Source organism: Pleurodeles waltl, chromosome 6, assembly GCF_031143425.1.
Source record: "Pleurodeles waltl isolate 20211129_DDA chromosome 6, aPleWal1.hap1.20221129, whole genome shotgun sequence".
Lineage (NCBI taxonomy): Eukaryota > Metazoa > Chordata > Amphibia > Caudata > Salamandridae > Pleurodeles > Pleurodeles waltl.
This window is the reverse complement of record NC_090445.1, coordinates 126,961,756-127,105,934: the sequence shown is the minus strand read 5'-3', so window position 1 is coordinate 127,105,934 and position 144,179 is coordinate 126,961,756. Positions and strand designations below refer to the sequence as shown.

Here is a 144,179-nt window from a genome sequence, read left to right as displayed (position 1 = left end):
GCTATATCGCGGGATTCTGTTTGACAACGGTAATATTCTTTATTTCCCACAGTTATTCCCTCATTGGAGTGTCATTTATTGTTGAGCATTAGTTGTTTGCCCTTCTGTGTTCTGCACGTCGAGAGACATTTATGTGTCTGTTTGCTGTTTTTTTTTCTCTCTCTCTGGGGCTCCCCTTAGGCTTCTATCTGCGTTGTGTGTATGTTAATCCCCTTTTTTTTTTTTTTTTTTTTAAAGTCCTTTACCCACGATCCACAGTGCCTGGATTCTTTGCTTAACGTAACTAATTTTCTTTTCCTTTTATTTGTCAGGGGTTTCTCTCCTTTTCACTTTTTTTTTCTTTTTTATTTCTTTTACTTATTCGGTTGTCTGTGGCTCCTGCCCCTCTGGCTCAGTACGCTGCGCTCCTCTCTCCTGGGGAACACAGCGCGAGCACACGTGGCTGTTGCTGTGCAGCGGGGTATGCGCGGGTGCTTCCTGCCTCGCGCCGTCCCCTCTACGTGGTGTAGTCGGGCCTGGGGCGAGCGCAGTGCGGATTCCGGCTTTGGCCGCACGGCCGCCCCTCCAGCTTTTTTTTCAATGGCGCACACAACACCCGGTGCTCGGCCTACATGGGCAGGCGGCAATGCCAGTCTCCGTGCAGCTCGCACCGGAGGAGAGGCGGGGCTCACCTTTCGAGGTATGACACGTGCCGTTCCTTCTTTATTTAGTGCGATGCCCACCAGCCAGGTTCCTGGTCGCGGGAGGCGGTTGATGCGGCACAGCACGGGGCACAGCACCACTCAGCTCCTCATGGTACTTGTTCTCTTTTAATTTCCTCTTTCCGTGTGACTGCATCAGCGAGTTTCCGCGACGCGGGGTGTTTGAATACCCGCCTCGTCGCCAATGTAGTGCGCATAGGCCGCACCTCGTTCTGTGTAATAATGGAGACACCACACAGTTTAGGTCTCCAGTGGGGAACTGCGTCAGCGCAGCCCCGTCTTTATTTTTATAACCTCTGTTCTGCGCTCCGCCCGGACGCGCAGAACAGGATACAATGTTGGGGAGAGCCCGGATGGCTGTGGGTCTTGGGGAAAGTGTCATCCCGGAAATTGAGTAAAAGTCGCAAAGGGGTTTCTGTGTAAGTGTTGTGGTGTGTAAGCGCCTTTCTCAGGCACACTTATGAAGTAGGTGTAGGTCCAGTGGTGGCTGGTGACATTTCAAAGTCGTGAGACATAACATTTGGGGATACATATTACGTTGCGAGAGAGTGACCCAAACAAGACTGACCAACATACAGAGGGATGGCGAACTGAGAACATTTTTTATGAAAGAGTTGGTATATTGTGCATTATGATTACGTGTGAGAAACTATGAAGGAACATCTCATGTCTATTTTTGCCTGGAATTCCGGGTCCCTCACTTGGGGACTTTGTGTGATCCTGTACTTCAGTTTCCTTTTCTGCACATATTGGAAGCGATAAGACAAGTGAATAATTGCATTCGTGCAACAGGTGCTACTGTCGCGAGATCTTGCGTGACTCACTTGTGCGTGCGGCCACTTCTGACATGATTGCCATTTCAAGGTCAGATCAAAGGGGGAGAGCCGTGCGTCGTACAAATAGAAACGCTGCTGAGAACCACGGCCGATTCAATGGCCGAGTATTTTCACAGCTGAGACAATAGTTCTAGGTGAGGGACAGCCCTGAGTGGAGCCTGTTGTGCTGGGCGCTAGGCGGCTTGTAGCAGCTAAAACTGGGCCCTCACTTCCAATAAATGACACTTGCACACTGTACATTGGTGTGGTGCAGAAAGACCACAAAGGCCGTTTCCCTATTTATTTATACCCTGCCTGTCTATGATCAACGGAAGGGCTCCCTACATCCGGGTGAGCACAACCCCTTCTCCGGACTACTAGACCAGGACATCACACATCCCTATATCCTTCACCAACTTGGCTCATAAATGTACAACAACATGAATAGCACACAAAGGCCCATATTTATACTTTTTGACACAAAACTGCGCAAATGCAGTTTTGCGTTAAAAAGTATAGCGCTGCCTTGCATCATTCTAGAGTGCCAGCTGGGTGCCAAATTTATAGAATCCCGCAAGCCGGCGCAAAGGGTGGACTAGTATCTAGGAAAATTACATTAGCTGGGTGGGGGTGGCGGTATGGGGGAAGGGGCTTTTGCACCAAAAAATGACATTAGGCTGGTTAAAGGCAAAAAAAAATGCCTTTAACCAGCCTAGCATCATTTCCAGATGCAAAACCATCCATACCACATGACTCCTGTCCTAAAAGATAAGAGTCATGCCCACCACCCCAATGGCCAGCACAGGGGACAAGGGTTCCCTGAGCATGGCCATTGCACCTAGTGCCATGTAGGGGGCCCAATTCAGGGCCCCCAATGGCACTTAAAATATTTTTTAACATACTTACCTGGGATGGGGTCCCCCCATCCTCTGGTGTGGGTGGGGGTGTTCCTGGGGCATGGGTTGGGCACCTGTGGGCTCTTTCCATGGTGTTTCACCTGCTCTGACCCAGGCGTTAAATAATGGTGCTAAGCAGGCTTAGCTCCATTATTCAGGCCCGCCTCCCCAATGCACCTTTTTTGCACAGAATGATAAATGAGGCTCTAGGGGCTTTGGGTCATTTTTTGGACTGGAACGCCTACCTTGCATCTCGTTGAAGCAAGGTGGTTTCAAGCATCTAAAAATTACTTTGACTCCAATATTTTGGCACTAGACAGGTCTAGCGTAAAAATATTAATATGGAGTTAAGTCTGTGCTGAATTAGCGGTAAAAAAAAAATACGCTAATTCAGCGCAAAGAAAGTATAAATATGCCCCAAAGTCTCTGACTGACTTGAGGGTTCAGCCTCAGGTGGTATAGCTGGGAACGGGTTGACAGTTCTCCTTCTTGCGTCACCAACAGCTGGGAATCTACAGGATCACTGAGGCATGACTAAGCGGCTGAACTGCCACTCCTCTCTGCTGCCACCTCCGACTGGTCATACCCAGAGTCCCAATGGGGATCGCCCACCTCCTGTTCACCATCTGCTGGCTTACTCTCTGGAACCACAACACCTTCTTCTGTCCCCTTTAGGCGGTCACCATAGTACCAGACACTCCACTGACAGTCCACATGCCCTGTTCATATGGCATGCGGAATTTCCAGCCAGGCTTCCGATCCTTAAGGATCACTCGATCACCAACTTGCAAATGTCGGGTGCTTGCACGCCTTTTCGTTCACCTCCTTTCTCTGGGTCTGGGCCTGCTCTAGGCGATGAGGAATGAAGAGGAGCGTGTCACTTCAGGCCCCCTTCAGCATTAGGAACCACAGTGCTTGCTGAGTGGTGCAATGTGGAGTTCCCCAGTATTCTTTGAGAAACCAATAAAGACTAAGGCCCTCATTACAACCCTGGCAGTCAAAGACAACAGCTGGCGGTGCAATCATGCAAATTACGACAGTCGCGGAAGCGCTGCGGTCGCACCGCTGGGACCGGCGGTTTTCCACCACATTGGTCCCGGCGGTTGTAATCCTCCAGGGCAGCGCTGCCCAGGGGATCACGAGTCCCCCTCCCGCCAGCCTTTTCATGCTGGTAGAAACCGCCATGAAAAGGCTGGCGGAAAGGGGAGTCGCGGGGCCTCTGGGGGCTCTTGGGGGCCCCTGGCAGAGCCCCATGAAGCTTTGCGACGGGTGCAACTGCACCCGTCGCACTGCTGCAAAACCGCTGGCTCCATTTGGAGCCGGGTCCCGTGTTGCGGGCGACATCCCCGCCGGCCCAGTGGGGATGTCGTAATGGCCACTGCCAGAGTGCGGCCGCACGGAGGTTACAACCGCCGCCCGCCAATGTTGTAATAAGGGCCTAAGTTCCGGGTCATTTGCTTCTAATATGACAACGTGGAGAGTCTTGTTGATCTTCCGCATAAATCGCTCAACCTCCCCATTGGCTGAGGCCACTGGGGCCTGATTCATCTGTGCCGAATGCCCATGCTCTTCATCATCCCTTGAAATTCAGCACCTTGAAACTGAGAGCTATTGGACGTTTTGACCTCCTCCAGAAAACCAAACATGGTAAACGTATTCTCCAGCGCCGGCATCTGGTAAACCTTCAAGGTCAAGGCTCACCTTGGACCACAGCGCTGTGCAGGGTTCCTCCGTCGCAATGGGTGCGGGCACCTCAGGAGAACACTGTCTCACCAGTTCATCAACTTCCTTCTCTAGATCCAGGAACCACACCGTGTCCTTCATGCATGCTTTCATTTTGGCAGTGCCCTGATGTCCACCATGCCCAAGCTTGGTCACTTGGTGCTGTAAGCTCTTGGGTATCACTATTCAAGGCCACTATTCAAGTTAGCTGCGGACTCTCCGTAGCTTTTTTAATCTATCCCTCTCTGGACCTGCCCAAGTGTCTGCCTCACCTTCATCAGAATACTGTCTTCCGCGGTGGCCACAGCAATTTCACCCAAGCTCATCGTTTTAGGACTGCGGCTGCTGATAATCATTTGCACATGCACTTCCATCAGCTCATCTTCTTTGGTTTGCGAGCCATCAGCAGGTTCAGAAGGGTGTTGGGATAGAAAATTATCTGGATTCCCAGCCCCCGGTCGGTACACGACCTCTGCGTAGTAATACTGAAGTTGTACGGTCCACCGTTCTATCCGCTTTGAACAGTGGCACAAGTGGTTGGTGGTCAGTGACTACCCGGAATGGCCTCCCACACAGGTATAGATAAAAGCGTCTGCAAGCCCACTTAATTGCGAGTGTCTCTCTTTCAATTTGAGTATAGCATTGCTCTGTTGGCCTGAGAGCCTTGCTGGCATACATAAGGGGGGCCCAATGGCCTGGGTCAGTCTCCTGGGTCAGCATGGGACTGGCGTGAACAACCGGCTCACTCCTTTTCCTCGGTCCAATGTAGGCCATTGTGTTTTCACTTAAAAGTGCTGTCTTAAGCACTAGGAAGACTTTCTCTTCCTGGCTTTCCCAGGACCAAGGAGTATCTACCCTTGTGAGGGCCCTCAGTGGCTCTGACAGGTTTGCCAGATAAGGTATAAACTGGCCAGAATAAGTGGCCATCCCCAGGAAGCTCCTCACCTCTGTCACATTCTTTTGAGCAGGGGCCCTCTTGATGGCCTGTGACTTCCTGGGGTTGACTTTGATGCCCTTCTGATTGAACACATACCCAAAAAACTCAATGGACGTTTGGAAGAATGAACACTTTTTGATATGCAATGTGAGGCCATGCCCTGACAGTCTCTGAAGTGTGGCCTTCATCTGATGGCGATGTTCCTCAGCAGTTGCCGAGTGTATAAGGATGTCATCGATGACATTCATGACGCCCTGTAACCTGGACAGAGTCTTGCAGGTCACATCCTGGTAGATCTCTGCGGCCGATGACACTCGAAAGCTCAGACGCTTGTACCTCCTCAGCACCAGGTGCGCTGAAAAAGTTGTTATATATTTGCTCTCCATTGCAAGCTCTAATTGGTGATATCCTGTATTCATTTCCAGCTTTTAGAGACACTTTGATCCTTTGAGATCGGCAATTATGTCTCTCTCTTTTGATCGGCATTTTAGGACGGTGCATGTCTATGCACAGTCTGATCTTGCCTGATTGCTTTGGCTTCTCTGTGATTACTAAAGGCGATACTCTGGAAGTGGGTCCTATCAATTTTCAATTACTTCTTGATCTTCCAGCTTGATTAACTCTTGCTCCAAAAGAGGTCAAAGATGGAACGAGATGTGTCGGTGTCTTAGCGCGACTGGCTTTACTGCTGGATCAATGTGGAGGTGTATCAGAGGTGCCTTTAAACATCCTAATCCTGTGAACAATTCAGGAAATTGTCCAAACAGCTCATCAACCTGGACTGTTCGGACGCTCCTTGCAAATGATACAAAGCTCAGATCTTCCGCAGCGTGGAGGGTGTCAGCCTCTCTGTCCACTACGTGAAATGTAGTTTAAATGTCTTCCTTCTCCCACCGGACACACACCACCATCTTTCCTCTTAGCGGGAGGGGATCATGACTCCCATACGTGAAGATCTTGGTGTTGGATTTGGATAGTGTCAGACTCAGTCAGAGTTGTTGATACTGTTGTGCGCCCATTACATTTACGGATGCTCCATTAGGTCCTTCACCAGGGACCCAGCAATGTCTATTACACATGGCGGTCGTGGCCTTCGTCGTCGTTTCAGGACCCTCGTGTATGATATCAAGAACACATCTCCTTCTTCTTCAGGGGAGGAGTCTTCAAACCTGCTGTGTGCAGCCTGGGAACGTGTCTCATGTGATGTAGAATCCTCTAGCGATAGTTGCTTCACTGCTTTGTGGATGTCACGCCTACTTCTCACTCTTCTTCCTCCTGAACCTCCTCTACAGACAGTCACAAAGTGAATAATTCACCTGCAACTGGAACAGGTTCTCTCCTGAGCTGGACAATTTTTGGGAGGACGTTCTTCCTTCTCACAATATTTACACCATCCCCCTTGCTTCATTGTGACATTTGCACAGGTCTTCTTCCTTGTCAGCTGAGTGTGCATCATGTCTGCCCTTTCCTCTTTTATTGGAGGGTTCTTTCCAGTGTTTGTGTGATTGCCAGGTCTATTTCCGCTGCTCTGGCAGCTGACAGGTCATGTGACCGAGCCATTGCCAGCCTGTCCTCCTGGCTAAATTTGGGTTGTCTCAGAATGAGGACTCTCAAGGTTTTGCTCTTGCACCCAGGATTATTTGCACTTGTGCATGTGCTTACCAGCTCTCGCAATCGGGCATAAAATTGGTCAATAGTCTCGCCATCGTTCTGGCATTGTACAATACACAAATGTGGATTCTCTGGAAACATAGGATAGGTTACTGACCTGCAATTTGACTTAGTCCTTCTGGAAATTGAGAATGTCACCCTCTCTGGGGAGTAAACCCTACATGCCAGGTCAAGAGCACGAACATCAGAAACCCTCTTACAAGAAATTAAACAAAACAACATCAGTTTTATGGAGATTTGCTTCCGAAATAGGTACTGATTTGCTGGCCAATTTTCTAAAAACCTCAAAACTATATTAACATCCCAAAGGGAGGTGTATGTAGGTTTGGGGGGGGGGTGTTATAGAATTAAGTCCTTTCATCACTTTGCAAATTAGGTGATGTTCCCCCACAGATTTACCCTCCACAGGAACATGACCAGTAGCATTGGCGGACCTGAAATTATTAACAGTCCTGTATGCTAGCCCTGAAGCTGCTATTTCAGATAAAAAAATTCACAGTCATTCAAGGGTAAGACCCACAGGATCAAGACTCTGCATGTCAGACCAACAACTCCATCTCCTCCAAGCTGAAGTATAATGTTTGTGGGTCCCCGTCACCCAAGCTTGTCTAAGGAAGTCCACAGCCTGTTGCGAAATGCCTGCGGTATTCCATCTTTTATGGAAACCATCCAGACCATCAATTTCAGGTTCTCCGAGAGGATCAAGCAGTGAGGAAATTCCTCCAGATTCAGGAGAATGTTCAGAAAGGGGAGAAGACGAATGGGGGGAGCATAAGCTAACATGAGAGCCACCGGTAACCAAGGCTGAGCCCTCCAAAAGGGAGTCAGAAAGATCACCTCCGCCTTCTGGCGTTTGACCTGAGACAAAACTATGGGAATGATGAGGAATGGGGGAAAAGCATATCCCCAAAACTGGGACCAGTCCTAGAGAAAGGCATACATCGCAGAAACTTGCGGATTCAGTCAACAACTGAAGAAATTTGGGAACTGGTGGTTGAGGCGTGATGCAAAAAGATCCACTTGACTTGGACCCCACTTGTTCTGAATCAACTGGAAAATCAAAGGATCCAGCTTCCAGTCGCTGGGATCTTTCAAATATCGTGAATTCCAGTCCGTTATGGTGTTCTTGGATCCTGGTAAATAATCTGTCGTAACGGACAGGCGGTGGAATAGGCAACAATGCCAGAAATCCTTGGCAATCTCTGGAAGAAGTCTGGACTTTGTCCCCCCAATTTGTTAACGTATTGGACCGCTGACACATTATCCATTCGCAAAAGGATACAACAGGCAGTCTTCTGGGGGGACAGGCTCTTGATGGCGAAAGAACCTGTCAGAAGTTCTAGATAGTTGATGCCCCATCATGACCAATCCGCAGCTGGCTTCCCAGCCCCATCTTCTGGCATCTTAATACATCACTATCTCATGGGAGGAGCCAAAGATGGCTCTGCCATTCCAGGCCTTCATGTGCTCCAGCCATCACATAATTTCCATCATGACGTCTTGTGACAGGGAAATTAGTTCTGAAAAAGTCATACCCTTCTTTAAGTGTTGAATCTTTAGTCTCTGCAGGGCTCGATAATGTAAAGGACCCGGGAAAATGGATTGGATAGATGACGCCAGGAGGCCTACAATCCTGGCTGTCGACCTCAAGGATACAGTCTGTTTGGATAATGCAGATCTCAATTCGCTCTTGATTATGCAAATGTTCTGGGCTGGCAGAATCAAGAGGGAGAGGACTCAGTGTATTTGAAACCCTAGAAAAACTATCCTCTGGAAAGTTTGAAGAATGGATTTATGGGAATTGATTAGGAATTCCAATTCCTGTAACCTCTGGATGGTCCAAGAAAGGTGGATCCGCAGAGTCTGGGGACCTTGTGCCATCAACAGGAAATCGTCTAGGAACATGATCAGACGGGATCCGCATGCTCTGAGCGACTCTACCACTGGTCTCATCAGTTGGGAAAAACACCGGGGGGTTGAAGACAGCCCGAAAAGGAGAACTTTGAATTCTAGGCAATGTCCTCACCATATCAATTGTAAGAACCTTCTTTGAGGAGGAAAAATGAGCACTGCCAGGAAAAAGTCCTTGCGGTCCAGCCACACAATCCAGTCGCCTTCTAGCAGGATGTCTCTCAACATGTGGATTACCGCCACTGTGAAGTGTCTGTACAGAATCCAGCAGTTAAAATCTTTGAGGTTTAAGACCAGTCGATGACCTCTGCCCTTCTTGTCTACCAGAAAAATAGGGCTAAAGAAGCCTTGCAGATGTGGTGTGGAGAAACAAACCACTCCTTTATGTAACAAAGCCTGGATTTCTGCGTTTATAAAAGACTTTTCTACTTGGGAAAAATACATCTGTTTTGGAGGTCTGTACTGTGTGCGGGTACCTTAGAACTCCAGCTTGGAACCTTGAACTGTTCCCAGCACCCAAAGGTTGCCGGTAATTTGTCTCCAATCATTGAGAAATAACCCCACTCTGCCCCTTAGAGTCACCTCTGAATAATGGATAAGTCTTACCAGAGTATCCTGAGTCCTGGATAGCTCCTTGCTGTCCTCTATGGGGACCCTGTTGAAATCGGGGGGAGCCACCCCTGGGTCGTGAGGGGTAGAATGTGGATTCTGAGGAGTCGCTTTGTCAACCTTCTCTTCATCTGGGATAATACACATGTTGAGGGCCTGAGAAGGAGGCTTAGCCAGCTACGCGCCCTCGATAATGTCTGGTCCTGGTAAAAAGGCTTCTCTTGAAAATCTTTTTTAGGGACATTTGTGCTTTATCGAGGGTAGAATAAGTGGAGCAGAATCTCGCTAGTTCTTTCACAAAAGGACCCCCAAACAGAAGTCCCTCTGCTACTGGACCTGCCTCCGAAGAGGCTAGATCATTAAGTTTGGGATCAATTTGCATCAATATCAAACGTCTGCGTTCAGTAGAAATGGTAAAATTGGTATTACCGAGTTGGCATATGGCTCTTTGGGCCTGATTACAACTTTGGAGGTGTTAATCCGTCCCAAAAGTGACGGATATACCACCAGCCGTATTACGAGTTCCATAGGATATAATGGACTCGTAATAAGGCTGGTGGTATATCCGTCACTTTTGGGACGGATTAACACCTTCCTCCAAAGTTGTAATCAGGCCCTTTGTGCCTAGCCGATAAGAACATCGGTATCAACAGAGGAATTAAGAGTCCTTAGCATAGTAGGCTAACGCAGGGATTTTGGTTGAAAAGCCAGACATGTCTAGGGGTTTGTTTTAGCAGTTGCGCCAAGCCCTGGCAAGACCCTTTTTGGAGTCCTTAGCATATTTTTTCATAAAGGTAACCAGAGCAGGATCAACTTCAGGAGTGGCCGTGACCTTTCTCTCTAAGTCAGGTCTTGGGCATTCAGCTTTTAGACGTGACCGGACCTCCTTGTCAAAACTCTTTCGAATATGTGACTGGATGTATTTTGCCACTTCCAAGGGAGGGATCCAATTCAAAGCTTTGGGGTGAATTATCTGTACAGGTTCAAAAGCGAGTAACTTAGGGGTTGTAGCAGCGGGCTTTTTGCTGGGGCCCGGTTTCTGGGAATCATCCAAATCAGAGGATAAGGACTCCACCCCTTTGGAAGTGTCAGATGAAGCTTGTGACTCATGATCCTCTGGTGGTAGGGAAGAGCTAGTGTCATGTTCATTAGCTTGTTTGCGGCATAATTCTTCAAAAGCTTCTGAGTGAACCTCAGATTGAGTTTTAGGGGCCTCATTACCTTTAACTGAGTGGGTAGCATCTTCCCCAGCAACTGGGCGACCAGGCATCCAACATTGATTGAGTGCATAATCAAGTAATTGCCCCGTAAAGGGGCCCAGGGCTCTGACCAGGGCATCATTCACAGACCATTGGACTCTGCAATCCAATGCCTCCATCAGGTCCAATTTCAACTGACTGTTGGTTTCATCAGGGTCATTTTCCCTTTCTGCCCCATAAGGGTCCCACTGAGCCATTCTCCTGTTGAAGTGTTTAATGTGAAGGAGAGCAGGAGAGAAAAGAGGGAGTGAAGCCCCTACCAGGCCAATACAGAGCCTCAAATAAAATGTGGCGGGAGCTGCCTGGAACACTCTAGGTCGGTGCCTTGCTCAATTTTACAACCCTGAGCCTTCCCAGCAAACAGGGCGTCACAAGGTGAGTTAACTTGCTATCTGCCCGTATTTCCAATAAGCATGCAGCAGAGACAAGCGCAGACTGAAAGAAACAGGCATCTGTCGGCCCGCTCTGCATTGCGTGCACAAGAAAAACAATGGCGATAGAAAGAGAACTGCTTTCTCAAGAAAGTATGCATCCGCTCCACAAAAGGCAATAACGCATCAGCTAAAGAGCTGATCGTTGAAATGATCAGCATACGCAATGCACTAAACAAGAGGAGCGCACTGAATTGTGCTGCTAATCCTCAAAAAGAGTTACCATAACATGCATAAAAACAAGTATTGGAGAGCACTTATCTGGCTACGCAGCAGCAAAGAAAGAAGACTCATGTTTGAGACAGTCGGTATTTATACTAAAGGATACTCCCTTGTGATTGGGGCATGTGCTGTGATTATACTTGTTCATGTGTATTGTAGTTTGATCGTTTTTCTTGTTTGATTGGTTGCTGAAAATTCCAGTAAATGAAAGAGAAGCATAATCTGAGCCTCCGGTCCTGACATAGAATATGATAACGTGTATTCAAAAGTTTACAAAAAACATTATTTCACACCCAAAAGTATTTCACCTTAGCACAATGAATTTTGTCTCTGAATTAAGAAGTATTTATTTAAAATGCAAATTTTTAAAAATTAAATAAATATTCCTGCCACTGCCCTGATAATAAATCTAATAGCAAACTAAGAGGCAAGTCAGTTGTCATGTGTACTCTATATGAGACCTAGGGGGTCATTACAACCCTGGCGGACGGTGTAAAAGCGGTGGTAAGACCGCAAACAGGCCGGCGGAAAAAAAGGGAATTATGACCGTGGCGGAAACCGCCAACAAAGACAGCCACTTTAACACTCCGACCGCCACGGCGGTACAGACAAGCAGCGCGGCGGTCACCGCCAACAGACAGGCGAGAGACAATGTACCGCCCACAGTATCACAACCTACCAATCCGCCACCTTTTCTGGGGCGGATTCACCGTGGATAAAAACACGGCGGAAACAGCCATTTCAATGGGAAAACGCTCACCTCTACACACTCCACGAGGAAGGAGGGCACCATGGAGCCGGAACTCCAAATACTCCCTGCGATAGTCTTCCTGCTTCTGTACAAACACCAGCAATGTCGGCGCCGAAGACAACGGTGAGTACTGCACCTACGACATAGGGGAGGGGGGGAGGCAAAAGTTAGGGACACACACACGCAACACCCCCCACCCCGACCCTCACCCACTACAACACACACACCAATGCATATCCAAACAGTACAGTAACAACCCCAAAACCCCCCGGAAGAATGCAAAGACAAAAGGAAATGAGTGCAACCATTGTAATATATCAAAATACAGTAAGCTAATATATACAGATATATATACACATTCAACAAAATATACATCACGATTAGTAGTGCAGGTATGCACCATTCAATGTCCGTGGACCACTGGGCCCAAAATGCATGGGCGAGGCCCACACATGATACCTGAGCAAAACGGAGAGAACACTGCAGGGGCATCAGATCAAAATACAACAGGCACCTCAGGCGGAAGGGAAGGGGGGGCACCTCAGCCGGATGACAGCACCACGCCAGATCTACGAGGGGGCTCCATGCCCATTGATGTATCCTGGGGAAAGCCACAGTCTCTCAAGTCTCTGCAGTGGGTGGGTTGCCCACTGTACCATCCTGGGGAGTACAAAGCCACAGTCTCTCAAGTCTCTGCAGTGGGTGGGTTGCCCACTGTACCATCCTGGGGAGTGCAAAGCCACAATCTCTCAAGTGGATGACAGTCTCCACTGGTTCTGGAGGGGGACTGGTGCCCAGAGTGCTTCATCCTGTTAAGGACTGAGGTAGTGGATGCTGTTCTCCACTGGTTTTGGAGGGGGACTGGTGCCCAGAGTGCTTCATCCTGTGAAGGACAGATGGAGTGGATGCATGCCTCCACTGGTTCTGGAGGGGGACTGGTGCCCAGAGTGCCTCATCCTGTGAAGGACAGACAGAGTGAATGACAGTCTCCACTGGTTCTGGAGGGGGACTGGTGCCCAGAGTGCATCACTCACCCCGTGACAGTCACAGTTGCGTCACTGCCCCTGCCGCACATGGGCTAGCGGTGCTTGAGTTGGCGGTGCTTGCCCTGTTCAGCGGTGCTTGTCATGGTGGTCTTTGCCCTGTTCAGCGGTGCTTGCCCTGTTTAGCGGTGCTTGCCATGGCAGTCTTTGCCCTGTTCAGTGGTGCTTGCCCTGCTCAGCGGTGCTTGCCATGGTCAGCGGTGTTTGCCATGGCGGTCTTTGCCCTGTTCAGCGGTGTTTGCCCTGTTCAGCGGTGCTTGCCATGTTCAGCAGTGCTTGCCATGGCGGTCTTTGCCCTGTTCAGTGGTGCTTGCCCTGTTCAGCGGTGCTTGCCCTGTGCAGCAGTGCTTGCCCTGTTCAGCGGTGCTTGCCCTGTTCAGCGGTGCTTGCCATGGCGGTCTTTGCCCTGTTCAGCGGTGCTTGCCCTGTTCAGCGATGCTTGACTTTGCTGTCTCTGACCTGTGCAGCGGTGTTTGCCATGGCGGTCCCTCATTGCCCAGCGGGGCTGTGGCTGACTCTGGCGGTGGTCTCCTGACCAGTGACGATGGGACTGCCCTCCTGGGCACTGACTCTGGCGGTGGTCTCCTGACCAGTGACGATGGGACTGCCCTCCTGGGAACTGACTCTGGTGGTGGTCTCCTGACCACAGACAATGGGACTGCCCTCCTGGGCACTGACTCTGGCGGTGGTCTCCTGACCACTGACGATGGGACTGCCTTCCTGGGCACTGACTCTGGCGGTGGTCTCCTGACGACAGATGATGGGACTGCCCTCCTGGGCACTGACTCTTGCGGTGGTCTCCTGACCACTGACGATGGGACTGCCCTCCTGGGCACTGACTCTGGCGGTGGCCTCCGGGCCAGTGACGATCGGGCTGGCGGTGGCCTCCTGTGCAGAGGGGATGATGGCGGCCTTCTCCGCCGTGCTGCTCTTCCCAGACTTTGGCGCTTTCTTCTGCCCCTTCCCCACCTTGGGAGGAGTGACAGCTGAGTCGACACTCCCCCCGTGACCCTTGTGAGCGGCTTTGCGGGCTGGAGTCTTCCCCCTATCCCGTCGGCCAATGTCCAACTTCTGGTGCTTCACAGGGGGGGGGGGACTGGCTGTGCTTTGGCTCCCTGTCACACTGGCTGCCCTGGTGCCCGGTGCACTCCACATACCTCTAACAGGTACCACTGGTACCGGAGATTTTTTGGCTGAGGTGCTGGTTCGGGACCTATGAATTGGAGGGGGGGTGGTGGGAAAGAGGTCAACGTTGCTCAGGAAAAGTTTCTTAGGAATACTGGTACGGGTAGCTGGAGGGGGTCTGGGAGTGGAGGAAGAGGAGGTGGTTGTAGGAGGTGTAACGTTTGATGATTTGGGTGCAGGTGCATGTTCTGGAGGCTGTCGTGAGGTGGATAGATGCTGGGTGTGTGTGTCCCCGCGTTTGTGTACTTTGCGAGGGGGCGTCACAGACACACTGGGAGAGGATACAGGGGATGTGTAAATGGTAGTGGGGGTGGTGAGTGCAGGTGAGCGGGGTGTGGCGGTGGGTGTGCTGGTGCGGGTCCTAGTGGCTGTAGTGGTAGTGCATGCAGGTGAGGGGGGGGACACAGTGGAGGCAGTGGATGTTGCTGTGTCTGTATGTGGGTGATGCTTGTGTGAGTGCCTGTGGGATGTGTGGTGCCTATGTTTGCCTGAGCTTCCCTTGTGTGTTAAGGTGTGTGCAGGCTGGTCTGATGGTGTGCTTGGGATAGGCAGAGGTACAGGGGATTGGGTCTGGGTGGAGGAAGTTGGAGGGGGGAGGCTAGAGACAGGGACAATGGCTGCCATCAGTGCTGAGGCCAGAGATTGCAGGGTTCGATGATGGCCTGACCAGAATGAATGCCCTCCAGGAATGCATTAGTGTGTTGCAACTCCCTTTCTACACCCTGGATGGCATTCACAATGGTAGACTGCCCAACAGTGAGTGACCTGAGGAGGTCAATGGCCTCCTCACTGAGGGCAGCAGAGGTGACAGGGGCAGGGGCTGAGGTGCCTGGGGCGAAGGTGATGCCCACCCTCTTGGGTGAGCGGGCACGGGGTGAAGGCTGAGGGGCTGCTGGGAGGGCGGTGCTGGTAGGGGGGGTGGCGGCTGTACCTGTAGAAGTGGGGGGCCCAGATTTTGCCGCCACCACAAGGGAGCTCCCATCGGAGGACGAGTCGCTGGTTTCTGATCCGGTGACCGACGTGAAGCTCCCCTCGCCCTCCGTCCCACTGGTGTATTCAGAGTCCATGGTGTGGCCCTCCGTGGCCATGTGGGATGCAGCTCCCTCGTGCTCCGGTGCCACTGTACCTCCGCCTGATGATGCTGATGCACAAAAGAACAGGGAGAGCACAAAAAGGGGAGAGGGGACGACAGAAGAAAGACAGGTTGAGTGCATGGCTTACCGCTACCGTTGGCGGACAATACAGACACAGCAGCCCCCTGCTCTACGCCGCGCTGTTGGGCACTACTGAAGCAGTTCCTGGGATATGGCCTACATGGCTATGGTGGACATCAGCACACATAGATGACACAGGGGCATGTATACCTGTACTTGGCACTCTACAGAGGTGGGGTGGAGTGCCACATGGCCATGCATTACGGAGGGGCCTAGCCTACGGAACTCGCCCTGGCCTAGGGAAACCCACAGCCCTCCTCCCCCACCCAGAAACCTTCACTGCGCGCAAAGTCCACAGAATGATGTTGTACTCACCCCCTTGTGTCTGCTGTGATGCCCTCAAGCGCCCATCCAACTCAGGGTAGGGCACCGCCAGGATCCTGAACATCAGGGGGGTCATGGTGCGACGGGCACCCCACCCACGTTGGGAGGCCATCCCCAGCTGAGCCTCCGCTGTCTTCTTGCTCCAGCGGCGAATGTCCTCCCATCTTTTACGGCAGTGGGTGCTCCGTCTCTGGTGGACCCCCAGGGTCTGGACGTCCTTGGCGATGGCACGCCAAATATCCCTCTTCTGGTGGGCGCTGACCTACATGACATGTACAGGGGAAGAAGAGAAGTCATTAGCAAATGCACCGTCGAAGTGAGTGGCCCACATCCTTGCCCTTGCCCTGTGGCACATGCATTCACAGTCCTTCATGCTCGCAGAACTCTGCCCCCTTCCTTCTTACAACCAGCCCTCTCCACCTAGGCATAGCCCATACAACATGGACCCTATGTACTCACCTTTTGGTCTGGAGGACCGTAGAGTAGCGTGTACTGGGGGAGGACCCCGTCCACGAGCTTCTCCAACTCCTGTCCAGCGAAGGCAGGGGCCCTTTTCTCCAGACGCACGAGCCATTGTTTCTTCCAGACCGAGGTCACAGCAGCACTTGCAGTATAGGTCCTCTCCTGTCGAAGATCAGGTATCGAGTGATTCAACAGATAGAAAATGGCGGTCAAGTCCGCGGCGGTGCGTATCATCACCGCCGGCGCACTTTGTCATTGGCTCCTGGGACTCATAGGGTCCAATGTTAACCAATGCAGCATTGCGCAGCGGTCTTCGACCGCCTACCGCGACGGTGTACAACGCCAGCGCAGTTACCTCACATCCCATTGTCCCACTTTAGAGGGCAGGCAGCTGCCATTTCAGGGGCCCACATGGCTTCATTTTCAACTGTGTCACACATACCTAGGCCTGGACTCAACACACTTACAGACAACTTTTTGGATTATGTTTTGTGTTCTGTGTAGACTGTGGGGACATACCTCTGAGTTGCTTGACTCTGTGGTCGCTGTTGTCCTTCCTAGGCACCGTCAGCTGGGACATGTGGGGAGATGGCAGAATCCTCCGGTGTATCGAACGCTGGTGGACCTGTTGACAATGGAGGAGCGACATTTAATCATCACCTACAGGTTTGACCGTGCCACAATCCAGGAACTGTGTACCCAGTTGGAGCCTGACCTGATGTCAGCAATCCGCCATCCCATAGGAATCCCTCCTCAAGTGCAGGTGCTGTCAGTGCTCCATTTCCTTGCAAGTGGGTCGTTTCAAACAACAGTGGCCATGGTATCAGGGATGTCCCAGCCTATGTTTTCCAACCTGTTGGCCAGAGTGTTGTCTGCCCTGCTGAAACACATGAGGAGCTACATCGTTTTCCCTCAGGTGGAGGATTTGGCTACTGTGAAAGGTGACTTCTATGCCCTTGGACATATCCCTAACATCATAGGTGCCATTGATGGGACCCATGTAGCTCTGGTCCCCCCCACAGGAGTGAACAGGTGTACAGGAACCGGAAGAGTTATCATTCCATGAATGTGCAGATGGTATGTTTGGCAGACCAGTATATCTCCCAGGTAAATGCTATGTTCCCTGGCTCTGTGCATGACGCCTACATCATGCGGAATAGCAGCATCCCTTATGTGATGGGTCAACTCCGGAGGCACCGGGTGTGGCTATTAGGGGACTCTGGTTACCCCAAGCTGTCATGGCTACTGACCCCAGTGAGGAATCCCAGGACCAGGGCAGAGGAACGCTACAATGAGGCCCATGGGCGGACTAGGAGGGTGATCTAACGCACCTTCGGCCTCCTGAAGGCCAGGTTCAGGTGCCTCCATATGACAGGTGGTTCCCTATTCTACTCACCAAGGAAGGTATGCCAGATCATCATCGCCTGCTGTATGCTTCACAATCTTGCTTTGCGACCCCAGGTGCCTTTTCTGCAGGAGGATGGTCCAGATGACGGTGTTGTGGCAGCTGTGGAGCCTGTGGACAGTGATGAGGAGGAAGCAGAGGATGAAGACATTGATAACAGGGACTCAGTCATCCAGCAATATTCCAGTGACACACAGGTGAGAATACTTTCTTGACTACTACAAGTACTTTCACACTTCTACCTCTATCCTGTCTGTCAATTTCAAGCAGTATTTGGTAACTGAGTTGTACATTTCCATTACGGTTTCACAGGTGTGGTTACCAACGTGTGTCATCTGCTTACATTCCTCATGGACTTGAGATGTGTGACATAGGTATGTTGACATCACATTTGTGAACGGATTTTGTCATTGTCATAGCTAATACACATTTTCAAAATCACAGAATGACTCCAGATTGTTTTGTGCTTTAAGGGTGTTTATTGAAGTGCTAAATATTGGAGGGGGTGGTAAAATGGTGATGGGTGATGGTGGAGGAATGTCCATGGCAGAGTCCAGTCTATTAGTCTCACAGGTGCACTGCCCATATGGGCATAGGAAGTGGAACTGGGGCAGTTCGAATATGGACAGGGTTACAAAGTGGGACACTGGGATGACAATCAGGGTGGTCTCATTTCTTGGCGGGGTCTTGCCATCGTGCTCTGTCCTGTTCCTGGATCTCAGGGACCGCTTGCGGGGTGGTTCTCCGTCTGCAGGGGGTGGGGTGCTGGTGTGGTGGTCCTATGGCGGGGCGTCCTGTCCACTAGCGCCGGCAGAGGTGGTGGGCAGTTCATCATCCATGCTAGTGTCAGGGGCCCCTTGGAGTGCCACGGTGTCCCTCATGGTGTTCTGTATGTCCTTCAGCACCCCTACGATGGTGCCCAGGGCGGAGCTGATGGTTCTCAGTTCCTCCCTGAACCCCAAATACTGTTCCTCCTGCAGGCGCTGGGTCTCCTGAAACTTGGCCAGGACCGTAGCCATCATCTCCTGGGAGTGGTGGTATGCTCCCATGATGGAGGAGAGGGCCTCGTGGAGAGTGGGTTCCCTTCGCCTGTCCGCCCCCTGTCGCACAGCAACCCTCCCAGTTCCCCTGTGTTCCTGGGCCTCCGTCCCCTGGACCGTGTGCCCACTACCACTGCTCCCAGGTCCCTGTTGTTGTTGGGGTGGTGGGTTATCCTGGGTTCCCTGTAGTGGTGGACACACAGCTGATTGACGTGTCCTGGGTACGGAGGTATGGGCCCGCTGGGTGGGTGCTGTGCTGGTGTTACCAGAGGGTGGAAGGTCTGTGTTGGGCTGTGCCTGTGTGAGAGTAACCGACTGTCCCGAGACCCACGATGGTCCAGGCTGGTCATCTGGATCCAGTTGGCCAGAGCTGCTGTCATCACTGTGGGCGTCTTCTGTTGGTGGGGTGGAGATGTCTGGACCCTCCTGTCTGGTGACATGAGGTAGTGGTCCTGCAGTGGTGTAAAAGCATGATTATTGCATCTGTGTGTGTCATGGTGTGCAATGGGTGGGTGACCGTGTACCCCAGTGCTAGCATTCCTGTGTGGGGGCTTGTGTGATGATGGTTGGGGGGGTGTTATGGGTATGTGCAGGGGGCATGCTTTAGTGAGGGGTGTCCATGCTTTGTTGTGTCATGCAGGGCTTGGTGTTGGGATGGGTGGTTTGTGTTATTAGTACATTAGTGAGGAGTTGGAGTTATAGGGGAGGGGGAGAGGGTTGGGGAGTGTAATAGCATGCAGGTAGGGTGGGGGATATGATAGTTAAGATTTGACTTACCAGTGTCCATTCCTCCACCGACTCCTCTGAGGCCCTCAGGATGCATGATGGTCAAGACCTGCTCCTCCCATGTTGTTAGTTGTGAGGGAGGAGCTGGGGGTCCGCCACCAGTCTGCTGTACCGCGATGTTGTGCCTGGAGACCACGGAACGCACCTTCCCCCGTAGGTCGTTCCACCTCTTCCTGATGTCCTCCCGATTTCTTGGGTGCTGTCCCACTGCGTTGACCCTGTCGACTATTCTTCGCCATAGCTCCATCTTTCTTGCAATTGAGGTGTGCTGCACTGTGATCCAAACAGCTGTGGCTCTACCCGTACGATTTCCTCCACCATGACCCTGAGCTCCTCCTCGGAGAACCTGGGGTGTCTTTGGCATGCCATGGGGTGGTGTAGGTGATGTGTGGGGTGGTGTATGTGGTGATGAATGTGGTGATGTGTAGTGGTGTGTGGTGTTTTGTGCGTGGAAGTAGTGTGGGTGATGGTGTTGTGTGCCTCTGTGTGGTGGGGTTGTCTTTGCTGTGCTCTCTCTCTGGCCTTCGTGAATAATTTTTGGTTGTAGGGGTTTGTGGGTGATGTGGGTGTGTGTTTTATATAGTATTGATTGTGTGGGAGTACACCACTCCATGTGGTACACCAAGTGTATCAGGTGTGTGTATTTCGAATTGTCCAATGTGGCGGTGTTTTGGAGATGTGTGTGTATTTTGAGCTCGGCGGTGTGTACAGCCAATGGATTCGTGGGTCGTGATAGCATGGGCGTGTTTCTGTTGGCGTGACGGTGGAGGTTTTGTTTTCGCCAGTTTATTACTGACCTTTGGTGTGGCGGACTTGTGTGGGTGTCTGAATTTTGGCGGATTCCGAGATGTGGGTCATAATAGCTGTGGCGGAATTCCGCAGCCGCGGCTGTGTATTGGCGGTCTTCTGCGCCTTTTACCGCCAATGTTGTAATAACCCCCTTAGATTCTTATTGTAGATGAAGGAATATTACAGACTATTAAATCAAACACAAGCAAGGTTTTTGTATAGCACCCATCCTAAATTTACATATTTGTAAGTTGTGAAGACAGACCCGCAAGGTAAGGCATCTGTATAATAATTTATTAAGTGGGAACAAAGCAGACCATCAGCTCCTCACCACACAAAATGTCTCCTTTCTCTCAACCACCACCCTATAAAACCTCCCCTTACAACTTTACGGCCACAACCCTTTGAGAACCAGAACCCCACATACCTTCCCACTTTAATAGCAATGAAAACATTATTTCAAACCAGTTATACAGAAATCAAAAACAACGTACAGCAATAGAAATAGAGTTGAATGTAATGACATAAGCAAATAATGGATAAATGACAGAATCAATGCATAATATAATCATTAAAATACGCCGGAACACAACATTTCCTTATTGGGCAATGGTCACGTGTTCCTCTCCTCATTGGAGAACAATCTCAAACATCACACTGCATTCTCGGTCTCACATAACCCAACTGCTCCTCAGGTACAACGACTAATCCTCCTTTATTCCAGATTCTATTGACGCTTGTACGCACATCATTCAACCACACTTCCACAACCTGAATGGAAGATGGCTCCTCTGAAAACAAATGACCAGGCTTTCTTATGCATACCCAACATCCTTTCTGAAACTTGTTCTGCACCCTTCTCCTATCCTCAGTAGTACCCTGAATCATGGCCTGAATGCACCTTCGTACATCCTCAACTCCTTCCAATGGCTTGGCATTAGTAAGACAAGAGTCCATCCATTCCCTCCTGAGCTCTGTGCCAGGCACATGTCCTCTCAACAAAAAAAAAGGGGAAACACTTGTGCTGTCATTAGGGGTGGTTCTCATTGCCCAAATCATGTTGTCAATAACTGTTCTCCAATTAAATTTGTTGACAAAGGCCAACTGCAAATGTCCTTTCAAAGTACGATTAAATTGCCCAATGAATCCATTGTTCCTAGATTGATAAAGAGAGTTCTTATGTGTTTAATGCCTACCTCTATTACAAATTTTACATCTCGACCGAGACCAGCTGTGTTCCATTATCAGTCACCAATCCACCCGGGCAGCCTTCCCTTCAAAATATGTCTGCAAAAATTCATATAATAACCTACTGTGCTCACAAATTTTACCTCAGGCTACTTAGTCAAATAATCAATCAAGACTATGGCATGTCTAGAAGTTTCTCTTAACAATCTATGTGAACTTGAAATAGCCAAAGACAATTTATACTGTGGTGCCATGGGTACCCCAATAGGTGTGACCGAAGATTGATGCATCACTTGTGTTTTATCACTTATTGCACATGCACTACAAAACCTGACTCTACTGCCTTATCCACATCTGTCCCACACAAATTATTCTCTGATCCACCGTTTTATGACTCGGATCCCTATGTGTCCTTCATGGTCCAGTTCCAGCATTTGCCCTTGCAATTCCCATGGGACAACCAAGTGTTGCACACGTCGTAGCAAACCAGTATCGAAAGTCAATACCTGTGCTACTTAGAGAAAATATTTAAACTGCAATCCAGCCATCTTAGCATCTGGACAATCCAAGTCGTCATCTGACACAAAACCTTGTCCTTTTTCTCACCTGCAAAATACTCAATCTCACCATCAAACTCTTGCAACTGACACTGCCATTTAGCTATTCTAAGGGTGGCATTTCCAGCATTCTTTGTGGTGAATACATTCACTAATGGTTTATGGTCATGCGGATTGTGAAATGTCCCCTCCACACATAGGTTTTAAAATGCTGTGCCCCCCACCACAACAACAAAGCTTCTTTCTTGTTTGTAGAGTAGGAAGCCTCTACTTCCCTAAGTGCCCTCAAGAAAAAAATGATCACTTCCTCCTTTCCATACACCATTTTTTGCATTACTAGCAACCAATATTATCACATGTTTGTCCTTACTATCAAAGGATTTAAGAGGGTTCACAATAATAATGTTAAAATGAACACGTTCAAAAGCTGACTGACACTCCTCATCCCACATGTACTTTTCCCTCTACTTCGTCAACTTCCATAGTGGGAGTGTCTTGTTAGCAAAACGTTCCACAAATTTAGAATAAAATCTACACCCAGAAATCTTCTTAGTTGGTCAATGTCACTGAGTATGGGATGTTTTTTAATTGCCTCCAAGATTTTAATTTTAGGTTGTACTCCTTGCTGAGAAATAGAAAGGCCCAAATAGTCCACACCACCCTTCCTAAATCTGCAGTTGTCACTACAAAATGTCAGACCATGAGACCACAGCTTAACCAGGACCCGTCTCAATCTGTCATCATGTGTCCTCACATCATCTCCATACACCAACACATCATCTTGAAAACACAAAACACCTTCATCACCCTTAACCATAAGCCTCATTACTCTTTGAAATACTGAGGATGCAGAAACCAGACCAAACGGCACACATTTGTATCTATATGCACTCTCAGGTGCTACAAAGGTAGTGAGGTGTCTACAATCCCCAGTTAACTGCACCTGATAAATAGCAGTGGACATATCAAAGTTTGTAAATTTCACTCCACTTTTCAACATGCTCAACATTTCTGATATGTTAGGCAACAACTCAAGATCCACCATTATAATTTGGTTGAGATTGTAGAGCTCAATGCATAAACGTAAAGAGTTATCATTTTTGCATGCCCAGACTATCAGGAACAGAACTCTCAATCGGTTCAGTGATATTCAGTTTGCACAGTTTGTCCAGTTCCTTGGCTAACTCCTGCCCAAGACACAATGGCACACAGTGAGTCTGATGCCTCACCGGTACAGCTCCGTCATGCAATACTATTTTGTGACAAAAAGCCCTTAGTTTTCCCAAAGATTTAGAAAACACTCGTGGGAATTCTTCAACATATGAGTTCATCATATCTGCACTAAAATCACAAAGTGACACACTTTCTGCAATTTATTCCTTGAAATAACCTGATCTGGGTGGTTGGGATTAAGACCAATATCCAAATCTCCTTAATCAGTCCAACCCAGCAAATTTGAACCTTCCTTAGTCACAAAAACTTTACACAGTGCACACTTGTCTTTGAAAATCAAAGTGGCTTGAAAATCCCCAACCAACTCAATTTGATTATTTCTATTAGCAAATACTTTTACAGATGGTTTACCGAGGGTTAATGGTTGCAAATTCTTAAAAGTGTCAGGACTAGTAAGAGTAAACGGTATACCTGAATCAGCCCTCAAGCGGATTTCTACCCTATTAATTAGCACATTACACTTAGGCGGTTTCCTGTTAACGCTGTGTAATGAATATGCTGTTGTGCATCACACTCATTCAAATGTTTCTCTGTGCAAAAAATTATGACTTCATCATCCACATCCTGGTCATATTGCTCATTAAGGTTGGCTACAGCAGTTATCTGTACAACCACAACACGCCACACTCGTGCAAAATGACCTTTGCAATTACACTTAAAACACTGAATGAATAGCTAGCTAAATCTTTGCAGACCCAATGTGGCTATGACTGCCACACACTAAACAAAGTACATTGTTATGATCTTTCCTAACATCCTGACGATTGTCGATTTGGGTTGAGATTCTCTAACAGCATCCTTGTGGGTATCCTTCCCACGCTGAACTTTTATCTCCTTGCACAGTAAAGTCTCCAATGACTGCACAACTCTTTGAAATACTTGTCAGTATTTTCAATGGTCCTGACAATAGTCAAAGCGCATTCTAAATCTGGATTTTCCGTCAACAACAATTTATTTAGGATTTTGCAGTTATTGGTTCTTTCAATTAACTGATCACAAATTATCTCATCTCAAAGATCACGATAATTACACGTAATTGCCAATCTTTTTAACCACTTCGCTGCCAGGCCTTTTCCACCTCCTGTGCCAGGTCTTTTTTTGCCTATTTGGGGCAGTTCGCGCTTAGGCCCGCATAACTTTTTGTCCACATAAGCTAACCAAGCCAAATTTGCGTCCTTTTTTTCCAACATCCTAGGGATTCTGGAGGTACCCAGACTTTGTGGGTTCCCCTGAAAGAGGCCAAGAAATTGGCCAAAATACAGGGAAAATTTTGTTTTTTTCAAAAAAATTGGAAAAAGTGGCTGCAGAAGAAGGCTTGTGATTTTTCCCCTGAAAATGGCATCAACAAAGGGTTTGCTGTGCTAAACTCAGCCGCTTCCCAGCTTTCAGGAACAGGCAGACTTGAATCAGAAAACCCAATTTTTCAACCCAATTTTGGCATTTTTCTGGGACATACCCCATTTTTGCAATTTTTTGTGCTTTCAGCCTCCTTCCAGTCAGTGACAGAAATGGGCATGAAACCAATGCTGGATCCCAGAAACCTACACATTTCTGAAACCTAGACAACATTCTGAATTCAGCAAGGGGTCATTTGTGTAGATCCTACAAGGGTTTCCTACAGAAAATAACAACTGAAAAAGAAAAATATTGAAATTTAGGTGAAAAAAACATAAATGTTTCTCTACGTTTTACTCTGTAACTTTTCCCTGCAATGTCAGATTATCGAAAGCAATATACCGTTACGTCTGCTGGACTCCTCTGGTTGCGGGGATATATAGTGCTTGTAGGTTCATCAAGAACCCGAGGAACCCAGAGCCAATAAATGAGCTGCACCCTGACGTGCGTTTTCATTCTATAACGGGTATACAGCAATTCATTTGCTGAAATATAAAGAGTAAAAAATTGCTATCAAGAAAACCTTTGTATTTCCAAAAAGGGCACAAGATAAGGTGTTGAGGAGCAGTGGTTATTTGCACATCTCTGAATTCCGGGGTGACCGTACTAGCATGTGAATTACAGGGCTTTTCTCAAATAGATGTCTTTTTTACACACTCTCCTATATTTGGAAGGAAAAAATGTAGAGAAAGACAAGGGGCAATAACACTTGTTTTGCTAATCTATGTTCCCCCAAGTCTCCCGATAAAAATGATACCTCACTTGTGTGGGTAGGCCTAGCGCCCGTGACAGGAAACGCCCCAAAGCGCAACGTGGACACATCCAAATTTTTGGAAGACAACAGAGGTGTTTTTTGCGAAGTGCCTACCTGTAGATTTTGGCCTCTAGCTCAGCCGGCACCTAGGGAAACCTACCAAACCTGTGCATTTCTGAAAACTAGAGACCTAGGGGAATCCAAGGAGGGGTGACTTGCGGGGCTCGGACCAGGTTCTGTTACCCAGAATCCTTTGCAAACCTCAAAATTTGGCTAAAAAAAACACATGTTCCTCACATTTCTGTGGCAGAAAGATCTGGAATCTGAGAGGAGCCACAAATTTCCTTTCACCCAGCGTTCCCCCAAGTCTCCCGATAAAAATGATACCTCACTTGTGTGGGTAGGCCTAGCGCCCGCAACAGGAAACGCCCCAAAGCGCAACGTGGACACATCCAAATTTTTGGAAGACAACAGAGGTGATTTTTGCGAAGTGCCTACCTGTAGATTTTGGCCTCTAGCTCAGCCGGCACCTAGGGAAACCTACCAAACCTGTGCATTTCTGAAAACTAGAGACCTAGGGGAATCCAAGGAGGGGTGACTTGCGGGGCTCGGACCAGGTTCTGTTACCCAGAATCCTTTGCAAACCTCAAAATTTGGCTAAAAAAACACATGTTCCTCACATTTCTGTGGCAGAAAGTTCTGGAATCTGAGAGGAGCTAAAAATTTCCTTCCACCCAGCGTTCCCCCAAGTCTCCCGATAAAAATGATACCTCACTTGCGTGGGTAGGCCTAGCGTCGGCGACAGGAAACACCCCAAAGCGCAACGTGGACACATCCTAAATTTTGGAAAAAAACAGAGGTGTTTTTTGCGAAGTGCCTACCTGTAGATTTTGGCCTCTAGCTCAGCCGGCACCTAGGGAAACCTACCAAACCTGTGCATTTCTGAAAACTAGAGACCTAGGGGAATCCAAGGAGGGGTGACTTGCGGGGCTCGGACCAGGTTCTGTTACCCAGAATCCTTTGCAAACCTCAAAATTTGGCTAAAAAAACACATGTTCCTCACATTTCTGTGTCAGAAAGTTCTGGAATCTGAGAGGAGCTACAAATTTCCTTCCACCCAGCGTTCCCCCAAGTCTCCCGATAAAAATTATACCTCACTTGTGTGGGTAGGCCTAGTGCCGGCGACAGGAAACACCCCAAAGCGCAACGTGGACACATCCTAAATTTTGGAAAAAAACAGAGGTGTTTTTTGCAAAGTGCCTACCTGTAGAGTTTGGCCTCTAGCTCAGCCGGCACCTAGGGAAACCTACCAAACCTGCGCATTTCTGAAAACTAGAGACCTAGGGGAATCCAAGGAGGGGTGACTTGCGGGGCTCGGACCAGGTTCTGTTACCCAGAATCCTTTGCAAACCTCAAAATTTGGCTAAAAAAACACATGTTCCTCACATTTCGGTGGCAGAAAGTTCTGGAATCTGAGAGGAGCTACAAATTTCCTTCCACCCAGCGTTCCCCCAAGTCTCCCGATAAAAATGATACCTCACTTGCGTGGGTAGGCCTAGCGCCGGCGACAGGAAACACCCCAAATCGCAACGTGGACACATCCTAAATTTTGGAAAAAAACAGAGGTGTTTTTTGCGAAGTGCCTACCTGTAGATTTTGGCCTCTAGCTCAGCCGGCACCTAGGGAAACCTACCAAACCTGTGCATTTCTGAAAACTAGAGACCTAGGGGAATCCAAGGAGGGGTGACTTGCGGGGCTCGGACCAGGTTCTGTTACCCAGAATCCTTTGCAAACCTCAAAATTTGGCTAAAAAAACACATGTTCCTCACATTTCTGTGTCAGAAAGTTCTGGAATCTGAGAGGAGCTACAAATTTCCTTCCACCCAGCGTTCCCCCAAGTCTCCCGATAAAAATGATACCTTACTTGTGTGGGTAGGCCTAGTGCCGGTGACAGGAAACACCCCAAAGCGCAACGTGGACACATCCTAAATTTTGGAAAAAAACAGAGGTGTTTTTTGCGAAGTGCCTACCTGTAGAGTTTGGCCTCTAGCTCAGCCGGCACCTAGGGAAACCTACCAAACCTGTGCATTTCTGAAAACTAGAGACCTAGGGGAATCCAAGGAGGGGTGACTTGCGGGGCTCGGACCAGGTTCTGTTACCCAGAATCCTTTGCAAACCTCAAAATTTGGCTAAAAAAACACATGTTCCTCACATTTCGGTGACAGAAAGTTCTGGAATCCAAGAGGAGCCACAAATTTCCTTCCACCCAGTGGTCCCCCAAGTCTCCCGATAAAAATGATACCTCACTTGTGTGGGTAGGCCTAGCGCCCGCGACAGGAAATGGCCCAAAACACAACCTGGACACATCACATTTTTTCATAGAAAACAGGGCCTACCTGTGGATTTTGGCCTCTAGCTCAGCCGGCACCTGGGGAAACCTAGCAAACCAGCGCATTTATGAAAACTAGAAACCCAGGGGAATCCAAGATGGGGTGAATTGTGGGGCTCTGACCAGGTTCTGTTACCCAGAATCCTTTGCAAACCTCAAAATTTGGCTAAAAAAACATGTTTTCCTCACATTTCAGTGACAGAAAGTTCTGGAATCTGAGAGGAGCCACAAATTTCCTTCCACCTAGCATTCCCCCAAGTCTCCCGATAAAAATGATACCTCACTGGTGTGGGTAGGCCTAGCGCCCGCGACAGGAAATGGCCCAAAACACAACGTGGACACATCACATTTTTTCATAGAAAACAGTGCCTACCTGTGGATTTTGGCCTCTAGCTCAGCCGGGCCCAGGGGGGGCAGAAATGGCCTAAAATAAATTTGTCCCCCACCCCCCAACCCCCCTGCCCCCCCGGGAGCGACCCTTGCCTATGGGGTCGCCTAGAGGTTTCTGCCCCCCCCGGGGGCAGATCAGCCTAATACCAATAGGCCGATCTGCCCCCAGGGGGGGCAGAAATGGCCTAAAATAAATTTGCCCCCCAACCCCCCCCGGGGAGCGACCCTTGCCTGCAAGGTCGCTCCCCTTGCGTGACGGCGCAAAAAAAAGATCCCTGGTGCCTAGTGGTTTCTTCCCCCCTTGGGGGCAGATTGACCTACAATTGGCCAATCTGCCTCCAAGGGGGGCAGAAATGGTATAAATACAATTTGCCCCCCAGGGGAGCGACCCTTGCCTAATGCGTCGCTCCCCATCTCTAAAAAAACAAACAAAAAAAAACCCACACAAAAAAAAATTTGCCCTGCCGCCTAAAGGTTTCTGCCCCCCCCGGGGGCAGATCGGCCTAATACCAATAGGCCGATCTGCCCCCAGGGGGGCAGAAATGGCCTAAAATAAATTTGCCCCCCCACCCCCCCGGGGAGCGACCCTTGCCTGCAAGGTCGCTCCCCTTGCGTGACGGCGCAAAAAAAAGATCCCTGGTGCCTAGTGGTTTCTGCCCCCATTGGGGGCAGATTGACCTACAATCGGCCAATCTGCCCCCAAAGGGGGCAGAAATGGTCTAAATACAATTTGCCCCCAGGGGAGCGGCCCTTGCCTAATGCGTCGCTCCCCATCTCTAAAAAAACAAACAAACAAAAAAAAAAACACAAAAAAACTATTTGCCCAGGCGCCTAGAGGTTTCTGCCCCCCCTGTGGGCAGATCGGCCTAATACCAATAGGCTGATCTGCCCCCAGGGGGGGCAGAAATGGCCTAAAATAAATTTGCCCCCCTCACCCCCCCCCCCGGGGAGCGACCCTTGCCTACAAGGTCGCTCCCCTTGCATGACGGCGCAAAAAAAAGATCCCTGGTGCCTAGTGGTTTCTGCCCCCCCTTGGGGGCAGATTGACCTACAATCGGCCAATCTGCCCCCAAGGGGGCCAGAAATGGTCTAAATACAATTTGCCCCCCAGGGGAGCGACCCTTGCCTAATGCGTCGCTCCCCATCTCTAAAAAAACAAACAAACAAAAAAAAACCACAAAAAAACTATTTGCCCAGGTGCCTAGAGGTTTCTGCCCCCCCCTGTGGGCAGATCGGCCTAATACTAATAGGCCGATCTGCCCCCAGGGGGGGCAGAAATGGCCTAAAATAAATTTGCCCCCCTCACCCCCCCCGGGGAGCGACCCTTGCCTACAAGGTCGCTCCCCTTGCGTGACGGCGCAAAAAAAAGATCCCTGGTGCCTAGTGGTTTCTGCCCCCCTTGGGGGCAGATTGACCTAAAATCGGCCGATCTGCCCCCAAAGCGGGCAGAAATGGCCTAAATACAATTTGCCCCTCCAGGGGAGCGACCCTTGCCTAAGGGGACGCTCCCCATCTGTAAAACACAACAACAACAAAAATCCCTGGTGCCTAGTGGTTTCTGCCCCCCGTGGGGGCAGATCGGCCTAATAAAAATAGGCTGATCTGCCCCCATGGGGGGCAGAAATGGCCTAAAATAAATTTGCCCCCCAAGGGAACGACCCTTGCCTAAGGGGTCGCTCCCCTTACGTGAAAAACAAACAAACAAAAAAAACTCCCTGGTGTCTAGTGGTTTCTGCCCCCCTTGGGGGCAGATTGGCCTCATAAAAATAAGCCAATCGGCCCCCAAAGGGGGCAGAAATGGCCTAAATATAATTTCCCCCTATGGGAGCGACCCTTGCCTAAGGGGTCGCATCCCACACCTAAAAAACAAAAGAAAACAAATAAAAAAACAAACCAAAAAAAAGTATCCCTGGTGTCTAGAGGTTTCTGCCCCCCCTGGGGGCAGATCGGCCTAATAATAGGCCGATCTGCACCCAGGGGGGGCAGAAAAGGCCTTAAAAAAAAATGACCCCCTGGGAGCGACCCTTGCCCAAGGGGTCGCTCCCTTCTGTCAATTTCATAGAAAAAAAAAAATCCCTGGTGTCTAGTGGGGTTTCAAAAGCCGGATTGCAAGCAATCCGGCTTTTGAAACCCTCGGAGAGACTTCAAAGGGAAGGAAATACGTTTCCTTCCCTTTGAAGCCCCTCCGGGCCTCCCCCACGTGATCGAAAGAGAAATGCTGAGCATTTCTCTTTCGATCGCGCTGGAAGCTCTGCTTCCAGCGCGATGGGGGAGGTTGTGTGATTGTCAGCGCGCGCTCGCGCGCTGACGTCACAGGGGGGTGGGGGGGGGTCGGGGGTTGAAGGGGAAGGGATTCCCTTGTCAGCCCTGACCTAGGGGGGTGGGGGGGCGGCCCTCGGGAGGAGTGCTAGCGCTTCTCCCGAGGGCAGCATTCAGGACGTAATGGTTACGTCCATGGCGCCACACGGGCGCTGCCATGGACGTAACCATTACATCCGTGGCGGGGAAGGGGTTAAAGAGGACACAAAATTATCTGTCGATTCTCCAGGCAATTGTGCTCTTTGTACAAATGTGTGCATTTCAAGAACAGCATTTTTTGCTGGAGAAAACCTTCTACCTAATGTTGTGGATCTATTTTAGTTTTCGCGGGTACAGGAGTTTAGCTTAGCCTTGGCTTGCAGGCCTGTGCCCTTTTACCTAGATAAACATGCTCTGTTTTATTATTCATCTTTTATTCATTTTAACCGTACTTGCAATTCTGCATTTTATAAGAAATGTTTTTATGTTATAATCAGTTGCCATTCCATGTCAGCGTCATTATCAGTAATGTACGTATTGAATTGTCATCATGTCCCTCTGCGTCACATGTCAGGCATTTTTGTTATGGTATTGACGGTCCAAGTTTGCGCACACAATACCTGATGTGGGCACATACCCACATCAGGATGTCTGCACGAACAAAAACATGGGCCTTATATAAACACTCTGGGAGACCAAGTCATTAGAGGGGGGTTTCCACCCAGGGACTTCCATCTAAACTGAACGTCATTTTGCAGCAGACCTCAGCCTTTGCTTCTATTCATCGCTTGATTTGGGGACTAGAGGCCAACCTTGTTTCAAGGTTACGGGGGCTTGGGCGCTTCTCATGGATATGGTTTGGGCAGATTAGGTTTATCATACCTTGCTTTCTTTAGGGGAGACAATACGCTTTAGGAAGAATTCAGTATATTCATGTTTATTGCAAATTTAGGATTGTTCATATTCACATCGCTTATTTTCACAATCCTAATTTTGTCTCTTGTCATTATCCTAATCATTGCAGCTCATGTATTTTATAGCAGATTGCAGCTTTTTCAATAAATAAATTAAAAACTTTGGTGCATCTTCTTCTTTGCCTGTGTGTGTGCAAGAGACTCATTTCTAACGAGAGAATCTCAGAGTCCATGCGCTAGGCTGCCAGAAATCACCCTTACTATTCATGTTTTGGGTGAGATGTTGCTAAACATCAGGGAAGGTTGGGCTAACAGCTTCCAACTGTTGTGGGAGTTACCCAGTCGCCTACAATCAGAGGTGCTGCTGCCCCTATATCCAGCAGTCTTGTAGAGAATCAAAGGCACCACCAACAATGGTGTAGGCATTAGTTTACGAGTCTCCTGAGTAGCCCTGTCTCACACACATTAAGATACGCTAAGTACCATTACAAAGAGCTGCCCGTGGTCTTAGGGACAATCCTCCTCAGTTAAGTAGGGAGTACCTATCTAGAGTGTAGGTTGTTCAAGCTTGAACCTCAAAAGGACTTACTCCTCGTTGGTGTTCTCAACTCTGATACCTTCTCCTTAACATGGCAAACACCATTAACATTCCGGAGAACTGTAGACAAGCACTTAAACAGTTTCTTCTAGACAATGGCTTAACAGATAAGGGCGGGGAAGTCACATTGGTTGTGGAAGCTCATGAAGCATATCAAACAGAAACATTTTACTCTTGAGTCACCTTTCCTGAACTGAATGACAATTCACACACATTTCACACTTATAAAGTAGCAAATGTACCACAGCAGTACCAAGCTTATCAACACTTAAAAATACCACTTTGTTATCAAGAACACCAAAACTGGTTCAGTGGCACCCTTCTACATGTAATACAATCTGTAAGATTAGGTCCTTTAACCCCTTCGCTGCCAGGCCTTTTCCCCCTCCTGTGCCAGGCCCTTTTTTGCCTATTTGGGGCAGTTCGCGCTTAGGCCCTCATAACTTTTTGTCCACATAAGCTAACCAAGCCAAATTTGCGTCCTTTTTTTCCAACATCCTAGGGATTCTAAAGGTACCCAGACTTTGTGGGTTCCCCTGAAGGAGGCCAAGAAATTGGCCAAAATACAGTGAAAATTTCGTTTTTTTCAAAAAAAGTGGAAAAAGGGGCTGCAGAAGAAGGCTTGTGGTTATTCCCCTGAAAATGGCATCAACAAAGGGTCTGCGGTGCTAAACTCAGCAGCTTCCCAGCTTTCAGGAACAGGCAGACTTGAATCCGAAAACCCAATTTTTCAACACAATTTTGGCATTTTACTGGGGCATACCCCATTTGTGCAATTTTTTGTGCTTTCAGCCTCCTTCCAGTCAGTGACAGGAATGGTCATGAAACCAATGCTGGATCCCAGAAACCTAAACATTTCTGAAAAGTAGACAAAATTCTGAATTCAGCAAGGGGTCATTTGTGTAGATCCTACAAGGGTTTCCTACAGAAAATAACAGCTGAAAAAGAAAAATATTGAAATTGAGGTGAAAAAACCATCAATTTTTCTCTACGTTTTACTCTGTAACTTTTCCCTGCAATGTCAGATTATCGAAAGCAATATACCGTTACGTCTGCTGGACTCCTCTGGTTGCGGGGATATATAGGGTTTGTAAGTTCATCAAGAACCCGAGGAACCCAGAGCCAATAAATGAGCTGCACCCTGCAGTGCGTTTTCATTCTATACCGGGTATACAGCAATTCATTTGCTGAAATATAAGGAGTAAAAAATTGCTATCAAGAAAACCTTTGCATTTCCAAAAAGGGCACAAGATAAGGTGTTGAGGAGCAGTGGTTATTTGCACATCTCTGAATTCCGGGGTGACCATAGTAGCACGTGAATTACAGGGAATTTCTCAAATAGATGTCTTTTTTACACACACTCCTATATTTGGAAGGAAAAAATGTAGAGAAAGACAAGGGGCAATAGTACTTGTTTTGCTAATCTATGTTCCCCCAAGTCTCCCGATAAAAATGGTACCTCACTTGTGTGGGTAGGCCTAGCACCCGCGACAGGATATGCCCCAAAACACAACGTGGACACATCACAGAAAACAGAGCTGTTTTTAGCAAAGTGACTACCTGTAGATTTTGGCCTCTAGCTCAGCCGCCACCTAGGGAAACCTACCAAACCTGTGCATTTCTGAAAACTAGAGACCTAGGGGAATCCAAGGAGGGGTGACTTGCGGGGCTCGGACCAGGTTCTGTTACCCAGAATCCTTTGCAAACCTCAAAATTTGGCTAAAAATACACATGTTACTCACATTTCTGTGGCAGAAAGTTCTAGAATCTGAGAGGAGCCACAAATTTCCTTCCACCCAGCGTTCCCCCACGTCTCCCGATAAAAATGATACCTCACTTGTGTGGGTAGGCCTAGCGCCCGCGACAGGATATGCCCCAAAACACAACGTGGACATATCACAGAAAACAGAGCTGTTTTTAGCAAAGTGACTACCTGTAGATTTTGGCCTCTACCTCAGCCGCCACCTAGGGAAACCTACCAAACCTGTGCATTTCTGAAAACTAGAGACCTAGGGGAATCCAAGGAGGGGTGACTTGCGGGGCTCGGACCAGGTTCTGTTACCCAGAATCCTTTGCAAACCTCAAAATTTGGCTAAAAAAACACATGTTCCTCACATTTCTGTGGCAGAAAGTTCTGGAATCTGAGAGGAGCCACAAATTTCCTTCCACCCAGCGTTCCCCCACGTCTCCCGATAAAAATGATACCTCACTTGTGTGGGTAGGCCTAGCGCCCGCGACAGGATATGCCCCAAAACACAACGTGGACATATCACAGAAAACAGAGCTGTTTTTAGCAAAGTGACTACCTGTAGATTTTGGCCTCTAGCTCAGCCGCCACCTAGGGAAACCTACCAAACCTGTGCATTTCTGAAAACTAGAGACCTAGGGGAATCCAAGGAGGGGTGACTTGCGGGGCTCGGACCAGGTTCTGTTACCCAGAATCCTTTGCAAATCTCCAAATTTGGCTAAAAAAACACATGTTCCTCACATTTCTGTGGCAGAAAGTTCTGGAATCTGAGAGGAGCCACAAATTTCCTTCCACCCAGCGTTCCCCCACGTCTCCCGATAAAAATGATATCTCACTTGTGTGGGTAGGCCTAGCGCCCGCGACAGGATATGCCCCAAAACACAACGTGGACATATCACAGAAAACAGAGCTGTTTTTAGCAAAGTGACTACCTGTAGATTTTGGCATCTAGCTCAGCCGCCACCTAGGGAAACCTACCAAACCTGTGCATTTCTGAAAACTAGAGACCTAGGGGAATCCAAGGAGGGGTGACTTGCGGGGCTCGGACCAGGTTCTGTTACCCAGAATCCTTTGCAAATCTCAAAATTTGGCTAAAAAAACACATGTTCCTCACATTTCTGTGGCAGAATGTTCTGGAATCTGAGAGGAGCCACAAATTTCCTTCCACCCAGCGTTCCCCCACGTCTCCCAATACAAATGATACCTCACTTGTGTGGGTAGGCCTAGCGCCCGCGACAGGATATGCCCCAAAACACAACGTGGACACATCACAGAAAACAGAGCTGTTTTTAGCAAAGTGACTACCTGGAGATTTTGGCCTCTAGCTCAGCCGCCACCTAGGGAAACCTACCAAACCTGTACATTTCTGAAAACTAGAGACCTAGGGGAATCCAAGGAGGGGTGACTTGTGTGGCTCGGACCAGGTTCTGTTACCCAGAATCCTTTGCAAACCTCAAAATTTGGCTAAAAAAACACATGTCCCTCACATTTCTGTGGCAGAAAGTTCTGGAATCTGAGAGGAGCTACAAATTTCCTTCCACCCAGCGTTCCCCCAAGTCTCCCGATAAAAATGATACCTCACTTGCGTGGGTAGGCCTAGCGCCGGCGACAGGAAACACCCCAAAGCTCAACGTGGACACATCCTAAATTTTGGAAAAAAACAGAGGTGTTTTTTGCGAAGTGCCTACCTGTAGATTTTGGCCTCTAGCTCAGCCGGCACCTAGGGAAACCTACCAAACCTGTGCATTTCTGAAAACTAGAGACCTAGGGGAATCCAAGGAGGGGTGACTTGCGGGGCTCGGACCAGGTTCTGTTACCCAGAATCCTTTGCAAACCTCAAAATTTGGCTAAAAAACACATGTCCCTCACATTTCTGTGGCAGAAAGTTCTGGAATCTGAGAGGAGCTACAAATTTCCTTCCACCCAGCGTTCCCCCAAGTCTCCCGATAAAAATGATACCTCACTTGCGTGGGTAGGCCTAGCGCCGGCGACAGGAAACACCCCAAAGCGCAACATGGACACATCCTAAATTTTGGAAAAAAACAGAGGTGTTTTTTGCGAAGTGCCTACCTGTAGATTTTGGCCTCTAGCTCAGCCAGCACCTAGGGAAACCTACCAAACCTGTGCATTTCTCAAAACTAGAGACCTAGGGGAATCCAAGGAGGGGTGACTTGCGGGGCTCGGACCAGGTTCTGTTACCCAGAATCCTTTGCAAACCTCAAAATTTGGCTAAAAATACACATGTTACTCACATTTCTGTGGCAGAAAGTTCTAGAATCTGAGAGGAGCCACAAATTTCCTTCTACCCAGCGTTCCCCCAAGTCTCCCGATAAAAATGATACCTCACTTGTGTGGGTAGGACTAGCGCCCACGAAAGGAAAGGGCCCAAAACACAACGTGGACACATCACATTTTTTTATAAAAAGCAGTGCCTACCTAAGGATTTTGGCCTGTAGCTCAGCCGACACCTGAGGAAACCTAGCAAACCAGTGCATTTTTGAAAACTAGAAACCCAGGGGAATCCAAGATGGGGTGACTTGCGGGGCTCTGACCAGGTTATGTTACCCAGAATCCTTTGCAAACATCAAAATTTCGCCCAAAAAACACTTTTTCCTCTCATGTCGGTGACAGAAAGTTCTGGAATCTGAGAGGAGCCACAAATTTCCTTCCACCCAGCGTTCCCCTAAGTCTCTCGATAAAAATGGTACATCACTTCTGTGGGTAGGCCTAGCGCCCACAAAAGGAAATAGCCCAAAACACAACGTGGAAACAACATATTTTTTCGCAGAAAACAGAGGTGTTTTTTGCAAGGTGCCTACCTGTGGTGTTTGGCCTGTAGCTCAGCCGGCCCCGGGGGGGGGGGGGGGGGGCAGAAATGCCCTAAAATAAATTTGCCCCCCCAACCCCCACCCTCCCCCGCCGGGAGCGACCCTTGCCTACGGGGTCGCTCCCCCTGCGTGACATTGGCACCAAAAAACAAATCCCCGGTGCCTAGTGGTTTCTGCCCCCTTGGGGGCAGGTTGACCTAAACTCAGCCAATCTGCCCCCAAGGGGGGCAGAAATGGCCTAAATACAATTTGTCCCCCAGGGGAGCGACTTTTGCCTGATGGGTCGCTCCCCATCTCTAAAAAAAAAAAACAAAGAAAAAAAAAAGAAAAAAAAGAAAAATTCCCCTGGCGCCTAGAGGTTTCTGCCCCCCCCCCGGGGGCAGATCGGCCTAATGATAGGCCGATCTGCCCCCCGGGGGGCAGAAATGGCCTAAAATAAATTTGCCCCCCCAACCCCCATCCCCCCCCCCGGGAGCGACCCTTGCCTACGGGGTCGCTCCCCCTGCGTGACATTGGCGCCAAAAAACAAATCCCCGGTGCCTAGTGGTTTCTGCCCCCTTGGGGGCAGATTGACCTAAAATTGGGCAATCTGCCCCCAGGGGGGCAGAAATGGTCTAAATACAATTTGCCCCCCCAGGGGAGCGACCCTTGCCTGATGGGTCGCTCCCCATCTCTAAAAAAAGAAACAACAAAAAAAAAACACACACAAAAAAAATTGCCCTGGCGCCTAGAGTGTTCTGCCCCCCCCCCCCGGGGTCAGTTCGGCCTAATAATAGGCCGATCTGTCCCCCGGGGGGGCAGAAATGGCCTAAAATAAATTTGCCCCCCCAACCCCCACCCCCCCCCCCGGGAGCGACCCTTGCCTACGGGGTCGCTCCCCCTGCGTGACATTGGCGCCAAAAAACAAATCCCCGGTGCCTAGTGATTTCTGCCCCCTTGGGGGCAGATTGACCTAAAATTGGCCAATCTGCCCCCAGGGGGGCAGAAATGGTCTAAATACAATTTGCCCCCCCAGGGGAGCGACCCTTGCCTGATGGGTCGCTCCCCATCTCTAAAAAAAGAAACAACAACAAAAAAAACACAAAAAAAAAATTGCCCTGGTGCCTAGAGTGTTCTGCCCCCCCCCCCCCCGGGGGCAGTTCGGCCTAATAATAGGCCGATCTGTCCCCCGGGGGGGCAGAAATGGCCTAAAATAAATTTGCCCCCCCACCCCCGGGAGCGACCCTTGCCTACGGGGTCGCTCCCCCTGCGTGACATTGGCGCCAAAAAACAAATCCCCGGTGCCTAGTGGTTTCTGCCCCCTTGGGGGCAGATTGACCTAAAATTGGCCAATCTGCCCCCAGGGGGGCAGAAATGGTCTAAATACAATTTGCCCCCCCAGGGGAGCGACCCTTGCCTGATGGGTCGCTCCCCATCTCTAAAAAAAGAAACAACAAAAAAAAAAAACACAAAAAAAAAATTGCCCTGGCGCCTAGAGTGTTCTGCCCCCCCCCCCCGGGGGCAGTTCGGCCTAATAATAGGCCGATCTGTCCCCCGGGGGGGCAGAAATGGCCTAAAATAAATTTGCCCCCCCAACCCCCCCCCCCCCCCCCCCCCGGGAGCGACCCTTGCCTACGGGGTCGCTCCCCCTGCGTGACATTGGCGCCAAAAAACAAATCCCCGGTGCCTAGTGATTTCTGCCCCCTTGGGGGCAGATTGACCTAAAATTGCCCAATCTGCCCCCAGGGGGGCAGAAATGGTCTAAATACAATTTGCCCCCCCAGGGGAGTGACCCTTGCCTGATGGGTCGCTCCCCATCTCTAAAAAAAGAAACAACAAAAAAAAAAACACAAAAAAAAAATTGCCCTGGCGCCTAGAGTGTTCTGCCCCCCCCCCGGGGGCAGTTCGGCCTAATAATAGGCCGATCTGTCCCCCGGGGGGGCAGAAATGGCCTAAAATAAATTTGCCCCCCCAACCCCCACCCCCCCCCCCCGGGAGCGACCCTTGCCTACGGGGTCGCTCCCCCTGCGTGACATTGGCGCCAAAAAACAAATCCCCGGTGCCTAGTGGTTTCTGCCCCCTTGGGGGCAGATTGACCTAAAATTGGCCAATCTGCCCCCAGGGGGGCAGAAATGGTCTAAATACAATTTGCCCCCCCCAGGGGAGCGACCCTTGCCTGATGGGTCGCTCCCCATCTCTAAAAAAAGAAACAACAAAAAAAAAACACACACAAAAAAAATTGCCCTGGCGCCTAGAGTGTTCTGCCCCCCCCCCGGGGGCAGTTCGGCCTAATAATAGGCCGATCTGCCCCCAGGGGGGGCAGAAATGGCCTAAAATAAATTCCCCTCCCCCCCCAGGGAGCGACCCTTGCCTAAGTGGTCGCTCCCTTTGCGTGAAATTCACGCAAAGAAAAAACTCCCTGGTGTCTAGTGGTTTCTACCCCCCTTGGGGGCAGATTGGCCTCATCAAAATAGGCCAATCTGCCCCCAAGGGGGGCAGAAATGGGCAAAATATAATTTTCCCCCAAGGGGAGCGACCCTTGCCTAAGGGGTCGCTCCCCACCAAAAAAAAAAAAATGAAACAAAAAAAAAAAAAATGGTCCCTGGTGCCTAGAGGTTTCTGCCCCCCCTGGGGGCAGATCGGCCTAATAGTAGGCCGATCTGCCCCCAGGGGGGGCAGAAAAGGCCTTCCCGAAAATATGCCCCCCTGGGAGCGACCCTTGCCCAAGGGGTCGCTCCCTTTTGTCAATAACAATAAAAAATAAAAAAAATCCCTGGTGTCTAGTGGTTTCTACCCCCCTTGGGGGCAGATTGGCCTCATCAAAATAGGCCAATCTGCCCCCAAGGGGGGCAGAAATGGCCAAAATATAATTTTCCCCCAAGGGGAACGACCCTTGCCTAAGGGGTCGCTCCCCACCTCAATAAAAAAAAAAATGAAACAAAAAAAAAAAAAAATGGTCCCTGGTGCCTAGAGGTTTCTGCCCCCCCTGGGGGCAGAAAAGGCCTTTTCAAAAAAATGCCCCCCCTGGGAGCGACCCTTGCCCAAGGGGTCGCTCCCTTTTGTCAATTTCTACGAAAAAAAAAAAAATCCCTGGTGTCTAGTGGGGTTTCAAAAACCGGATTGCAAGCAATCCGGCTTTTGAAACCCTCGGAGGGACTTCAAAGGGAAGGAAATACTTTTCCTTCCCTTTGAAGCCCCTCCGGGCCTCCCAAGAGATTGAAAAAGAAATGCTTTTGCATTTCTTTTTCAATCGCGCTGGAAGCAGAGCTTCCAGCGCGACGAGGGAGGCCCCTGTGACACATCAGCGCGCGCGCGCGCGCTGACGTCACAGGGGGGGGTGGGGGGGGTCGGGGGTGGAAGGGGAAGGTCTTCCCCTTCCATCCCCGACTTGGGGGGAGAAGGGGGGTGCACGGGGGGCGCGCTAGCGCGCCCCCAAGTTCCCCTGTGCCATGGACGAGATGATCTCGTCCAAGGCACAGGGGAACTGTAGCCTTGGACGAGATCATCTCGTCCAAGGCACAGAAGAGGTTAAATAATGACGGGCCAACATGGCCCACGTTTGCCATGTACACACCACATCCTGAAGTGCAGGCTATGCATATAGCAGACATATGCACACTATATATTCAGCTAGTAGCAATGTATAGATGAATAATTCAGTTTGTAATGCAGACTCTGAACACAGCCCCAGCAAGGGCTGCTCCAGCTTTGCATCAATTGGCAGTTACAGAAATTAACCCCCAAAGAGTACAGTCAATAATGGGCAACGTACCCATGGAATGGGAAAATATTTCATTCTGGATAGCACAAAAAACGAATCAGCTGGAAGCAGTGTTTCCCCATACGGGACCCCAAGATAAACATAGAATTCTCAATATGTGCTTGCCATTCTGAATGGTTCCTTCACTAGAAGACTGCGCTACTTAAAGGTACAGACAATTTAGACAAAAACACATGGTGCTCTGACACTTGCCAACTTACCGGAAATGTGAAAACAAATTCAAAATGAACACGGGGCAGCCCTGGCCCTAGACTTGGGGATGAAACTGATAGGTAACTTCAACACAGTCTCCTCAATTATTTTAAGCAATGTTGAAGGGGAAGCAGCGGCATTGGCCATTTGCCAACGCCTCTGAGAGGTTCCTCAACAGAACCAGGAGTGCAAGCTGCCAAAGATTTTCTCTGAAACCTATACTAGTATAGGTTGGTGTTAGAAATTGGTTCTCTTGTTGGCAGAGGTATACACCCTTGTCCAAGTAGGGACCACAATCCGAGTCAGGGTAAGTCACAACACAATCCAAATTATCCCATGCTCCCCCTACAGTAGCTTGGCACAGAGCAGGCAGGCTTAACTTAGAAGGCAATATGTAAAGTATTTGTGCAAAACCTCATATAGTAACACAGTGAAAACATCACAAAAAGTGTTCCACACCAGTTTAGAAAAATAGATAATATTTATCTGAATAAAATAAAATCAAAACAATAAAAATCCAATGTACACAAGTTGAGATATCACTTTTTAAAGGTTTAAAAGAGTCTTAATCCTTAAAAATCAGTGGTTGTATCATTGTAACACACAGAACCTGTGATGCATAAAAAATAAGGATGATGCACTGGGGCCCCAGAGGAGGAGATTTATTAAAAAATAAGGCAGCGCGTTGGATTTTCCAGTGCAGCACATATTATGCGACACTTCCACGCTGCAAGGTGATGCGTCGATTTCCAGGAACGCAGCCTTGGTTCCTCACTGAGATGCGGGGACATTTTTACACCCAGGGATGATGCATTGAAAATCCTAGACGCACTGGTAGAAGGAGCAGGCGCTGTGGCGATTTTTCCACCGCGAGGCGGCACTGCGTCGATTTCTGCAGGCGCTGGGTCAATTTTCTGCTGCACAGGGATTTTCTTCTCTGGGGTGAAGTCTTTCGGCCCAGACACTTCAGAACAGAAGGCAAGCTCAATCCAAGCCTTTGGAGAGTACTTGTGGGGAAGGCAGAGTCCTTCCAGCAGAGTCAGAGGCCGGTTGGTAGCAGGGCAACAAGCAGGTCAGCAGTCCTTCTCAGCAAAGGCATCCAGATGAGTCCTTTGGGCAGCCAAGCAGTCCCTCTGACAGAGTCCAGGTGTAGATCCAGAAGTGTCTGATTTGGTGGGGTCGGAGACCCAGAATATATACACCCAAAAGTGCCATTGAAGTGGGGGAAACATCAAAGAGTGGTTTTGAAGTGCACAAGTTCCCTTTTCAGCCCAGTCCTGTCTGCCAGGATCCCTGTGAGGGTTATCAGTCCTTTGTGTGAGGGCAGGCCACTGGCCTTTGAAGTGTAAGAGAGAGCCCCTCCACCCTTCTTGCCTGGGGAGACCCATTCAGTATGCAGGTGAATGCAGGTGTGACTGAGTGTCCTGTGTTTATGGCTCTCTAGGTGGAATGCACAAGGGTGGCTTTCAACCAGCACAGACCAGACATGGATTGGAGACAGGCTGTAAGGCACAGATGGCATAAAGTGCACAGAAATGCCCAATTTCTAAAAGTGGCATTTCTAAAATAGTAATATTAAATCCAACTTCACCAGAAAGCAGGATCTTCTATTACCATTCTGGCCATACAAAACATGGCAGGGCTACTCCTTCCAGATCAGAATCTACCACCTAAAAGAATATGAGGGCAGTTCTAAAGCTGGTCTATGAGAGGAGTAGGCCTCACAGTAGTGGAAAATGAAGTTGTGAGTTTTTCACTACCAGGACATGTAAAACACATAGGTACATGTCCTGCATTTTACTTACATAGCACCCTGCCCTATGGGTTACCTAGGGCCTGCCTTAGCGGTGACCTATATGTAGGAAAAGGGGAGGTTAAGGCTTGGCAAGTCGTTTTAAATGCCAGGTCGAAGTGGCAGTGAAACTGCACACACAGGCCTTGCAATGGCAGGCCAGAGACATAGTTAAGGAGCAACTTATGTGGGTGGCACAATCAGTGCTGCAGGCCCACTAGTAACATTTAATTTACGGGCCATGGGCACATGTAGTGCACTTTACTAGGGACTTACAGGTAAATTAAATATGCCATTTGGGTAGGTACCAATGTCACCATGTTTAGGGGAGAGAGCACATGCACTTTAGCACTGGTCAGCAGGGGTAAAGTGCGGAGAGTCCTAAAACTAGCAGGGTCAGAGAAATGGAGAGAGGCAGGCAAAAAAGTTGGGGGATGACCACCCTAAGGCTGACAGGTCTAACATGTGTCCTCCCAGCTGAAAGTGAGGAGAGCTACCCAACCCCTTGTGAGCTCTCATCACTAGGGCGGAAGAATCTAGAGAGACCATCAGCATTGGGGTGGCCAGTTCCCGGGTGATGCTCCACCATAAAGTCCATACCCAGTAGGGAGATGGACCACCTCAAGAGTTTAGGATTTTCACCCCTTATCTGCATGAGCCATGTGAGGAGCTTGTGGTCTGTCTTAACCCGGATGTGAGTCTCAAACAGGTATGGTCTCAGCTTCTTCAGTGCCCAGACCACAGCAAATGCTTCTTTTTCAGTGGCACTACACTTCGGTTTCCGTGGAAGTAACCTTCCGCTAATGAAGGCTACAGGTTGGTCTAGGCCCTCCTCATTCAGCTGTGCTAAGACTGCCCCTGTGCTATGCTCTGAAGCAGTGTCTGCACTATGAGCTATGAATTGCTTGGAGTAATCAGGGGCTGTGCACATGGCTACCTTGAGGGAATCAAAGGCTTTCTGACAAGCCTCTATCCAGATCACCAACCTGGGCTGCTTTTTAGAAGCCAGCTCAGTTGAGGGGGCAACAATTGTGCCATATCCCTTAACAAATCTTCTGTAGTAACCAGTAAGGCCTAGGAAGGCTCTCACATAGGTTTGGGTTTTAGGTGGTTGCTAAGCCATGAATGTTTCAATCTTGGCGTGGAGGGGCTGCACCTTGTTACCAACTACCAGATATCCCAACTACACCATGTAACCCTGCCCAATCTGGCACTTATTGCCCTTGATAGTCAGTCCTGCCTGTTGCAGGGCCTGGAGCACCTCTTGGAGGCAAAGCAGGTGTTCCTCCCATCTGGCACTGTAGACGGCAATGTCGTCTAAGTAGACAGCACAGTATGCCTCTTTACCAGCCAGGACCTTGTTCACCAACCGTTGGAAGGTAGCAGGGGCATTCTTCAAGCCAAAGGGCATCGTCCAGAATTGGTGATGTCCCTCAGGAGTTGAGAATGCTGGTCTCTCCTTTGTCCCCTCAGTCAAGGCGATCTGCCAGTACCCTGATGTCATATCAAAGGTACTGAGGAATTTGGCAGCGCCTAGCCTGTCAATTAGCTCATCAGATCTGGGGATGGGGTGTGCATCAGTCTTTGTGACAGAATTGACACCTCTGTAGCCCACACAGAACTGAAGTTCTGGATTGGTGTCCAGTAGGGCAGTCTTTGGTACCAGTACCTCAGGGCTGGACCAGGGATAGTTAGAGGTTTCAATCACTCCTAAAGCCAGCATTTTGGCAACTTCCTCCTTGATGTTGGCTTTCACTCTGTCTCACAACCTGTAAATGTTGTTCTTTACAAGGGAGCTGTCTCCTGTGTCAATGTCATGGACGCACAGATATGTGAGTCCAGGGGTGAAGGAAAACAGGGAGGAAAACTGTCCCAGTAACTGGTAACAGTCACTGCGCTGGTCTAGGGTCAGGGAGTCAGAGAGATTGACACCTTCCACTGACCCATCACTTTCCTTTGCAGAGAGGAGGTCAGGGAGAGGTTCACTCTCCTCCTCCACACCCTCTTCTGTCACAAGGTGCATGCTCACTTCAGACCTCTCAAAGTGAGGCTTGAGCCTGTCTACATGGAGCACCCTTAGGGGGTCTCTAGGGGTCTGGAGGTCCACTAAATAAGTGCCCTCCCCCTTACGCTCCTTTATTTCATATGGACCAGTCCAGCGATCCTGGAGAGCTCTGGACTCTTCTGGCTTCATGACCCATACTTTTTTCACGTAGGTTCTCATTATCCTAATGAGACTATTGGATTAGGGCAGCAGAATCACCTGTACTGCAGGGGACTGAGTCTGATCCCACACCATGTGACACCTGTCAGCCTAGTCCGGGTTTGTACCAGCTAACTAGCAGTACCACATCTCCACCCAAGAGCAGGGATGATTGGGGCAACCGGGCGCATGACATACATGACTCCTCAGGGGAATTGTGGTCACTCAGATCTCATCCGGTTCTCTCAGGTACATTAGTTTCACATATGCGAGGACAATCAGAGGCAGAGTAAAGTTCAATAAGGTTTTATTGAAGTAACTGCATCTTAGATAATAACGCATGTATTGCAATAATTAGGATGACAAAACACAATAAGATTAAAATTGTGAGAAGGAGAGTAAAACAAAAGAATAACACTACCATACTGTCACTAAGGTTTGTAGGGATAGTTCCTACCTAAGCTTCATTAGAGCACAGCATGCTAATTCTGCCTTTCAGGTTCCCCCTGGAAAGACATCATCCCTCATTCCTGAGCATGAGGCTTGTAGAATACATAAGCAGCTGTAGCGAAGCAATCAGCAATCAGCACTCAGTCATGGTCATCTGTCTGGAAACTCCCTCTAACGTACATGGATCAAAGTAGTGTTTTTATAATAAAACATCTGAGGTTCCAAGAAAGGATCCCCACGTAAGAGTATGTATGTTTCTGTGAACATTGGAGACAAAGCGTACCACTTTTGCCGGCAACCTATCTTATGGCAGCCTTGAGAAAAGCACAGATTGAAAGAAATGTCTTGTGTAAGAACGCAGTGCTGACCTAGGCAAAGAACAGCTAGATAGAGAAAATAAAACAAGACCACAAATGTGGCTAATGTTAAAATAATATAACAAAGCTATATAAAATATATCTAGGTTAAAGTGCACAGGGACAGTCCTAGTTTGCTAAAATAACATGTATAAAACTATAGCTAAAATGGCTACACAACACCCTCCCCTTGCCGGTTCAAAGGTGGTTCAAAGCCTAACCTAATATCTATAAGCCACTATTTAAATGCATCTTAAAGCAAAATGTCAATGATGACAAATCAAAAGACACTTGAGCATATATTAAAAGGACAATTGAAAATATTAATTGTGGCGTCAAGACAAGCCGAATTTCGAAAGTCAGAGTCATTTGTAAAGTCGCCAATTGAATCCGGGATAATTGAAGATAAGAAATCTTCCACTTCGGCAGGTGATAAAGTAGGAAGTTTCTGGTCAAGGAAAACCAAGGAGCATTTGTGTCCCAAAGCCTGAGCTCCAGCCGAGGCAGCAGAATTCTGTGGTGTGCCCAACAGTGAGTTTAGATCTGCATGGTCCACAAAGGGCAACTCATAAACAGCTTCTTGTAGCAAACGCACCCTCAACGCGCATGTCCAGTAATGAGCCTTCAGCGAGAACATCAACAGATCAGCGTCCAATGAAAGCAAGCGCTGCGTAGAAAGATAAACTTTCAGTGCACATTCAAAAGATCACCAAAGGCACTGAAACACGGGCTGCACACAATGCAAAACTGGTCTGAATGACAGAGACCAGTCACACTCCAATCGCTCCAGGAAGGGTGCACCAAAGTACTGCATCATGCATTCATGACACAGCTGCGCTGGTGGAAGCGCTTTCAGTCCTCCTTCTAGTAAAGGGACAGCCATTGCACAGAAAAAGTAGCAACAGCAAAATGTCACCCATTATAGTCAAAGTTATCAGAAATCCCCCGAAAATACATGAAAATATTGAATGTATGGCTGAAGGTATTAAGCCAAATATATAGGAGAAGGTCTGAACAAAACCAGAACCTTCAACCTTAAAGAAATGTGTGATTCCAGTACTACTGGCCACGTTAAATAACCGACCCACGAGTTCACCAAAGTGTCTCGGAAAGTTAGTACTTAAAAAGCACTGTATCTCTGCGGACGACTTCGCAACCTGGAGCGCATAGGTCTCGCGTGCAGAAATAATCGCCACATGTTTTTGAAACAATAAAGCCTTGAGTCTGCTCAACTTGTCAAAATTCACATTTGAAGTAGCGATATGAGGCCAAATCTCAGATACTTCCCTCTGTCGTGTAAGAGGAAAAAGTAAATTCCTGCAGTATGTAACAATTTTGGAGACCGAAATTACATAAACTATTCCGGCTCGCATCCCACAACAGCTCTCACTATTAAGGAGCCCATAGCTGCCATTTGAGAGCACCTGGAAGGCATGTCTAATCAAGGGGACTGGGACTCCCTTCAGATAACAAGCCAAGTTTGCTGCCGAAGCGTTACACGCCCGTGCAAGGACAGCTGTTTCCAAACCATCAAATGGCTGACAGAAGTCTTGCATTCACTGCCGCTCAGAAAGATCTCTTTCATGCCACTCATGCATTTGTACGAGAAAGGTAGCTCCCTCACCTCGTGTATGTAACTATCTCCTAGCCTTTCATATCTACCCACTGGAATGTGTTTTAAGCAAGTTGTGAATTAAAGTGTTGAAATAGGCAGATTGATGACCCCATGTATTAACCAAGCAGCAGATGGTATTTCAGCCACAGTGAAAGACAACTTTTCTAATTTTTCAATATTTAACATGACATAAGTTGCTTCATTCTTAGCCAATAGTTGTTGTTGTCACGTTTAATTAAATGTAATATATCTGTCCCTCGCGCTAATGTGTTGCCAGCGAAAGCGACCTGGTTTCAGTGTTTGTAGTGTCCAACCTAACTGCATAATGGATCTTAGTTGACTCTGTCCATAGTGTAAAGAGGACATGTCGCATTGTACTATGTCTATTGCTGAGGAAACGATGTTGTTTAAGATGTATATTTGGTTGGACAGGGTATTAATCCAATTATCTTCAACAGCTAATGCCTTTTGTAAATTTTCCTGATCTATTTGCCTTAACCTGGTGGCGGCTTCTTGTTGAGAAAGCTTCCAAATTTCACTATAGACTGCATGTAAGAAGCGCTTTCTGTGCTGTTTTCTGGGGCCTAACAGGAAATCCTGTCAATAAGTATTTATTAGGCAGGAGACTGAGGTGATCTTTAACAGCATCTAGTGAGAAACTACACTGTATGTCGTCACTATACCTGCGTGTTCAGATGACAGATAGCAAGGGTCAGGCCTACTTGTTTTAAACCCCCCCTGTGGAGTTTACAAAACGTTTATGACACCCATTGGTATCTATTGGCCACAATAACCACCCACCAGGATGTGAAAGTGAAGCATTAAATGTGGCATTTTGGACCCATTCATCCAGCTGATCTTGTGTTGTATTGATAAACTTTTGTCATTTGTAAAAGTTTGCAGGGGCAGGAATACTATGCACATTTAAATCCTTAATTTTTGCTAAGCCTAAACAACTTGTCTGTTGTACAGTTTAATTTAAAAATATCATTTGAACAGGTATCAGGCATGCTCTAAATAATGCTTCCTTTCCCCTTATTTGGCAATTTTTCATTCCTCATACACTTTTTAAGTAAATCGACTTCTACCAAAATTCGTAGCCTTCTATAGCCAACCAGGAAACAAAGGAATCCGAATAAATTAATTTTGTATCTGTCAATATATATGGACATTTTCCATAAATGGCAATTTGAAATAATATGACAGCATTTTTAACATCGTGCCCTGAAAATATGTACATTTTTCAGAGTATGTTTTAGAACTTCCTTGTGGAGTAGTTTGACAATGTTCACATTGTGTGTAGTTAAAAATAGTCTTTGGGGTACTTGCTCTGTAAATGAAATGGTGTTCATAATAATTATCACAGAAGATGTCTCCATAATTTTCTTTGGGTTGATAAACATCCTCACTTTCAAATACAATAAAATACTGCAACTCAGTCATCATAGAATCAACTGTTTTCACATTGCAATCATCAGAAACAACTCTGGGTATTATTACATAATTCATAGAAAGTTTGAACACATATGGTATTTGATTGACCTCCGTCGGACCATATATATCAAATGTGACTTTATCCCAAACAATCCCATCAGGAATTGGTATAGCGGAAATGTTCACGTGAGACAGGTCTCTGCGAACCTTGTGAGAAGAGAAATGTGGTTTCAGGACCTCATCCACCAGTTCAACTGTTGACCGTTCAGGAAGATAATGACCATGTATTAGTAGAAAGAAAGTCATAAGAAAGCAAATCCAAAAGAGGAAATGAAAGCTAATATAGTGAAGGAATAGTTCCATGGGAGAACAAAGTAATTTGTTTTGAGCCAAATTATCAGCTTACGTCTTTTTGACAGTTCGAATGCAGAAGAGGCAGAAAGTGTCAGTGATGTCAGCAACGTATCCAGAAGCAGTTTGTGCAAAAACTGGAGCTGTATTCTGGCAGGGAACTGGCAGAAATCTCCTGCGGCGGGTCGTAATAGACGATGCCATCCATTTGTGTAGAATTTGAGAATGATCGATCAACATTTTCCGTGTTGCTTGTTGTAAAGGATACTAGTGGATCTAATGAAACATCATTTTCTACCCTCCCCAAGCTCAGAGAGAGGTCAGCGTTGCTGTCTAAAACTTATCTAGGGACATCTTGACGAGTAGTGAGAGGGATTTGGGTACTACTGGTTGTTTCTCTTGGTCTGCTGTGCAGAATCCGCCACATGGTGTAACTTGACATCGTGGATGGAGAAAAAGTGGTTTTCTTTAGAAACAGGCAGCGGTAGTAGAATAACAGTTCTGGTACCGTGTATCCCCAGGACTGGAACCGGTGCATGATAAGAAGGACCAAACTCCTTTCTCACAGCAACTTTTTCACATACTAGATCTCCAACCTTTGGAATCCAGCCGGTAGATGTTATTGGTACATCCTTAATTCTTAAGGCGGCAGCACCGGCAGAAGTGTTGTCATCACTGAACTGTTGTAATTCCTGCAAGACAGTGACATGTTCATTTATGTCAAAGGGTGTTTCTGTCGCCTCCAGCACCAGGACCATAAAGATCTGGAACATACATTTGAATTCCAAACAGGCACTCATATGAAGTACGACTCCCCAGGGACCTTCTAGGCAGATTATTAAGTGGTCTCTGGACTCCATACAGGTGATTAAGCCAACTACGACCCTTACCTAGTACTCTGGCTGTTAAGGATTGCTTTAAATCTCGGTTTCGTCGCTCCACGATAATATTTCTCTTGGGATGAATTGGAGATGAGTAATGGAGTTGGACCCCTAATGAAGCCATGGTGTCCCTGAATGCCCTTGAGGCGAAAGCAGGGCCCTGGTCTGAGTGGAAAGTCGCAAACCCATATGTGCGGATAAAGACTTGCAATTCTTTAATAACAGTCCAAGCGTCAGCCGACTGTTGTGGCCACACCCACAAAAATCTGGAGCAGAAGTCAACAGCAACTAAGATGTATGTGTATGCACTTTTAGGTGTCAAAGGACCGCAGTGGTCCAGGTACACACATTGCAATGGTTTGTTAGAAATTAGGAGGGGTGTCTGCAGTGGGAGTTTAAAAGTGGACCCCTTAATTTATTGGCAGATATCACGACAAAAGACGTACTGCTTGGTCTGTTTGTATAGACCTGGCCACCAATAACGAGCATGCAACAATGATATTGTAGCTGCCACACCAGCATGGGCAGATGCAACTCCCTCATGTGCTGCTTTGATCAACTGTGGTCTTAGGTTTTTACTGGAATCACAAATTCCCACGCCTGGTATGTTTACTTCTGCGTCAAGCATGCCTCCCATCCGGTAGAAATAGTTGGTGGGATATCCTTTAGGTAAAGGTGTGCCATCAGCCAAAGCTTTCACAGCAGCCAGTATTTCATCGTCCGGTTTCATCCTAGAACGAGCTACTACAGCAACAGAAACCGTAGCTACTGCTGATTTGGCTGCTTCATCAGCCAGTGTATTGCCAGCAACATGTATTCCAACGCGCTGGTGTTCAAGTGTATGTACAACATGGACATTTGGTAGCGTTTCCTTCAGATCCGCTACTTTCCCCCACAGAAGTCTGTGTTTGATGGTGTTACCTTTGGAATCTCTGAACCCATTCTGGCACCAGTAATGCAGGTATTTATTGAAGGACTGGACACAATAGTACGAATCACAGACAATCAGTGTTAGCTGTTCAGGATCCGTATGTTCCAGTGCCATCACCAGAGCCTTTAGCTCTGCTGGTTGTGCAGTGCAATCCCCTAGGGTTTGCGTAGAGGTATGTTGTGGATAGAATTTACTACCCCCCATATTGCCGCTTACGATTGCGCAAGCAGCGGAGTATTGATGCTTTGTGCCTTTAGCCGGTTGTGCTGAGCCATCTGTGTACATGACTCTTTGATATTGACCAATAGGTCATGTATTTGCTGGAACTGGGTATTCTAGTTCATATTGCAAAAATTCTTGGGTCCAGAATTTACTGGAAAAGTCAGGACGCATCAAGTCATATAAGGGTTTGATGCATGATGCATAATCTGAAATGTATGTTCTGCCAAAATTTTGAAAACCCAATAGTGATTGGAGTTTTTTAATGGTATTTGGAGGTTGTAACTGTGCGCATTTTTCTAAGAATTGTGGTGCTAGGCTCTTTCCTTCATTGATAATTCATATCCCAGAAACAGGACACCATGGAAGGCTATTTTTGTTTTTTGGAAGTTGAATTTACAACCGAATTCAGCAAATCCTACAACAATGCAGGCTACCCGTCTTAGATGTTGCAGTAATTCATCGTCCGTAAGGTAGATATCTTCTACGTAGGACAATACTTCAGGGTCAGTGTCATGCAATATTGAAGTTACACGATCTGCGAACAGCCCTGGACTGTTCTTGTGCCCCTGTGGTAAACAACAGATTTTTTTCTGGGAGCCTAGTGCGCTGAAACTTGTTAGGCCTCTACTCTCAAGTGCTATATTTAGTCAGAAAAAGCCATTGGAAATATTCAATGTTGTTTTGTATTTTTTGCACACTATATTGTACATAAGTGCTGTGCTATGAGATTTCTGTATACCATATGTATGTATATGACTATTTAAGTGTCTGTAGTCTAAGACTATTCTGTATGAATGGTACGATTTAGCTACAGGGAATACAAAAATTATTTATTTGGGAGACACAAGGTTTGATTACACTCTGGTACTCTAGTTGTGTGAGGATAAAAAAAATTCTAGCTTACGCGTCAAGAATTTTAAATTCTATTAAGGACACGGAGGCGAGGATTATGCTTTCTCTTTCTTTTACTGTTCCAAACAGCAGCCAATCATATAACAGTATACAAAAAAACTTCAATACCCATGATACCCATAGTAATGTCACATGGTCCAATAATATCTCAGGACCTATCCACATAAAAGCCATGACCTCAACAGTTACTTCCTCTTTCTTTGAAACAGTCAGATAATAACCAAATGCGAAAGGAAACAAAACTCCTTACAGTTTAAAAGTCCAAGGTAAAAAACCCTTCTGTAGTCCAACAACAGGTCTCAACTCCAATACGATCAGAAGCAACTTCTACTTCAAACGGTTCCTCCCGAACAAGAAGTCCGAACAGAGTCTTCCATCAGCACAACAGAAAAAAGTCCAAGAATCACGGATTCTTCTGATCCGTTCCTGAAGAAGATAAAAAATTGCAAGTAATATCTTTGCTGGAAAAATCATTATATTAACATTATAATCTAGGGCGGGAAAGAAAAATACATAACAACATATCCTTTAAATGACATTAATTATATTAAATAATACTTCATTGTTGTATACCATAATAAGGGTGGGATAATCCTCGCCTCTGTGTCCTTAATAGAATTGAAAATTCTTGACACGTAAGCTAGAATTTTTTTTATTCTATGTCAGGACTGGAGGCTCCGATTATGCTTGTTTAAAGCTGATCAACCACCATGGTCGCCACATCCACTACTGGTTTGTGATAACATTTTCTAAACGTAGATTCTGAAGACCAATCTGCTGCTCTCATAATGTCCTCTAACCGAGAACCTAGAGCGCAGGTCTTGGACGCCATAGCCCCTCTAGCTGAATGAGCACCATACTTAGAGGTGTCTATCCCAGCTTCGTTCATCAACCACCTTATCCATATAGCCAAAGTGGCAACGGAGACAGGTTTAAAAGGTTTTTGCAAAGAAATCAACAATTGACCTTTATCATCTTGTCTAATGTCAACAGTAGCAACTTCATAATCCGTTGATTATCTGGAAAGCTAGGATATGTTACCCACCTGCAATTGGTCTTTGTTCTTCTGGTAATATTAAATGTAACTCCATCTGGCGAATAACTTCTGCCCGCTAAATCCAAAGCTCTAACGTCTGAAACACGTTTACAAGAAATAAGGCAAAGTAACATGGTGAGTTTTGCCAAAATTTGTTTCCTAGACAAATAACGTTTGGAAGGCCATTTGTCCAAAAACTTTAAAATTACATCAACTTCCCAAAGGGAAGTATATCTAGATTGAGGAGGAGACGTCATACAAATCCCTTTCATCACCTTACAGATAAGAGGATGCTCCCCTACTGGTTTACCTTCTACCTGAGAATGACCTGCAGAAATAGCTGACCTAAAATTATTCACGGTACGATAGGCAAGACCAGAACTCGCAAGTTCTGCCAGAAAGTTCACAATCATATCAACATCCGACCCCATGGGATCGATACTTCGTCCATCACACCAACTGGCCCATCTCCGCCAGGCTGAAGTATACCGCTTATGGGTGCCTGAAAAACAGGCTTGCTTGATGAAATCTGCAGCTTGCTGCAAAATGCCTGGGGAACTCCATCTTGCCCTGAAACCATCCAAACCATCAGCCAAAATTGGTTAGACAGAACCAAGGGATGTTGAAGGCGCTCCGGACTCATCAGCAGATTCCGACGAGGCGGAATGAGAAGAGGAGGAAAGCAAACTAACTGCAGAGCTACAGGGAGCCAAGGTTGAGCCCTCCAGAGAGGGGTTAGAAGCACAATCTCTACTTTCTGTCTTCTCACCTGTGCTAACACCCTGGGAATCATCACAAATGGTGGAAATGCATATCCCTGAAACTGGCTCCAATCCTGAAGAAAGGCATCTGTCGCCAGTGCCATTGGATCTGGACGCCAGCTGAAGAAAACCGGAATCTGGCAATTGAGGCGTGAGGCAAAAAGATCTATGTCGCAAGGACCCAGTTCCAGAATAATCTGGTGAAAAAGATCATGATTCAACCTCCAATCACTGGCATCCCTCAAATATCTGTAGTTCCAGTCCGCAATTGTGTTCTGGGTCCCTGGGAGATACACTGCCATGACACTCAATCAGTGAAGAAGGCAGTAATGCCAAAATTCCTTTGCTATCTCCGCCAACATTTTGGACTGAGTTCCCCCCAGCTTGTTGACATATCTCACTGCCGATATGTTGTCCATCCTTAGCAATATACAAAAATCCCCCTGTAGGGGAGAGAGACTCTTTATGGCAAAGGAACCCGCTAATAGTTCCAGACAATTGATGTGAAGCCTCAGCTCCGCCTGAGACCAGTGACCTCCTGTCGTAATTGGACCACAACGAGCTCCCCAGCCCCACTGGCTGGCATCTGATTCTATTATTATGTCCGGGAGAGAACCGAATATGGCTCTGCCGTTCCAGGCCTCCATATGGTTCAACCACCAAAGAATTTCTGACCGAACCTCCTCAGTTAAGGGGATCTGTTCCGAGTAGGAAAGGCCCGGGCGCAGATGTTGAATGTTGAAGAGGATCCGGAAAATGGCTTGAATTGAAGAAGACAGAAGCCCCACTATCCTGGCAATGGCCCTCAATGACACTGTCCGTTTTGCCAAAGCTGACCTCAACTTCCGTTTGATATTGCGAATCTTGGGAGAGGGAAGAATGAGCTGAGCTCGCACTGAATCTATTTGAAAACCCAGAAAATCTATCAACTGAGAGGGATTCAACAATGACTTCTGCGCATTGATGATGAATCCCAGATCCTGTAACAGCTGAATAGTCAATGACAAATGACTCCGGAGAGTCTGAGGGTCCTGAGCCATCAGTAAGATGTCATCCAGGTAGATTAGCAATCGAACCCCTTTGGCCCGAAGCGACTCTACTACTGGTCTCAACAGTTTTGTGAAGCACCAAGGGGCAGATGACAGGCCAAATGGAAGAACTTTGAACTCTAGACACTGACCCCTCCACAGAAATTGCAGGAATCGTCTGTGATGTGCAAAAATCGGAATTGACATGTAAGCGTCCTTCAGATCTAGACGAACCATCCAATCCCCTTCCAAAAGAATGTCCTTCAACATATGAATCCCTTCCATTTTGAAGTGTCTGTATAAAATCCAGCCATTGAACTCTTTGAGATTTAAAACAAGGCGGTGACCTCCCCCTTTCTTGTCCACCAGAAAAATAGGCCTGATGAAACCTCTTGGATGAGGGGACGAAAACTCCACAGCTCCTTTGTCCAGCAGAGATTGCACTTCTTGATCTATAGTGGACAGATCTGCTAGGAAAAAATACATTGGGTCGGGTGGATGAAGTTGTTTCGGGGTACTGAAAAACTCCAGTCTGAAACCCTTCACTGTTTGGAGAACCCAAGGATCTCCTGAAATCAGTTTCCAATTGTGAAGGAATGAACTGACCCTGCCCCTCAAAGTCACTTGAGAAGAGGGAATAACACTTACCAGAATATCCTGCATCCTGGATTGCACATTGTTGTCCCCTTCTGGGACCCCTGCGGAATCTGGCACGCCCACCATGAGAACGGGTGGGGTAGAAGGTGGTCTCCGCAGGTTCTCCATACCAGCCTCCTCCACCTCGTGGGTAGTAAACTTGCGGGCTTGAGAAGGCTCCTCGGCCGGGCATACGCCCTCCGTAACAACCGGCCCTGAGAAAAAGGCTGCGCTTTAAGACCTTTTTGAGGGACCTCTGGGCTTTGTCGAGGTAAGAATAGCTAGAGCAAAATCTAGAAAGTTCCTTAACAAAGGGGTTTCCAAAAAACAGGCCATCCGCCGCTGGACCTGCTTCGGAGGTAGCCAAATCATTGAGTTTAGAGTCAATGCGCATCAAAAAAGTCCGTCTGCGTTTGGTAGAAATAGCACAGTTGGTATTGCCCAGTTGGCAGATAGCTCTTTGTGCCCATCCAATAAGTATATCAGTGTCTACCGCCATACCAGATGCCTTAGAATGGAAGGCTAACTCAAGAATTTTAGTGAGTGGGCCAGACATATCGAAAAGTTTATCTTGGCAAGAACGCCAAGCTCTATCTAAACCCTTTTTTGGGTCCTTAGAAATGTTTTTCATAAACGTCACCATAGTGGGATCCACTTCAGGTGTGACCGCCAACTTCCCATCTAAATCAGGTCTGGGACATTTGGCTCGAAGACGAGCACGAACCTCTTTGTCGAAACTTTTACGCAAATGGGATTGTACGTAAGTGGCCACCTCAGGAGGAGGCACCCAGTTAGATGCCCTAGGGTGAACTATATCAGTGGGGTCAAAATCTAGAACCTTGGGAGGAGACGCATGTCTTTTGGATTTTCTGCTGGGCCCTGGCACATCTGAATCATCTGAGTCAGAAGAGGCGTCGTTATTAGAGGATGAAGGAGTTTCAGCATCTGTTTTATTGCAATAAGAGTGTTCGCCTGTTGTTTTGCAGTGTAATTTTTCAAAGGCAGCAGCCTGATCAGAAGGGGTTGTGGAAGTACTTTGATTCCCCTTGTCCTTGGGTTTAGGATGATCAGAAGGGGCAGGGAGTCCCGGCATCCAACCTTGATTACGGGCATAATCAAGTAACTGACCCGAAAAAGGACCTAATGCCTTCACTAGAGCGTCATTAACAGATTGCTGTACCCTAGTGTCAAGGGCTTTGACCAGATTAATTTCCAGCTGGTCAAAATTATCTTCAGGATAATAACCTGATTCCTCACCCTCCCATTGGGCCATTCTCGTGAAACAAGAATAATTCACTCTACAAAGAAATTTCAATCAGGAGTTCAAAGGGGGAGTGCAAAAACCCCTGCCAGGCCAAATACACGTTTCCAATAGAGTGTGGCGGGAGCAGCCTGGGTAAAAAAGGCCCTCTAGGCAGAGCCTATTTGAATTTGTACAACCCTTAGCACAGCTGTAGGGCATCCGGGGAGCACAGTATGGGGCCACAACGAAGAGGCAGCAAGCACTGTCATGTTGCAGATGCGAGTCGCCTCTCCCTGAAAGTGAAAGGGAAAAAAGCCAGCTCGCACGAGCGACACGACGCGATCACCGAAACAGAAAAAGGACTACGCGATCAGCGCGTAGTCCGCTCCCACTCCACAGGAATCAAATTCAACCATACGGCGCGAATAACAAGAAAACACACGCGTGCTGAAAGCGCTACACAAATGACAGTACTAAAGATCCTGCACAAAGTCAAAACGCATATAAATAGCAAGGAAATATGAGGAGGACTGTTTCAAAGAAAGAGGAAGTGACTGTCGAGGTCATGGCTTTATGTGGATAGGTCCTGAGATATTATTGGATCCTGTGACATTACTATGGGTATCATGGGTACTGAAGTTTTTTTGTTTACTGTTATATGATTGGCTGCTGTTTGGAACAGTAAAAGAAAGAGAAAGCATAATCGGAGCCTCCGGTCCTGACATAGAATTTCTCTCACAGGTGCTTTAGCATCATGTTTTATTGGGTAATGGGGTTGAGGTTGGGGTTGATTGTTTATTGGAATTACATGATAGGGGGAATCTTTATCCCATCATACGTGGTTGCAGTATAACGCGGGTGCCGGCTCCAATGTCCAATCAATGGCAAAGGATTCTACGAACTCGTCGAGAACAAGAGGCGAGAAAGAAGGTATGATAACATCTTCCCCATATGGGCAAGTACGGACAAATTCAGGTGCCAATCCTTTTCGGCCAATAAAATATCATAAATGTTGATGACATGGTCCAAAACTATTGCGTCAATTGGGCTTCAATGTCTCCTTCTAACTGTATCGTTGTTTTGTAGACCCTGTCAGGCATGGAGACCGCAGTTTCAACTTGTAAGAACTCATCAGTTGCTTTCACCTCCAGATGCTTTTGAAGATTCCGGTGAACTATTGTGACATCTACTGCGATGTCTAGTAGAGCTAGTGCCAAAGTCTTGTTCCTCAATAGTTCCCTCTTGTAGGAAGTTGGCTCTGTATGTACTATTTCAAAGTAAGAAATAGCATGCACAGAGTCCAAGGATTCCCCTTAGAGGTAAGATAGTGGCAAAAAAGAGATAATTCTAATGCTCTATTTTGTGTTAGTGTGGTCGAGCAGTAGGCTTATCAGAGGGTAGTGTTAAGCATTTTTTGTACACACACAGGCAATAAATGAGGAACGCACACTCAAAAACAATTCCAGGCCAATAGGTTTTTATATAGAAAAATATATTTTCTTAGTTTATTTTAAGAACCACAGGTTCAAGATTTACAAACAATACTTTAATGAAAGGTATTTCACTCAGGTATCTTAGGAACTTTGAATCATCACAATAGCATGTACAGTTTTGGCAAAAATGGCAATAAGCTTTTTTTAAATTGGACACAGTGCAAAATTCAACAGTTCCTGGGGGAGGTGTGTATTTGTTAGTTTCACAGGTAAGTAAAGCACTTACAGGGTTCAATGTTGGGTCCAAGATAGCCCACCATTGGGGGTTTAAGGCATCCCAAAAGTTACCACACCAGCAGCTCAGGGCCGGTCAGGTGCAGAGGTCAAAGTGGTGCCCAAAACACATAGGCTTCAATGGAAATAGGGGTGCCCCGGTTCCAGTCTGCCAGCAGATAAGTACCCGCGACTTCGGAGGGCAGACCAGGGGGGTTTTGTAGGGCACCGGGGGGGACACAGGCAGGCACAGAAAGTACGCCCTCAGCGGCACAAGGGCGGCCGGGTGCAGTGTGCAAACAGGCGTCGGGCTTGCAATAGGTTTCAATGGGAGACCCAGGGGTCTCTTCAGCGATGCAGGCAGGCAAGGGGGGGGGCTCCTAGAGGTAGTCACCACCTGGGCTAGGGAGCGGGCCTCCTGGTGGTCACTCCTGCACTGGAGTTCGGATCCTTCTGGTCCTGGGGGCTGCGGGTGCAGTGTCTTTACCAGGCATCGGGTTCCTTGAAGCAGGCAGTCGCGGTCAGGGGGAGCCTCTGGATTCCCTCTGCAGGTGTCGCTGTGGGGGTTCAGGGGGGTCAACTCTGGCTACTCACGGGCTCGCAGTCGCCGGGGAGTCCTCCCTGTAGAGTTAGTTTTGCGCAGGTCATGCCGGGGGTGTCGGGTGCAGAGTGGTAAGTCTCACGCTTCCGGCGGGAAACGTGATCTTTAAAAGTTGCTTCTTTGTTTCAAAGTTGCAGTTTCTTTGGAACAGGGCCACTGTCCTCAGGAGTTCTTGGTCCTTTTAGATGCAGGGTAGTCCTCTGAGGCTTCAGAGGTCGCTGGACCCTAGGGGACGCATCGCTGTTGCAGTTTTTCTTGAAGTGGGGAGACTGGCCGGTAGGGCTGGGGCCAAAGCAGTTGGTGTCTCTGTCTTCTCCGCAGGGCTTCAGGTCAGCAGTCCTTCTTCGTCTTCAGGTTGCAGGAATCTATCTTCCTAGGTTCTGGGGGCCCCTAAATACTCAATTTAGGGGTGTGTTTAGGTCTGGGGGGTTAGTAGCCCATGGCTACTAGCCCTGAGGGTGGCTACACCCTCTTTGTGCCTCCTCCCTGAGGGGAGGGGGCACATCCCTAATCCTATTGGGGGAATCCTCCATCTGCAAGATGGAGGATTTCTAAAAGTCAGAGTCACCTCAGCTCAGGACACCTTAGGGGTTGTCCTGACTGGCCAGTGACTCCTCCTTGTTTTTCTCATGATCTCCTCCGGCCTTGCCGCCAAAAGTGGGGCTGTGGCCGGAGGGGGCGGGCATCTCCACTAGCTGGGATGCCCTGTGGCGCTGTAAGAAAGGGGGTGAGCCTTTGAGGCTCACCGCCAGGTGTTACAGTTCCTTGCAGGAGGAGGTGAGAAGCACCTCCACTCAGTACAGGCTTTGTTGCTAGCCACAGAGTGACAAAGGCACTCTCCACATGTGGCCAGCAACATGTCTGGTGTGTGGCAGGCTGGCAAACACTAGTCAGCCCACACTGGAAGTCGGGTATGTTTCCAGGGGGCCTCTCTAAGATGCCCTCTGGGTGTATTTCACAATAAAATGTACACTGGCATCAGTGTGCATTTATAGTGCTGAGAAGTTTGATACCAAACTTCCCAGTTTTCAGTGCAGCCATTATGGTGCTGTGGAGTTTGTGAATGACAGACTCCCAAACCATATACTCTTATGGCTACCCTGCACTTACAATGTCTAAGGTTTTGCTTAGACACTGTAGGGGCATAGTGCTCATGCGCCTATGCCCTCACCTGTGGTATAGTGCACCCTGCCTTAGGGCTGTAAGGCCTGCTAGAGGGGTGACTTACCTATGCCATAGGCAGTGTGAGGTTGGCATGGCACTCTGAGGGGAGTGCCATGTCGACTTAGTCATTTTCTCCCCACCAGCACACACAAGCTGGCAAGCAGTGTGTCTGTGCTGAGTGAGGGGTCCCCAGGGTGGCATAAGACATGCTGCAGCCCTTAGAGACCTTCCCTGGCATCAGGGCCCTTGGTACCAGGGGTACCAGTTACAAGAGACTTACCTGAATGCCAGGGTGTGCCAATTGTGGAGACAAAGGTACAGTTTAGGTAAAGAACACTGGTGCTGGGGCCTGGTTAGCAGGCCTCAGCACACTTTCAATCATAGCATCAGCAAAGGCAAAACGTCAGGGGGTAACCATGCCAAGGAGGCATTTCCTTACACCTCTTCCTGAGTGACATGACAAATTGCAACTTCTGACAATTTTTTCTTTTTAAATTGGGGTTTTTGCTGGGGAAGTTTCTCTTCTTTTTTAACAGAAACTTCTGTAGAGCGTTGTGAGTCCTGTCTCGGTTTCACGTATTCAATTCTCCGCTCTGACCGCCCACCTCTCTCACTGCGTTTTTCCGGTGAGTCCTGAAAGGAACGAGATTGGAATGTATCAGTATACTGATATCTGTCAGACGTTTTTATATGATCTCTTTTTCGGAGATTATATCTATTCTGAGGGGTCTCCGAATGCAGAAATCTCCCCCCCCCCTTTTTTTTTAGGTGTTTGTTGTTTTTTATCCCAGAGTTTGTTAGAACCCTCAGGTGCTTGCTTGGTAGAATCTTTATTAGATTTACCCTGAAATTGTGGTTTTATGGGTCTGGCCTCCAGACTATCTCGACCAACATTAGAATAAGTCACTGCGATAATCTTTGGCAGCTCACATTCTTGATCCTGTGCAGGAACGTCCCGGACCTGCATACGTACTGCTAGTGCAACTGCTTCCCCTTTATGGTTACTTAGTATAATGGAAGATACATTGGCAAAGTTGCCCATAAGTTGCATCCCCAAATCTAGGGCCGGGTTAACCCCGTATTCATGTTGAATTTCTTTTAACACTTCTGTAAGGTTGGCAAGTGTCGGTGTACCCTGTGCGGTAGTATAGAGCATTGCAAATAGAGCGTTGCAAATACCGTACCACAAGTATTGCAGTTATCTACTGTTGGAATCATCCCAAATTGCAAGCACATAGTTAATATTCTATGGTTATCCTGAGGTCCCACATGGGGAAATACTGCTTCCAGTGCATTTATTTGTTTGAGCTAACCAAAACGGAATCTCTTCCCATTTGGCGGGTACCCTACCCATGATCGAATGTACAGTTGGAGGATTGATGCTTGGTGTTGATGCATGTGGTTGCACCAGGGCAGCATGTGCTAGGTTTCTATTTAATGTTTGCATTACAAACTGTACTAATAGTCTGTATATTGCTGTAAGTTCAGTATATAAGTGGCAAACCTCAGCTACCACCAAGATTGCTACATCAAGGTGCGATGTATATGTGGCCAATAAAGGCCAGGTAGGACCAACATTACTAAGAGGACTTAACCTAACATGTAGGATTGTATGTGGTAGGGCGCTATCAAGCTAATTATCATGGTCTTGATAAGATAGAGGTATCCCTAAATATGCACAAGCTCTATATTGTGCAGGTAACTTTGCAGGTGTGTAGTGGTGAAATGTATTTGTGTTCCATTCAACTGCTGGAAATGTGACCCAAGAATAAAAAAATTCTGTTCTGTATGCTGCATGAGCTTCAACAACAAATGTAACTGGGCCCCCCTGGGCCGTTAGGACATATGGCAATAAATGTGTAGTATGGGCCGGTCACATATTGACTGCAATTGCTACCCGTTGCGGGTTCGCCATGGTAAATGGTCAATTTTGTTTGGAGATAAGCACACCAAAAAGGGATTATCCTTTTAGTGTTCAAGCTTGAATAATCTACAGCGTTAGTTAGGAACTCCTTACTTGGCTGAGGAGGAGGAAAAATCCTCAATACCATGGACGTCTCTGTATACAGTACTGAGGTGTCTTTGCATGTAGTGAGACAGAGATACTCAGGAGGACCCGAAAATGAGTGCCTGACGAAACGTTGGCGGCGCCACGTCGCATAGGTTCTCATTACCCTAATGATACTACTGGATTCGGGCAGCAGAATCACCTGCACTGCGGGGGTGGGAGTCTGATCCCGCACCATGTGATGCCTGGTGTCCTAATCCGGGTTTGTTCCGGCAAATTAGCAGTGCCTCATCTCCACCCAACAGCAGGGATGATTGGGGCACCGGGCGCATGACATACATGACTCCTCAGGGGATTCGTGGTCACTCAGATCTCATCCGTTTCTCTTAGGTACATTAGTCTCACATAAGCAAGGATAATCAAAGGCAGAGTAAAGTTCAATAAGGTTTTATTGAAGTAACTGTATCTTAGATAATAATGCATGTATTGCAATAACTAGGATGATGAACCACAATAAGATAAAAATTGTGACAAGGAGAGTAAAACACAAGAATAACGCTACCATACTGTCACTAAGGTTTGTAGGGATAGTTCCTACCTAAGCTATGTTACATCACAATATGTTAAGCTCTAATTCTGCCTTTCAGGTTCCCCTTGGGAAGACATCATCCCTCATACCTGAGCAAGAGGCCTGTAGTCTACATAAGAAGCTGTAGCAAAGCAATCAGCAATCAGCACTCAGTCATGGTCATCTGGCTAGAATCTCCCTCTAATGTACATGGGTCAAAGTAGTGTTTTTATAATAAAGCATCTGATGTTCCAAGAAAGGATCCCCACGTAAGAGTATGTATGTTTCTGTGAACATTGGAGACAAAGCGTACCACTTTTGCCGGCAACCTATCTTACTGCAGCCTTGAGAAAAGCACAGAGTGAAAGAAATGTCTTGTTTAAGAAAGCAGTGCTGACCTAGGTGAAGAACAGCTAGATGGAGAAAACAAAAAAAAGACCGCAAATGTGGCTAATTTAAAAATAATATAACGAAGCTAAATAAAATATATCTAGGCTAAAGTGCACAGCAGCAGGCGTGGTTTGCTAAAATAACGTGTATATAAACTATAGATAAATGGCTACACAACACTTTGTCACCAGGTTGAATCTCCAACAAAGTGGCCTTCTGGTCATACAAGTGTTTCATTACCCTTTGACTGGCATCAAGGTTGCTTTTGGCCTTTTTCCAGAAGTGGTGCATCTGGTTGCAGAGGGCCAACATGTAGCTGACCACATGCTGGAGGGGTTTCCTGGGAGTTTTCTCCCACCCCTCATTGACAATGTTTGAGGTCTCATAACAGGGTAGCCATCGAGGAGTTTAAAGGGACGGAACCCTATCCCTTTCTGTGGCACCTCTCTGTAAGCAAAGAAAAGACTTGGCAAGAGGACATCTCACTTTGGCCACATGGCCTCAGGTAGACCTGCAATCATGCCCTTTATGGTCTTGTTGAATTTCTCAGCTAGACTATTAAATTTAGGGAGATATTGGGGGTCATTACGACCCTTGAGGACGGCGGTAATTTGGGGAAAGGTACTGCCAACAGGCTGGCAGTACCTTTCTCCAAATTATGACATTGACGGTTTGGCTCAAGCCAAACTGCCAATGTACCACCCCGTTCTTCAGGGTGGTAACAGCCGCCAGGCTGGAGACTTTGGTCTCCGGCCAGGCGGCCATCACAATCCCACCCTCTGAATTATGACCCCACCTACTGCCATGGTTTTCGTGGCAATCTTACCGCCATGAAAACCATGGCAGTAGGCAGTATCAGTGCAAGGGAATTCCTTCCCTGGTACTGATAGGGGTCTACCATACCCCCTCTCCCTCCCCAGAGTCCTCCCCCACTCTTCCCCTCCCGGCCCCCGACATCCACACACCTACACGCGCACACATACATACTCATAAACACACACATGCCCACAGTCACCCACGCATGCACACATACATACCCACACACCGCAACACACACTAACATACATTATCGCACACACGCATTCAGAACACAAAACATACACGTACACTCACATTCAGTCATTCATGCATGCATTCCACGCGACTCACACCCGCATGCACGCATACAAAAACAAACACCCCCACACACACAACACCCCCACATACGCACACAACGACCCCCTCCCCCCCTCTCCTGTCAGAGAACCCAACTTACCTTCTTGCAGGGTGTCCTCCGGCAGGAGACGGGACACAGGGCTGCTGCCAGCAGCAGCGCCCGCCAGCAAAAAACACTGCCAGGCCGTATCATGGGACATGATACGGTCGGTGGGGTTTTGCTGGCGTGGGACTGCTGCTGGCAGCAGCGCCACCTGACCGCCGTCCGCCGCCATGACCGTCAACGGAATTCCGCCAGCCTTCTGCCGGAATTCTGCCTATGGTCATAATGCCGTTGGCGGTTGGCAGCTGGTAGCCATGGCAATGGTATGTTGGTGCCCGTCACCTTGGCGGCCATAGGGCCATAGTGTGGTGAACTTGTAAGTTATCCCAAAATGGACTTCATGTATGCAGACATGAAGTTAGCACACCTGTCAGACACTATCTCTTTGGGGAACCCCCACACAGGTAAAGATCCCCATGGAAGTTCTGGTCACCACAGGTGCAGTCACCGTCCTCAGAGGAACTGCCTCTGGGTAGCATGTGGCATGGTCCACCAAGACCAGAACGAACCTGTTGCCTAGGGCTGTCTTGGGATCTAATGGACCAACGTCATTGATGCCAAGCCTTTCAAAGGGGATACCAACGACAGCCAGTGGGATCAGGGGAGACTTCAGCTTATTACCTGACTTCGCACTGGCTTGGCTGGTGGGACAGGACCTGCAGAATGCATCTGAGACTGCCTTCATTCAGGGCAAATAGAAGTGGATGACAAGTCTGGCAAAGGTCTTGTCTTGCCCTAAATGTCCGGCCAGGGGTATGTCATGAGCAATGTTCCCTTTAAGGTGCGCACGTGTGCGCACGCGCACAATGTATTTTCCCACTGCGCACACACGTTTACAAAGCGTGCACTTTTCACTGCCTGCCTTTGCAGCAGGACAAGCAGAATACTAAGGCAGTAATACTGAAGCCATTTCGGCCCTTGGAAGTGATAGAGAGGTAAATAATGGGTCTACATTGCCTCCACCCCTAGACACCAGCACAGAGCAAGGCACAGTCTAGTACCTTGAATTGAACTGAGTGGTGCGTGTTTCAGAGCAGCTTGAGCTGCAGGCATAGGAAGTTTAGAAATGGGATTGAGCTTGCGCTGACCGGGGTGCTATAGTGACTACAGCTGGAGCTAGGGGTGCTCCTGCCACGAGAGTGCACCTTGCTTGGTATTGCTCCACTCAGATACACCCACTGGCTTCTCTTTCCGCACGCAGGTCAGGGCTGGTCCCGTACAGAGGTACCCCCACAGCATGCACCGCCGCTCCAGGCATCGAACTGCCAGTGCCTGCTACTGAGACTCGGGCTGTTTCTGCTCTCATGTACCGCATGCCACAATCTAGCAGTGACAGTCGTCACTTCAGGTGAGGCAGTATTATGTCTGAGCAGATGTCCTGTCACAAACACCAAGCAAGAGATGTCTTACTTCTACTGTATCCTATTAATGGGAAAAAAACGTTTAATCTCCATTGAAAACTTCTGGGTAAAATTCAGTCTTAAGAAGACATGGTTATAGACAAAGCCAGTTGTTTAAATTAACCCTGCACCGCTTTCATGCCCAATTCCTAAAGGGATGTTATTAAGAGATTACCTACCCAGAAATGTGTTAACACAATAGAGGTCCGAAGAGCTCACCACGGCTTCCAGTTGTCTCATTTAAAATACTTCTTTAAGGAACTCCTATCTGTCAAACTGATGCCTGATAATGGGTGCGGAACGATTGATGAGGGGCACTGGTTATTCGAGCTGCAGCTTTTTGCTCTTTCAGGACAGCCATGTTTGCATGGAACACAGCTTTAAGTTGAAACCGTTAATTTTCACCCCCCTAATTTCTTTCCCAAGTGATGGTGACATTTTCTCCCGAATGGTTAGATCTTGACCAGATGCGTGCATTTATCTACATTGTTGTTTTCTGTTCCGACAGTGGTTTCAAAACCTGAACTTTCAGGGGGTACACTGTGCATTTGTAAAGGCAATTAATCAAGTATGTTACCTAGCAGTGGACACACCTTAAACCACAAGACCCATGTGAGATTCTTCTAAACCCAGTGATTTGAGAAATGGTTGTGCACATTTGATGCAGTGACTTGGGGGAATCGCTTCATGTTATATAAGATATCATTAGTTGATCTAATGCAGTGGTTCCCATCCTTTTGATTTCTGTGGACCTCCACTTTAACATTAATGAAACTCAGGGACCCCCACTGAATCATCATTAGAATCCTGGCACCCCTGCTTGAGTCATTACCGGAAGCTGGGGACCTAATTTGTCAATATTTGTTAATATTTTTTAATTTTCTAGGCTCTCACGGACCACTTGAGAAGGATTCGAGGACCCCCAGGGGTCCCCGAACCACAGGTTGGGAACCACTGATCTAATGAATTCACTGCCTGTGTGTGTGTGTGTGTGTATATATATATGCTTGAAATGGAAAAATAGAAGTGCAGATACTCTCTATCAGAGTACCTGCTTGTTTCTGAGAAGTGCCAGTATTCTCCAATTGAAAGTATTACCTGTATTTTGAGAAGTACAGGTACTCTCTCTCTCAAAATGTAATGATTCTTCTCCAAGGTTCACCTTATCATTTATTTGCATGCTTTCTTGACAGCTATGATCTTCAGGCAGGCTTTTCTGAGCTAGCAGCACAACTTGGAGGGTAATAACTCTTAGCTTCATATGCAGTGTACACTATTTGTGGGAGCCCGTATTCCTCTCAGTTTGGTATAGATTTAATGTTTACTTCCACAGCCATGCAGTTAGGGAAACACAGAATAACACTCCAGGGTGCACCCCTGCATGCGTTTTGTGAAATGTCCCTCCTTTGTGTGCTGAGTTCCCTCCCCAAGCAATTTAACTAAGTGAACATTTCTGTTGGCCATCACACTACATCACGTTTCCTCCTGTTACAGCGTGTGATAACCCTCCTTTGGTTTCAGTTTGCCTTTCATCTCAGCTGCAAACCTTTCTAGACATTCACACAGGGAGCCAATAACTCTTGTGCTCATGGTGGCCGTGGCGCTTTGAATCGGAACGCTTCTGTCAACTGTTTTACTTTTGATTTTCAATTCATGTGGTAAGACAAGTCCAGTTAGGAACAGACGTGAGACCCATTGCGTTGCAAATGCTTGTTTGTTTTTCACTTCCTCCGTCTTTCCCATATGTGTCTTTTACTTGCAGTAAATGCTTGAGGCAGAAAAATAAGCATCAGCCCTCAAAAATAGGAAACAACAAGTAAAACTCTTAAATAAAAAAAGGTGCCGGTGCCCAAAGCCCTCTTCTTAAACACACGGCTGCTGCAATTAGAAGGGCAAACACGTAATACTAAGGCAGCATAACCCTGAAGCCATCTTGGCCCTCTTCAATCCATTTAAAACCACTCCCTGTCCCTTTAGCTCACTCTTGCAGCTTTCTGCTTTCTTCCTGTGTGACACTTTTTTGTTTTTCTCTTCCTCCGTCTTTCCCATATGTGCCTTTTACTCGCAGTAAATGCTTGAGTAAGAAAAATAGGCATCAGCCCTCAAAAATAAGTGCTGGTGCTCTGAACCGGAAACAACAAGTAAAACGTTTCTCTTTAAATCAGTGCCATCTTCTTTATGGGAATGCATTTGAAAGTGCAAACATCAGGATGGTGGCCAGCTGTCCCTGAGTTTCACAAATTGCCACGCGTCTTTTTAGTATTCATTAGGCAGCTCTTCTGCTGTGCAAATTGTGTTTTTGCAATTTAACCTAATAGTATGTGGGTTAGTTTACAAAATCAGATACTGGTCGCAAAAAGTTGATGTATAATTTGTGCACATGAAAAAACATAGGGGGTCATTACAACATTGGCGGTAAAAGGTGCTTACCGCCGTGCAGAAGACCGCCAATACACCACCGCGGCCACGAAATTCCGCCACAGCTATTATGACACACAGCTCGGAATCCGCCGAAATTCAGACACCCACACAACTCCCCCACACCAAAGGTCAGTGATAAACTGGCGATAAAAAAACCTCCACCTCCACGCCAACAGAAACACGCCCATGCTATTATGACCCACGAATCCACGTGGTGGTCTTTCAAACGCGGTATTCCATTGGCGGTACACACCGCCGCGCTCAAAATACACACACATCTCCAAAACACCGCCACATTGGACAATTCAAAATACACACACCTGATACACATACACACACCACTCCCACACACCCAATACTATATAAAACACACACCCACATCACCCGCAAACCCCTACGACCGAAAAATCACGAACGAAGGCCAGAGAGAGAGCACAGAATAGACAACCCCATCACACAGAGGCACACAACACCATCACCCACACAACATCCACGCACCAAACACCACACACCACTACACATCACCACACTCATCACCACATACACCACCCCACACATCACACACACCACCCCATGTCACGCCAAAGACACCCCCGCTTCTCCGAGGAGGAGCTCAGGGTCATGGTGGAGGAAATCATCCAGGTAGAGCCACAGCTATTTGGCTCACAGGTACAGCACACATCAATAGCCAGGAAGATGGAGCTATGGCGCAGAATAGTGGACAGGGTCAACGCCGTGGGACAGCACCCAAGAAATAGGGAGGACATCAGGAAGAGGTGAAACGACCTACGGGGGAAGGTGCGTTCAACGGTCTCTAGGCACAACATCGCGGTGCAGCGGACTGGCGGCAGACCCCCACCTCCTCCCCCACAACTAACAACATGGGAGGAGCAAGTCTTGACCATCATGCATCCAGAGGGCCTCGGAGGAGTCGGTGGAGGATGGGACACTAGTAAGTCAAATCTTAACTATCATATCCCCCACCCTACCTGCATGTTATCACACACCCCCACCCTCACCCCCTCCCCTATCACTCAAACTCCTCACTAATGTACTAATAACACAAACCACACATCCCAACACCAAGCCCTGCATGACACAACTAAGCATGGTCACCCCTCACTAAAGCATGCTCACTGCACATACCCAGAACAATCCCCTAACCATCATCACACAAGCCCCCACACAGGAATGCTTGCACTGGGGTAGACGCTCACCCACCCATTGCACACCATTACACACACATGCAATAATCATGCTCTTATGCCCCTGCAGGAACCCGAAGGACCGTCACCACACCAGAGGGTCCAGACAACACCACTCCACCCCCAGAAGAGGCCCACAGTGACGATAGCAGCTCTGCCCTACTGGATCGTGATGACCAGCCCGGACCATCGTGGGCCTCGGGACAGTCGGTTCCCCTTGCACAGGCACAGCCCAACACTGACCTTCCACCCTCTGGTAAAACCAGCACAGCACCCACCCTGCGGGCTCAAACCTCCCTACCCAGGACAGGTCAATCAGCGGTGTGTCCACCACTACAGGGAACCCAGGATAACCCACCACCCCAACAACAACAGGGACCTGGGGGCAGTGGTAGTGGGCACACGGTCCAGGGGACGGAGGCACAGGAACACAGGGGAACTGGGAGGGCTGCTGTGCGACAGGGGGCGGACAGGCCAAGGGAACCCACTCTCCACGAGGCCCTATCCTCCATCATGGGAGCATACCACCACTCCCAGGAGACGATGGCGACGGTCCTGGACAAGTTGCAGGAGGCCCTGCGCCTGCAGGAGGAACAGTATTTGGGGTTCAGGGAGGAGCTCAGGATCATCAGCTCCGCCTTGGGCACCATCGTAGAGGTGCTGAAGGACATACAGCAGACCATGAGGGACACCGTGGCACTCCAAGGGGCCCCTGACACTAGCCAGGATGATGAACTGCCCACCACCTCTGCCGGCGCTAGTGGACAGGACACCCCGCCACAGGACCAACACACCAGCACCCCACCCCCTGCAGACAGACAACCACCACGCAAGCGGTCCCTGAGATCCAGGAACAGGACAGAGCAAGATGGCAAGACCCCCGCCAGGAAATGAAACCACCCTGTTTGTCCTCCCACTGTACCACCTTGTTACCCTGTCCATACTTAAACTGCCCCAGCTCCACTTCCTATGCCCAGATGGGCAGTGCACCTGTGAGACTAATAGACTGGACTCTGCCATGGACATTCCTCCGCCATCACCCATCCACTTTTTACAACCCCCTCCCATTTCTGAGCACTTCAATAAACACCCTTGAAACACAAAATAATCTTGAGTCAGTCTGTGATTTACTAAATATGTATTATCAATGACAGTGTCATAATGCGTTTCCCATTGTAAGGCTAACATACCTATGTCACACATCACAAGTCCTTGAAGGATGCAAGCAGATGACACGTTGGTAACCACACCTGTGAAACCGTAATGGAAAGGTACAACTCAGTTACCAAATACTGCTATTAAATAACAGACCGGATAGAGGTAGATGTGTGAAAGTTAATGTAATGTTAAACATGAAAATGTTCTCACCTGTGTGTCACTGGAAATATTGCTGTATGACTGACTCCCTGTTATCGTTGTCTTCTTCCTCAGCTTCATCCTCATCACTGTCCACAGGCTCCACAGCTGCAACAACTCCGTCATCTGGATCATCCTCCTGCAGAAAAGGCACCTGGCGTCGCAAAGCCAAATTATGGAGCATGGAGCAGGCGATGATGATCTCGCACACCTTCTTCGGTGAGTAGAATAGGGATCCACCTGCCATATGGAGGCACCTGAACCTGGCCTTCAGGAGGCCGAAGGGGCGTTCGATCACCCTCCTAGTCTGCCCATGGGCCTCATTGTAGCGTTCCTCTGCCCTGGTCCTGGGATTCCTCACTGGGGTCAATAGCCAGGAAAGGTTGGGATAACCAGAGTCCCCCAATAGCCATACACGGTGCCTCTGGAGTTGACCCATCATATCAGGGATGCTGCTATTCCACAGGATGTAGGTGTCATGCACTGAGCCAGGGAACATAGCATTTACCTGCTAAATGTACTGGTCTGCCAAACATACCATCTGGACATTCATTGAATGATAACTCTTCCTGTTCCAGTACACCTGTTCACTCCTGTGGGGGGGGGACCAGAGCTACATGGGTCCCATCAATGGCACCTATGACTTTGGGGATATGTCCAAGGGCATAGAAGTCACCTTTCACTGTAGGCAAATCTGCCACCTCAGGGAAAATGATGTATCTCCTTACGTGTTTCAGCAGGGCAGACAGCACTCTGGACAACACGTTGGAAAACATAGGCTGGGACATCTCTGATGCCATGGCCACTGTTGTCTGAAAAGACCCACTTGCAAGGAAATGGAGCACTGACAGCACCTGCACGTCAGGGGGGATTCCAGTCGGATGGCAGATTGGTGACATCAGGTCTGGGTCCAACTGGGTACATAGTTCCTGGATTGTGGCACGGTCAAACCGGTAGGTGACGATGACATGTTGCTCTTCCATTGTCAACAGGTCCACCAGCGGTCGGTACACCGGAGGATTCCGCCATCTTCTCAACTGTCCCAGCTGACGGTGCCTACGAAGGACAACAGCGAAGAATCAGTCATTATTCCTCCAGGTATGTACCCACAGTTACACACAAGACTACACCACTCACAGAACCCTTCCTGTATGTGTGTTGAGTGTAGGCCTAGCTATGTGTGACGCAGAGGTAAATTAAGCCATGTGGGCCCCTGAAATGGCGGCGGCCTGACCTCTAAACTGGGACAATGGGATTGTGGGGTAACTGCGCTGGCGTTGCTCACCGTCGCGGTAGGCGGTCGTAGACCGCGGCGCAATGCTGCATTGGTTAACTTTGGACCCTATGGGTCCCAGGAGCCAATGAACAGGTGCGCCGGCGGTAATGATGCGCACCGCCGCGGACATCACCGCCGCGGACGTCACCACCATTTTCTATCTGTTCAATCACTAGATACCTGACCTTCGACAGGAGAGGACCTACACTGCAAGTGCTGTGCTGTGCTGTGCTGTGACCTCGGTCTGGAAGCGACGATGGCTGCTGCGTCTGAGGAAAGGGCCCCTGCCTTCACTGCACAGGAGTTGGAGAAACTGGTAGACGGGGTCCTCCCCCAGTACACGCTACTCTACGGTCCTCCAGACCAACAGGTTAGTACACAGGGCTAGGCCTGGGTGGAGAGGGCTGGTTGGAAGAGGGAAGGGGGCAGAGTTCATAGAACATTAACGCATGCGAGTGAATGGTCCACATGGCCAGAGTAGGGAGGGGGCCACTCACAACGACGGTGCTGTTGGTAATGACTGTTCCTCTTTCCTTGTGCACGTCATGTAGGTCAGCGCCCACCAGAAGAGGGACATTTGTCGTGCCATCGCCAAGGAGGTCCGGACCCTGGGGGCCCACCAGAGACGGGGCACCCACTGCCGTAAGAGATGGGAGGACATTCGCCGCTCCAGCAAGAAGACGGCGGAGGCTGAGCTGGGGATGGCCTCCCAACTTGGGAGGGGTGCCCGTCGCATCATGACCCCCCTGATGTTCCGGATCCTGGCGGTGGCCTACCCGGAGTTGGATGGGCGCTTGAGGGCATCACAGCAGACACAAGGGGGTGAGTACACTCTCATTCTGCGGACTTTGCGTGCAGTGGAGGTGTCTGGGTGGGGGAGGTGGGCTGTGGGTGTCCCTAGGCCAGGGCGAGTTCGGTAGGCAAGGCCCCTCCGTAATGTAGGCCATGTGGCACTCTACCCCACCTCAGCAGAGTGCCAAGTTGTGGCATCCATGTGCGCAGATGTCCACCATTGCCATGTAGGCCATATCCCAGGAATTGCATGTGCAGAGGGCAGGAGCACGGCGTAATGCAGGGGGCTGCTGTGTATGTCTTGTCCGCCAACGGTAGCGGTATGCCATGCACTAAAACTCTCTTTCTTCTGTCTCCCCCCCTTTTTCTGCTCTCCCTGTCCTTTTGTACATCAGCATCATCAGGCGGAGGTACAGTGGCACCGGAGCACGAGGGAGCTGCATCCCACATGGCCATGGAGGGCCACACCACGGACTCTGAATGCACCAGTAGGACGGAGGGCGAGGGGAGCTTCACGTCGGCCACCGGATCACCAAGCAGCGACACGGACTCGTCCGCCGATGGGGGCTCCCTTGTGGTGGCGGCACCATCTGTGCGGCCCACTTCTACAGGTACAGCCGCCACCTCCCCTACCAGCACCGCCCTCCCAGCAGCCCCTCAGCGTTCGCCCCGTGCCCACTCACCTAGGAGGGTGGGCATCACCTTCACCCCAGGCACCTCAGGCCCTGCCCCAGTCACCCCTGCTGCCCTCAGTGAGGAGGCCATTGACCTCCTCAGGTCACTCACAGTCTTCCATTGTGAATGCCATCCAGAGTGTAGAACGAGAGTTGCAACACAGTAATGCATTCCTGGAGGGCATTCATTCTGGTCAGGCTGTCCTTCAGCGAACCCTGCAATCTCTGGCCTCAGCACTGATCGCAGCCATTGTCCCTGTGTCTAGCCTCCCCCCTCCAACCTCCTCCACCCAGACCCAATCTCCTGTACCCCAGCCCATCCCAAGCACACCTACAGACCAGCATGCACACAAGTCAGCACACACAGGTAGCTCAAGCAAACATAGCCACCACACAACCCACAGGCACTCACGCAAGCCTCACCCACGTACAGACACAGCAACATCCACTGCCTCCACTGTGTCCCCCTCCTCCTCTTCTCCCTTCTCCCTCCCAGTCTCGTCTACACACACACCTGCATGCACCACATCTACAGCCATCATGAATCGCACAAGGAGACCCAGCACAGCAAGCCGCTCACCTGCACTCACCACCTCCACTCCCATTTACACGTCCCCTGTGTCCTCTCCCAGTGTGTGTGTGACGCCCCCTCCCAAAGTACACAGACGCCGGCAATCACTCACCCAACCTCCATCCACCTCACGACAGCCTCCAGTACCTGCACCCAAAACACCTAAAGTGACACCTCCGAGAACCACCTCCTCTTCCTCCACTCCCAGGCCCCCTCCAACTGCCCATCCCAGTGTTCATCAGAAACTGTCCCTCTGTAAAGTTGACCTTTTTGCCCCCACCTCCCCCTCCAATTCATCAGTCCCGTCGTAGCGCCTCAGCCAAAAAGCCTCCAATACCAGTGGTGCCTGTTCAAGGTATGTGGAGTGCACCGGCCACCAGGGCAGGCAGTATGACCCGTAGCCAAGGCACTGGCAGCCCACCCCCTGTAAAGGCTCCAAAATTGGAGAGTGGACGACGGGACCGTGTGAAGCCTCCTGGTCGGAAAACACCTCACATGGGTTCCAAGGGGATTGGAGAGTCAGCTGTGACTCCACCAAAGGTGGGGAAGGGCCAGAGGAAGTCTGCCCAGCCTGTTGTGAGTGTCACGGCAGAGAAGTGCGCCATCATTTCTGGCGGTCGAGACACAACCGCCAGCACCGTCGTCACTGGTCCAGAGACCCCCGCCAGAGTCATTGCCCAGGAGGGCCCAAGTATCGTCACTGGTCCAGAGACCACCGCCAGAGTCATTGCCCAGGAGGGCCCAAGTATCGTCACTGGTCCAGAGACCACCGCCAGAGTCATTGCCCAGGAGGGCCCAAGTATCGTCACTGGTCAGGAGACCACTGCCGGAGTCACAGCCCAGGAGGGCACAAGTATCGTCACTGGTCAGGAAACCACCACCACTGCCGGAGTCACAGCCCAGGAGGGCCCCGGCTGCCACAGCCCAGGTGGGCTATGATGGAACGTCATGCCACACACCAATGCCCAGTGTGGGGAACGTGATGCCACACACCAATGCCCAGTGTAGGGAACGTCATGCCACACACCAATGTCCGTACCAGAACCGCCATGGCAAAGCACCGCTGAACAGGGCAAAGACCGCCATGGCAAAGCACCGCTGAACAGTCCTGAACCGCCATGTCAAATCACCGCTGAACAGGCCAAAGACGGCCATGGCAAAGCACCGCTGAACAGGGCAAAGACCGCCATGGCAAAGCACCGCTGAACAGGGGAAAGACCGCCATGGCAAAGCACCGCTGAACAGGGCAAAGACCGCCATGGCAAAGCACAGCTGAACAGTCCTGAACCGCCATGTCAAAGCACTGCTGAACAGGGCAAAGACCGCCATGGCAAAGCACCGCTGAACAGGCCAAAGACCGCCATGGCAAAGCACCGCTGAACAGGCCAAGGACCGCCATGGCAAAGCACCGCTGTACAGGCCAAAGACCGCCATGGCAAAGCACCGCTATACAGTCCTGAACCGCCATATCAACGCACCGCTGAACAGGACAAGCACCGGGTAGGAATGAATAGAGTGCCACATCAGGCATCCTTATCCCATGTGCAGCTGGGACAGTGAGAGGACAGGAACTTTCACGGGGAGACTCATACAGTCTGGGCACCAGTCCCCCTCCAGAACCAGTGGAGACCTGCATCCACTCTGTCTGTCCTGCACAGGATGAAGCACTCTGGGCACCAGTCCCCCCCAGTACCAGTGGAGACCTGCATCTACTTGAGAGACTGTGGCTTTCCACTCCCCAGGATGGCACGGTGGGCAAGCCACCCACTGTAGAGACTTGAGAGACTGTGGCTCTGCACTCCCCAGGATGGCACAGTGGGCACCCCACCCACTTGTGAGACTTGAGAGACTGTGGCTTTGCACTCCCCAGGATGGCACAGTGGGCAACCCACCCACTGTAGAGACTTGAAAGACTGTGGCTTTGCACTCCCCAGGATGGCACAGTGGGCAAGCCACCCACTGTAGAGACTTGAGAGACTGTGGCTTTGCACTCCCCAGGAAACATCAATGGGCATGGAGCCCCGTCGTGGATCTGGCTTTGCAGTCATCCGGCTGAGGTGCCCCCCCTTCCCTTCCCCCTGAGGTGCCTGTAGAATTTCTATCTGATGCCCCGGCAGTGTTCTCTCCGATTGTGGTCAGGTATCCTTTGTGGGCCTTGCCCATGCATTTTTGGACTGTTGGTGCACGGACATTGTTGTGTACATATCTGCACTACTTCTCGTACTGTATATAATTATGACTGATTTTCATATATATCTGTATATTTTTGTATGACATGTATATTGCCACATTAAAATGTTTGACCGAATTTCGCTTTGTCTTTTCATTCTTCCGGGGGGATTGTAGGTTGTTACTGTGATTTTTGTGAATGCATTGGTGTGTATGTTGTATTATGCGAGGTTGGGGTGAGGGTGGGGGTGTTTGGTGGGTGTCCCCCTAACTTTTGCCTCCCCCATGTCGTAGGTGCAGTACTCACCGTTGTCTTCGGCGCCTACGTAGATGATGGTCGTAGAGGAGCAGAAACACAAGGGCAGGGAGTATTTGGAGTTCCGGGTCCTTGGAGTCCTCGTTCCTCGTGGTATGTGTTCAGGTGAGCGTTTTCCCATTGCCAAAGCTGTTTCCGCCGTGTTTATATCCACGGTGAATCTGCCCCGGAAAAGGTGGCGGATTGGCGGGTTGTGATACTATGGGCGGTACATTGTCTTCCGCCTGTCTGTTGGCGGTGACCGCCGCGCTGCTTGTCTGTACCGCTGTGGCGGTCGGAGTGTTAAAGTGGCTGTCTTTGTTGGCGGTTTCCGCCAGGGTCATAATTCCCTTTTTTTGTCCGCCGGCCTGTTTGCGGTATTACCGCAGCTTTAACACCGTCCGCCAGGGTTGTAATGACCCCCATAATGTATTATTGGCTTACATGCCCTTAATCTTATGTATTGGCACTTGCTTAGTGCAGTGCTAACACAAACGTGTGATAAAACCCCTTTCAGCACCGGAAACAACAAGCTGTGATGTCAGTCGCCATGATATCACTAGTATACTGCCCCATTGGTTAGCCCCCCACTTCTTCTTTTTTTTTTTCACTTCCGCTATCCCAATCTGGAAAAGTCACCATAAGGAGAAGGGGATGATGTCTCTCCATTCTTACAGTGTCACTCATGCTTTATTTACTTGGTTGTGTTTTACCCCTTCTGCTTGTAACAACTTGTGCACAGCTGTTAAGATGGCATGGCAATTGTTTTCTTTCTTAAAGACTCTGGCACCCTAAAGGCTTGGACCGTACGATTTAAAGACTATAAATGAGGGGCAGTAAACATATGGGGCTTACAGTTTGGGATGGAAAGATACTTTTGGCTATTACATTTTTAGAAATGTTCTAAGAGAAGTTTGCACTTCTATAACTACAGTGCTTTTTGAACTGGGTTATTTGTTTTGATATACTGTCCTTCTAATTGACTGATTTGGATAATCAGAATGCCTAGCCTTATTAACATGCTGCAAAACCAGAGAACACAAGAATGATAAGTGCCAAATGCTGTACTCTGTACTGGAGGTCACGGATTAGGTAGTTGGTTATTGTGAGGAATACCCAGGGTTATGGATGGGCTAAAGTCACTGTCTGCATTAATGATCCTGGGACTAAGCAAACTCCGCCTTAATTTTGTCTGTTTGTTGAACCCCCGCCGTGACTTCAGTTTGTAAGATGCACTATATTCAGGGCAACTAAAATTATGCAATTGTGTGGCCGTAGCATTTTTATATAATTATAGATTTGCCACATAACAAAAAGTCTGTAACCAAAATACATTGTTTATAGCTCAAACGGTTCAAATGTTACTAAAACGCACCGCCACATGAAGACGCGCAGTGGAAGGCCGTTCTTGTCACTTTTCTGTTGCTTGCTGTGACTGCATGTGCTAGTGCTTGCGTCTTGCTGGGATACTCTGTTGTGTACAGTAAAGGGCTTGGAGCCTGCCTGTCACTTACTATTGTTGGCTTGCGTGGCACTCTTCTGTACAGTCTTGTAATTCGTCACTGGAAGCCAAGCATCATTTCTGTTCCTCTGTGTGGAGCAGGTACCGAGCACTGATTGATTCAACTTAATCTGTGCCCGTCCGCTGCTCCTGACATGAATGAGATACTATTTTCTTCTTTTTAACTTCTAATGCCCTGCCTTTTTTGCTTTAGTGGTAAAACAAAGCTATGGAGAGGCAAATGCCAATGATCTTGGTAGTTATGCGCTGCGCTCGCGTGAATGGTCAATTTCTTGGCACACGTATCCTTGGCTGCAGTGCACAGGGACCTTACGCTGCTGCACGCAGTGGAAAAAAATTACAGGGAACATTGGTCATGAGCCAAACCCAGTAGGAAGGTCCTGTAACATTGGGGGGCCACCAGCACACGTGTTGCCCCAGTATCCGGAGCTTTAGGCCCACAACATAGGAGATCATTCTCCCAGTAAATCAGGTGAATCCAGGCTGCTTCACCTGCTGCATGAGCTGAGGCCTGTCACCTCAAGCTGTCAAGAGTGGGACACTCTTTCTGCGCTTTGCAGAATTCCTCCCTAGTGGGTCCACCCTCAGCTTGCCACCCAGCAAGCTGAAGTAGGTCACCTAGGGCGGCAATGTCCTCCCTGGTTGGAGGAGGGGCTTCCTCCTCTGGGACCCCGTCAACTTCCACTGTGGGAACTTCTGGGACTGCGTTCCAGCACCCCATGCCCCTCTCCTTTGCAGCTGTCTGGGCCATTCTTCTAGGCTCCAGACACCCTTGACTCCCCTCCGAGGCAGCCATGGACCGTGTGATCATACAGACCCACTCAGGCAATCCCATCTTCTTTAGAGTGTGCTCTAGGTCTTTGCCTAACAGACAATTTACAGGCATGGCAGGACTCACAGCTACTTTCAGAGTACTAGAGACCCCCGCGCCCACTCAGAGAGAACCAGAGCCACCGGTAGATGGCTCTCACAATTGTCACTGACTATGACTGATGGAATGTGTTTGGTAGGACCTGTTCTGCTGACAACAGCTGACCCATGACAGCAGTTATGCTGGCTCCTGTGTCACGCAGAGTCTCCACCCGTTGCCCATTAATGGTGACCCACTGCTTATATGTAGACGTATTGGCAGGCATGTCGGCTTTTGGCACCAAATCAGTATCCCCAGGGACACTAGGGTTACCTCTGTCTGTTCCCCAAAGCTATCTGAGCTATCTGGAACTACCTCCTCCCCGAGCGCTACACTAGCCAACCCAGGTGTCTGGCCACCAGTGGAGGGCTGTGCCCTCTTTGGACATTTAGTGCTGGCGGTATTTGTGGCTCCCTATTATGACTTTTCCGCTGGCCCAGCGGAAAAGTCACATCAACATTGCAGTCGGCTCATAATAGAGCCGGCGGCAATGTTAATGTGCAGCGGGTGCAGCAGCACCTGTTGTGCATTTCACTGCTAAATGCGTGATGGGGCTGTGCCTAGGGGCCCCTGCACTGCCCATGCCGAGTACATGGGCGATGCAGGGGCCCCCAGGGGCACCCGAGTCCCCCTTACCACCAGCCTTTTCATGACGGTGTTTACCGCCATGGATTGGCTGGCGGTTGGGGACTCATAATCCCCAGGGCAGCACTGCTTGCACCGCTGCCCTGGGGCTTATGACCGCTTGGCGGAAGCCTGGCGGTCAAGTGGAGGGGCCGGCGGTATGGCCGTGGCTAATGCACCACAGTCATAATACACTGCTGATACACTGCCAGCCTGTTGGCGGTGTTACCGCCAGTGCACCTCTAGGCGCCAGGGCCGTAATGAGGCCCTTAGAGTCACCCCTAGAGGGGCCATACTTGGAACACTTTGCACATTGCAAAACCCACCTCCCTGTCTTGTGATCATAAAACCCTTTCTTCTTAGGAACAGACTGGGGCTGGTTACCACTACTCCCTTGGGAATTATTTTGGGGAACTTTAGAGAATTCCTTATTTTTAAGTTTTTCTCCTCCATTTTTCTCCTCTTGGGAACCCTCTGCTGTTGGCAGCTCCTCGGGAGAGCCATTCTCTTACTCCCCCAACTCATCTTGCTCTTGGGAGCGGGATTCTGCCCATGCCCTCAGCGCCTTTTGGTACTCCTCCTTCTTGGAGGCTCCACGGGTAGATACTGTCATCCCCTTGCAAATGCCATTCAGCTGGGTAACTGTGTACTCCTACAGCTTAGCCAGGTCAAACTCCCCAGCTCCACTTGTGGACCCAGCCAGAGACATGACGTATAGGGTTTAAAAGATACAAAGCATGGAAAATTGAAGAAAAAGAAAACAAATCAAAATTACCTTTAACTGTTGATAGGTGGTGTACATGTAGATATTGTACGGCACTGCACAAACACAAGTCCTATCTTCACCAATGATCGTCAATGTTACACACTGGGTCTCTAGTTTGCAGATGTATATATCCTTGTCCAAATAGGGACCACAATCCTAGTCAGGGTAAATCACACCGCAATCCAACTTATCCCGTGCTCACCCTCTGGTAGCTTGGCACAGAGTAGGGAGGCTTAACTTAGAAGGAAATGTGTAAAGTATTTGCGCAGAAACCCATACAGTGACACAGAGAAAACACCACAAAAAAGACTCTGCACCAGTTTAGAAAAATAGATAATATATATATCAATAAACTAAGATCAAAACAACAAAAATCCAATGTGCACTGTAGGAAGCTGGCCTGGTAAGTGGTGGGTACATAAGGGACTTACACCTTATATCAGGTCCAGGTATCACCTATTAGTGTAGTGTAGGCAGTGTCTAGAAGCGAGGCTCTCTAGAGGAGGCTGTGGATGAGCAGCCAAGGCTTATCTAGGAGACATGCAAAGCTCATACAATACCACTGTAGTCACACAGCACTTACACACATGAAAGAAAACACTCAGGAGACCGCCAGGCTCGGGGTGGCCATCGGACAGCCGCAGTAGTGGGGGTCCGATCCACCACATTCCGACCGCGGCCGAAATGCTCTGGGAATACCACTGACACCGCCAAGCCGGAGACGGCCTCCAACCTGGCGGTCCCGGTGGTTGTAATCCACCAGGGCAGTGCTGCCCGCCAGATTACGAGTTCCATTTCGCCAGCCTTTCCATGGCAGTTAACACCGCCGTGGAAAAGCTTGCGGAATGGGGGTGCTGGGAGCCCCCTGGGGGCCCCTGCACTGCCCATGGACTTGGCATGGGCAGTGCAGGGGACCCCATGCACAGACCCGTTGCGCATTTCATTGCACGCACTGCACTGCCACATTGGTGCCGGTTTGATTACGAGCCGGCGTCAATGTTAAGGCCCTCTTCACCGCAGGGCCAGCAAGTGGAAACACTGGTTCCACCTGCCTGCCCTGCGGTGAAGTCGGAATACGGCCGGCGGTGTCCTGACAGCACCAGCGGTCAGGTGGCGGTTTGAGTTTGGCAGGCAGCCTCCGCCGCCCGCTGAACTCAGAATGAGCACCTCAGTGTTGCAAAAATAAAGGTAATTTATTTTAGTGATACCATTACCAAAAAGTACTAGATAGGTGACCCTCCAATAGGAGGTAAGTAACACACTAGATATGTACACTAGTAATCAGAAATAGGCATGAAAAGCAGCAAAAAAATGCTATGCGAATGCAGGACCCCCACCCAGGTAAGTGTAATCTGTAGATCGGAGCCAGAGGAACTAGGAACCCCAAAAAGTAAGTACCACAGTGCCTTCCAGACACCAGGAAGAAAGGAGTAAGTTAAGACAAGACTGCAAGAAACCAGCAGTGTTTTTCTAAAGAGGAAGACCTGAAAAAGAAGGGGACCAAGTCCAGATGTCACAGGAGTGTCCAGTGGTGGCAGGAGCCACTACCCACCTGTCAGGGAGACCAGATCCTAGGGCTCTGCGCACGTTCCCAACATGTCCACAACAAGACAGCTCCAATACTCTGATTAGAATGTCACAGAGTCTAAGAGAGTCCAAGTGGGGAAAAGGGGATTAGGTAGGGAACAGCTGGGAAGGAGACCTGTAGAAAGCAAAAGGTTAAACCACACAATATCAAGATTTTATCACATTGCTTTTCACTAGACTATGATTCTAAGCATTGTCATACTGTAACCATGGATAACTTAAGAAAGGACTATAACTAGGCCTGCCTCAAGACGTCTGGGTACCAGGGAAGGAATCAAGAATGGTTAATACAACTTTTCATGAAATCTCACTTATTGTCTAGGAATATATGAACCTTCTAGAATTATGTTTCCAGAACAAACATTGTCTTTCTACATGAGGACAAAAAGTAATCTGAACATTCCCTGGAAAACAATAGGAATTGTACTAAGGACTTAATATGCACATATAATGTAACGTCTTGAATTTTGACACCTTTGCAGAATATTCAAAAGCCCTGGATAGTTGTGTGCACTACAGGAAACACTACACATCAAAGTTTTAATTGCCATGAAATGACTGCGCACACTGTAAGCAATCTTAACACCTAGGTTTAAATACGGGAAATGAATCGCGCACACTGTTGATTCCAACAAGTATATGCAAATGCCATGAAATGATCACGCACACTGTAAGCGATCTGAGCATCGAGTTTTGAATGCGGGAATGAATCACGCGTCTTGCCGATTCCAACAAGAATATGCAAATGCCATGAAATGATCGCACACTCTGTAAGCAATCTGAACATCAAGGTTTGAATGCGGGAATGAATCGCGCGTCTTGCCGATTCCAACAAGAATATGCAAATGCCATGAAATGATCACGCACTCTGTAAGCGATCTGAACATCAAAGTTTGAATGCGGGAAGGAATCACGCATCTTGCTGATTCCAACAAGGATATGCAAATGCCATGAAATGATCGCGCACTCTGTAAGCGATCTGAACATCAAGGTTTGAATGCGGGAAATGAATCGCACGTCTTGCCGATTCGAATATCACCATGCAAATGCCAAGAAATGGTCGCGCACAATGATTATCAAGAGTTAAATGCAAGGAATGAATTGCGCGTCTTGCTGATTCAAATGCCCCCATGCAAATGCCAAGAAATGGTAGCGCACAATGAGTATCAAGAATTAAATGCAAGGAATGAATCGCGCGTCTTGCCGAATCGAAAGTCAATATGCAATTATCAAGAAATCGTCCTGCACACTGTTGCCGACCCGAATCTCAAAAGCCAAATGCCAAGAATGAATCGTGTGTCTTGCTGATTCAAATATCAACAGGTAAATGCCAGAACCCATGAGCACATTCACACGCACAAGGAAAAATCTTTCAACATGAAAACTAGGCCCAAAAACTCGAATGCCTTTGAAAACGGGTTGGGGGCCCAGCCCGCCTCCGTCTTACCGCCCTGTTCAAGGATCACCAATACAATGAATGGCAAGGCCTGGAAAGGTCAAAGTAGGCCTCTGGAACAGGAGCTCAGGAAGATGCTGCTGCTCTGCACCGGGACCTCTGAATAGTGAGCACGTGGAGCTGGGCTGGCTCCCTTATATAGAGTCTGGCCCAGCCCACAAACCACACCCAGTCATGCTGCAGGGAAAGCTTCTAGAAGGTCCTAGAAAGGGACCACACCCTAACACACTCAGTAAGCCTGCATCAATACATTGCAAATGAACAGTTATTGCAAACATCATTAATAGTGTTTTTCAAGGTTAAAGTCTGCAATGCAAAAGGTTAACATACTGCATATAAATACAATGCATGAATTAGGTCCATGCATAACGGTTGGGTTTTTGCATTTTAGTCGCCCGTAGAGCGCGCTCCTGCCCTGATGTTGAAACCACCCGTCTGTGGTTGCAGGATTTGGTCGATGGTAGGATGAAGACGGTAAGCAGTGCAGCCCTGGAGTCAGTGAACAGTTCCTGGAGAATGCAGTCAACGTCCCACGCAAGATGGAAGGTTGCAGTCTGTCTGTGGCATGGAAAAGCCACCAACAGGCCTTGGCAAAGGCAAGAGTCATGTCATAGGAAAACTGGAGCTGCCAGGGACCAGCAAGGTCCAAGAGGACTCAACCCATGGGGGGAGTCTCAGGGGACCCTCAGCGATGCAGAGAGTCCACAGAAGAAACGTCAGCCCCCACAGGAGTCCTGCTGGTATTTTGCAAGCCAAATCTGAGAACACACCCAAGAGGGAGACCCTAAATGGCCTTAGAAGGGACTTGCTCACCTAGCCAGGTGACAACCTATCATGAAGGGGCTCTGATGTCACCTACCTGACCTGGACACTTAGATGCTCCCAGAGGCCTCTGCTCACTTTGGATTCAAGATGGCAGAATCAAGGGCCCCCTGTAGGAGCTCTAGGCACCACCACTGGGGTGGTGAAGGACAGGGGAGTGGTCACTCCCCTTTCTATTTTCCAGTTTCGTGCCAGAGCAGGGACTGGAGGTCCCTGAACCGGTGAAGACTGGTTTATGCAAGAGGTTTCCAAATGTGCCCTTGAAAGCATACCAGTGGCTTGGGGAGGCTAACCCCCCAAGCTATGCAACGCCTATTTCTAAAGGGAGAGAATGTTACCCCCGTCTCCCAAAGGAAATCCTTTGTTCTGCATTCCTGAGCTTGAGCTGTTCAAGTAGCAGGAGGGCAGAAACCTTTCTGAGGGGTGGCCGCAGCTTGGGCTGCCCAGAAAACCCCAGAAGGCTTGTAGGAGCAATGCTGGGAGTCCTCCAATGAGCCCCCAGAGTGCCTGGAATCATACTTCTAATACTGGCAACAGTATTGGGTTATGATTCCGACATATTTGATACCAAACATGCCTAGGTTCGGAGTTACCATTATGTAGCTGGACATAGTTAGTGCCCTATGTCCAGTACACGCCTAAAATGGCGCCCCTCCACTAACGAAGTCCATGAAAGTGGAGCTGGATTTCGTGGAGGCACCTCTGCTCCTGCAGGGGTGACCTCACGCACAGGTACTTGCACCCTGCCCTCTGGGCTAGGAGGGCCTACCATATAGGTGACTTACAGTGACTTGGTCCCGTGACCTGTAGTGAAAAGGGTGCATGCACCCTTTCACGCAGGCTTCAATGGCAGACCTGCAGATACACTTTGCATGGGGTCCCCATGGGTGGAATAATACAAGCTGCAGCCCATGGGGAAATCCTGATACACCAATGCCCTGGGTCCCTGAGCACCAAATACTAAGGACTCACAAGGGGGCACCGGTATATCAAATGTGGCGTGCGTATGGTCCAAGCAACCACGTTTAAAGGGAGAGAGCATGGTCACTGGGGTCCTGGTTAGAAGGATCCCAGGGAACACAGTCAAAACATACTGACAACAGGCAAAAAGTGGGGGTAACCATGCCAGAAAGAGGGAACTTTCCTACATGCACAAGTTGAGATATCACTTTTTAAAGGTTTAAAGGCGTCTCAAACCTTAAAAATCTGTGGTTGTATCCTTGTAACACACAGTACCTATGATGCGCGAAAAATAATAATGCACGGGGGCCGCAGAGGAAGAGGTGCATTGAAAAAGAAGGCGCCAAGTTGGATTTTCCAGCGCGGCACAGACAATGTGTTGTTTCTTTCCACACTGCAAGGTGATGCGTTGATTTCCAGGAGTTGAGCCTTGGTTCCTCACTGCAATGCAGGGATATGTTGACGCTCAGGGATGATGCGTTGAAAATCCTTGATTCGCTGGTAGAAGGAGCAGATGCTGCGTCGATCTGGTAGGTGATCCATAAATTTTTCTACTGCGAGGCAGGTGCTGCATTGATTTCTGCAGGCATTGCGTCGATTTTCCGATGCATGGGGATTGTCTTCTCTGGGGTGAAGTCTTTGTGGCTCTGAGACTTCAGAACAGGAGGCAAGCTCAATCCAATCCCTTGGAGTGCACTTGTGGGGAAGGCAGAGTCCTTCCAGCAGAGTCAGAGGCCAGCAGGCAGCAGGGTAACAAGCAGGGCAACAGTCCTTCTCAGTAAAACAGTCCAGATGAGTCCTTTGGGCAGCCAGGCAATCCATCGAACAGAGTCCAGTTGTAGATCCAGAAGTGTCTGATTTGTGGGGTCTGAGATCGAATATATATATATATACAAAAGTGCCTTTGAAGTGGGGGAAACTTCAAAGAGTGGTTTTGAAGTGCACAAGTTACCCTTTCAGAACAGTCCTGTCTGCCAGGATGCCTGTGGGGAGTTATCAGTCCTTTGTGTGAGGACAGGCCACTGGCCTTTGAAGTGTAAGAGGTAGCCCCTCCACTCTTCCTGCCCAGGGTGACCCATTCAGAATGCAGATGAATGCAATGGTGACTGAGTGTCCTGTGTTTATGGCTGTCTGGGTGGAATGCACAAGGTGGGCTGTTAACCAGCACAGACCAGACATGGATTGGAGACAGGCTGTAAGGCACACATGGCAGTAAGTGCAGAGAAATTCCCACTTTCTAAAAGTGGCATTTCTAAAATACTAATATTAAATCCAACTTCACCAGTAAGCAGGATTTTCTATTACCATTCTGTCCATACTAAACATGGCAGGGCTATTCCTTCCAGATCAGAATCTACCACTTAAAAAGTATATGAGGGCAGTTCTAATCCTAGTCTATAAGAGCAGGTGGACTATTTTTTACTGCCAGGACATGTAAAACACATAAGTATTTGTCCTGCCTTTTACTTACATAGCACCCTGCCTTATGGGTTACCTAGGGCCTACCTTAGCAATGACTTATATGTAGAAAAAGGGGAGGTAAAGGCTTGGCAAGTAGTTTTAAATGCCATGTCAAAGTGGCAGTGAAACTGTACACAAAGGCCTTGCAATGGCAGGCCTGAGACATGGTTAAGAGACTACTTATGTGGGTGGCACAATCAGTGCTCCAGGCCCACTAGTAGCATTTCATTTATAGGCCTTGGGCACATGTAGTGTATTTTACTATTGACTTACAGGTAAATTAAATATGTCAATTGGGTAGGAACTGATGTTATCATATTTAGGGGAGAGAGCACATGCTCTTTAGCACTGTTCAGCAGGGGTAAAGTGTGCAGAATCCTAAAACCAGCAAAAACAGTGTCAGAGAAACAGAGGGAGGCAGGCAAAAAAGTTGGGGGATGACCACCGTAAGGCTGTCATGTCTAACAGTCGGGATATTCTGAGGATCAGACCAACTAAACTGTGAATTCAGAGTATCACCCCAAAGGAAGGAAATAAAAAAGCACAAGAAAGCTCTAAAAAAATGCTGGGATAAATAAAAACAAAACAAAGACAAAAGAAGTCAGAGAGAAGATTCTCTGCATGTGGAGACTTCAGAACAGAGGTATAATCTCAGAAATAGGGAAACTTCATAAACACCTGATGGATGTCAATATACTGATACACGTCCCTCTCATTCCTTTCAGGAGATGCCAGATAAAGGGAGTGAGAGAGTGGGCGGGCTGAAACGGATATTAAAAAAGAGGATAAATCTCTCCAACAGAAGCCCCAATTTAAAAAGAAAAAGATGGCAGCGATTTCCATTAAACATGCCAGCAATCTTGAGAACGTTGTTGAAGAACAGGACGTGGGCAGGGACTCTGCTGAACAGCGCGGCAGAAGTCACAATTTGTCGCCAAAGTCTTATAGATCATCTGGATGTGACAGCAACTACTGACTTTCTCATCATAGAGACATCAGACAGGTGTGTTTACCCACCCGACAGGGTTTATGAGTTAAAAATTCAAATTGAATGGGACACAGACGCACCATTGAAGTAATTTTCTGGAAAGCACTTAATTGTGATATATTATTGGCAGAAAAAGACTGGCCACCTGAATTTGTCTGCAAGCTCCCACATGGGGAACATGTAATTTTGCCTTCTTTCTCAGTCCTAGTTCCAGACGCAGTAAAGGAAGTCTATGCAGCTGACTGGGCTTTAGCTCAGGCTCCCGTGTTTTACCGCAACCACGTGGGATGGGATAAGGAATCTCCCAACCATGTAATACCACTTAGGTCCACACCATAGCCTCAACCACAGTGTCCTAATATGCATGAGGCTAACGTTCCAGTGAGAGAGATTCTTGCACAACGAGTACCAGGGAGTAATCGAACCCTGCGTCTCTGCAATGAATAACCCATTATTCCCTGTTGCAAACATTGCCCTGCAATGAATATCTCATTATTCCCTGTTGCAAAACCAGACCATTTGTATAGAATAGTCTTAGACTACAGTCATTTAAACAGTCACACACGTACGTATACAATACAAAATGCACACCGCGCACTACTAATTAACAACATAATGTGTAAAGAATATAAAACAACCTTGGATATTTCCAATGTTTTTTTCTGCCAAAATCTAACACCTGAAAGTTGGGATCATAGCGCCTTTAGTGCATTATGCTCACAGCAGCACTTTTGTTGTTTGCCTCTGGGATATAAGAACAGCCCAGGGTTGTTTTCAGCCTGTGTAACATCAATATTACATGATATTTACCCTGAGGCATTGTCCTATGTGGATAATACTTATCTCACAGACCACCTCAACATTCATCTTTCCAGGGTCGATCAGATCATTCTTGGATTCACTGCCCAGGGCTATAAATTCAATTTCAAGAAAAAAAGTTTTGCCTTTCTCCTAGGATACAAGTTATCAGATGAAGGCAAGAACCTGGCCTGCACTTTCTAGAAAAATGCTCACAACTTCAACCACCAAATACCATCAAGAAACTACAATCATTGCTGGGTTTCTTTAACTTTTGCAGATCATACATACTCGATTATGCACAATGCATAAACCCTCTTTATGACTTCATTTATCCAGATTTTCTCAACCAAACATTGGACACTTAAACATGCTCAGAGACCTTCAGCAGGATATGCTTAAAGGAAAACATTTACACACATGCAACAACAAAACAGACTTGGTAATCAGAATAATCGCTGATGCCATTGGTTCACCTACATTACTTTCAATGAGGGTGACACAGTATCCACAGCATACAAATCCCATTTGTATTCAAATGCAGAACGTTTTGCACCCACAGAAAAGACACCGACAGCTGTACAGATGGTTGTCATGAAAGAGAGGCCACTAGCCCAGGGGAAACGCATTACTGCCGTTACGCCGGTGCCAGCCTTAGAGGCTGTTACCAAAGCAAGCATCTCTAATGCTAAGGCATTACATCCACACTGGATTCAATGGGCAACCTCTCTAGCTGCAACTTATGTTGATTACATTTTTGACCTACAATTGCAAACACAAGATTTCTCTATTATGAGGAGGAGTACCCAGTACCTACCAATATACTACTACTTGATCTATACCAAACTATTATTTACACTGATGGATCAGCACAACCACCTATGGGTACTAAACATCAATATGCAGCTGCCTGTGAAACCGTAAGCGGTGTGATGAGAAATGATGTATTTCACCGTCAGAAGACCTACACTCAGAACCTGGGGGAGTGCACTGCACAGCTGGCAGAGCTTAAGCCTTAAATCCTGGTACTGGAACATACGGATCCAGCACACCCCACCCTAATTGTGTTTGATTTTTATTACTGTGTCCAGTCCTACACTCATTAACTCAATCATTGGTGTCTGAACAGGTTCAGAGTTTCCAAGGGGAATACCATTAAACACAGAATTTTGTGGGGAAGAGTAGCTGATATTAAGGACAGACTACCGAATGCTCATGTAGTACATACATTGGACCGCCAACGTGTAGGAGTACATGTTGTAGGGAATACTATGGCTGATGAAGCTGCCAAATTCGCAATAGCTAAGGCTTCTGTTGCTGCAGTGACTCGTTCTCATATGAGGTTAAAACACTGGCTGCCGTGTAAGCTTTGGTTGAAGGCAAGCCTTTGCCAAGAGCATGCCCTGCAAAATACACATATTCTTTTAGTGCTCAGAATGTTGCATTTGCAACCATTCCAGTGGTAGGAGATTGTGTGATCCCCAACCAAAATTAGAGACCAGATTTTATCAAAGCAGCACATGAGGGTGTAACTTCTGCTCATGCAGGGGTGGTGGCCACCATTTCTCTTCTACAGAAACACTTTTGGTGGCCAGGTCTATACAAACAGATCACACAATATGTCCTTTGTTGTGACATTTGCCAACAAATAAAAGGTTCCAACATTAAGCGCCCACCGCAGACATCCCTCTTAGTGTCAAACAGATCACTACAATGTGTGTACCTGGACCATTGTGGTCCCTTACAGCCTAATGGTGCATACAAATACATCTGAGTCACTGTTGATTCCTGTTCTATATTCCTGTGGGTATGGCCACAACTGCTGGCTGACGCTCAAACTGTTATTAAAGATTTGCAGGTCTTGGTACATATGCAGTTGTCGCATTCCACTTAGACCAGGGCCCTGCTTTTACCTCCACGGCATTCAGGGACACCATGAGGATGATGGGTGTTGAACTCCATTACTCTTCCCCATACCATCCCAGGGGTAATTTGGTTGTGGAGAGGATGAATCGAGACTTGAGTACTGGGTAGGGAAGCTTTGTTTAGAGCATGCCTTATTCCTTCACAAGTTCTATTTTTAAATGAAACAGTTTAACAAACATCATGCATGGGGTTAGCAAAAACAAAGGAAATGAACGCACCCGGCATCCCTGCATCCACTAAATTTCACAATTGGCAAATGCTTTTGAATGTTACTGATGATCAACTAACAGCTCGGGTTCAGAATGGTACCTTTAATTCCTTACTTTCAAAGTCCTGGTGGGTGGTTATTGTGGCCAAAGGACACAACCAGTTGCCTGGTACGTTGTGTTAATTTCTCAGGGGGTTTCAAGGCAAGCTGGCCAGACCCCTGCTATGTCTCGGAGGAACACTCAGGTATTGTTACTACATACAGTGTGGGTAAACTGTGCCGAAAAAGGTCCACCCTAGCAGCTTTGAAGCAACAGCTTAGTCTCCTTCCTAATAAAATAGACTTACAAGACCTAGGAAGCCTGGCTAAAAACTCTTTCTTTATGCTATATATAATGAAATTTGGAATCTTTCCCAAATGGAAGCTGCTGCACATTTGAGTAAGACACATAAAGAAAATATGGAAAAGGCTTTAGCTGTTGTCGATAATGGCATGAACACTTTGTCCAACAGAATATATACTTTAAATAACATTGTGTCATCTGTGATCGACATCATACAGAATGACATGTCTTTTCTCCAACATTGGCAGAGTAAACTGCATTCCATCATGCAGTTAGGTTGGACATTACAAACCCTGAAAAATGTCTGTGTGCCTTTGAAATACATAAATAGTAGTAACTTGTTTGCCGCTTTTAATCTATCCTGACAGCAGCAGACAATGGCTAAGAAAGAACTAGTTACACCATGCTTAACATTGAAAAGTTAGAAAAGTTGCCTTTTACTGTGGCAGAAATTCCCTCAGCAGTATGGTTGATACATAGGGTTATAGATCTATCGATTTCCACCTTTCTTTTCACAAACTGTTTGAAACATTTTGCTGTAGGCAGATATGAGTGGCTAGTTTGACATTCACATACACAAAGTGTGGGAGTTACCTTTCCATTACAAGAGTCTGAACAGCGAAACAGAAGCCTTTCTTGGCAGAAGCAAATGTGAGACTACTGTTAGTCATCCTATGATTTGTTCTAGCAAGGCCTTTGCAATACAGAGGTCACCAACTTGGCATGCCATCTGAAAAGTACTCCCATCCCTTTCATTCGTCTAGTATTACATATATTTTCAAAGAAAGTTATTTGGTTCTGAACGAAAAGAGCTGTTGTGGCATGAAGCCTGGAATTCCTTATGTGATTTCGATTTCTCAAAAAGTAACTTGTTGTGGCCACGTTTTATTCCCACCCACCACCACAAGATAGAAGAGTAGCGGAATTGTAGCCTCACATTGGTATTTCAAATGTAAATTGTGGCAAGCTGAGTAGACTAAAGGCGCTACTGTTCCAAAAACTTGTAACTTTGACATCAGCAAGAGAAACATATGATCTCCATCTACCTGAGTTACAGTGCCTATCAAATACCAATTTCCCCAAGCATTTTGGAGAATTGGTCAGCAGAATTTTCAATGCCTCTAGCACTGAAGGGATTGTGCACTTTTTTAAGGCTGTCGGTTCTGGGTTTGTCAGTACCTTCCAGGCCATGTTTAGAGTCATACCTTCAGCCATATGTTCACTCTTTTTGAGTGTTTTTGGCAGATTCCCCGTTACCTTGGCGTTGATTGGTGGGATTTTACTGCTATTATTTTTGCTTCACAGTGGCTGCCCTATTTCAGCAAAGCAGAGTAATGGGGCTATCATCAACCCGGCTGTGTTGTGATCGCATGATGCAGTACTTTGGAGCATCCCTTCTGGAAGAGCTGGAGCATGATTGGTTGTTGACATTCAGACCAATCCTAGCATGTGTGCAGCCAGTTTTCCAATGTATTTTGTACACCTCTGAATGCGCACCAATGGTGTGCTTGCCGTGCAGCCTGTGCCTCCTATGAACAAGGATCTGTTAATGTTGTTGATGAGGCTTCATTAACGGACATGCCCCTTGAGACTGAGGCTGATTCACGAGGCAACTTATGAGCCACCGCTTATGAATTTCCTGGCTCCAGCGATATCTGGCACAATGGACGGTGCTACCTCCGCAGGTCATCCTGTGTTCGAGGATCCTGCACACTTCTGGTCCGTGTATCCCTCTGCTAATCCTTTCATTAACCCGTCACCTGCCGAAGTGGAATCCTTTTTGGTCTTAATCTCCATTGGCGACATCAGACACCTTTTGCAAGACCATAACTATTGTTAATTGAACTACTAGCTTTTTAAAACAAGCTATACAAACTGTGACACCAAGTTACCTTTCAATTCGGTCTGTTTTCTGGCCTGTTTTGCGTGTCACTGTGGACATTTCATCTCTTATGTATGATTTTAAACTTATTTTTAGAATTTTAGTTTTGCGCATTTTTAGTCTTTGGATTTCACACCTTTGTCTCATCAATAGGGGAGGGTCTCATGGATCCATTTTAGTTTGCTTTGGTACAGTAGTTTACCTTAGCCTTGGCTTGTAGGCCTGTTCCCTTTTACCTAGATAAACATGCTCTGTTTTATTATTTATCTTTTATTCATCTTAACAGTACGTGCAGTTCCTGCACTTTATAAGAAATGTTTTTATGTTAAAATCAGTTACCATACCTTGAAAGCATCATTATCAGTAATGTACGTATTGCGTTGTCATCATGTCCCTCTGCTTCACAGGAGGCCGCTTCTCATGGACATGGTTTGTGCAGATTAGGTTTATCATACCTTGGTCTCTTTAGGGTAAACAATACACTTTAGGGAGGAATTTGTGTATTCATTTTCTTATGTCACTATCCTAATCATTGCAGCTCACTTATTTTATAGTAGATTGAAGTCTTTTCAATAAATATATTGAAAACATTCCTGCATCTTCTTTGTCTGTGTGTGTGTGTGTGTGTGTGTGTGTAAGAGGCTCATATCTAATGAGAGTAAAGGGTAAAAGACTTGTTGCACCATGAATCCCTGAGATGATTTCAGAGTCCAAGTGCTAGGTTGCCAGAAATCACCTTTACTGTTCATGTTTTGGGTGAGGTACTGCTAGAGAGCCAGAAGGGTTGGGCCGACAGCCGACAACTGTTGTGTGTATGACGCAGTCACCTACAATCAGAGGTGCTGCTGCCTCTAATCCAGCAGTCTTGTAGAGATATAAGGGTCCTTACAACACTAATGATTTTAAAATGTTTTATCCACGGCTTCCAGATATATTATTTGTCAATCAATCAATCTAAAAATGTATTAAGTGTGCTACTCACCCAATAGGGTCTCAAGGCGCTGTGTGTGGTGGGGAGATGGAGGAGGGGCTGCTGTATTACTGCTCAAAAAGCCATGTCTTTCGGTGCTTTCTGAAAGTCAGGAGGTCCTGGGTCTTGCGTAGGTTGGTGGGGAGGGAGTTCTAGGTCTTGGAGGCGAGGAAGGAGAAGGATCTGCCTCCAGAGGTGGTGCGTTGGCTGCGGGAGACTGTGGCGAGGGCGAGGTCAGCAGAGCGGAGGAGTTGAGGTGGTGCATGGAAATTCACTCGTTCGTTGAGGTAGGCTGGTCCAGTGTTGTGGAGGGATTTGTGAGAGTGGATGAGGACTTTAAAGACCATCCTCTTGCTGAAGGGCAGCAGGTGAAGGGATCTGAGGTGAGCGGAGATGTGTTTGTGGCATGGGAGGTTGAGGATGAGACGTGCAGCTGCCTGCTGGATACGCTGGAGTTTCTGCTGAAACTTGGCTGTGGTACCAGCGTCGAGGGCGTTTCCGTAGTCTGCTGCTGATGAGAACATGGGTGACGTTTTTTCTGGTTTCCATGGGAATCCATTTGAAGGTCTTCCGTAGCATGCGAAGGGTGTTGAAACAGGAGGATGATATGGTGTTGATTTGCTGGGCCATGGAGAGAGATGAGTCTAGGATGATGCAGAGGTTGCGTGCATGGGTGGAGGGTCCTGCAGGACTCTTCTGAGTAACTTGTACTTTTATGTCTTGTATCAGTAAAGTTTGAAGAATTGGTCTTCCCTCAGAGCCCAAATTATAAATTAAAGGTGCTTTTTTTATTAGTAATAGTGTCCCCAACTGTCACCTCAAGATATGCCTCAAATGCTTTCTTTCACCTTTGGCAGTCTAAAGGGGGAATCACAGGCCCTGGTAAGAATGGGACAGGAGCCATTATGCCCTCCATTATTTTAAGTAAGGAAAGAATGAGATTGTCACTCACCAACATGGAAGTCAAAGTAGCAGAGCAATTCGAGTAATAGAGTTTCCTAGATGTCGTTCCACTTGACAATGTTGAACATTAGTTAGAAGAGTAAAATCAGGGACAAGAGAAAGACAACAAATGGAAAGGTCATGCAAATTGGCTACTGAGGATTGGGACAATAGACACATGTTTGTGATGACCACAATCACATGACCACACAAACGTTGCACGCACAGAGGTTACAGCGTACGCCACAGTCTGCTGTCTTCTTCTATCCTCCAAAAGTCAAAATGCCGGACAGAAATCCATTTGCCAGCTCCAAGTTACTTCATTGTCATACTGCTGCCGCTGGATTGCGGACAGGAAACGCCGACAAGATGCGCCCCCACTCCATGATGCAGATCACTCTGTCATATAAACTACCATAATGAACATAGTGGAAAGCTGGTAGTTGAGGTCCCACTTGTCGGCAATTTGTGAAGACAGACCCCAGAGGCAAGGTATCTGTGAAATAATTTATCAAGTGGGAACGAAGCAGACCACCAGCACCTCACTGCACAATATGTCTTCTTTCTCCCAACCGCCATTCTACGACTCTTCCCCAAACAACATTCCACCTACAACCCTTTGAGAACTAGAACCCCACATAGGTTTTTTTAAACTTATTTTTGGGGCATTTTGACAGACGTTCAAAACAAAATAAGCATGGTGGGACATTATACACATTTGTGAGTGTACACTGCAACTTGTTTTGGTTACATTTTTCGTTCATTCCCAACTGCCAACATGGCCTCTCCCAGTTCCCAGCCTCCGCCGGGCGACTGCACTAACCACAGAAAGCCCCAAGCCACTCAGCACTACACAGGTATACCAGGATTGCAAAGAACCCCACATAGGTGTTCTCATTTGTGATAATGAACAAAAATGATGCTTCATGTAATAAAGTATTTGCCTAGCACCCACAATTTGACTAAGCAGGGAAGCCAGGACTGATTGCAGGTTTTCAGGTTTAACCAGTTCAATCACTAGATGGTATTTCTTTCTGACATTAAAGGTTTAAGATTTGTCCTTAGTTCTTGGAGGATGAGATTAAAGATTGGGTGACAGGCAGAATCCACATTTTATTTTTGACCATATTTACAAATCAAGGACATCACAGCGCGTTACATCAGAGACAGGGTACCTTCTACATTCTTTTTTTCGGATGCTGAGCCAAGGCCGGGATTCAAACCTGACTTCCCTTGTTACATGGTTAGCAGCTGTAGCTAAAAGCCTACATCTATTTGTATGAAGAATCAGCTAATTTTGGGCTCCAAGTTCCAAGAGGGTCTCGAGCTGAGCCTGAGCCAAGCATCTGGCTCAAGCTTTCAGTAGCTCGCCCAACTCTAGAGCACATACCGTTAAGTTGGTGGAGGGAAATGGATGGAATAGGGGGATATCGCTAAGAAGAATGAAAGGAACACGAAACAAAAGGCAGGAAGAGAACAACGAGGAAAGAGGAGAACATAAAGTGAGGGTAATGAGATGGAGAAGGGAACACTGCAAGGAGACAAAAGAAGGGAGGAATGAGGACAAAGTGAAGAGATGACGCAAGGTGGGAGAATAAAGAGTTGACATTAAAGAGAGGCTAATAGAGAAAAAAGAACTGAAGAGAGTTGAGGGGAGGGTAAGGAATAAGAGGACAGAAAAGGGATTAAGCAAGTGACCTGGCACAGAAGTACATGAGATTGGAATGAGAGTGGGGAAAATGGTGAAATGGAGAAAGAGAGAAATGGCAGTGGGTGTAGGAAAGAACAGACGGAAGAGAGAGAAGGGATGAGGAGGGGAAAGGTGACATGGGTGAAGTGGAAGCAAAGATATCGCAAATGCTAGGCAGGATAGTAATGGGGCACTACAAAGGTGAAAGAGAAAAAAACTGTAATGAAGACAACGGGTGAAATGTAAGAGTGGAGAATGAAGGGAGAAGGGGAAGAAGAAATATGAGTAAAGGAAGGAGAGGGTAATGTTGAGATCAGAAATGGAATCACACGGGGCGAGAGGGAGGGTTGGGAGCAGTAGAAAAGGACTTCTGAACGCTGTCTGCAACAGGATGGCATAGGAGACTTAGGGCCAGATGTAGGTACAAAAAAATTAGCGACTCGCAATTTGCGAGCATGTGCGACTCGCAATTTGCATGTCGCTAACTGGAATGCAGGTAGAAAGTGCGCTTACAAATTGCGACTCGCACCTGGAGTCGCACCGCAGATAGCGAGTCCGCTTTTTGCGAGGTCGCTTTTTGCGACCGTGCAAAAAATGGACTCGCAATTTGCGAGTGGGTGTCGCAAATTGCGACTGTGCTGAAAATTGAAAGCAGGTGCTGCAGAACACTCCAGAAACCACTCCAGAACATTCAGGAAAACACTTCCTGGCACATGATGATGACATCACAGCCAGGAAGTTTACAAATACACCTGGGAGCAGGGAGGACCACACCCTTTTTAACTGCAGCACAGCTAACAGAGCACCAGCAACCATGACTGACACTCCCAGGAAGAGAAAGCTCAAGTTTGCAGAGAAGGAGCTGGAGGTGCTCACGGATGAGTGCTGTCAGCACCATGATGAGCTTTTTGGGAAGGCAGCCCTCAATGTGCCAGACTCTGACAAAAAAATAATTTGGCAGGGAATCCAGGAGAAGGTAAACTCCCTGGGGGTGAGCCACAGGAGTGTGGATGAACATAGATGTCGGACACCAGACCCAACCTTACACCACCGAACCGGCATCCACGGCCATCACCCTCAACAACTGGTCCCACATCAACACGGAAGAAACCAAATCCATCATGAACTCTATCCACTCCGGCGCCCCTTCGGACCCCTGCCCGCACTTCATCTTTAACAAAGCCGACGACATCATCGCCCCGCACCTCCAGACCGTCATCAACTCTTCTTTCTCTTCTGCAACCTTCCCCGAATGCTGGAAACACGCCGAAGTCAACGCACTTCATCTTTAACAAAGCCGACGACATCATCGCCCCGCACCTCCAGACCGTCATCAACTCTTCTTTCTCTTCTGCAACCTTCCCCGAATGCTGGAAACACGCCGAAGTCAACGCCCTACTAAAGAAACCTACGCTGACCCGAGCGACCTAAAAAACTTCCGCCCCATCTCTCTTCTGCCTTTCCCAGCCAAAGTAATAGAAAAGACCATCAACAAACAGCTGACCACCTTCCTGGAAGACAACAACCTGCTCGACCCCTCACAAACCGGATTCCGAACCAACCACAGCACTGAAACCGCCCTCATCTCAGTCACTGACGACATCAGAACTCTGATGGACAACGGTGAAACAGTCGCCCTCTCGGCTGCCTTTGACACCGTCTGTCACCGCACCCTAATCACCCGCCTCCGCTCCACCGGAATCCAAGGCCAGGCCCTGGACTGGATCGCCTCCTTCCTCTCAAACCGTTCCCAAAGAGTTTACCTCCCTCCGTTTCGCTCAGAACCCACCGAGATCATCTGCGGCGTACCCCAAGGCTCATCACTCAGCCCGACACTCTTCAATGTCTACATGAGCCCCCTCGCCAACATCGTACGCAAGCACGACATCATCATCAACTCCTACGCCGACGACACCCAACTTATACTCTCCCTCACCAAGGACCCCGCCAGCGCCAAGACCAACCTACAAGAGGGTATGAAAGACGTCGCAGATTGGATGAGGCTCAGCCGCCTAAAGCTGAACTCTGAAAAAATGGAAGTCCTCATCCTCGGCAACACCCAGTCCGCCTGGGACGACTCCTGGTGGCCCACGGCCCTCGGCACCGCACCGACCCCCATAGACCACGCCCGCAACCTCGGCTTCATCTTGGACCCTCTTCTCACCATGACCAAGCAAGTCAACGCCGTGTCCTCTGCCTGCTTCCTCACCCTCCGCATGCTCTGCAAGATCTTCCGCTGGATCCCCGCCGACACCAGAAAAACCGTGACCCACGCCCTCGTCACGAGCCGCCTGGACTACGGCAACACCCTCTACGCCGGGACCACAGCCAAACTCCAAAATTGCCTGCAACGCATTCAAAACGCCTCGGCCCGCCTCATCCTCGACATACCCCGCAGCAGCCACATCTCCGCACACCTGAGACACCTGCATTAGCTCCCTGTCAGCAAAAGGATCACCTTCCGACTTCTCACCCACGCACACAAAGCCCTCCACGACAAGGGACCGGAATACCTCAACAGACGCCTCCGCTTCTACGTCCCCACCCGCCTCCTCCGCTCCTCTGGCCTCGCACTCGCTGCTGTCCCTCGCATCCGCCTCTCCACGGCGGGTGGGAGATCTTTCTCCTTCCTAGCGGCCAAGACCTGGAACTCCCGCCCCACCAGCCTCAGGACCACCCAGGACCACTCCGCTTTCCGGAGACTCCTAAAGACCTGGCTGTTCGAGCAGCGATAACCCCCCCTTTTTCCCCTAGCACCTTGAGACCCGCACGGGTGAGTAGCGCGCTTTATAAATGTTAATGATTTGATTTGATTTGATGAACTAAAGAAGAGGTGGTACGACCTCCGCTACCGGACCAAGGAGAGGGTGGCAGAAAGGCTCCGGGAGATGAGAGGCACAGGAGGGGGACCATCTTCCATACCACCACCCACACCCCTGGAGGAAAGGGTTGAGGAGACCCTGGAGCCAGAGGCTGTTACTGGAATTGGAGAACTGGACACCTCTGAGCCCAGACCATCAACCGGTGAGTACCATGTGATATGCCTGTACCCCCATCAATGCCATACCCCCACCCACCATGTGCACAGGGGCATGCACAACCAAGATAGCTCCATTTCAGAGTAGCAAACACCAGAATGATGCATTATGGGCAATGTAGTCAAGTAGGCAGTTCATAGGCATATGTTTATTAGGAAGTGTTTAACAGATACAGTAGTAGACACTGACAGTGTTTTTCCCATGTCCCACAGGTCTCCCACAAGACACCCCCACCAGCCAAAGCAGCCAGGTGCCAATGGTCAGCCAGGCCCAAGAGGAGACAACAGGACCAGCCACCACTCCCACCTGCACCACCAACACCATCCCCTCTCTGGCAACACCTGTTGCAACAGTGGTCTTGGAGCCTGCACCAGGTACAAGCCGGAGTGCCACATCAGACATCACAGGGCCTCCACCGCTGCGCAGGCGACGCAGGATGAGGAGAGCAGGGCAGCAGGCAGAGTCAGGGCTTCCATCCACAACACCAACGGAGGCCCAACTGCTACGGGGTCAGCGCCTGCAAAATCAACAGTTAGGGCGGATTAGTGGGGTTCTGCAGCGCTTCGAGAGGAACCATGCCAACAGCATGCAGCAGGTGCATGCACAACTGGAGGTCATTGGGAACAACACTGGTGACCTAGCCCTATCAATGCGCGAACTGGTGGCTGGACTGCTAACGCAGAGTGAGGGTGTGCGGCGCAGGGACCGCCAGCTGCTCCAAAGGCTGGACAGGATGGCCTCCTCTATCGTCAGACTGGCAGTGAACACAACTGGGCTGTCAAGGAGAACAGTCAGCCTCCAGGTTGACATGGGCCACTTTGCGGGTGATGTGGCACGGGGACTGGGCCGGATCACCCATGCAATAGACCTTATGGAGGCACGGCAGGTGTCCAGGGGTACAGGTGACACCCCACAAGACAGTGAGGAGGGCTCCACTGTCAGCAGTGTCTCTGCTGGTGACACCAGGGTGCTACGGAGTGGGAGTACAAGGCAGAGCACTGCTGAGAAACCTGGTACCAGCCAGGCTGGCCGAGCCCGCCGTAGGCTGTGAGCTAAACACTGTCCCTGATGTTGGGGCACATGATGGCAATGTGTCCCATGCCAGGTGGTCATTTGAAGTTCCTGAACAGTTTTTCCTTGTATATAGTTTGGTTTTTGCACATATTAAAACATTTGTCTGTTACACTTAACACATGGACTCTTTGTTCTATTGGTGAGTATGGTAGAAGTTGGCACGTACCTTCCAAAGTATTGGGTTGCAATGTGTTCCCGTCTCAGTCTGCCTTGATTTGCGATGCTCCTATCCCCATGATGGCGATGTGGTTGCTCTTGCTCTTCATCCTCCGAATCTGGGTCTGCAGGGGTGAGAGGTAGGCCACGTTGGGTGGCAATGTTGTGCAGGATAGCGCATGCGACAACTATTTTGAAAGCCGTTATGGGGGTATACTGGAGGGCACCTCCACTTCGGTGGAGGCATCTGAACCGTGCTTTCAGCAGTCCGAAGGTTCTTTCAATCAAGTTTCTGGTCCTCTTATGTGCACTGTTGTATCGCCTCTCACATTCATTGCTGGGTGTTAAGTACGGAGTCAGTATCCATGGCCGTAGTGCATATGTACTGTCACCTGTTGGGCACAAAACGTACACTGTTAGCAAGTCGTGGTTGGTTTGCACATTGCTCTGTGTGCATGTCTACAAGGTGCATGCGGCGCTACCTAGGAGGTATCCGTCTCCAAATTACCCTCGTTCCAGGCGTTGGTGTATCCCACTGTGCCTAAAAATGTAGGAGTCATGAGTACTGCCTGGAAATTTAGCAACCATGTCAGTGATGACATAATGGGCATCACATACCACCTGAATATTGAGTGAGTGGGTACACTTTCTATTGCGGAACAGATATTCCAGGTTTGCAGGGGGGCATATTTGAATATGTGTCCCATCTACACACCCTATGACATGAGGAAAGTTGGCAATTCGGTAAAAGTCTAACTTGGTGCTGTTAATTTCTGCCTCATTCCTGGGTAGGTATATGTATCGGGACATGTGTGTGAGTAAGGCATCTAGGAATGCCCTGAGGAACCTTGATAGTGCACTTTGGGATACCCCACCTGCCACAGCAATGACCCCCTGATAGCTCCCCGAGGCCAAGAGGTGCAGTGAGCATAGCACTTGCACATGTGTAGGGATGGCATAGCTGCACACAGTCTGGTGTTCTAGCTGTGGTTTGAGTAATTCTATTAAATCTAGTATAGCTGCACTGCTAAGTCTGTATTTGTCATATATTTCCTCCTCAGTTTGCTGGAAAAGAGTCTGTCTTGTTCTGTAAATCTTCTCCTGTCCCTGGCTCCTCCTCCTCCTCTGCTGGGCTGCGTGGGCTCTCCTCCTCACTGCTATCAGGTATATCTCCGCCATCTTGAGTAACCCAGATGCCTTCTGGGTCCCCTTTTATACTTTGGTAATGATTACCAACTGCTCTGAGTTAGTGGTAAATTGGACATGCAAAATGGGCTTTTTGCGACTAGTCGCAATTTGCGAGTTGCTATTGCATATGGTTTGCGACTCGCAAATTGCGACTTCCTATTAGCGGGTCGCAATATGGGGTCGCAAATTTTGCGAGTCGGTAACGGCTCGCATCGCATTTTGTGAGTCGGAAATGGGATTTTTGCATCCCATTTCCGATTTTGCGGAGTCGCAAATAGCGATTCGGGCCATTTGCGACTCGCAAAAGTTTGCTACATCTGGGCCTAAAAGACTGGCGGCTTGCATGGCTACAGATAACCATGTGAAGAATATTCAAGCTCTCAATATTAGAAGTGGTTATGTGATTGCCCGTGCAATTAACAGACTAATTGAAAGGGTTATGCAAAACATTCTAAGGCCCATATTTATTCTTTTTTAGCGCCGCATTTGCATCATCTTTTGATGCAAAAGCTGCGCAAACTTTCAAAATACAACTGTATTTTGAAAGTTTGCGCAGCTTTTGTGTCAAAAGATGATGCAAATGCGACGCTAAAAAAGTATAAATATGGGCCTAAATGCGCTATCTATTCCCACATTTCAGGCACACCAGTTGATATTACAAAATGGACGAATCCTAAGTGACCTGTACAGACATCCAGAGTATAATGTTGCTATTGATGGGGTGGATTCAGACCTTGATCTTATTGAACATGGTAAAGGATAACTGGCATAAGGGAAGATAGCAAAACCTTTCATCATCATTGCTAATTACAGAAAAGATTCCGAGAATTTTAGGGGTCAGTAGAAAAAGGTCATTCCAATTAAAATCATTCGATGACCAATGTCCCAGTGGCCAAAGCTCTTGCCATCAGGTTTGTAACAATTCCTGAACTGAGAATATCTGTTGGTATAGCTGGTCCACAGATAATTTAAATTTATTTTTAGATCCGAAGTTTAACAAGTTACACAATTGGAGCACAATGCATAAGAGCTATTGAAATGATTCCAGTTGTTGTAGATATAGGTCTTTTTTATCAGTGAATGTGTGTGGAAGGTTGAGAATGATTCTGGCCTCTGAGTTGTGAATAGTCTGCAGCCGCCTGATTATTATTTTTTTGATCCTTGTGTAGAGGGTGTTCCCCTAGTTCAGGGATCTTCATGCTGTGGGAGCGCCCCGGAGGGCGTGGTTTCATCTGAGAGGGGTGTGCTTCCACATTATTAGAGAAATTGGATAGGGACTCTCCTTCTTAAAAAATGTGTGTGGACCTGCAAACAAATGCCTGTGTAAAAAACACTAAAAGAAGGTTAACCTACAAAATGATGAAAAGTTAATCATTGTGTGGGTTAGTATAATTTTTTTCTAGCTTACGTGTCAAGAATTTTCAATTTTATTAAGGACACAGAGGCGAGGATTATGCTTTTCCTTCTTTGCTGTTTATTACTGTACAACACACAGCAGCCAATACAATCAAACTTTTCAAAAAACTACATTTGCCAACAATATGACATCACAGTATCAGTACCAATCACAGTACACATAGTAATATATACTCAACAACAACCATAACTCTTCCTCTTTCTTTGCTTTGAGATAAATAGGTCTTAGTTTGTGGAAGAATAAAGTCTTAACAAGAGATCCAAGGACTGGAAACAAGTGGGAGACAACAGACTCCCAAGAAACTGACAGGCGAACAGGTCTGAGGTGGTTCAAGATCCGTCCCCTCTCCATCAGCCAGTCTTCTGACCGGAAACTGGAAACAACAGAGAAAAAATATTGCTGTAATATTCAGTTGGACACCGTTATAAAGTTCATCACTACACGTAATCAGACATATTAAGAATAACATCTCCATGCGAGTATTTAACATTCAGAAAATTATGAAAAGACAATGCAAAATCACTTTATGGAACATCAGACCATTCATATGCATAGAAGACCATTTTCTGGGTGGGTCGTAGAAAGTGATTGGGTGTGGTAATCCTTGCCTCCGTATCCTTAATAGAATTGAAAATTATTGACACGTAAGCTAGAAATGTTTTTATTCTATGTCAGGACCGGAGGCTTCGGATTATGCTTGTTCAGAGCTGTTGTAAGACAATAGAGGCTACATCCAAAATCGGTTCATAATAAAATGTTTTAAATCTAAAATCGGATGACCAGTCAGCTGCTCTCATTATGTGTTGTAACTGAGATCCTAGAAAATAGGTTTTTGATGCCATTGCTCCTCACACTGAGTGAGCCCCAAACATAGAAATGTCAACCCCCACTTCAGCCAGAATCCATTTCACCCAGCGAGCTAAGGTAGCTGAGGACACTGGGTGGAAAGGCTTCTGCAATGCAATTAGGAGTTGACCTCCAGGAGATTGTTGATACTCCCCGGTGCGGTCCACGTATTTCTTTAAACATTGTATAACACAAAGTTTAGGATATTCATGAAAACTAGGATAAGTTACTTGCCTGGAAAACGTTTTAGTTCTTCTGGAATTAGAGAAGGTAACTCCATCTGGGGAGTAGATTCATCCAGAAATGTCTAGAGCTCTTACGTCTGACACCCTTCTATATGATATTAAACACAGTAGTGTCGTCAACTTAGCTGAGAGTTGTTTCCTAGCTAGATCGGCGTTGCAGGGCCAGTGTTGTAAGAAATTTAGGATAATATTAACATCCCATAAATGTGCATATTTTGATTGTGGAGGATTAGCTACGTGTATACCTCTCCTCGCCCTACTTACCAGAGGGTGTTCTCCCACTGGTTTGCCATCCAAGAATGTGTGGCTTGCAGAGATGGCTAACCGATAATTATTGACCGAGAAGTAGCTGTAACCTTCTGAAGCCATCTCTGCTAAAAGATTGACTATAGAAGTAATTAGGACCCCCAAGGGATACAGACTCTGGGGGTCATTACGACATTGGCGGGCAGCGGTAACCGCTGTGCGGCCGCCAATGCGGCCGCACTCCCGCAGCCCCCATTACGACATTCCCGCTGGGCCGGCGGGCACAAACCCGCGGGGTTGAGGCCGCAACATAGGAGCCGGCTCCTAATGGAGCCGCGGTGTTGAGGCCGTGCGACGGGTGCAGTTGCACCCGTCGCACTTTTCACTGTCTGCCATGCAGACAGTGAAAAGCTGGCCGAGGCCCTTACCGCCAGCCTCTTACTGGCGGTGCAAACCGCCAGAAACAGGCTGGCGGTAAGGGTGTGATAATCCCCAGGGCAGCGCAGCTTGCAGCGCGGCCCTGGTGGATTATCACCGCCGGGGCTAAAACGGCGGGAAACCGCCGGCCCCGGCGGTGCGACCGCGGCGCTACCGCTGCGGTTGTAATAAGGGCCTCCGTACCGCCAGCCTGTTGGCGGTACGGACGCTACATTACAGGGTCGTAATGACCCCCTCTGTGTGTTGCACCAACTCAGCCATCCACGCCAGGCCAAGGGGTAGCGTTTATGAGTGGAATTTGACCAGAAAGCAGAAATTAAGGCGACAGATTGCTCCAAAAGTTCCGGCAGATGCCAGGGTTGCCGGAAATGCACCAAGCCATGAGTTGCAGTTTGTTCTGATCGAGAAAAGGATGGCACATACCCGCCGGAACTAGCAAGAGTCCCAGAACCGAGGGAATCTGAACTGGAAGGTCTCTAGACATCTCCAGAAGGATGGGAAACCAGTGTTGAGCCCTCCATAGCGCAGTGGCAGTATCAACTCTGCCTTCTGATGTAGAGTCTGAGTTGCAACTCTCAGAATCATTATGAATGGGGAAAGGCATACACAAGGGGCCCATTCCACTGTTGAAGGAAGGCATCCGTGGCCAGAGCGCTCCCTCAGAAGTATTAGGCCGTATAGGTATTAGGCCGTTGTGGCAGTGGGTATAGCGATAGGGAGTAAAACGACACTCAGGTGGGTGGGTGAATATATGAGATTTTATTGTGATTCACTGATGTCTTTATAACAGTCACTATCTGTGGTCTTTACGGTTGGTGATCTCCTCTGTTCTCTTCTCCCTCAGGATTCCCGGTGACTAAAGATGGTTCCCCGGCTGTGGTATCGTCAGGAAGACCGGAAAAAGAGGAACGAAAGGACCGTAAGTAGTGTCTCTGTGAGCTAGTTTGTATTCTTTATTGTGTGGGGAGGGTGTGTAGAGTGAGAGAGATACAGAGAGAGAGAGAGAGAGTGAATGGGGTGAATAGGGTATAAGTTTCCTCTTCCAGGAGAAAAATAAAGGAAGTAGGAATGAATTTTGAGGGGGCTATATGGTCTCGTTCCTACACCTCTGTGGACTCAGTCTCCTCTTAAGGACCATAGAACCACTCTGTTCCCGTGCTCAGTGATTGGTGCTTCTCTTGTTTTGTGGTCTTTCCCTTTCCAAACTCCCCCCCCTTTCTCCCTCTACTCGTCTCCTCCACCCTCCTCCCTTCCCACCATATACCACAATCTGTTCCTCAGCCAGGACCGTACCTGCTTTAGCCACGTCCCTCCAGGGACGTGGCGGAGTTCGGGCTTCTTGGGACCGTCCTGTCCCTCCGTGGGGTTGTCTCGGGCGTTAAATGGTCCTCTTTCCCCAAGGTATGGGTTGATGGTTTTCTCGTCTTCCCCGCTGTCTTCTTTGTCCGCACTCTTTTCTGCTCTCCTTTCGGCGTCCTTTTCTGTTTCTGCGCGCACCGCGCGCAGTCCTTCTTCACTTTCCCGGCTTCGGCGGCTTCACCCTCCTCCGTGCGCTGCGCTCTCCGTCCTTCTATGGGAATGTTTCCGGGAATCCGGATGCCCGGATTCCCGACTTCAGTGGCTTCGTTCTCTGTGGGATCTCCGAGGCGTTGTTCCGATCGGGAACCAGTGCTGAATGTAGCCGGGAAGCCCGCCACCAGGCTACATCTCCCTTCCCAAGGATGGGACTGATGGAGTTCCGTGTTTCCAGGAAAGCGGGACAAATGGTCCACAGCACACTGGAGATACCCTGGAATGTGACAGACCTGAAATGAAAAGGGTTGGAGTTCCATAAACCACATGAAGATGCGCGAGTTTGTGTTCTTGTGGGAGGTGAACCAAGTGAGAGGTGCATGGTCTGTATACAGAATAAAGGGATGTCCCAAAAGGTAGTATTGTAGGTTCACAATGGCCCACTTGATGGCAAGATACTCCCTCTCGATTATTGGATAATGACGTTCTCTAGACAATAACTTCCTACTAATGAATACTATGGGATGGTTATGACCGTTCTTGTCTGTTTGTGACAATACTGCCCCTAATCCAACGTCTGAGGCATCAGTTTGAAGGTGAAAGACTTTAGTAAAGTTGGGACATTTTAAGATTGTCTCAGTCGTGAGGCAGTATTTTAGGTGTTGAAAAATAGATAGTTGATCTGCTGTCAAGGCTGATATTTTGGATGGTTGGTTTTTCTGTAACAGGTCGGTAAGGGGTGCTGCTATTGTGGAATATCTGGGTATGAACCGTCGGTAATAGCCTATTAAGCCCAAAAAGGAACGGAGCTCTTTCTTTGTTGTTGGAATAGGTACCTGTTGGATGGCCTCTACTTTGTTTTTCTGAGGCCGCAGTTGTCCCTTCCCTATAAAATACCGAGATATGCAATGTGATCATGGGCCAGATGACACTTTTTTGGATTAGCTGTAAGACCTGCTATGCGTAGGACATGGAAAGCATGGTTTAGATGGTCTTCCCATGTTTCGCTAAAGACCACTATATCATCGAGATAAGCGGCTGCGAAATCTTGAAGGGGTCTTAGGAGGTGGTCCATTAACCTTTGAAAGGTAGCCGGAGCACCATGCAGGCCAAAAGGAAGTACCGTGAACTGGTAAAGTCCTGAGGGTGTTGAGAAAGCCGTCTTTTCCCGGTCCGCTGGAGCTAGTGGTATTTGCCAATACCCTTTTGTTAGATCGAGAATTGACATATACCGGGCCTTGCCTAATTTTTCAAGTAGATCGTTGACTCGGGAATGGGGTATGTATCGAAAAGGGATATGACATTCAATCGGCGAAAGTCAATACAGAAACGGATAGAGCCATCTGGTTTCGGTACTAGTACGACGGGTGAACACCAAGGGCTGACAGATGATTCCATCACTTTCATTTGTAGCATGGTTTTTATTTCTTGTTCAATTAGATGTCGTCGGGCCTCTGGGATACGGTAGGGTCGTAGACGTACTGTTTGACCCTCTGGAGTTCTAATATGATGTTGTATTAAAGTTGTTTTACCGGGTTTTCCTGAAAAGAAGCTGGTATGCTGAGCCAGGAGGCAATCCAGCTGTCTTTGTTGGTGTTCTGGTATATCGGGATTAATCTGGGGCCGTTCCGGGGATGCATCTGGGTTGGTGGGGAATAATTCAATATCTAAGGATTTCTCTGTGTTATTAGAAAACCCGTAGCTGCAGGGGTTACAGACATAGTGGGTTCCTCCCACCTCTTCAGCAAGTTGATATGATAGATTTGTACTCGTTTTGGGTTCTTTGATAATTCTATGAGGTAGGTAACAGGAGAGACCGTTTTTAACACTGTATAGGGGCCCTGCCATTTGGCTAATAGTTTATTGTCAGAACTGGGACGTAATATGAGAACTTTATTGTTGGGCTGGAGTTGTCTTGTTTTCGTACCCTGGTCATAATGACTCTTTTGCTTGCTCTGGGCTCTCTCCATATGACTGTGCACGTCTTCCCATACTGTTTGTAGTTGGGACTTAAGTTCGTGGACATAGTCTAATAAGGGTTTTTCGCCTTCTTCCTCTTCTTCCCATATCTCAGCCGCCATATCTAGTAAACTGCGGGGTTGTTGCCCAAAGACGAGTTCGAAAGGACTATGGGGGTCATTACAACCCTGGCGGATGGTGTTAAAGCGGCGGTAAGACCGCAAACAGGCCGGCGGACAAAAAAAGGGAATAATGACCCTGGCGGAAACCGCCAACAAAGACAGACACTTTAACACACCGCCCGCCACGGCGGTACAGACAAGCAGCGCGGCGGTCACCGCCAACAGACAGGCGGGAGACAATGTACCGGCCATAGTATCAGAACACACCAATCCGCCACCTTTTCCGGGGCGGATTCACCGCGGATAAAAACACGGCGGAAACAGCTTTTGCTATGGGAAAACGCTCACCTGAACACACTCCACAAGGAACGAGGACTCCATGGAGCCGGAACTCCAAATACTACCTGCCCTTGTCTTTCTGCTCCTCTACGAACAACAGCGACGTAGGCGCCGAAGATACCGGTGAGTACTGCACCTACGACACGGGGGAGGGGGTAGGCAAAAGTTAGGGGGACACCCACCAAACACCCCCACCCCCACCCTCGCATATCACAACATACACACCAATGCAGTCAAAAATATCACATGAACAACCCACAATCCCCCCGGAAGAATGCAAAGACAAAGCGAATTGCGGTCAAACATTGTAATGTGCCAATATACATGTCATACAAAAATATACTGATATATATCTCGAAATCTGTCATAAATATATATACAATACAAGAAGTAGTGCAGATATGTACACAACAATGTCCGTGCACCAACAGTCCAAAAATGCATGGGCGAGGCCCACAATAGATACCTGACCAAAATCCGAGAGAACACTGCCGGGGCATCAGATAGAAACACTACAGGCACCTCAGGGGGAAGGAAAGGGGGGGGGCACTTCAGCCACATGAATGCGAAGCCAGATCCACGACGGGGCTCCATGCCCATTGATGTATCCTGGGGAGTGCAAAGCCACAGTCTCTCAAGTCTCTACAGTGGGTGGGTTGCCCACTGTACCATCCTGGGGAGTGCAAAGCCACAGTCTCTCAAGTCTCTACAGTGGGTGGGTTGCCCACTGTGCCATCCTGGGGAGTGCAAAGCCACAGTCTCTCAAGTAGATGCAGTTCTCTACTGGTACTGGGTGGGATTGGTGCCCAGACTGGATGAGTCTCCCCGTGAAAGTTCATGTCCTGTCACTGTCCCAGCTGCACATGGGATAAGGATGCCTGATGTGGCGGCCTATTCATACCTACACGGTCTTTGCTATGTTCCGCGGTGCTTTGCCATGGCGGTCTTTGCCCTGTTCAGCGGTGCTTTGCCATGGCGGTTCAGGACTGTTCAGTGGTGCTTTGCCATGGCGGTTCAGGACTGTTCAGCGGTGCTTTGACATGGCGGTTCAGGACTGTTCAGCGGTGCTTTGCCATGGCGGTTCAGGACTGTTCATCAGTGCTTTGACATGGCGGTTCTGATACTGACATTGGTGTGTGGCATGACGATCTCCACACTGGACATTGGTGTGTGGCATGACGATCTCCACACTGGACATTGGTGTGTGGCATGACGTTCCATCATTGCCCAGCGGGGCTGTGGCATCCTGGCCCCTCCTGGACTGTGACTCCGGCGGTGGTCTCCTGACCAGTGACGATACTTGGGCCCTCCTTGGCTGTGACTCTGGCGGTGGTCTCTGGACCAGTGACGATACTTGGGCCCTCCTGGGCACTGACTCCGGCGGTGGTCTCCTGACCAGTAACGATACTTGGGGCCTCCTGGGCTGTGACTCCGGCGGTGGTCTCCTGACCAGTAAAGACACTTGGGCCCTCCTGGGCTGTGACTCTGGCGGTGGTCTCCTGACCAGTGACGATACTTGGGCCCTCCTGGGCTGTGACTCTGGCGGTGGTCTCCTGACCAGTGACGATACTTGGGCCCTCCTGGGCTGTGACTCTGGCGGTGATCTCCTGACCAGTAACGATACTTGGGCCCTCCTGGGCACTGACTCCGGCGGTGGTCTCCTGACCAGTAACGATACCTGGGCCCTCCTGGGCTGTGACTCCGGCGGTGGTTTCCTGACCAGTAACGATACTTGGGCCCTCCTGGGCTGTGACTCCGGCGGTGGTCTCCTGACCAGTAACGATACTTGGGCCCTCCTGGGCTGTGACTCTGGCGGTGGTCTCCTGACCAGTAACGACGGTGCTGGCAGTTGTGTCTGGACCGCCGGAAATGATGGCGCACTTCTCCGCCGTGACACTCACAACAGGCTGGGGAGACTTCCTCTGGACCTTCCCCACCTTTTTTGGAGTTACAGCTGACTCACCAATCGCCTTCAATCCCATTTCAGTTGTAGTCCCACCAGGAGTCTTGACACGGTCCCGTCGTCCACTCTCCAATTTCAGAGCCTTTACAGGGGGTGTGCTGACAGTGCCTTGGCTCCGGGTCCTACTGCCTGCCCTGGTGGACGGTGCACTCCAAAAACTTGGAACACCCACCACTGGTACTGGAGGCTTTTTGGCTGAGGCGCTACGACGGGACTGATGGATTGGAGGGGGGGTGGGGACAAAAAGGTCAATTTGACATAGGGACAGTTTCTGACGGACACTGGGATGGGTAGTTGGAGGGGGTCTGGGAGTGGAGGACGAGGAGGTGGTTGTAGGAGGTGTCACTTTAGGTGTTTTGGGTGCAGGTACTGGAGGCTGTCGTGAGGTGGATGGATGTTGGGTGAGTGATTGCCGGCGTTTGTGTACTTTGGGAGGGGGCGTCACAGACACACTGGGAGAGGACACAGGGGGCGTGTAAATGGCAGTGGGGGTGGTGAGTGCAGGTGAGCGGCTTGTGGTGCTGGGTGTCCTGGTGCGAGTCCTAGTGCCTGTAGATGTGGTGCATGCAGGTGTGTGTGTAGACGAGACTGGGAGGGAGGAGGGAGAAGAGGAGGAGGGGGACACAGTGGAGACAGTGGATGTTGCTGTGTCTGTATGGGTGTGATGCTTGTGTGAGTGCCTGTGGTGTGTGTGGTGCCTATGTTTGCTTGAGCTACTTTTGAGTGTTGACTTGTGTGCATGCTGGTCTGTAGGTGTGCTTGGGATGGGCTGGGGTACAGGGGATTGGGTCTGGGTGAAGGAAGTTGGAGGGGGGAGGCTGGACACAGGGACAATGACTGCCATCAGTGCTGAGGCCAGAGATTGCAGGGTTCGCTGAAGGACAGCCTGACCAGAATGAATGCCTTCCAGGAATGCATTACCGTGTTGCAACTCTCGTTCTACACCCTGGATGGCATTCACAATGGAAGACTGTCCAACAGTGAGTGACCTGAGGAGGTCAATGGCCTCCTCACTGAGGGCAGCAGGGGTGACAGGGGCATGGCCTGAGGTACCTGGGGCGAAGGTGATGCCCACCCTCCTGGGTGAGCGGGCACGGGCGAATGCTGAGGGGCTACTGGGAGGGTGGTGCTGGTAGGGGAGGTGGCTGCTGTACCTGTAGAAGTGGGGCGCACAGATGGTGCCACCACCACAGGGGAGCTCACATCGGCGGACGAGTCAGTGTCGCTGATTGGTGATCCTGTGGCCGACGTGAAGCTCCCCTCGCCCTCCGTCCCACTGGTGCATTCAGAGTCTGTGGTGTGGCCCTCCATGGCCATGTGGGATGCAGCTCCCTCGTGCTCCGGTGCCACTGTACCTCCGCCTGATGATGCTGATGTACAAAAGGACAGGGAGAGCAGGAAAAGGGGGGGGAGACAGAAGAAAGAGAGTTTTAGTGCATGGCATACCGCTACCGTTGGCAGACAAGACAGACGCAGCAGCCCCATGCATTACGCCGTGCTCCTGCCCTCTGCACATGCAATTTCTGGGATGTGGCCTACATGGCAATGGTAGAAATCTGCGCATATGGATGGCAAAGGGGCAACTATACATCAACTTGCCACTGTTCTGAGCTGGGGTAGAGTGCCACATGGCCTACATTACGGAGGGTCCTTGCCTACCTAACTCGCCCTGGCCTAGGGACACCCACAGCCCACCTCCCCCACCCAGACACCTCCACTGCACGCAAAGTCATCAGAATGAGGTTGTACTCACCCCCTGGTGTCTGCTGTGATGTCCTTAAGCGCCCATCCAACTCCGGGTAGGCCACCGCCAGGATCCGGAACATCAGGGGGGTCATGGTGCGACGGGCATCCCTCCCACGTTGGGAGGCCATCCCCAGCTGAGCCTCCGCCGTCTTCTTGCTGCAGCGGCGAATGTCCTCCCATCTCTTCCGGCAGTGGGTGCCCCGTCTCTGGTGGGCCCCCAGGGTCTGGACTTCCTTGGCGATGGCACGCCAAATGTCCCTCTTCTGGTGGGCGCTGACCTACATGACATGCACAAGGAAAGAGGAACAGTCATTACCTACTGCACCGTCAATGTGAGTGGCCCCCTCCCTACTCTGGCCATGTGGCCCATTCATTCCCATGCATTTCTGTTCTATGAACTCTGCACCCTTCTCTCTTCCAACCAGCCCTCTCAACCCAGGCATAGCCCATCCAACGTGCTCCCTGTGTACTGACCTGTTGGTCTGGAGGACCATAGAGTAGCATGTACTGGGGGAGGACCCCATCCACAAGTTTCTCCAACTCCTGTGCAGTGAAGGCAGGGGCCCTTTCCCCAGACGCAGCAGCCATCGTCGCTTCCAGACCGAGGTCACAGCAGCACTAGCAGTGTAGGTCCTCTCCTGTCGAAGGTCAGGTATCTAGTGATTGAAGAGATAGAAAATGGCGGTGACGTCCGCGGCGGTGACGTCCGCGGCGGGGCGCATCATCCCCGCCGGCGCACCTGTTCATTGGCTCCTGGGACCCATAGGGTCCAATGTTAACCAATGCAGCATTGCGCCGCGCTCTACGACCGCCTACCGCGACGGTGTCCAACGCCAGCGCAGTTACCCCACAATTCCATTGTCCCATTTTAGAGGTCAGGCAGCCGCCATTTCAGGGGCCCACATGGCTTCATTTACTACTGCATCACACATAGCTAGGCCTATAATCCACACACATACAGGAAGGGGTTTTGTGAGTGGTGTAGTCTTGTGTGTAACTGTGGGTACATACCAGGAGGAATAGTGACTGGTTCTTCGCTGTTGTCCTTCTTAGGCACCGTCAGCTGGGACATATGAGAATATGGCGGAATCCTCCGGTGTACCGACCGCTGGTGGACCTGTTGACAATGGAAGAAAGACATTTGATCGTGACCTACCGGTTTGACCGTGCCACAATCCAGGAACTATGTACCCAGTTGGAGCCAGACCTGATGTCACCAATCCGCCATCCGACTGGAATCCCCCCTGACGTGAAGGTGCTGTCAGTGCTCCATTTCCTTGCAAGTGGGTCATTTCAGACTACTGTGGCCATGGCATCAGGGATGTCCCAGCCTATGTTTTCCAACGTTTTGTCCAGAGTGTTGTCTGCCCTGCTGAAACACGTAAGGAGATACATCATTTTCCCTGAGGTGGAGGATTTGCCTACAGTTAAAGGTGACTTCTATGCCCTTGGACATATCCCCAATGTCATAGGTGCTATTGATGGGACCCATGTAGCTCTGCCCCCCCCCCCCCAGAGGAGTGAACAGGTGTACAGGAACAGGAAGAGTTATCATTCGATGGATGTCCAGATGGTCTGTTTGGCAGACCAGTACATCTCGCAGGTAAATGCTATGTTCCCTGACTCTGTGCATGACGCCTACATCCTGCGGAATAGCAGCATCCCTGATATGATGGGTCAACTCCAGAGGCACTGTGTATGGCTATTGGGGGACTCTGGTTACCCCAACCTTTCGTGGCTATTGACCCCAGTGAGGAATCCCAGGACCAGGGCAGAGGAACGGTACAATGAGGCCCATGGGTGGACTAGGAGGGTGATTGAACGCACCTTCGGCCTCCTGAAGGCCAGTTTCAGGTGCCTCCATATGACAGGTGGGTCCCTATTCTACCCACCGAAGAAGGTGTGTGACATCATCATCGCCTGCTCCATGCTCCATAATTTGGCATTGCGACGCCAGGTGCCTTTTCTGCAGGAGGATGATCCAGATGACGGTGTTGTAGCAGCTGTGGAGCCTGTGGAGCCTGTGGACAGTGATGAGGATGAAGCTGAGGAAGACTAAAACGACAACAGGGAGTCAGTCATACAGCAATATTTCCAGTGAGACACAGGTGAGTACATTTTCAGGTTTAACATTACATTAACTTTCACACGTCTACCTCTATCCTGTACCTACATTTCACTCACTATTTGTTAATTGAGTTGTCCCCTTCCATTTCAGTTTCACAAATGTGGTAACCTACGTGTCAACAGCTTGCACCCTTGAAAGGCTTGTGATGTGTGACATTGGTATGTTGGCCTTCCAATGGGTAACCCTTTTTGACACTGTAATTGACAATACAAAGTTCAAAATCATAGAGTGACTCCAGTTTTATTAGTGTTTCAAGGGTGTTTATTTAAGTGCATAAACATGAAGGGTGGTTGTGAAATGGGGATGAGTTATGGTGGAAGAATGTCCATGGCAGAGTCCAGTCTATTAGTCTCACAGGTACATTGCACATCTGGCCATTGGAAGTGGAGCCGGGGCAGTTCCAATCTGGACAGGGTGACAAAGTGGGACAGTGGGGGGACAATCAGGGTAGTCTTATTTCCTGGCGGGGGTCTTGCCATCTTGCTCTGTCCTGTTCCTGGATCTCAGGGACCGCTTTCGTGGTGGTTGTCCGTGTGCAGGGGGTGGGGTGCTGGTGTGGTGGTCCTGTGGCTGGGCATCCTGTCCACTAGCGCCGGCGGAGGTGGTGGGCATTGCATTGTCGTGGCTAGTGTCAGGGGCCCCTTGGAGTGCCACGGTGTCCCTCAAAGTCTTTTGAATGTCCGTCAGCACCCCTACAATGGTGCCCAGGGCGGAGGCGATGGTCCTGAGCTCCTCCATGAACCCCAAATACTGCTCCTCCTGCAGACGCAGGGTCTCCTGCAACTTGTCCAGGACCGTTGCCATCGTCTCCTGGGAGTGTTGGTATGCTCCCATGATGGAGGAGAGGGCCTCGTTGAGAGTAGGTTCCCTTGGCCTGTCCTCCCTCTTTCGCACAGCAGCCCTCCCAGTTCCCCTGTGTTCCAGTGCCTCCATCCCCTGGACCGTGTGCCCACAACCACTGCCCCCAGGTCCCTGTTGTTGTTGGGGTGGTGGGTTAGCCTGGGTGCCCTGTAGTGGTGGACACACCGCTGATTGACCTGTCCTGGGTAGGGAGGTATGGGCCCGCTGGGTGGGTGCTGTGCTGGTGTTACCAGAGGGTGGAAGTTAGGTGTTGGGCTGTGGCTGGGCAAGGGGAACCGACTGTCCTGAGGCCCACGATGGTCCGAGCTGGTCATCAAGATCCAGTAGGGCACAGCTGCTGTCGTCACTGTGGGCCTCTTCTGGGGGTGGAGTGGTGTTGTCTGGACCCTCTGGTGTGGTGACGTTCCTTCGGGTTCCTGCGGGGGGGATAAGTACATGATTATTGCATGTTTGTGTTTCATGGTGTGCAATGGTTGGGTGTGCGTGTACCCCAGTGCTAGCATTCCTGTGTGGGGGCTTGTGTGCTGATGGTTGGGGGATGTTCTGGGTATGTGCAGTGGGCATGCTTTAGTGATGGGTTTCCATGCTTAGTTGTGTCATGCAGGTCTTGGGGTTGGGATGGGTGGTTGGTGTTATGGGTACATTAGTGAGGAGTTAGGGTGATAGGGGAGGGTGTGAGGGTGGGGGTGTGTGATTGCATGCAGGTAAGGTGGGGGATATGATAGTTAAGATTTGACTTACCAGTGTCCGTTCCTCCAACGACTCCTGCGAGGCTCTCAGGATGCAAGATGGTCAAGACTTGCTCCTCCCATGTTGTTAGTTGTGGGGGAGGAGGTGGGGGTCCGCCGCCAGTCCGCTGTACCGCGATGTGGTGCCTGCAGACCGTGGAACGCACCTTCCCCCGTAGGTCGTTCCACCTCTTCCTGATGTCTTCCCTATTTTTTGGGTGCTGTCCCACTGCGTTGACCCTGTCCACTATTCTTTGCCATAGCTCCATCTTCCTGGCTATGGATGTGTGCTGTACCTGTGAGCCAAATAGCTGTGGCTCTACCCGTAGGATTTCCTCCACCATGACCCTGAGCTCCTCCTCAGAGAAGCGGGGGTGTCTTTGGCGTGACATGGGGTGGTGTGGGTGAGGTGTGGGGTGGTGTATGTGTTGATGAGTGTGGTGAGTGTAGTGGTATGTAGTGTTTTGTGCGTGGATGTTGTGTGGGTGATGGTGTAGTGTGCCTCTGTGTGATGGGGTTCTCTATTCTGTGCTGTCTCTCTATGGCGTTCTCTCTAATTTTGGGTCATAGGGGTTTGTGTGTGATGTGGGTGTGTGTTTTATATTGTGTTGGATGTGTGGGAGTGTTGTTTGTATGTGTATCAGGTGTGTGTATTTTGAATTGTCCAATGTGGTGGTGTTTTGGAGCTGTGTGTGTCTTTTGAGCGCGGCAGTGTGTACCGCCAATGGAATACCGCGGTTGAAAGACCGCCACGTGGATTCGTGGGTCGTAATGGCATGGGCGTGTTTCTGTTGGCGTGGAGGTGGAGGATTTGTTTCCGCATGTTTATCGCTGACCTTTGGTGTGGCGGTGTTGTGTGGGTGTCTGAATTTCGGCGGATTCCGTGATGTGTGTCATAATAGCTGTGGCGGGCTCCCGCCGCCACGGCGGTGTGTTGGCGGTCTTCTGCACGGCAGTAAGCGCCTTTTACCGCCAATGTTGTAATGACCCCCTATGTCCTGTAGAGGCTTGTTCATGAGACCTTATGGCATAGAGGACCAGTGGGAGCTTCCGATCCCAGTCTCGCCCTGATTCTGAGGCGGTTTTCTTCAATAATGATTTTATTGTACGGTTATACCGTTCAACTAGGCCATCGGTTTGGGGATGATATACTGAGGTTTTGAGTTGTTTGACTCCCAAAGTCTTACAGATGTGCGCCATCAAGGCTGACATGAATGGGGTACCTTGATTAGTTAAGATTTCGTTGGGAAACCCAACCCTGGAAAAGAAGCCAATCATGGCCTTGGCTACATTTCTGGTCGTCATGCTAGTGAGAGGTATGGCTTCTGGATACCTGGTGGCGTAATCGACGAGAACTAAAATGTATGTATGCCCTTTTGTGGATGGTAGGAGGGGGCCTATCAAGTCCATTCCATCTCTGGAAAAGGGAATGTCTATTATTGGTAAGGGTTGTAAGGGTGCTTTTCTCTGGGGTCCTGGGTCTCCTAGTTGACATTTGGGACATTGGGTACAATACCGTCGGATATGTGCATAAACTCCCGGCCAATAAAACCGGCGTAATAAATATTCCTCCGTTTTCTCTCTACCATAGTGTCCCCCTCCCGGTTGATTGTGAGCAAGATAGAGTACCTGTGTACGGTAGGGTTCAGGTACAACTAATTGTCTTTTCTCACTATTATCTTGTTTGATGACTCGGTACAGGAGGTTTTTGTAGATAAGGAAATATGGACCCACCTCACCTGTACTTTCTGTTTTGGCTGCTTTCCATGCGTTTTGAAGGGATTGGTCTTCCCGTAGACTGCCCCGGAAGGAGTTTAAGGGAGTTGGGATAGTGCCCAAGACCTTCCTTGGGTTCTCTTCCTTCTCTCGTGTCCAATAGAGTTGTTTCTCGCACCTCTTCTCCTGTTTAGTAGGTCTGTAACGGAGAGGTTCACTCTCTATTGGGATACCCGAAAAGGGAGCCTCTGCCCACCAAGAGTCTGATTGGATTCTGGGTTTTACTCTCTGTAACAACTCAGGAAAGTGTATATAGTCTGTCCCTAAGATACACTTTTCGACCAAGTGGTCCATAACCCCCATTTGGACATCATCCTGTCTCCCTTCCCACTCGAGACGAACTGAGGCCAGGGGATATTCTCTTTTGTACCCGTGGATACAGCATATGGAAACCCATTGTGGTGACTGATGTCCTGGCAGGTCTACCACACCGGCTCTGAGGACGGACTGACTACATCCTAAATCTACCAGGGTTGTAATGGTTTTTCCATTGACTCTTATCTCCTGCATATATCTGGCGTTACCTTTCCCTGTGCGTAGGACTCTTCCCGTGGTAATCCCGATTTCCATGGGTTCTGTTTTGTCCTCCTTGCGAGGGCATAGCAGTGCTATGTGTCCCCATTCGCCACAACTGTAGCACTGAGGTTGCTGCATAGGAGGTTTTTCACCTGCTTTGGGCAAAGTAGTGTCCTCAACAGTTTTGCGGGGAAAGGACCGAGCAGGTACTGGCTGAAGTCGGGTCGAAGGACTTGTCATTTTAGAGGTTCCACTCTTAAACTCAGTCGACCTGTGGTAGGCACAGACCAGGTCAACTGCCATAGATGTATCGACGTTAGGGTGCTGTCGGATCCAACTACGGGTGAGCGGAGGAAGGGATTCCACATATTGTTCCAGGATGACCGCTTTCATAACATCTTCCCTTTCCGTTCCTATGGGGCCTAGCCATTTGAGTCATAGGTACTTTACTTTATAATATAATGTCCGGGGGTCTTCGGTAGGGCCCCATTTTATTTTCCTAAATCGTAGGCGGTAGTACTCGTGTTGTGTCCTACCCGCTCCAGGATACTCTTTTTGATGTCTTTATATGGGTTTGTCCCATCCGGATTGGCTGCCTGATATGCAGTTTGTAGGATACCCATTAATAAGGGGGCCACATACTGACCCCAGCGTTCTTCGGTCCATTGGGCAGAGGAAGCCACCCTTTCAAAGTTTGTAAAGAATGCATCGGGGTCCTCCCCCTCTTGATACTTTTGGAGGACCAAACTCGGTACGTTAGGGTGGACTTTACTGGCAGCAATGGTGTCCGTTAGCTTTTGTAGGGCCGTTTTGTGCACCAACTGATTATTTGCCATAATAGTGGCCTGGCTTTTTAATGCATTCTGGAGGGCTTCTCTATCTTCCTTGGCTTCCCTTTGTTGGGCCTCCTATACCATTTGAAGATGGCGTTGGCCTTCTGCCAGTTGCTGTATCATATCTTCCAGTGTGGGTTTCACTTCTATATTGTCCTCCGTGATCTGTCCTCTATCGCTATTTCAAAATCTCACTTCTGACACCACTGTGGCAGTGGGTATAGCGATAGGGAGTAAAACGACACTCAGGTGGGTGGGTGAATATACGTGATTTTATTGTGATTCACTGATGTCTTTATAACAGTCACTATCTGTGGTCTTTATTGTTGGTGATCTCCTCTGTTCTCTTCTCCCTCAGGATTCCCGGTGACTGAAGATGGTTCCCCGGCAGTGGTATTGTCAGGAAGACCAGAAAAAGAGGAACGAAAGGCCGGTAAGTAGTGTCTCTGTCAGCTAGTTTGTATTCTTTATTGTGTGGGGACGGTGTGTAGAGTGGGAGAGAGAGAGAGAGTGAATGTGGTGAATAGGGTATAAGTTTTCTCTACCAGGAGAAAAATAAAGGAAGTAGGAATGAATGTTGAGGGGGCTATAGGGTCCCGTTCCTACACCTCTGTGGACTCAGTCTCCTCTTAAGGACCATAGAACCACTCTATTCCCGTGCTCAGTGATTGGTGCTTCTCTTGTTTTGTGGTCTTTCCCTTCCCAAACTCCCCCCCTTTCTCCCTCTATTCGTCTCCTCCACCCTCCTCCCTTCCCACCATATACCGCAATTTGTCCCTCAGGCAGGACCATACCTGCTTTAGCCATGTCCCTCCAGGGACGTGGCGGAGTTTGGGCTCCTTGGGACCGTCCTGTCCCTCCGTGGGGTTGTCTCGGGCGTTAAATGGTCCTCCTTCCCCAAGGTATGGGTAGATGGTTTTCTCGTCTTCCCCGCTGTCTTCTTTGTCCGCACTCTTTTCTGCTCTCCTTTCGGTGTCCTTTTCTCTTTCTGCCCGTGCAGCGCAGCAGTCCTTCTTCACTTTCTAATCTCTCGGGAACCCAGATATCTGGGTTCGCGGCTCCGGTGGCTTTGCCCTCCTCCGTGCGCTGCGCTCTCCGTCCTTCTATGGGTATGTTTCCGGGAATCCGGATGCCCAGATTCCCGACTTCAGTGGCTTCGTTCTCTGAGGGACCTCTGGGGCGTCGTTCCGATTGGGAACCGGCGCTGAATGTAGCCGGAAAGTCCGCCACCCGGCTACAGTTGTATTGGGAGGCACACTGAATTGGTAGAGAAGCTCCTGCTTCTGAACGTTGTAAGTCTGTTATTAAATACTGTTATTTTCCCCTCAGGAAAAATTCCTGTTTTAGCCTGATTGTAGCCCTGGCACACGGGCGTGAGGGGAATGCTGTGCTCTGCCGCAAACAAACATGTGGGAGCTGACCCAAAAATGGTGTAGGCTTGCTCTGCAGATTTGAATCTGGAAACTGACCCGCAGCGCGAAACACATGTGCACGGACAGCGTACCAAAAAGAGGACTACTGTCCTTGCATACTCAGATGTGTTCCCTGTGCCTCCCTGCACCCCCACCGGATGCCGAAAAATGCAAATGTGGCCTTGTTCTCACCGCCGGAGTGAAGCGGGGGAAGCGGTTGGCCTTTATAAATGCCACTGTCACACCGGTCGGTGGTGATCGAGGAGATCGCTTTCTGAAGGAAGGGACACGCCAACGCACAGCGTGCCCTACTGAAATCAACAAAGATGAATTAACAATAAGCACTACACGAATGAGCATCCGCTGCCTAAACTATGCGCACTGGCTTATTAACATAAGAGCGTGCAATTATTGAGTTTAGGAGTACCAGAAAACAATATGAGGACACATACTTATCTTTCTGTAGCAGCAGCAAAGAAAGAGGAAGAGTTATGGTTGTTGTCGAGTATATATTACTATGTGTACTGTGATTGGTACTGATACTGTGATGTCATATTGTTGGGGAAATGTAGTTTTTTGAAAAGTTAGATTTTATTAGCTGTGTTATACAGTAATAAACAGCAAAGAATGAGAAGCATAATCCGAAGCCTCCAGTCCTGACATAGAATTGTTTTGGACTTTTTTGTCTGGCACTTGGGGTTGTAGTGGGGAAGATTCAAGGGCAAGTGCTGAGAGGTGTCCTGGAGCAAAAGAACATTGCATCACCCACAGGGAACGAGAGAAATGGTGCCCAAACGGAGCAGACAGGGCAGGACAGGAGATCTGCAGGAGCCTTAAGGGATTGGGCACTATAGGAGACTTAAGGAAGGGGGGGGATCTGCGGGCTCTGCGGGAGTCAGTGGAGACAGGGTGATAAAAAAATCTGGTATGAGAGGGTGTGAAGGGGTTAAGAAGTGCATCAGTCAGGAGCAAGAGAGAGTTCCAAAATATAGGAGGAAGAGGGCACTCCAGGAACATGGGCAGAGGGGGGCACTGTGAGAGCTTAGGCAAAGAAAGCTGCTGAAGCAAGGAGGTAGTAAGTGCTGCAGGTTCCTGCTGCGTACATCTCGACCTTCTGAGTCGCGAAGTCTAGCATGATAAAGAGGTTTTGAAGGGTGATTCCATTGAAATCTGTGGTGATTAAAATTGTTTTTCTGGCAAGGAAGGTTTGCAGGGCAGATGATCTCATTCAGGTGAATGGGAGAGATTTTTCTCGTTTAAAGGGTGAAAATGATGGAAGGTGACACTCTTGAGGCAAGGGTAAGTTGTGCAGTATGTCAATGAGGGTGGATATGCTGCAGAGTCCTGAGGGATAGAACAGTGGCATGGGGGAAGAAAAACTGCAGGATTTAGTGGGGGTGGGGTGTAGTGATATTTGTGTTTTGACCACTGACTTCATGTCGCACCACTTTGCACTTGGCTTAGCTGTCCACCGTCACATTAGTGGTCACCATTTACAGACTCCATTTTGTATTCAGCTTAGCCTTAATTTCACTGCCACGTTAAAGGTGCAACTAGTTTTCCGTACAAAACATGTTATGCAACGTGTTTTCTATTCTGTGTGTTCTTTTCTCACCGAAGGGCTAGGACATAATGTGGAGGGGTCAGTTAGCAAGATAAGGATGTACTAGACTGATGTTTATGGTACAGCATGGAACGGTTTAGTTTTGGGAAAGACACCTTGGGATTTTGGCCAAGTTCCGGTGTGTTTCTTTCAAAGCTTACCTAAAATAGCCAGCATTTTTTAATACTTCTTGCGCAACGGGAGGGTTTTTCCAGAAAGCTCCTCCCTCGTTTGTTTAAAATATGGAAAAGACCCAGTTCGACAGTGGGAGATTCAGAGACCTCAATCAGGATTTAGACATCGAATGCCTGATATATTTCCTGTGAGGGTGGAGATCTCATGTTCTCATTGTGGTCGAACCGGGGTCAAGGACTTGCTGGCAGGAGAAAGATGAAGCAGCAGACAGGCCCTACAGTGATGCATTTTTATTAATTATTTTCTTTGCATTGTGTATGAACATATATACATATATCAATACAAGTGCTTGTATCCTTGCATGTATATATTTGCTGTTTATAGATTGAAGATTCTTTGTACATGGTATTACTTAATTGTTGCAGATTTTAAAGGTACATGTTTGGCTATACAGGCCTTCCTTCACGAGCCTTGCAAAAATATATAATAAATGTCTTCTTCAGATTCAGAGGTGTATTCCAGAGAATCCTTTTGACTCCTCTCAGTGTGTGTATTTTGGCTCAGTCAGCAGTAAAGCAAAACAGAGGAAACCGGAGGGTTGGAAAAAACAATGCATGAGTCAGCAGTGAGAAAGAATTGCAAGAATCTGGAGTGAGGTGGAAAGAGGAATGGTCCACTCCTTTACTCCTCATGCCTCAGTGCAATCCCCACTGTGCAATACAGTCGATTAAGCCCCTCCTCCTTTATGCGCCTTCATGATGCCCAGAAAATTTAGGGGGTCATTACAACCCTGGCGGTAGAAGACCGCCAGGGCTGAAATGACAGAAGCACCACCAACAGGCTGGCGGTGCTTCCCTGGTCATTACGATCGCGGCAGAAGCGCCGCGGTCGCACCACCGGGGCCGGGGCCACATGCAGCTTTTCACTGTCTGCTATGCTATGCAGACAGTGAAAAGCGCGACGGTTGCAACTGCACCCGTCGCACGGCCGCAACACCGCCGGCTCCATTTGGAGCCGGCTCCTATGTTGCGGCCGAGATCCCCGATGGGCCGGCGGTCAGATCTTGGTGGGCGGCTGTAGCCGCCTGCCAAGGTCATAATGAGGGCCTTAATCTCCCCACACACATCAGCATGAAGGAGTAAGGGATCGGTGCTTTAAAGTTTGAAGACCACTGCCTTAGTCTAACTTGCTGGTGACTAGGGCGTGGATGATGGTTTTCTGTGTCTTGGCATTTTCAGGGTGTGGAAGTATGAGGTAGTGATGGCGTTAACTTGGGCTGTCATGTTGAGGGTTTAATCAACAATGATCCCAAGATTCTTTCCAAAGGTGGAGGGATGGGTCCCAGGGTGGTCGGTTGGGTGCCAGTCCCTGCTGTACCAGCCACCAAGTGGGGCCCCATGTTGAGGAGCTCTTCCTGAAGATCACAACTTCCGATCTGTGTTCAGCTTCAGACATTTGGACATCGATTTTGGTCATGCATGACATGAACTTGTTATGGGTGCAGCAAGTCTTGTCCATGAGGAAGAGTATAAGTTGCATTTTGTTGGCATAGGCAAGGATGTTGATGTCCTAAGAGCCGAACATACTGGCCAGAGGCATCATGTAAAGATTGAAGAGGGTTGAGCTCAGAGAGGAACCTAGTGGGATTGGGCAGATGAGGTCACAGGCGTCTGAGGTTAACGGTGACTGGCTGACTGAGTCCTGACAGGAAGAAGCAGGGTATGAGCATGGCGCTGATGGGAAGAAGTCCTCTTAGTAGTTGTGATGGGGGCAAGGCTCTCAGGGCACGCCAAAGTGGGTGGACTTAATGCTGGAGGCCATTTCTTCCTGGGTGATGTTGGGCCATGAGCCATGTTTTGGCTGTTTGGATGAGGTTAATAGTCGACTGGTGAGGTCTGTCAAGGCCAGTTACGGCTTGAAGCTGCTGTATATAGAGGCGACATTCCTGCTGAAGAATAGGGAGAATGTGTAGTGCCTGGCTTACTCCAAAGCAAAACTAGAGTACATTTACACCTGTATTGAGACCGTTAGTGCTGTAGTAACCTTATAAGTGTATTTTGTCAATTGCAATGGTCTTTCTCTTTTGTGGGTCTGTTTATTTTGGTGTGTCCTTCCTAAACCCCTCCTTAACTTTTCATTAAACCTCTCCCATTTAGTAATTTGCCATAAGTTTCCCACCACTCCCCCTGGCCCCTCCCACATTTACTACTAATCGATATACTTGTGTGGAGATCTCTGCCACTGTGACATAAATTTCACTGCCATAGCAGAGATCTCTCCACATAAATGATGAGCAGTAGAGGAGGCTTCTGAACCGCATTTTGTAATACATGAGCTCACACCACAAATTATCATACTACCTTCCTATAAGAAATCTATAGGATGCACCGCTTTCTCAGTACAAACATCAAGTTTAAAAACTCCCACGATTTGAAGCATTCAAGAGCATTTATATTTCAGGATTTTGTAGTCACTCTGGCTATTTTCCAAGATAACTACATGGTCCCATAACCCTGGAATAGAACCAAGAATAATAACCACTCTTTCAACTACTGCTCACAATCTACAGTCCCATGGCACAACCCAACCAGCATATAGCGTTCTGTGTCCAGGTAAGTTATGAAGGGCTGACCTATGTCTAGCCTGACTGTGTCCAGGTAAGTTATGAAGGGCTGACCTATGTCTAGCCTGAGTAATATATAGTAATGCCATTTAATATATAACCCTCCTGGCCTTCACTGATGCTAATACCATAGCACTCAGTGGTCGGCAGCTAATTGTAGTTTAAAAAGGCTGCATAATAACTCTCTTATACTTCTTGATCCTTTTACTCTCAGTAGGATAGAGCTGCTATGGATCATGTCCTTCACCCACTACTGTGCCAGTTAACAACAATAAACCACCTATCACCAACTAACACCCATGGTATAACTGAAAAGATCTCCCACATACCGCAGCCAAATTGTGGACTCTCATTTAGTCCACCAATGCAGGTCCTCACTAGCTACATACAATGACTGCTACTTGACATCTCATAATGACAATGAGATATGGAATGATGGAAGCAATGTCCATACCAGCAGATATCCCCACCATTGCTCTCTTAAACATAATCATTGTCAGAATTATCTCAGGATGGACAAGCCAGTGTGGTAACCAGAGTAGTGAACTATGGGCCTGATTTTAATTTTGTCAGAAGGGATTACTCAGTCATAAACGTGACGGATATCTTGTATGCCGTATTACAATTCCATTACAGTCTATGGAATTTGCAATACAGCAGATGGGATAGCCGTCACGTTTGTGACAGAGTAACCCCTCCAACTCTAAATCTTACAATTGAAAGAAATGCCATAAAAGGATGTGCCGAGCTGTTCAAATCTACCAGTTTACTGAAACCATATACTGTGTGCATATCCTTTCATCAAGCACACTGCTAAGCTCTGTGTTCCATAATACAATACTCGCACCTCCATGTCATCCTGCATGACATGGAAACACATCTTGTGTAGGATCAAAACCAAGACAACACCCTTCCAACAACAAACCCTACATGGTGTAGCATGCTACCCATTTAGGCAAGCTCTTTAACATCACACATGGAGATAGCAAGTGCTATACAAATGTTACAATACAATACAATATAACCTGTGTATCTTTAAGTATACTTGTCAGGGCATACATTCAAAGTTATTTCTCAGACAATGAAGCTGCTGCTTAGGGTATCACAAGCAAGGGTACTGGGTTAACTCTACCCTACTTTGAAGGCAATCAGTTGCCCCACCCATCCTGAGGGCCACAGGAGTAGGATTTATAGCCCCCATCCTCCCATGCAAGGACTTGTTCAATGCATCAATACGAGCTAGAAATTAAATTGGATTGCAACCCATACACAACCTGTTGGCCAATGCTGCACACGACGTGTTTCTGGTAACGATGAATCCCACAAGCTTAGTTCAGGGACACAGCAGAATACCAAACCCTCTGTCATCAATGAATAATATACTAATAACACTAAGAAACAGGAGAGCGACTTTAAAATGTTTATTCTAAAAGCCTAATCTAGTGCATAAAATATGATCCGTAACCACACAGAATTTAAATAGCAGATAAGCAGATGCTGCAATGAATGTCATGGTCAATGAAAAGAGCAAGAACATTTCTAATATGGATAGCAAGTTCTTAACATCTTAAACTCTAAAGCTGTTTCTAAGCGCTAGACTAAATGTTAGCTTCAGTAAATCAAGTTTCTTAAGGTGAATCGCACAGTGCAGCTGCTTTCGTTAAGAAAATAGCAACTAAGGAACGAAAAACAGTGCTAGACTGAAAGCAGTTTCTTTGTATTGCTCCCACCGTTGCCTCAGACTGAGGCTGCTTGGCACTGCAAACAGGTGTGACCACTGGCTTGATAGTACTTGTGCAAAGTCTCTCTATCTAATGGTCAGATGCCCGAGGTTTTATAGTATCTGATCACCAATTTTATCTTATATTTATAAGACAGCACTTGCAGACACAATAAAGCATCAACAAGACTAAACAAACATGGCAATAAATATGTCATCTCGAATCACATATTGATTATATGCTTCCATAGCTAAAATCTGTCAGCTAATAGATTGAGCGTACATGGTGTCATGGCACCTCCCATAACTAAAACTAATAAATTATGGTATCCTTGATATAAAGCAGAAATTATGCCAACATTTCTGTACGTCTAAAACTCCACACTTTCTAAAACCAGATAAAAGAAGTTGAAAGTAAGCACAGGATGAAAATAGAAGAGCCTTCAATAGGGACTGTCACAGTGTTCACAACATTATCGTCCCAAGTTCTAGGTGTGTCTTGGCTGAGGGCAGGTGTAGCAATGCAAAGGAAGCAAAGTGGATTTTGCCAAACATTTGCATTAAATTTAGCTGCTCTTAGGGAAACAACGACATTGTCTGTGTGCCACTTAGTAGACTTAAAACGACAAAATAGGATATTTTTTTTTACAGTTATTTACATCATTACTCAACTCTTTGATACCCAATTTATCAACCGCAGAGGAATGAAAGCTTAAGTAAAAAACTTGTAAATTTCATTTTTTAAACTTTAGTAGGATTGAAGCTTCCGACCTATAAATTAGGTGTCTGCAACAAAAGCATTAGCCCACTGAGCTATCTTGCTGTGAACCAAAGATTACAAACTGATGTCAGCAGCAAATGCATTTACCACTAGTGTGAGGCTTCCTGCATCGCATGGAGGGTGATAATTTGGGCAGGCAGCAGCTTAGTGTAGCATTGCCCCTGCCATGCTGCACACTCGTTCCCCCCTGGTTTGCCCCACCCATGGGACCTTGGGGCAGTGCGCACATCCAGGAAGGCATGCTAGCTCCCCCCCTATAGTTAAATCGCTACAGGGGCAGGGCAGGGCCGGGGTTCTTCATAAATATGGACCGCAACATCCTGTTCCCTCCACCTTTGGTGATCCTGTTCGGAGAAACCCACCCGACAGTTATCGGCATGTTTGGGAATATGGACGAAAGCAAATAATGTGATGATTTATGTTCTATTGTTATGCTTTGCAGGCAGATTTACAGAGTGATTCAAAGGTCTTTGGTGATGGAAACAATCACAAGAGAGAGACAAATGAGCCTTTATACCAATGCCCCTAGAGTCCTTATGGCAGGACCAGGTAATGAAAGTGAGGGCATACCGTTAATCCCACAGGCCTGAGCAATTGGGGTCCTGCCTGGTAATGGTATGTCTCAGCGCATGAGTTAATTTTCAGGGACTACGGGTCCATATGTGGTGTAAACTCCAAGGGTTCCTCAGGAGATATTGCTTATTCGTGGTGTTCTTTAGCTAAACAGGTGGCCAGTCATTTTAGGTCATATTGTGACTGGCTGCCTTCGGATCACCCGTAATTGAAACTATTACCTTACCAAATAAACGTGCAACATGATTGCGATCTCAGTACTGTACCTTTCTTTTGCATGCGTTAATTCAGTGTATTAGGTGTCTGGGAGTCTCGGATATTGATGCAATATTATCAGTATTATACCCTGAAACGTACTGGAGAATTTATTTAACAATCTTGTGTGTGTGAGATTGATACGGAGTACAAGAACAGCTTTAGACATCATTTTTCCTTATGATTTTCTTTGAGAAGGATATACTTATCGGGTTCCATGAGCAAATAAATACTTTTGCATAAGATTTGGGGGATTAGCACGGTAGAGCAAAATTGAGAGTGTAGGAGCATGAGAAGATACAAATAGTAGAAAAAGCGATGAGAGCGGGCAAGTGAGAATGTTTGCATAATTATTTTTTTAACAGCACTTCACGCTAAACGCCTGCCATTTCGAAGTGCTGTAAATAGCATTTGTTACTATTACCCAATTAACGATACTCAGGTTACTGACCTTGGAAGGATGAGTTTGCCTTGTTGAGCTTCAAGCATGTGACCTTCAGATCACCTCACATGACAAGCCACTGCTCATGAAGCTACTCTGCCGACCAAAATGTATTATGTATTTTTATTTTATTTAACAACGTATCATTACTATAAAAATGGGCGAGACAGATTTGTGTCTAATGAAAGATCAAAATATGCAAAGTGAAATCCGAATACTGAATTTCTCTCGTTCACCATCTATCAGAGAACACACATGACATGGTGAAGTGTTTTTCAGTCAATAAAGGGGTTGTGTGTCAAGTGGCTGCTCTTTCCTGCCCTTCAGTGATGTGATCCTGAACAGCTCACTTGGTGGATCTATGACACGTTTAATTTGTTGTGCTATGTATTATTATAAGTTCATCCCATTTCATAAAAATACAAACTTTTTACACAATTAAAATATCACAAATCGACAACTTAAAAATGTAGAGCATTTACTTGTACAGTGCCACCTTACTTTTTTTGATACAATACACTCATAATTCTTTAATGTCACCTAATTTAAAAATATGTGTAGAATGTGTTCACGTAAGTCATACAGTAACAATAGCAGACTACCCTAAGGAATACCTCTGCTATGTTAGGCCTCAAGATTGTCAGATATGTAAAACCTGAGAAATAGTTCTGCTGTCTGATGCCTATGGCTATCGGATATCCCTTCTTTTTGACGCCTGAGCAAATTTCCCATAGCTCTTGTATCCATGGCCTAAACGTATAGGTTTTATGTAACCTCAAGGATACCTGTGCTGTCTGAGTATAAAATTCAAGTAAGCTGATAGATCTGGTATATAAGCCAAATCATGAGTTATCTTTGTTACTTTCGGTATTGCTCTACTTTTATAGGACAAAACTTGAAAATATTGTGAAACCTGTGGTATAGATATTTTGAAGACAGCTTGTGCCCGTATTACCTGTGTAACCTGAAGCACAGCTTTGCACGCTGAAGCAAATCATGTGAGATCAGTCCAATCTGGGGAATAACTGTGCTGTGTCAGACATAAGCATGTAAGTTATTTGTCACCTGATAGTGATGCAGTGTGAACATTTCCTGATGATGACTCCATTGTCTAAAGCTAGTGTCTTCAGCTCTGTGTAACCTGTGTGATACAACAATAATAAAAGAGTATAGCCTGACTGATATGCAAACTGCCCTTACATTCTGTACCCACATACAATAATGATAGTTTCATTGGACTGGGACCCTTGCCTACATTTTAGTGACACGCCTTATCATCGGGTCCTGTCCACTCTAAAGCCAAAGGTTTGCTTGAGTGAGCTTAGCCACCTTTGAGAGCTGTTATATGTATTGCCTGGGTGAGAGAATCCTGAAAAAGATAGGTGGAAAATGACTCAATAGGTCACCACATTACATTTATTGTAAGTGTCCCTGATAAGACTAAAAACAAGGTATGTGATGTACTGTCAACTATTGCACTTGTATCTGAAGAATAGTTCACATGTTGCAGCCAACAAAACACCACGTGGGTCAGTAGCCTTCCTCAAGAATAGGATCCCCAGTACCTGACTAGTGTGTCTTAGGTGTTCCATGGAGTGCAATGCCACATACAACAAATACACAAATAAATACTTTCAATTGCTATTAGTGGTCCTTTTGACTGCATATAGTGTAAAAGGAGAAACGGATAGGTTATTAGTAATAACAACTATTGCATTTAGATTATGTACTCAATCCATCGGGTTTATGCTCTGTGTAGACCTCACACTAGAACAGGATAGCATTTAATCAAGTGTACTAACTCCCCCCTTAATTTAGCCCTCTTAGACCCATACGGGATTGTAGGAGACACATCCATGAGGTCATATCCTGTTGGAAGATTGGTAAGGGTTTGTTGTCGGAATTGACATTCGCTTGTGTTAAGATAAACAGTAAAAACTGCTGCACACACGTATTTTACTGTGGAAGGCATTACTAGCATCCTCTCAAGTCAGGGTAAAAATAACAAGTTTGTTAGCTATGAGAAATTAGTGCATCAAGGCATGGTATCCTCAGGTACCTAGAAAGGCCTCCGCCCCCTGCATGGAGGTTGGCAATTTTAAACTGCTGCTATTTCTATGCAGAGTACACCAAGTTTCCCACTGCCTGAGCAGCTTCCCGGGGGTACATGGATCACATGATGCCACATCATAGACACCCGCATGTACTATGTCGTGGCCATTTGGAGTCATCATAATCTGTCGACTAGCTTCATTGTTGTTCGAGTCTTGCCCTTTACAATCTTCTGAGCCTAAAGCCAAAGTCAGAACTGAAGTGGAAAATATATTTTTATCTGAATTGTTACTGACCCTGATAGGCCTTGAAAAATCTACTCACCCACTCACCATGGCGAGTCAGTTTTTATCAGTGCGAGCTATTTTTAGAGCCTTCTGGCAAAAGGGCTGGAGCTGGTAAAGAACAGGAGCGTGTCCTATGGTAATGTATAAAAAAAAGATGTAAACGATTTGTTTATTCAGTAGAGTAAATTGAATTTGTGTTGTATGGTAATGTAAAAAAATACCATTGATTCGTTTATTCAGTAGAGTACAGGGAATTTCATCATTCAGGCCAGTTTTGGTGTGTGTGAAGGTGATGTATCCATCTGTGCTATTTTTCAGTAGTAGCTGAGACATGACAGTGCTAAGGCCTTGTGTTCGTAGTATTTTAATAAAAACTGACTGCAAATCATTTTCTGTATGTCCCACACTGATGACATTATATGTCATGTTTGAGGTATAATGTCTGTACCAAACGTTGTTTCTGTGATCGACTGTACAGATATCTATCTTAATCGACATCATCCCCATGTACCAAAGGCTCAACTGATCATTTCTATTACATTTTCTAAACTGCAGTTGCTGTGCTTTCTGAATTGCCACAGTTCCTGCATGCATAAACTAATGTTTTTTGTGGGGTACACATTGCAGTTGCCACATGGAAAATGGCCCCTGGTGAATGCCACAGTGTAAATGGCTGTGATCTGGTTTATTCCTTTGTGGTCTGGTATGAACACAGAGGTCTCTCTAACCAGTGCTCTTTTGAAGGAGAACATATTTTTTTTAAATGCATAACTACCAGAGTTAATTATCCACCAGTTTCTATTGATAGATTTATTGATGATGTTATATGTGTGATTAGACAAATGAGCCTTGTGTTATCTGTCCTGGGATATGTCTTTAACAGGGCCTTCCTGTTATTATTGGCTACCCTTTTCCTGTCTTTTTGAGTGATCTGTTTTGGGTAATGTCTGTTACGTAGTTTCTCAGATAGGGTGTCCATCTGTTTCTCAAAACCAATCTCACAGAGCAGTTTTGTCTCCAGAAACTACCCATAAGGGCGATTCTCCTTCAAGGTTCATGGGTGGAAACTATCAACCAGTAGAAAACTATTTCTGTCTGTCACCATATGATAGCTGCTTGTGCTGAGAGGGCCCTCTCTAGGAAATATTTCAGATCCAAAAAGGATAATTCAGTATTACTTACAAAGTGTGAACTTAAGGAGTCTATTGCAAGTATTTCTCCATTCCATGAATGCCATGGCCAAATCCATGTCATCTTTCCAAGTGACTAGGATATCATCAATATATTTATGTCATAAGCATAGGTGATTCTTAAAATGATTATTCTCCCGCAGGATAAATTCTGTTTAAATTGGTGGGCAGATAGGCTTGGCACAGTAGGGGCAAAAATGCTCCCCATCAGTGTTCCTTGGCTATGTAGGTACAGCACACCTTCATATTCAAAACAGTTTCTTATGAGCACTGTGCATGTTCACTAGGTTACAAAATGGAGTGGTGTCATATATTCCCATTCAGAGTGGTTGAGAAGTTCACCTATCACAAATGGGGATCCCGGTTTTATGGTATCTATATTTTGAACATTTACGTCTGTATTCAACCATATCTACTTTGTGTTTTGAGTTTAAATGGAATTGTAAAATGGTATATTTCCATATTTATTTAACTCTCATTTGTGCACTCATACGTGGATGCATGTCACGTTTTAGCAAATTAAGCAGCCACATAAAACACTACACCCATAGGTGCATATTAACAATATACTACAAATATATGTTGACATATGCCTGTGTTTAAGGAAATATGTTCTTGTTTTGTAACTCTCCATGCTCTCTATCTACTCAGCCTTTGCCTGGAATTCATGAAGGACAGCATAAAGATTCTTTCACAAAAAGCACAATTTTTAGTATTTTTCCATTCTTAAAAATAAATATAGACAGGAAACGCGTTGTTTTCTGTCTGTATTTATCTGTAAAAATCAGGAAAAAACTGAAAACTGGGAGCCTTAATCACAAGTAAAGTTTAGTTGATGAATGCTTATGTACAGATCTTTTAGATCAAGACTGATTAGCAACTGGTGTTCTTGGTGAAACACAATGTGAGCCAGGAAATTCAAAGGTTCTCTAGTGTCTTTTACATACAATTGCATTCTAAGCAAAACAGGTTATGTAAACCAATCACAGAACCTACATAATGCCTCTAGTATGGATCCTGTCCCTGACACTATGGGACAACCAGGTAGCAGTCTAGTGGATATGTGGATCTGGAGAACAGTGTACACGAATTGAATCTTGGGATCGTTAACTATCAACCATTCTGCTGTGTGTTTGGTAAACCACCTGAATGCTTCAGCTTTCTCAACCATTACCTGATGAGCCCTTACTCAAGACTTGGTAGCTGCACACATCTCCTAAAAGACATAAGCATTCCTTATCTGAAGCCTGTATGACAATTGTACCCTTCCTTATCTGAGCATTATATAGTGATCTCTGTATTCTAGCATAGTTCATCCAGAGTTTTCTATTTCTCTTTGGAAAGCTTTTGAAAATTATTAGTTTAGATACATTAATAGATTCCACTTATTGTGTTACAGCTTGTTCAAAAGCTTTGACTTCTAGTGCAGTATTTAGTGAGGAGAAAGCTAGATGTTTTGGGAATTCCAGTATTGATCTCTAGCTCATGATTGCTAACAGGATCTCCAAAGAATGCCCACAGTTTAATTTTCCTAAAGAATTTGGCTAATTTGCAATGGAGCCTAAACATAGCTTTGTCTCTCATTTAGTAGACTGAGTGGGGATACAGTGAGCAGGGTAGTACTTAGTGTTTCTACTAAGTTCACATTTTGCAGGTCACTGGCTGGGGTCCTCTGGTCATGATTCTGGTGATTATTTAGTTGGTATTTTCCCACTGTACTCTTGCCTCCTTCTTTCTTCCTCTGCCCTTTCCCCATCTCTGCCCAAAAAAGGATGTTTGTTGTAAACGTGGGGCATTCTTGCTCAGTGGTGGTGCTCCATACATGGTGGGCCAATAGATGTATGGACTTTGTAGTGAAAGTGCCAAAGATATAAAGAGAACCAAGAGGGACTGGCTGTCTACCTCTCCTGAGTGACATGAACTCTTCCCCACTGTTCCAGTCCTCTGAACCTGCTGACTAACTGTCCAGAGTTCTCCTTTGGTTTCCATCTGTATTCTTTGATTTTGTTGACAATAATGTTCTGTCACATATGGGTATATAGTGTGTTGTTTGAATTGTTTATTGGGAGGGTGGCATGGCTGCCAATGATGGACACAGCTAAATGAGCTCTAGGTTGCCTCCTTCACGAATCTTGCTTATTGAGTTTCTAACCCGATCATCCATCACTCCCAGGCCTAATACGCGGACCCATTGCTAAAACGCAGTGCTATGGCAGGCATTTTCGTCGAACAAGTGGAACCAGAGTTTGGGGCATGTTAGCCAGTGCAGCAAGAGGTGGGCCGTCTTCAGCCCCATGCTGGGGAGCCCATAAGTGGAGGTTTCAAGACTGTGCTTGCTGCACAGGGGGCACCCAACAAACACTGAGCAAGCGGCTAGAATGCGAACAACTGGGACCCACCAAGTGGAGCGTCACTCGTGCCTCAAGGAAGCAGAGAGGCAGGGTTTGGAACACAGAGGGCTGTGACCCACCCGGTCACTGCTGTAGCAGCCCGAAGTGCCTGAGATAGGAAGTGACTGGGCCCACAGAGTGACCCGCTGGGAAGAGGCAATGCGAGTCTGGTTGCACTGAACTTGTATCACTTATCTGGGTTCCAGGAGCAGTCAGTGTAGGCGGCATCCTGGAGATTGATGATTTATGACCTCTCCTAGGAACATTGTAATAAAGCACACATTTTTAGTAACTGGGCTCTGTCACCTAGGAACATTGTAATAAAGCACACATTTTTACTAACTGGGCTCTATCACCAGTGGAGGCTCAGTGGAGCCTTTCCTAAATACAGCCAACCTCATCTTCCTAGGCCCTTTGGGTGCTTATAGGGGTGGGCTTCCGCATCTGCCCCGTGAAAGATGGGTTTTCTAGGATCAGCAAAGGCATCAGACAGGTAGAGAGGCAACAGTGGGACTGAAACTGATGGACAATGAATGGAGCACAGAGAGTAAAGGGTGGCACCTAATGACCAGGACACAACTCTGACGCAACTGAAACTAGACAAAATCCTACAGCAATCATCCATATCAAAGAGTAATTTAAGCATAAAATAAACTTAGTTATAATCGATCTGTTCTTGTTGAGAGAAAATCACAAAAAACTCAAAGCTAGAGTTGCACAGACTGATAGTTAGCACTAGAGGCTTCTGCCTGTTATGACCTCTGTCCAGCGCAAGGTACTTGATTTCCCAAACACAGTTCAGTTCCTATAAGAAAGAGCAGGAGATTTTGAAGGGAGGTCCAGTCATAATAATATTAGACTTATTGGCCTGCCAACGCAGACAGAAGGCATAGACACGGTGAAATATATTGAGTCCTGGATATGGACTGTGGTCGCCCCCATGGTATTTCTGACTTCATTGTGATTGAGCAGGCACACAGGGTTCTGGCTAAGCCCTTGTCACCCGTGCTGCCACCGCGGATAATTGTGATCTGAGTGCTGAGACCAGGATGCTTTTTTTCTTGTGGCAAGGAGGAGTGGCCACTTTGCTGTCCACGGCGCTACTATCATGTTATTCCCGGATTACACACTGGCTAGGCAGCAACAGCAGCTCTCTGTCCTGGAGTCAAGGATCAGCTGTGAAACAAGAGTATCAAATATATCCATATGTTTCCTGCACTAATGTAATTTATATGAGCGCACATTGTTCTTTGATGACCCCAAGGATGCCTGGAACTGGACAATACGCATGTTAATTATGGTCCCTTCTTGCAGCAAAAACCAAGATGATGGAGGTGCAGCAAACTCTGGAATCTTTTTGTACCCTCAGAGGCACAACCCAGATCCAGCAAGCCAAGTGAGAAGACTGTGTCTCTTTGGCTAGCTACGAAACTATTGACATACTGGAGGGATGACCAGAATATGAGTCCAAAGAGGGTCACACCAGCCCAGGGTCCAGCTTGGTCAGCACGGTGAGATCTGGTATGGACTGTACGGAGCTGACTGCAAAACAGCAGATCACTAGTAATGATGAATTGTCCCCCGCACCCCCCTTGCTGCACTGCGGCCCTATTGCAAATCCACTGCCTGCCAGAACCCCTTTCAGAGGGCCATGGGGCACGCAGGGGTTACTGGGCCCACTCTTGGTTAAGGCCTTTTACTCTTGATGTCCCGGGCCTTGACCTACTATGAATCCTGAACAATTAGACCAAGTACTGGTTCTGCACTTGACTCTCAGAGGTACTTGTGGATGAGTAGTCAAAGGCTCCCTCGGGGGCAGTGTAGAGATAGATTAGTGAACATGACTCATAACTCAAAATGCACACAATATTGTCAATAAATCTATGTCAAGTCAATTACTCCCTTTTATAAGTAAAAGTAGTATTTTATTTCTAATTCTGCACATGCAAAGGAATAACTACATTCATTAGCAACAACACACTCCCTTGAGGACGGGCTTTAGAGTTTGTCAGGTACATCCCTGTCCCACCCTCTTCCATGTAGGGAGATTGGTGTTATTTCCCATTTACTGGTGGCCACATGCAGGAAATGCGTACTACTAAGCTTTACTCAAGACTTCTCTTTTGAGTCTTTGACCCTCTGCCGCAGCATCATCAGCATCAAGTCCACCAGGGCCTCATAGGCCCAGTTCCAGTCTTACCCACTGCTGCCAGCACATTAGCGTTTATCATTGCATCAAAGTGCTCTGACCGGGGGCACTCAAGAGTTTCAATCTTGCTCAGAGAAACCAGATTGCTTGCAGTACATGCAACAGCACTCAGCAGGCACAGGCTGTCTTTCCGAGCTGCACTGCTGGCTTCCCAGTGATCAAAGATGCTCCCAGCCTATGAAGGTGCAGTAAGCCAGTCTTCCCCACACCGGAAAAGAGATGGGAATCCAGTCCCTCTGCTTACGACTGGAGCCCAGCGAAGGTGCAACATCGTCAGCGGCGTCCTATACAATCATCGGGGTCAGTCAAGAGCAGTTCTCTCACCGTGCACGTTCAATCTGAAGAACATAGCCTCAGTCTTTTCTTGGGCAATGGCCCATACGTCTTGCCAGTGTCAGTACCATCAGTTCCTTCTGTCATATCAGGTTGCTTAGGTAGTCTACAAATCAACTGCAGACTCCTCAGTTGCAATGACCTCCACCACAGCGGTTACTGTTCTCAGCGTACTCACAGGAGTAACTTCAGCGGGGGCCCCCTTTGACATATGAGGACACCACATGTTGTGGTACAGGCTTAGCAAGTCCAGTCCTGGTCACAGGCAAAAGTCTTGCAGAGCTGCCCTCGCACATAGCCAACATGGTTGCTTGGCGAGTGACACATTTTTGGTCTCATCCTCCCCTTCTTATAGTCTTTTTCCAGACACCAAGGCCCTCATTACAACCCTGGCGGTAAATGCCGCTTACCGCCGTGCAGAAGACTGCCAATATACCGCTGCGGCAGCGGAATTCCGCTACAGCTAGTACGACCCACAGCTTGGAATCCGCCATAATCCAGACACCCACACAAGACCGCCACATCAAAGGTCAGTGATAAACTGGTGGTAACAAAACCTCCACCGTCACGCCAACAGGAATACGCCCACACTATCACAACTCACGAATCCACGCGGTGGTCTTTCAACCGCGGTATTCCATTGGCGGTACACACTGCCACGCTCAAAATACACACACATTTACAAAACACAACCACATTGGACAATTCAAAATACACACACCTGACACACATACACACACCCACACACCCAATCCAATATAAAGCACACACCAGCATCACCCACAAACCCTTCCTACTAGATTTCTGAAACCACACCAGAGAGAGACACCACCATAAACAACACCAGCATCCACAGACACACAACACCATCACTTACACAACATCCACGCACCTCAAACAACACACACCAACACATCCCCTCACACATCACAACACACACCACCTCACACATCACCCACACCACATCATGGCACCTCAACGACACCCTAGGTTCTCTGAGGAGGAGCTCAGGGTCATAGTGGAGGAAATCGTCTGGGTAGAGCCACAGCTATTCGGATCACAGGTGCAGCACACCTCCATTGCAAGGAAGATGGAGCTATGGCGCAGAATTGTCGACAGGGTCAACGCAGTGGGACAGCATCCAAGAACTAGGGATGACATCAGGAAGAGGTGGAACGACCTACGGGGAAAGGTGCATTCCGTGGTCTCCAGACACCAGATTGCAGTACAGAGGACTGGTGGCAGACCCCCACCTCCTCCCCAACAACTAACAACATGGGAGGAGCAGGTCTTGGCAATACTGCATCCTGAAGGCCTCGCAGGAGTAGCAGGAGGACTGGACTCTGATAAGTCAAATCTTTACTACCTCATCCCCCTCTACCTGCATGCCATCACATACTCCCACCCTCACCCTCACCCCCATCACTCCAACACCTCACATATGCCCCACTATCACAACCCACCCATCCCAATACAAGCCCTGCATGCAACACCAAAGCATGGACACCCATCACCAAAGCATGTCCACCACAGATACCCACACAGACCCCAAACCAAATATCACACAAGGACCAAGACAAGAATGCAGGCACTGGAGTACAGGGTCACTCACCCATTGCACACAATGGCACACACAGATGCAATAATCATGCCTTTACACCCCTGCAGGACCCCAACCGAACTTCACCGGACAGGAGGTACCAGACATATCCAGTCCCCCACAGAAGAGACCCACAGTGATGACAGCAGCTCTGCACAACTGGATCAAGATGACCAGCCCGGCCCATCAGGGACCTCGGGACAGTCGGTTCCCCTGACACTGTCACAAGCCACCACAGACCCTCCCCCCTCAGGAAACACCAGCCCAGTACCCACCCAGCGGGCCCATCCCTCTGACCCCAGGACACGTCAATCAGCAGTGTGTCCACCACTACAGGGAACCCAGGCAAACCCACCAACCCAAGAAAATCAGGGACCTGGGGGCAGTGGAAGTGGGCACACGGTTCAGGGGACAGAGGCTCAGGAAAACAGGGAAGCTGGGAGGACTGCTGTGCGACAGGGGGAGGACAGGCCCAGGGAACCCACTCTCCACGAGGCCCTCTCCAACATCATGGGAGCTTACCATCATTCCCAGGAGACGATGCCAATGGTACTGGCCAAGTTTCAGGAGACCCAGCGGCTGCAGGAGGAACACTATCTGGAGATCAGGGAGGACCTGAAGTCCATAAACAACACCCTGGTCACCATTGCAGGGGTGCTGCAAGACCTTGGGAACACCAGGAGGGACACTGTGGCACAACAAAGCGCCCCTGACACTAGCCTGGACGATGAACAGGCCTCCACCTCCGCCGGCACTAGTGGACAGGAGGCACCGCCACAGGAACACGACACCAGCACCCCACCCCCTGCAAATGGAGAACAACCCCACAAACGGTCCCTGAGATCCAGGAACAAGACAGAGAACATTGCCAAGACCCCCGCCAGGAAATGAGACCCCCTTGAATGTCACCCTTCTGTCCCACTTTGTCACCCTGTCCATCCTTCAACTGCCATTGCTCCACTTCCTATGCCCCTTTGGACAATGCACCTGTGAAAAAAATAGACTGGACCCTGCCATGGACATTCTTGCCCATTTTACAACCCCCTCCACTTATTTGCACAGAAATAAACACACTTCAATTACAAAACAATCTGGAGTCAGTCTGTGCTTTCACAAACGTGTAATTGCAATAACTATGGAATATAGCAATGTCAATTTACTTGTGCACATATCGATGTAACACAGCTGTAGGCCAGGAGGAAATATAGCAGAGGGCACAAAGTGGGACCCACATCTGTGAAATGGAAAGGCAAAGTGACAAGTCAGGTTCCATACACTGAGTGAAAATGACAGAACTATGCTAGCTCCAATAATAGTATGAGATATGGGAGGCAGTGACATCTTCTTACCTGTGTCTCACTGGAAGTATTGCATGATTATGTTGTTCCTGTTGTCGATATCCTCTTCTTCTGCCTCCTCTTCTTCACTGTCCACAGGCTCCACAGCTGCCACAAGACCACCAGCTGGCCCATCCTCCTGCAGAAAAGGCACCTGGTGTTGCAAAGCCAGGTTGTGCAGCATACAGCAAGCCACGATGATCTGGCACACCTTCTTTGGTGAGTAGTAAAGAGAACCACCTGTCATATGGAGGCACCGGAATCTGGCCTTCAGGAGGCTGAAGGTACGTTCAATCACCCTCCTAGTTCGCCCATGTGCCTCATTGTAGCGTTCCTCTGCCCTTGTCCTGGGATTTCTCACTGGGGTCAGTAGCCATGACAGGTTGGGGTAACCAGAGTCACCTGCAAATATGGATGGACAACTGTTAGACACACACTAACCCGTAGGGACAACCCCATACCCAGACACCTATTCACACTGTATAGGGTCCTTGTCCTCACCTATTAGCCACACAAGGTGCCTCTGGAGTTGCCCCATCACATAAGGGATGCTGCTATTCCTCAAAATGTAAGCGTCATGCACTGAGCCAGGAAATTTGGCATTCACATGGGATATGTACTAGTCTGCCAAACACACCATCTGTACATTCATAGAATGGTAGCTCTTCCGGTTTCTGTACACCTGTTCACTCCTGCAGGGGGGTACCAAGGCCACATGTGTCCCATCATTGGTGCCATTGGTGAGGGAACACAATGTAGCTGCGCATGTGTTTCAGCAGGGCAGACAACACGTTAGAGAACATTGGCTGGGACATCCCTGATGCAATGGACACTGTTGTTTGAAAGGAACCTCTTGCCAGGAAATGGAGTACTGACAGGACCTGCACTAGAGGGGGGATTCCTGTGGGATGGCGGATAGCTGACATCAGGTCTGGCTCCAACTGGGCACACAGTTCATGGATTGTTGCATGATCAAGTCTGTAGGTGACTATTATGTGTCTCTCTTCCATTATCGACAGGTCCACCAGCGGTCTGAACACCGGAGAATGCTGTCATCTCATCACCTGCCCCAGCAAATGTGCCCTATGGAGGAGAACAGCGAGCAGAGAGTCAGCCAACACTGAGGTATCACAAAATGTCATTTGCACTAATTTATTAATCCGCAATGTGCCTGTAACTGTGTGTATTCAAGGCCTACATTGGTGTGACGCAGTTAATATTAATGCCATGTGGCCCCCTGAAATGGCGGCTGCCTGACCTGTAAGGTGGGACAAGGGGATGTGAGGTAACTGTGCTGGCGTTGTACACCGTCGCGGTGGGCGGTCGAAGGCCGCAGCGCAATCCAGCATTGGTTAACATGGGACCCTATGGGTCTGAGGAGCCAATGACGATGTACGCCGGCGGTGACAGTACGCACCGCCGCAGATGTGACCGCCATTTTCTGTCTGTTCACACACTTGATACCTGACCTTCAACAGGAGATGACCTACAATGCAAGTGCTACTGTGACCTGTGTCTGGAAGCGACGATAGCTCATGTGTCTGGGGAAAGGGCCCCTGCCTTCACTTCGGAGGAGTTGGAGAAACTAGTGGATGGGGTCCTCCCCCAGTACACACAACTGTACGGTCCTCCAGACAAACAGGTGAGTACACTGGGAGCATGCTGCATGGGCAATGCCTGTTTGGAGTGGTGTGGATGGAAGATAAATTTGGGGGGGCTGAGGCCTGCATGTGCGGACGGTGAGTGTATGTGCGTCTGGGCAATGGTGGGACTGTGGGTCAATGAGTATGACTGTCCGGAGGGGTAATGATTTTCCTTTCCCCCTGTACTATTCCTCTAGGTCAGCACACACCAGAAGAAGGCTATTTAGAGTGCCATCGCCAAGGATGTCTGGACCATGGGGGTCCACCTCAGAGGGAGCACCCACTGCCGTAAAAGATGGGAGGACCTGCGCCACTGGAGCAAGAAGACAGGGGAGGCCCAGCTGGGGATGGCCTCCCAACGTGGGAGGGGTGCCCGTCGCACCATGACCCTCCTGATGTTCTGGATCATGGCGGTGGTGTATCCGGAGTTAGATGGGCGCTTGAGGGCATCACAGCAGCCACAAGGGGGTGAATACACTCATTCCGCTGACTCTGCGCGCATTACAAGGTGTCTGGGTGGGGGAGGTGGTCAGTGGGTTCCCCTAGGCCAGGGCGATCTTGGTAGGCAAGGTCACTTGTGAGGCAGGCTCTGTGGCAACCCAACCCCACTAGTGGTTAGTGCACTCTACACCTAGTCAGGCTCCTGTGACTTCCAGGTGTGCAGCAATTGGGATTAGACCTTGTACCCGATGAGCGTGTGATTAATCTAGGAACTATAAGTGCATGGCGTAGTGCAGAGGGCTGCTGTGTCTGTTGTGTCCGCCAACGGTAGTGGTGTTGCATGCACTGAACATGTCTTTCTCCTGTCTCCCGCCCCCCTTTTGTGATCTCCCTGTTCTTGTGTGCAATAGTATCATCAAGCGGAGGAGCATTGGCACCGGAGCAGGAGGAAGCTGCATCCCACTTGGCCCTGGAGGGCGAAACAACGGAGTCTGAAGCCACCAGTGGGACGGAGGGCGAGGGGAGCTCCACGGCGGGGACAGGAGCAGAGACCAGCGACAGCGACTCCTCCTCTGATGGAGCTCCCTTGGAGTGGCGGGCACCTCTGTGTCCACTGCATCAACAGGTACAGCCGCCACCCCGCCTACCAGCACCACCCTCCCAGTAGCCCCTCAGCATGTGTCCTGTGCCCGCTCACCCAGGAGGGTGGACATCTCCTTCGCCCCAGGCACCTCAGGCCCTGCCCCAGTCAGCCCTGCTGCCCTCAGTTAGGAGGCTATTGACTTCCTGACATCCCTCACTGTTGGGCAGTCTACCATTCTGAATGCCATCCAGGGTGCTGAGAGGCATTTGCAACAAACAAATGCATACCTGGAGTGCATTCATTCTGGCCAGGCAGCCCAACAGAGACCATTTCAGGCTCTGGCCTCCGCACTGATGGCAGCCATTCTCCCTGTGTCCAGCCTCCCCCTTCAACTTCCCCCACCCAGACCCAATCTCTTGTACCTCAGCCTATCCCAAGCACACCATCAGACCAGCATCCACACACATCAACACACAAGAGTGGCTCAGGCAAACATAAGCACCACACATCTCACAGGCACTCACACAAGCATCATACCCATGCACACATACCAACATCCACTGCCTCCACTGTGTCCCCCTCCTCCACGTCTCCCTCCACCCTCCCAGTCTCGTCTCCACTCACACCTGCATGCACTACATCCTCAGCCACTACCTCCATCACCAGCACGCCTATCACCATACACCGCTCACGTGCACTCACCACCACCACTACCATTCACAAATCCCCAGTGTCCTCTCCCAGTGTTTGTGAACCCTCCTCCCAAAGTACAAAAACGCAGGCACACACTCACCCAACAGCCATCCACCTCACAACAGCCTCCAGCCCATGCACCTTCACCCAAATTCAGCAGACGTACACCTCCTACAACCACTACCTCTACCTCAACTCCCAAACCCTCTCCATCTATCCGTCCCAGTGTGTCCAAAAAACTTTTCCTAGCTAACAGTGACCTCTTCCCTACACCCCCCCCACGTCCTTCCCCTAGGGCCAGGCTTTCCAGGTCCCAGCCCAGCACCTCAGCCACCACACCCCCAGGCACAGTGGGGCCAGCAACTGCGGGGTCATGGAGTGCGCCAACCATCAGGGCTGCCAGTGTGCCACGGAGCGAGGGCAAGGACATTTCGCCACCTGCCAAGCTAAAAACGTTGCCCACACCCCAGAGGGAGAAGCCGAAAACACCTGCCACCAAGGGGTCAGGGAAAACGAAAGGGGATAGTTTCAAGACAGCTGCGCCACCATTAAAGGTGGGGAAGGGCCAAAAACTGAAGGGCAGGTCAGGAGAGGGCATGGTGGCACCGGCTGAGGGACCAGGGTCACACCTTTTGTCCACATCGACGCCAACCTGTACGGCGGAGAACACCGCCACCTGCACTGCAACCTGCATCGCCACCTGCACAGCCACAGACCCCGCCGCCAGTACCGCCGCCACAGACCCCGCAGCCAGCACCACCGCCACAGAC

The 144,179-nt window shown here is 48.3% G+C and overlaps 1 pseudogene; it reads left to right on the top strand.

Annotated features, from left to right (window-relative positions):
- Positions 1-57,148: 57,148 nt before the first annotated feature.
- LOC138301499 (ribose-5-phosphate isomerase pseudogene) lies at positions 57,149-102,512 on the top strand (annotated as a pseudogene).
- Positions 102,513-144,179: the final 41,667 nt, after the last annotated feature.